The 101,812-nt window shown below is 33.8% G+C and overlaps 11 protein-coding genes across 11 annotated transcripts; 7 read left to right on the top strand and 4 right to left on the bottom strand.

The window, feature by feature from the left end:
* The first annotated feature begins 14,447 nt into the window (after positions 1 to 14,447).
* Positions 14,448 to 16,047, top strand: LOC109013948 (24-methylenesterol C-methyltransferase 2-like). The gene has a single exon (XM_018996223.2). The coding sequence runs from the start codon at positions 14,659 to 14,661 to the stop codon at positions 15,739 to 15,741; it is 1,083 nt and encodes a 360-aa protein (XP_018851768.1). The 5' UTR covers positions 14,448 to 14,658; the 3' UTR covers positions 15,742 to 16,047.
* A 1,652-nt stretch (positions 16,048 to 17,699) lies between these two features.
* LOC109013949 (thioredoxin-like protein CDSP32, chloroplastic) lies at positions 17,700 to 18,934 on the top strand. Its single transcript, XM_018996224.2, has one exon. It carries the CDS (start codon positions 17,844 to 17,846, stop codon positions 18,732 to 18,734), a length of 891 nt encoding a protein of 296 aa, XP_018851769.1. The 5' UTR covers positions 17,700 to 17,843; the 3' UTR covers positions 18,735 to 18,934.
* Positions 18,935 to 21,447: 2,513 nt separating this feature from the next.
* On the bottom strand, positions 21,448 to 22,792 carry LOC109013950 (uncharacterized protein At1g76070-like). The gene has a single exon (XM_018996225.2). It carries the CDS (start codon positions 22,420 to 22,422, stop codon positions 21,619 to 21,621), a length of 804 nt encoding a protein of 267 aa, XP_018851770.1. The 5' UTR covers positions 22,423 to 22,792; the 3' UTR covers positions 21,448 to 21,618.
* A 4,479-nt stretch (positions 22,793 to 27,271) lies between these two features.
* On the top strand, positions 27,272 to 28,123 carry LOC109013951. Its single transcript, XM_035693010.1, has one exon. The coding sequence runs from the start codon at positions 27,316 to 27,318 to the stop codon at positions 27,781 to 27,783; it is 468 nt and encodes a 155-aa protein (XP_035548903.1). The 5' UTR covers positions 27,272 to 27,315; the 3' UTR covers positions 27,784 to 28,123.
* A 2,413-nt stretch (positions 28,124 to 30,536) lies between these two features.
* LOC109013952 (probable nucleoredoxin 2) lies at positions 30,537 to 34,930 on the bottom strand. The gene is made up of 3 exons (XM_018996227.2): positions 34,635 to 34,930; positions 32,055 to 32,549; positions 30,537 to 31,346 (listed from the first exon to the last, which is right to left on the bottom strand). The coding sequence occupies exons 1-3, from the start codon at positions 34,782 to 34,784 to the stop codon at positions 30,702 to 30,704; spliced, it is 1,290 nt and encodes a 429-aa protein (XP_018851772.1). The 5' UTR covers positions 34,785 to 34,930; the 3' UTR covers positions 30,537 to 30,701.
* A 10,790-nt stretch (positions 34,931 to 45,720) lies between these two features.
* LOC109013954 (ribonuclease P protein subunit p25-like protein) lies at positions 45,721 to 49,863 on the top strand. Its single transcript, XM_018996230.2, has 9 exons — positions 45,721 to 45,844; positions 46,103 to 46,225; positions 46,828 to 46,911; positions 47,011 to 47,099; positions 47,230 to 47,304; positions 47,939 to 48,000; positions 48,081 to 48,140; positions 48,528 to 48,713; positions 49,449 to 49,863. The coding sequence occupies exons 2-9, from the start codon at positions 46,103 to 46,105 to the stop codon at positions 49,523 to 49,525; spliced, it is 756 nt and encodes a 251-aa protein (XP_018851775.1). The 5' UTR covers positions 45,721 to 45,844; the 3' UTR covers positions 49,526 to 49,863.
* Positions 49,864 to 54,212: 4,349 nt separating this feature from the next.
* LOC109013953 (expansin-A11-like) lies at positions 54,213 to 55,924 on the top strand. The gene is made up of 3 exons (XM_018996229.2): positions 54,213 to 54,642; positions 54,733 to 55,054; positions 55,229 to 55,924. The coding sequence occupies exons 1-3, from the start codon at positions 54,504 to 54,506 to the stop codon at positions 55,533 to 55,535; spliced, it is 768 nt and encodes a 255-aa protein (XP_018851774.1). The 5' UTR covers positions 54,213 to 54,503; the 3' UTR covers positions 55,536 to 55,924.
* Positions 55,925 to 57,477: 1,553 nt separating this feature from the next.
* Positions 57,478 to 59,345, bottom strand: LOC109013955 (UPF0496 protein At1g20180). Its single transcript, XM_018996232.2, has 3 exons — positions 59,173 to 59,345; positions 58,924 to 59,004; positions 57,478 to 58,789 (listed from the first exon to the last, which is right to left on the bottom strand). The coding sequence occupies exons 2-3, from the start codon at positions 58,979 to 58,981 to the stop codon at positions 57,711 to 57,713; spliced, it is 1,137 nt and encodes a 378-aa protein (XP_018851777.1). The 5' UTR covers positions 58,982 to 59,004; positions 59,173 to 59,345; the 3' UTR covers positions 57,478 to 57,710.
* Positions 59,346 to 61,916: 2,571 nt separating this feature from the next.
* Positions 61,917 to 66,755, bottom strand: LOC109014223 (probable cinnamyl alcohol dehydrogenase 6). The gene is made up of 6 exons (XM_018996587.2): positions 66,578 to 66,755; positions 66,314 to 66,427; positions 65,943 to 66,170; positions 63,467 to 63,755; positions 62,453 to 62,606; positions 61,917 to 62,344 (listed from the first exon to the last, which is right to left on the bottom strand). Exons 1-6 carry the CDS (start codon positions 66,670 to 66,672, stop codon positions 62,139 to 62,141), a joined length of 1,086 nt encoding a protein of 361 aa, XP_018852132.1. The 5' UTR covers positions 66,673 to 66,755; the 3' UTR covers positions 61,917 to 62,138.
* A 13,647-nt stretch (positions 66,756 to 80,402) lies between these two features.
* Positions 80,403 to 87,550, top strand: LOC109013957 (la-related protein 1C-like). The gene is made up of 6 exons (XM_018996235.2): positions 80,403 to 81,118; positions 81,496 to 82,063; positions 82,183 to 82,312; positions 82,431 to 82,521; positions 86,355 to 86,426; positions 86,644 to 87,550. Exons 1-6 carry the CDS (start codon positions 80,636 to 80,638, stop codon positions 86,929 to 86,931), a joined length of 1,632 nt encoding a protein of 543 aa, XP_018851780.1. The 5' UTR covers positions 80,403 to 80,635; the 3' UTR covers positions 86,932 to 87,550.
* A 10,605-nt stretch (positions 87,551 to 98,155) lies between these two features.
* LOC109011244 (protein FD-like) lies at positions 98,156 to 99,922 on the top strand. The gene is made up of 4 exons (XM_018992359.2): positions 98,156 to 98,902; positions 99,085 to 99,162; positions 99,297 to 99,371; positions 99,518 to 99,922. The coding sequence occupies exons 1-3, from the start codon at positions 98,369 to 98,371 to the stop codon at positions 99,366 to 99,368; spliced, it is 684 nt and encodes a 227-aa protein (XP_018847904.1). The 5' UTR covers positions 98,156 to 98,368; the 3' UTR covers positions 99,369 to 99,371; positions 99,518 to 99,922.
* The last annotated feature ends 1,890 nt before the right edge of the window (positions 99,923 to 101,812 follow it).

Genomic DNA, 101,812 nt, shown 5'->3' with positions numbered 1-101,812 from the left:
ATGTGCAAGATCCTTGTAATTAGAAAGTGCAAAGTGTATTTATGTCTTGAGTGTGAATGTATTCCACGACTCTCAGAGATAGAACATAGTGGAGTAGTTAATATTGATTTGGTCCAAACTGGGGCCTCAAGACTCATCATCCATAAAGGACTCAAATCAATCGCGTAGCTTAACGAAAACCCTAGCCGCCTTATTTATTAGGGACGGATAAACCTCACATAATGAATATGAATCATGTGATTAGATAATTTCGATACATCATAGATAAGCCTTATAATGACTAAGCATTATGCAAAGTTAATCAGTTTATAATATTCGTCCAATATTCTTCATGTCTATATATAAGGGCAACATATAACCTTCGGCTCTGTGGCGAAACTATGTAGGCGTAGGGGGTCATGGCCCCCCCAAAAGTTTGAAAAAAAAAATACATATTATTTTTTTATGATTTAATAGGATGATATTAATCTCATCTTGTGTTTGCCTTCCCTCTAAAACATTATCTTGACTCCCCTCTACAAAATTATTTTGATCTTATAGATTAATTACTTATAAGTCCAATTTATAAAAATTTTATCCGATTTAAAAATAAAATAAATAAGATTATCTAATAACATGATGACACGTTTTTACTATCAATAAAAAAAAAGGAAGTCGGATGGTTTTCTTCTCTTATGTCCGCTGCCGCCTACAATTCTGCAGTTTCTAAATTTCTACTGCTAACAGAAAATTCTCTTGTCCTTACCATCTGCCAAAAGGTAAAAAATGGGAGCTTTTGATCATGGGCACAATTACATATTGTCTTGAAGCAAATTTTTTGTGCAGATTGCAGCTCTTCTATAAGCTACAGTAACAGTAACATTGTAATAGCCTAGCTACCTATATACATAGTGATAGTTCCGCCACTACACACACGGTTTGACTTTTCTCAATTTTTTTGTTCTCCTTTTTTCAATTTTCTTCTTCTTTCATATATATAATTGTATTGAATCTATTGATGCAGTGGTTTTGAAGTTTTTTTTTCTTCATTTTTCCCCTTCTTTCATGTATTGATGTAGTTGTATTTTTGTTTAGAATTTTTCTTTTTCTTTTTGAAATAGATTGATTACTACTTGGTTTGGTTTATATATATTTATGTCTATTGAATGATTATTTATTTTGTGCTTAAAGATTATCTTTAAATTCATATTTCATGAGTAATTGAATTCATATATATCTAACTTTATTTTGTATGTTTCAATTTGATTTTAAATTTTGGGTTCATGAATTATGTCTAAATTAAAAACTATCGACTCATTCTTCAAAAGAAAAAAAGTTGATATTTCAAAAAATTCTTCTAAAATTTCAAGAATTGAACCTGAGGAAAATCTTGATCTTAACTCTCCAATTGTGGAGTCTGAAGATATTCATTTTATATCGTCAACACTTGATTCTAAAGAGATTGATATATCTTCTCTACAACGAGATCTAAGATTACGTCCTCCTATGTGGGATTATCCAGTCAATCAACGTGATGAAATAAGAAGAACTTACTTGAAAATAGGTCCATATCAAATATATATCTTAAAATATCCATTTTCTGGTTCTAAAAATCATCGTTATATTTTCAATCTTCTTGGTTTGTACAATTTGTATCTTGGCTAAAGTATTCTCCATCAAAAGATGCTGCATATTGTTTACCTTGTTATTTTTTTACAATGAAAGCATCTCGATGTTCTGGATGGGATGTGTTTACTGTCATAGAATTTAGAAGTTAGAAGAAAATTAATGATGGAAAACATTGTTTCTTTTTGAATCATACTGGAGATGATCATTTCTCTTGTCATAATAATGCTGTGAAATCTTCTGAGGATTTATTAAAAAAATCACAGCATATTGATAAAGTAATGAATGAAAAAGTTTCGAATAAATTCTCAACAATCGACTCTGAGTAAAAACATCTATTGATGTTGTTCGAGGCTTGCATTTCAAGGATGTGCCTTTAGAGGTCATGATGAGACCCCTAAATCAAAAAATCGAGGTAATTTCCTTGAGATGCTTAAACTCTTGGCTTCGTATAATGACAAGGTTGGAAAAGTGTTTTTAGAAAATGCTCATAAATCTTCAAAGTATACTTCACCTAAAATTCAAAAGAGATTTTGGAAGTTTTTGCAAAAGAAAGTGAGAAATAAAATTTGTGAAAATGTTAGAAATTCTAAATTTTGCATTATTGTTGATGAGACGCAAGATGAGTCTAGGAGGGAGCAAATGGCTATAATCTTGATATTTGTTGATGATGATGGTTTTATACAAAAATGATTTTTTGATCTTGTACATGTTAAAGATACATCAGCATTGATTCTAAATAATGAAATATTTGTAATTTTTTCTCATCATTGTTTTGATATTCAAAATATTCGTGGGTAAGGATATGATGGTGCTAGTAATATGCGTGGTGAATGAAAAAGATTGCAAGCATTATTTCTTAAAGATTGCCATATGCATATTATATTCATTGTTTTGCTCATCGATTACAGTTAGCATTAGTTGATACACCTAGAGAGGTAGTTTCTATTCATGAGTTTCTCTCAAATTTGAATTTCATTATCAATGTGGTGGGCACTTTATGTAAACGTCATGATGAATTGCAAGCTAATCAGGCAACACAAATTGTACATATGATAGCTATTGATGAACTTGAAATTGGAAAATGAGCTAACCAAATCGACATTGTCAAACGAGCCAATCATTCTAGTTGGGGTTCTCATTTTTATTCTATTTACAGTCTACTACGAATGTTTGGAGCCACTTGCTCAGTGCTTGAAAACATAACAAAAGAATGATGCACTTACTCTCAATGCAGGGATCCGAATGTTGTTTATAAAATGATTACATCATTCCAATTTATATTTATTTTACATTTAATGAAGGAAATCATGGGTATTACTAGTGTATTTAGTTAAGTTTTGCAGCAAACGTCTCAAGACATCTTGAATGCCATGAATATGGTTTCTATTACAAAATGACTCATTCAAAAGTTGAGAAATGAAGGTTGGAAAAATCTGCTTGAAAATGTTGTCTCTTTCTCCATGAAATTTGATATTAACATTCCAGAATTGAGCTCTCGTTATGAACAAGGTCATGATCGTCATCAACGAGATCACATTAGAATAGATCGACAAAGTTTTTAACCCTTAGCTCAGCTTTGGATTCAAAGAATGCTTATAAATCCTTTAATATTGATGATATCTATTGTTTTGTGGAAAAGTATTATCCTCTTGATTTTTCTGAGAATGAGAAAATTAATTTAAGATTTCAATTGAAGCATTTTAAAGTTAATGTACTTACCAATCCGAAGTTTCAAAATTTGTCGTCTATTACAGATTTATGTCAAAAATTGGTAGAGACAGAGAAATCAAAGGCATACTATCTTATTGATAGATTGATTCGTCTTGTTTTGACTCTTCCAGTATCTGCAACGATCAGCGAGAGAGAATTTTCAGCTATAAAGATTGTTAAAAAAAGATTTCGCAACAAAATTGAAGATGAGTTTTTAAAAAATAATTTAGTTGTCTATATTGAAAGAGAAATAACTAACATTTTTGATTTAGATTAATACTTGATAATTTTATTTCTTTAAAAGAACGCAAGTTACAATTTTAGACACTCTGTGTTTCTTTTGGTTGATATATTTGTATGAGTATCTTTATGTTATTTCAATTATATATTGTTCTTGACATATAATATACTTTTTTAATACATAGGTTGTATTAAACGTATTTTATTTTTATTTTAGATATTACTATTAGATTGTTCTATATCGCAAGAAAAGTTGTAAAGGAATGGAACAAAATTTTTTTTATTATAGTTTTAGCTTTGCTTGCACCTCTTAAAACAAATTCATAATTCTGCCATTGCTTCAACTAATCTGATTTTAACATTCTTGAATTATTAACAAAATTGAAGATGAAATTCTATCAAATAATATAGTTGTCCATATTGAAAGAGAAATAACTAAGAATTTTGATTTATATTCAATACTTGATTTTATTTCTTTAAAAGAAAGCAAATTACAATTTTAGATATTCTGTGTTTCTTTTGTTTGATATATTTTTATGAGTGTTTTTATGTTATTTCAATGTTATTTTGTTCATGACATATCATATACTTTTTTAATACAAAGGCTGTGTTAAACGTATTTTGTTTTTATTTTATATCTTACTATCAGATTGTTCTATACCGCAAGAAAAATTGTATAGAAATATAACAAAAAATATTTTATTATAATTTTCGCTTTGCTTGGCCCCCATTAAACAAATTTTTGATTCTGCCACTACTTCTACTGATCTGATTTTAAAACTCTTGAATTATTATCTCTCATTTATTGTTAACTTAAGTATCGGAGGGATCCCAGACACATCGTGCCACTCACTTAACAATTTACAAATTTACAATCACGACCGGTGGTGGAACAATTCATTTACACATAGTATTGGATGTCCACTCATCCACCCATCTCGATGGTTTGGACATCACGTATTCCAATTTAAATATTTCTTATTTTATATGACCAAAAAGTGATGATTTTTTTTACTAATTGAAAGAAGATTTTTGGTGAGGTGAGGAACAACCGAGACATCTAATAATTGAATATTTGGGAAATGAGAGAGGATACCAATATATGTAATGGGTAGGGAGGCACCATTCCCTACAATTACCGAGTCCTTACACGTATATTGATTGGACTGGTCCAAAATGGATGGGTCAGTGGACATATGGGTCGATGCCCCAGTGTCCAATAACCAATCAAAGGCCTCAAGTTCACTTAGAGAGCATGAACCAGTAAAGGCCTTAGCAAGATGAACACTGGATTCGCTGCGTGCATACTGCTAGTTGCACCGATCGGCAGAGTGAGCATCCATTCGACATATTTGGCAGTGGGGAGGGCGGCGCCCTTGACTAGAGTGGGAGCGGCCTCTATTTGAAGAAGTGAGGCCACGACCATTGGTTCGGCCATGCGAGTTGCAGGAGAAGTTCCTCTGGTTCAACCACTCGGGACAACAATTTGTGGCAGTGAGCGCCGAAGCAGGAGGAGCAGAAGTCTTAAAACATCTCAAAGTTCTCAGCTCTGGAGACCAAATCGATAAAAGAGGGGAGAGGCGTAAGGGCCATTTGCGCGGTGGAGAAGCTCGAGAAATCGAAGCAAAGGCTGTGGAGGAACCAGTGCACCTTATCGATGTCTTCAACAGGTCGACCAATTGCATGGAGTTGGTCACAGAGGGCCTTGAAGGCTCGGGCATAGGCAACAACAAAACGTGTGCCGCGCTTCATTAGTTGGAGAGCCAGGCTGAATAGTGGAGGAATCAGGGCACCTTATCGGAGTTCGCGAGCCTTCGAATAGTGGCTGAACGTGTTCTACAAGGTGAGCCAGGCCTCGCGTGCAATGGATAGGCCAATGACCTCAGCCATGGCCTTCTCGGTGAGAGAGGAAAGTAGTAGGCTGAGAAGGCGTTGGTCAACAGGTTTCCACACCAAGTGTTTGTCATTTGGTGTGTGAAAGTCGGCAGGTTCAAACCGAGGTGGCAACACAATGGATCCATCAACATAGCCCAATAATTCTTGGCTCTCAAGAAGGGGAAGGAGTTGGCTCTTTCATATGAGATAGAGTTGAAAATAGAGTAGGAGGAGAGAAATAGAGTAAAAGAGAATAGACAACTGAATTCCATGGAAAATTGTATTTCCTTCTCTTCATTTTCTTATTTATACTATGGAGGGCAAATACATTAAATAAGTGGTACAGTAAATGCAACAGTACAACTAAGGAAATAAACAACTCTCAACACTCCCCCTCAAGCTAATGCAAAAATATCTTTAATGCCGAGCTTGCCAATAGTTGTTTGAAATATGTTGTTAGTAACTCCTTTTGTTAAGATGTCGGCTAACTTATCCTCTGTCTTCACATAAGGGGTACAAATCAGTCATGCATGTAGCTTCTCCTCAATGAAATGCCTATCAATTTCAATATGTTTGGTTCTATCATGTTGCACTAGATTATGTGCAATACTGATTGCTGCTTTGTTGTCACAGTACAACCTCATAGGCTCTGTAGTGTCATCCTTTAGCTCTTTTAACAATAACTTCAACCATAGTAACTCATATACTCCATGTGTCATAGCTCGAAATTCAGCTTCAGCACTCGATCTAGCAACCACTGATTGTTTTCTACTACACCATATCACCAAATTTCCTCTCACAAAGGAACAATAACATGAAGTAAACCTTCTATCCTCCACTGATCCAACCCAATTTGCATCTGTATATGTTTCTATCTTGAAGTGATTATGCTTAGAAAACAACAATCCTTTCCTTGGTGATGACTTTAGATACTTAAGAATTTGATAGTTTGCGTTCATGTGAGACTCACGTGGTGAATGCAAAAATTGACTCACAATACTAACTGCATAGGCAATCTCTGGACAAGTGTGGGATAGATAAATTAACCGAACGACCAATCTTTGATATCTGCCCCTGTCTACCATATTTCCTTCAGCATCTTCTCCCAACTTAGCATTCGGTTCTACTAGATTATCCATTGCCTTGCATCCAAGCATTCCAGTTTCCTCGAGGAGATCAAGGACATACTTTCTTTGGGAGATAAAAATCCCATGCTGAGATAGTACAACTTCAATGCCTAAGAAATATTTCAGATTTCTAAGGTCATTTATCTCAAACTCACTGGCCAAGTATTTCTTTAGTTGTTCACTTCATCATCATCATTTCCAATTATCACAATATCATCAACATACATAATAAGTGCAGTCATCTTACCTGATGGTGTATACTTGATGAATAATGTGTGATCTGCTTGACTCTGCTTGTAGCCATATTTCTACACAGCTTAAAAAAATCTTTCAAACCATGCACTTGGAGACTACTTCAATCCATATAGAGCTTTTCTTAGTTTTCAAACTTTACCCTTGGCCTCAAGAAACTCAAGACCAGGGGGAAGTTCCATATACACTTCCTCTTTCAAGTATCCATGAAGAAACGCATTATTCACATCAAGTTGATAAAGTGGCCAAGCCTCATTTGCAACCAAAAGGAGTAAAACTGTAGCTGAATTCATCTTTGCCACAGGCGCAAATGTCTCCTCGTAGTCTATCTCATAGGTTTGTTTGAATCCTTTTGCTACAAGCCTTGCCTTTAGTCTATTAACAGATCCATCAGGCTTGAGTTTTGGTATAAAAACCCACTTACAGCCCACAACCTTTTTTCCTCAGGTAAGAGAACCAAATCCCAAGTGTCATTCTTAACAATGACTCTCATCTCTTCTTGCATTGCCTCTCTCCACTTTGGATCACTAAGTGCATCCTGTAGATTTTTTGGAATGAACACAGAGGACAAATTGGAAATAAAGGTACGATATGAAGGTGACAAGTTCAGCCTGGATAAATGTCACTAACGGATTCACAAATGAATTCTCTTCTTCACTCTCATTCTCCCCCTGAAGAGAAGTCTAAAGAATAGAAAAATAGGGTTGAGTTTCAAAAAATTTGACATCCATAATGATAAACCTTTTTCGCAATGGTGGATGATAGCACTTATACCCTTTATGAGTGGGAGAATATCCTAAGAAGATACATTTAAGATATCAATAATCTAATTTACCACGAGCAGGCCCATGAGCATAAACAAAACAAACACAACCAACCACTCTTGGAGGCACAACAAACAAGGAAGAAGACAATGAAGGTAACAGAACTTTCGTATGTGTCTTAGAATTCAAGACATGAAATGTCATTCGAATAATGAGATAGGCTGCTGTAAGAAGAACATCCCCCCAAGAAAACTTTGGAACATGCACAGAAAAAGTAAGGCACGGATGACCGAGATGCCTTTTCTTCATTTTAGTAACACCATTTTGCTGTAGAGTATTAACACAAGTAGTTTGATGAATGACGTCATGTTCATAGAAGAAACCTTGAAGGTTATCATACATGTATTCGCCTCCGTTGTCAGAATGAAGTTAACGAAGAAATTTAATAGAGGTACCAAATTGGATTTGAATCATTTCATAAAATGCTTGAAAAATGAAAAACACCTCGCTTTTCTCCTTTAATAGATAGATCCAAGTAGTGCGAGAGAAATCATCAATAAAAGTGACAAACCAACGAAAACCAGATAAAGAAATAATACGAAAAAGACCCCAAACATCAGTATGAACGATGGCAGAAGGTTTTGAACTTTTATTGTTATTGGCTCGAAATGACACACGATGATGTTTAGAAAATTCACATGTCTCACATTTAAATTGAGATACATCAAGACCAGAAAATAAATCTGGAAAAATATGTTGTAACAAAAAGAAATAAGGGTGCCCTAATCTTTGATGCCAAAGTCATGCCATAGCCATAGAGTCGTGAATGCGGGTGGTATGATAGTCATGTTTGAGCTGTCTAGGTGTCTTGATCTGCTAATCTAGATAGTAAAGACCATCCTTCAAGCTACCATTGCCAATCATCCTCATCGTGGCTAGGTCCTAAAAAAACACTGGTTAGGATAAAAAATCACATGACAATTTAAGGCCAGAGTGATTCGGGCGATGGAGAGAAGATTATTTGTAAAATGGGAACATGTAAAACATCTGAAAGAGAAAAAGACGTAGTCACAGGAATTGAACATTTACCAGACACAAAGGATAGGGATCCATCTACAATTCTAACCTTATCCCTGCCTGAACAGAGGTGATATGAGGCGAAAGGAGATGATAAACCAGTCATATGATCATATGCCCCCGAATCAATCATCCAGGGATTATTATGTTCAATGGATGATGCACCTAGAGATGTTGCTAAATTACCTAAGTGAACAAAGGAGGAGGATGCAGTGGTGGATGAGTCTAGCTTAGACATAAGCCTACAGAGTATGCCTACTTCTTTCTTGTTAAGCCCTCCAGGGTCTGAAGTAGAAGGACCAGGCATAGACATAGTAGGTGTAGAGTCCAAAATCAAAGTGTGATTAGCACGAGGCCTAGTACCACCACCAAAGTGACCTCCTTTACCTCTTGTAGGATGACCATGAAGTCTCCAACAAGTCTCTCGAGTGTGTCATGGTTTATTGTTGTGATCACAAAACAGCTTATCCTTCTCATTTGTAATGTCAAATTTTTTCCCTCCATGCCCACCCCTACTTGGCTTATCAAGACGTTGTGTAGCAGTAAGCATTGCAGATCAATCCTGGGGAAGAGAATGGAGCATCACACCACGACGACTCTCCTCATTTTGAACATAAGAAAAGACCTCTCGAAGAGATGGTAAAGGGTCCTTTCCTAGAATCTTAATCTGAACTGAATCATACTCTTCATTCAACCCTCCAAGGAAAACATAAATGCATTCATCTTCTATTATCTTCCAGTTTTTTACAAAATAGCAGTACACTCCGTCTAAAAATTCTAATAGTCATCCATTCTTGCCACAAAGCCCGTAGTTGATGAAAGTAAGCAGTCACTGATAACTCACATTGGGTCATCCCGTGAATTTATCGCTTTAGTGTATAGACTTGAGTTGCATTCGCTTTCTTTGCAAAGGTCTGGGCAGCTGCATCCCACGCCTATTTTGCAGTGTGAAAAAGTAGAAAACCATTACCAATATCAGGTTGTTGTAGTAACCATGACATGATTGTGGGATTTTTAGCTTCCCATCTATCATAAGCAAGATCATCCAGCTTTGGTCCGGGAGTCTTACCATTCAGGTATCCTATCTTCCCTCTACTCTTGATATACGAGAGTGCAGATAAAGACCAAGGCAAATAATTGAGCCCGTCTAATTTCACAATTGATATTTGGAGGGTTGGATTTTCATTCGAGTAGACCACTTGGTTTTCTACTCTATTGGTCTGTCCTTCACTCTTCTTTGGATCAACCATAGAAACCAACCAAATAGCTCCATTTTCCTTTTTTTATTTTTACTGAATTCGTACCTCAAAAAATGACAGGTCGTTTACTAGCGAATTCGTACCTAAAAAAGACAGGTCGTTCAGCAACTCCTGGCGCAGCCTCTGCTCCCATTTCTGCACGACGAGTCGTTTGCCCTAATTTTCAAAACGACACGTCGTTTTTTCTTCTTGAAATCTCCTTCTCCATGCCTTGTTCAGTCCCGAGTCTAAAAGAAAACAAGAAACCCTAGGTTTTTCGCCGCAGCAATGCCATAGTTGCAGAGAGCTTCTCTAAGCTTCTCGAAGCTTCACCGTCGACGTCGCAAGCTACCCATGACCTTCTCTGGGTTTCTTGACGCACTTCTCAACTCCATATCTTGTTGAACTTCAACGTTCTCCCAACTCTAGATCGTGATGATTAGAAGGAACAGGAAGCACCGATGCTTCGATTTCACTTCAGTAATACCACTATCAGGTCGATCTCATCATCCCAACTCCAGATGCTTTCTCGTTTTCTTTTTTTTCTATTCTTTTTTTTCAAAAATCACGGCCAAACATCATGAGGTCACCATGAGGCTTGGTCAGTGGGGTTCTCAAAAGGCTTGGATTAGACCCATGGGTTCAACCTCCTTGCTGTGAGTGACTCTATTTGATACTAACCTAACCCTAAACGCCTAAGATTGCTCTGATACCAATTTGAAAATAGAGTAGGAGGAGAGAAATAGAGTAAAAGAGAATAAACAACTGAGTTCCACAGAAAATTGTATTTCCTTCTCTTCAGTTTCTTATTTATACCATGAAGGGCAAATACATTAAATAAGTGATACAATAAATGTTACAGTACAACTAAGGGAATAAACAACTCTCAACAGATAGTTGGTAGAAGAAAGCTTGATGGTAACCATGTGAATCAAGGTGTTGAAAGGGAGAAGGGTGGGGGAGGATTCAATAGCCACTGGGAGGGAGGATGAAGGGATCGAACAAAGTATGCTAATCCAGTTTGGCTCGTGATACCATGAGAGAGTTTGATGAAAACCACCACACTTGTAAAGTGGTGAGTATTTTTCATTTATATTGAATTACAAATTGCATGAAATAATTACATACAATTAGAGGACAAACAAATGAAAAGTATATACAAAAGAATCTCCTAGAATTGGGGGTTAGTTATGTCACATATGGCAAGCCTTAGATTAAGGCAAAGTATTCTCAAGACAATATCTCTGCTCTCTTATTCTTTTTCAATCCAATGGATTGAAGCTGTTGAACGATGCATAAAGCCAAGAAAATTATGATAATGATAAGTTTTCTTATCGAGCCATTAAAATATCACCACCAAAAAATCAACAATTCTTATGAACTTGCACCATACCAAACGTGTGTGTGCACGTTTGTAGTGTATTTATAATCTCTTTATGTATAATGTGAAAACTACATATTTGCATATTGATATATCCTAGATTACAAGAAGAACTGATCTGTTGTTGTTTGAACATGTTTGGTATTGAAGCTTTATCATTACCTGGTAGCTCATCATAATTAGGTGGTGAAGGTAGACTTAGAGTTGAACTCTTATCATGCAGCGTGAATGAAGACAATTCACGTTATAATAAAGGGTTGTCCATACTGGGCATTCATTTTCCTTATCTTGATCAAGTATTATGAAGTTACTTAGGTAGGTTTGGATAGACAGAATAATGAGATGAGATATTTTGTTGAAAGTTAAATAAAATATTGTTAGAATATAATTTTTTAGTATTATTTTTGTTTTAGAATTTGAAAAAGTTGAATTGTTTATTATATTTTGTATGAAAATTTGAAAAAGTTGTAATAATAAAATTAGATGTTTTGTGTATCCAAACCCACCCTTAGTAGTCACTTCATAGACCTTGATAGCTGGTCTTTAAAGCTAGTCGAGGGTTACATAAATTAGAAGGACTATATAAATAGCCCCTCATAGACTTTGACACAAATAGAATCTCTCTCTCCAGTGGCGGAACCAACAATTGTGTCGAGAGGGGCCAACTTGTCTATGGTGTGACATATTTATATAAAGAGTAATATTAGATACAGTCTTAGGGTGTGTAAGCTCTACGCACTCCTTTTAAAAAAAAGTAGAATTTACCATTAAAAAATAATTTTTTTATGTGAGTCTTAAATTTACCTATTTTTTTCAAAGGAAATGGACGGAACTTGTACATCCTAACATCATTTCTCTTATATAAATTAAAAAGAGATGGAAGAATCATAAAAACATAACTACAAACTAATTTTTATATAGATCACCGACCTTAAATAATTTATGTTATTGGGTTATACAAAAAACTTTGAGATACATATTGTGTAACAAAAAACTTTGGGATCTATATTAATAAGTTTATTATTTCTCTTAAGCTTAGTTTTAATTTTAATTTTGAAAAAGTCACATCCTTGAAAATAGATAATATATAGAAATTAAAAAAAAAATTGGGTTTATAAAAAAAATGGAGAGAGACATTTTTAGGTATATTAAAATATAAAAAAAATTGAAAGAGCATATTGTAAAATTATGTATAAAGTCTAGGAAAAAATCTATTCATCATTTCAACTTCTATTATCTTCCCATCATTTCATGATGTGGTATTAAATGATAGATTGACAAGTGAAATGTAATAAATAATTTACAATTACTTAATATCATATCATAAAATGATGAAAAGATGATAGAAATTGAGATGATGAGTAGCATTACTCAAAATCTAAAGGGTATTTTATGTTTTTTAAAAAAAATTTTTGGAGGATGCCTGGCCCCCCTTGTACAACGAGTCGCCGTTGTGGTTCTCAAATGTGTTGGTTCTCTTTAGTCCCAATATTTAGACGGTAAAAAATGTAAGAATTGTCCTGATTTTGCTACGTGACATGCTCTAACATTGACGATGATAAACTCGATCGGACAAACAACAACCGTGGAAGCTCGTGGAATAACCAATGCAGGATTTCCCACTCAAAATAACTTCACTTTCCCTGTACTCTAATCTACAAAATAATGCGTGTTGTCTTTGATACGTTCATGAAACTAACCAACAAAAACGTACAAGTACATGCAGATCGATATAACGTTTGAAGTTCCTGCAATAGTTAACTGACAAAAGCATATGTATTTTTGTAATTATTTATTTTTTAAAATTCTTCTACTATTTTTTTATTATTTTTTATTTTTAAAATTTTTAATAATTAAGAAAGTGACTATTAGTAAAATTATATATTTTTAAAAAAATTTCTTGATGATTAAAGATGTTAAAAAAATACTTAAAATATATATATATATATATATATATATATATATATGAGTAATAAAGATGTGGTAAAAGGGTTCTAAGCTTATCATTTCTCTTTTTCTAAATATTTTGCAAACTAAAGCGAAGCAATACAAAAAAAAAAAAAATTGAATAAAAAAAAAGACAGAGAGACAATGAAAAGTTTAAAAAGGCCACAAAAATGTGTGAGCACGAAGGAAAGTGAAAAAAAAACATAAGATTATTGCAATGAATTAATAACATACATGTACACATGAACGTGCTCGCCAACGAAAATTGAAATATCACTCGTACGTGTTAATTCCTAGAAAACAATGCAAAGAGTAACAATTAGGGAAGCTTTTATATTTGAGGGAAAAGATTCGTCCGAAATAAAGAAAAATAATTCTCAAAAGTATGCATGCAGGCTGAACGTATTACAAGGCATTCTAAAGTCAGTGAGTTGAGATACAAATCTTAAGATTACAGTGTTAATTTTATCAAATTCAATGAATTTAAGAATATGGAATAGAGATTTAACATCTACTTTGTGATATTTCTTGTTAATTGATAAGGGTGTGTGGTATATGAGATTGTATATTGTTTAAAATTGAGAAGTTTTCGCTCTATATAATGGTTCCAACGTGACTCCCGTAAAAAAAAGCATTGTTTTCCATTAAAAAAAAACATTGTTTGTGTAACAATAAATTCTTATATATTTTCAGATATAAAAAACATCAATAAAAAAATACTTTCGAATTTTAGATTTTAAAATGTTTCATCTAATTATTATTTAATTATTATAATTTTTTCAAACTTCTAATCAAAATACATAAAAAATACAAATTTTTTAAATTTTAAAAAAAATAATTTTATAATTTTATAATATTTTTTTAAAATTTTTTTAAATCTAATAAAAAATCTTTACTCAAACGATTTAACTATTATTTACAAATATTCTGAAATAAATCTCCAAATGAGGCCTAAAATTCTTTACAACTGATTGATTGGAACATTTTACAATTTAAAGAAAGATAAAAGACAATTTATAAATACCACGTATTAAATAATACATAGAAACAGTATAAATATTAACGTTAAATACTGTAAATTTAATAATCTCTGTATTTGATCTGTTTCTTTTTTATTCCTGAAAACTAATTAAACCCGTTTCTCGGTGCCAACTGTCTCTGTCCCGAGCCGATTCCCACCCCTGAGCTCAAGAAAAATGTAGCCGACGAAAAAGCAAAAACCCAAAACAGAAGGGCCAAGATCCGATATTTGCCCAAGAGAAATGATAGCATTGCCCAAATCAATTCCGTGACCACGTGTTCAGCTCAGACGTTTGATCCACGCGCTTTGCGCGTGTAAGTATTTGTCCGGAAGACTTGTTGACTCAACATTTATCTTTGAACTCAAATAAAAGCGATCAAAACATTCATCTGAATCTCTCATCTCTGAATTCAATTCAATGGACTCTCTTGCTCTCTTCTGTACCGGGGCTCTGCTTGCCGGTGGCCTCATCTGGTTCGTTTGCATTCTGGGTCCCGCCGAACAGAAGGGAAAACGAGCAGTCGATCTATCGGGAGGTTCCATCTCTGCCGAAAATGTGCAAGATAACTACAAGCAATACTGGTCATTCTTCCGCCGCCCCAAAGAGATTGAAACCACCGAGAAAGTTCCTGACTTCGTCGACACTTTCTACAACCTGGTCACCGACATATACGAGTGGGGTTGGGGCCAGTCTTTCCACTTTTCCCCTTCAATCCCTGGGAAGTCCCACCGCGATGCGACTCGCCTTCACGAGGAGATGGCAGTCGATCTCATCGATGTCAAGCCAGGAGATCGAATTCTGGACGTCGGCTGCGGCGTCGGCGGGCCCATGCGTGCAATCGCCGCCCACTCCCGCGCCAAGGTCGTGGGTATAACGATCAACGATTACCAAGTGAATCGCGCTCGTTTGCATAACAAGAAGGCAGGCTTGGATTCGCTCTGCGAAGTCGTGTGTGGTAACTTCCTTAAGATGCAATTTCCGGACAACAGCTTCGACGGTGCTTACTCGATTGAAGCGACTTGTCACGCGCCGAAGCTGGAGGAGGTGTACGCCGAGATATTTAGGGTTTTGAAGCCTGGATCACTCTACGTGTCGTACGAGTGGGTAACGACGGACAAGTTCAGGGCCGAAAATCCGGAGCACGTGGAGATCATCCAGGGGATTGAGAGAGGGGACGCCTTACCGGGGCTCAGAAGCTACGCGGACATAGCCGAGACGGCGAGAAAGGTAGGGTTTGAGATCGTGAAGGAGAGTGATCTGTCTAAGCCGCCGGCCCAACCGTGGTGGACGAGGTTGAAGATGGGAAGGATCGCCTACTGGAGGAACCACATTGTGGTCACTGTACTCTCGGCCTTGGGGATAGCGCCCAAAGGCACGGTCGATGTGCACGAGATGCTGTTCGTGACTGCCGACTATTTGACCCGAGGGGGTGATTCCGGAATTTTTTCTCCGATGCACATGATCCTCTGCAGAAAGCCCGAGTCACCGGCATCGTCTTAATCAACGATCGACGATGTAACCACCTCATATTCCTCAGTTCCAGTACCGCCAATTCCCTTTCCAACCGCCTGTTGCTTTTAGTTTTGCTTAGGTCTTTTCCTAATTTTTTTTCACCCGATTTCAATTATTTTCGATCTTTGCATTTCTTTTTTGCCGAATTTTGTTTAATCTCGTGGTTGAATCCTGGTTTCTTACTCTGTGATAGTTCCTTTGTTTGAAGTTTTGAACTTTTTATAATATTTGGGCATCTTTGATCATTAGCAGTGTCTTTTCAATAAAAAGTTTAGGCTTTTTTAGCCTATGGAAGTGTAAAATGGAGCTGCCCTGATTATCTTTCCACTCGAAGTGTGAGGAATCTCTTCCTCGGATTGTCCGCCACGTTACATGGAAATCACAGACTCTTTCGGATATTTGTTTTTTTCCTTTCCTTGTTTGCTTTTGCTGGTTAATTAATAATAATAATAATAATAAAATGGAGGAAAAAGAGCGTCTGTCAAGGAGGACTTTATGCTTTCAGAGTCATTCATTAATGTGCGCGAGAAGAGGCGGACTTTGCTCAGATGGTGTAGACTGTAGTGTCGAGGAATGGCGTGGAGCGCACATGGATGGTAGAGATAGGAGACCCTTGCTATTTGCGTTTGAGTAATGTTTTTGGTGTTCTGCAATGGGCTTGACTCATGCACCTCTTCTGGCTGTCATGTTTTGCATTATTAATTGTCAGAACCCCGACCAGTTCTGCTCGACTTTTCTGTCTTGTTTTGATTTTTTTAACTACTACGGAAGAACCAGAAAGTGGAGGACATGTGGGGGCAATGTTTCCTTCCAAACTTTTGCTGTCTTTATTTCTTCCAATTGGTTAACACGAGTTTGAATGGACAAACTCGTTCGTGATCTGAATCCCTGGGTGTAACACGAGTTTGTATCGTTTTGATTTCTGTTTCAGAAACAGTTTCGAGATTACACAACTTTGTATCGTTAGATGCAGCAGGCTTGCCTTTTAGGAATCATTACTAAGATTATATACCATTACAGCTATAGGTAGCAGCCGAATTAACAGAGAGAGAGAGATTCCAAATCATAATGAGAGACACAGAGGTGTAATTGTAGGAATAAAGCTGCACGTGGCTTTGATCCTCCGTTTCAGTTCTCATCTTCAGTAGTTAAGCCTCCGGTTCGCTTTTACCTTGATTAGACCGAGATGTGCAAGGATGAGGAAGCTGTATGTATGTTCACGATGTTTGGCAATTAGAATCAAGACAACTAACTGCCTTTTGAACACATGAATATGAACCGTTAAACAACATTCCCCATAGAGCTCATAGGTAACAAGAAAAAAGAAATTAGTGCTCTGGTTTTCAAGAGCTGTTATTCCTAAATCTTTCTTGAAATCTTTTGGTGTTTGGTGTTCTCTGTCCTTTGCTTTTCCTCAACTTACAATTTTGTTGGCAACTTTTTAATTGCCTTTTATTATCGTTATTTTTGCCTTTTTGGTCATTGAAGAAATGCACAGCTTGAGCTTTCCACCAGAACCCAATGTTCCTATATATGGACATATTAACAAAGGGTCCATTTGATCTTCTCGGTCTTGCCTTATTGGGCTCCCTCGGCAAAACATTTGAACATGCACATTAACCCAATAAAAGGCTCCCCTAAGAAACAAAAGAATATGGTTAGTATTATGAATGAGTTGTTTCATGATAGGCTGTTTCCTGGGCTTTCACTGTCCAACAAAATCTACAGGTAACAGGCCTTTTATAACGCCATTAGATTTAGGTACGATCAAACACAGCCTTAGAATATGATATTTTTGTGGGGAGGGGAATATCCTAGAGCAAATGAAAAAGAACATGCTCTCTTCTTATTGTAGACTGCAGTGACAATAATAATATCTAGTAATGTCCCCAAATGGACTCGTACACGTGGACTACGTTGAACCACACAAACCGAGCAAGTGGATATGATTTTTGCTCAACGAGACTCCATGCCAAATCCATGTCTGTTTTGCACCCTCTCACTCTGCATCTCTCCATCTCTTGATCATCAGTCCCATCTCTGAAATCCCATCTCCAAACAGACCTGACGCTAGCCTCTCTCTGTTTTCCATGGCCGCAATTACAAGCTTCTTATTCAAACCGCTCTCTTCTTTCGCCACCATCCCTAAAATCAACTCTCTCTGCTTCCATAGTTCCTTTCTGCCCTTGGTGTCTGATCCCAAGCCTCTGCCAAGAAAACTTTTAACAAGCCGAACACACTTTGTCACAAAGGCAGCAGCCGCATCAGGTACTGAACAGGTTAAAGCTAAAGATAGAGTAAAGCAAGTACACAGCATAGAAGAATTCGATGAATCCCTCAGAATGGCCAAAAACAAGCTCGTAGTGGTAGAGTACGAGGACAGCCACAGTTACCGGAGCAGTAAAATCTACCCATTCATGGTGGACCTCAGCCGGACATGCAGCGACGTTGAATTCCTTCTGGTAATGGGTGATGAAACGGGGGAAACTAGGGAACTTTGCAAGAGAGAAAAAATTAAAAAAGTTCCGCACTTTAGCTTTTACAAGAACATGGAGAAAATCCACGAAGAGGATGGTATTCGTCCAGATGTGCTCATGGGAGATGTATTATACTATGGAGATAACCATTCTGCAGTGGAGCAACTGCATAGCAGGGAGGATGTGGAGAAATTGATTGAAGATCACAAGGTTGATCACAAGCTGATAGTACTTGATGTGGGGTTGAAGCATTGCGGGCCATGCGTGAAGGTGTATCCGACGGTGGTTAAGCTCTCGAGGCAAATGACGGAAACGGTGGTTTTTGCACGCATGAATGGAGATGAAAACGAGAGCTGCATGCAGTTCTTGAAGAAGATGGACGTGGTGCAGGTGCCCACATTTTTGTTCATCAGAGACGGTGAGATTTGCGGAAGGTACGTGGGTTCGGGTAAGGGGGAGCTTATTGGTGAGATCCTTCGATACCAAGGAGTTCGTGTAACATAGAATCAATTAATTCTGTCACGATGAATAGCGAAATTATCTCTTCCTACTCTTTTTATTTAGGATATATAGCTATATCTATATTATATCTATATATAGTCACTTAAAACCAAGTGAGGCAAAGTGGATTTGGTTGTGCAAATCTTGATGATTGTATTACTTTATAAATGAAATTGGATATGACTAAAGATTAAAATGAAAAACTCATGAAAGTTTTGTCTATAACGGTATAAATTATAATTGTTTGCATATATATAGGTTTTGTTTTTCATTTTAATAAATAATTTGTATAGTTTTAAACTTGGTTTGCAAAAAGTAGGCTATACTTAAAGAGAGCTCTAAATAGACAAGTCTTTGTAAAAAAATAGATTTTACTTAAAAAAAATTAAGAAAAAAAACTATTATTTATTAATAAAAATTTATTTTTTTACAAATAACTTGTATATAACTTGTTTATTTAAAATTTGTAACTAGCATTTCTCTAGTTGAGTGGTTTGGATTTAGAGATGAGTTGAGATGGGTTAAGATGGTTTATGCATGAATAGTAGAATAAAAGTTAAATTATTTATTATATTTTATGTAGAAATTTAGAAAAATTGTTTTGAAATTTGAAAAAGTTGAATTGTTTATTATATTTTGTGTTAAAATTTTAAAAAATTATAATGATGAGATGAGATGAGTTGAGTTGAAGTGGGTTGAGATGAATTACGAATACAAACGAAATCTATTTTAAAAAAATTGTACTTTTTTTAAGGTTTACGATGAGCTCTATTTTTCTTAATAAACGGTGTGGAGCCTGCGACTTCATTTTCTAGATTGCAGTTAAAAACTTCAAAGAATTAAATTTATATTTTAGCATTCACGCTTGTGGTTCAACCGGGGTTTTTGTTAAGGTCCGCTTGGTAATATACCGGTTTTCAATAACGTAAATTCACACTTTGATATGGGTTGATGTGTTTCATTAAATTATAAATTTATTTTTATTATAAAAAAGATACAAAATTATGTGATTTAATTTTATAATTTATCATATAAAATTGCTTTAACACTTCTGAATAACCGAACGCAGTCCGATGCCAAATTGACAATTTATTAGAGCAGTCCAAGGAGAAAAGAGAAATAGCAATTTGTTTTGTCCCACGTTTTTTTAATTATTTCGAGCGGTCTCCTTGTTTTATTTCTTGGTTTTAATCTTAATTAATGCAAATGAATCATTTTTTCAGTCCTTATCAGATAGTAGTTTAAGATCGGGAGGAATTGTTGTCACGATTGGGAATAAGATTATCGATTTAGTCCCTTTTAGATTCAGATCAGTTGATTTTAAATAATTCTATTTTTTCAAATCTCAAAATAATAATAATATTAAAAAATAATATTTTATCTAACTTTTAATTTTTATCTCGACTCACTATTCAACCATCATCTTATACAAACATGAAAAGAATAATCAATTATGGGCATGAATTTGAGCAAAAGAAATTAGATTCTCACGCAATGTATCCAAAACCCTTTCATATCAATCTCTATGCCCATATATAATCCAACGGCCGGTGTTAGTTTTCATTATTTTAGTTTACTCTATTGTATAGAAGTTGTAAATTGTAATTAGTCAACATTGGCATTGCGTGCCGCTACGCAAAACCTTTTCTAGCCTTAGCTTTCTATAAACATTTATTTATTTCATTTTTGTTTTTTTTTTTTTAATTTTCCAATTTGTCTTTTAACTGGCACCAGAGACAGATTCAAGAGTGTTGTCGCGTTTGCTAGCAATTAAATTCCCTATGCAAAAGCAAAAACTTGGGACTTCACAAAAAGATCCGATGAAAATATAAAAAAAGAACCTTGGTCGTAGTAGAAATCAGGCGTTTTATATTCTTAATTTAATAAAGAAACTGATAAATAATTATATCGAATAATAAAAAGACCCACTCTAAATATTAAAAAATGAGTAATATTACGTGTATTTATAATTTTATTTACAATACTCATTTTGTTAATTTTTGCTACAACACCTCCAAGGGTACCCGATCGACCATCCAATTAATTTGTGGTGTGACGGGCCACCTTTAAGAGTGGTTCTGATCACCACTCTATGTTAGTGACTATATTTTACTTTATTTTTTAACATTTAAAATATAAATCATTAATATATTCTAAATAAAAATATATAATGAGACTGATGAGTCAAATTTAATTTGTTCGAAAGTGTAAAACTAAAACTATATTTTACACCACATCTGGATCATAGATATTGCTGTCAAAAGACAAATGGATCAGATCAAGAAGACCACCAATTTAAAATCATCCCTATATATGAAAATTATACATGCGATGGTTCACTATGGAGGTTACATTGATCTTATGTTTTCTAATTTTCCCTTGTCACAATGTTGGTTTGGAATTTACCTAATTAATTCATAGCTTTTATATATCCGCTCAAAGTATGTATATATATATATACTAATTAAGTCATATTGTTAGATCAAAATATATACGTATAAAATAAATATATTCTCGTCATAAATAATTATTTTTATCTTAAATAACGGATCATAAATGTCTATTTTTTTTTGTAGTAACTTGACAATGGTTAGCTTGTTCTTCTTCTTTTTTATTTTATCTTTTGAAATTTATGGTAAGCAGCTTGTTAAATAGACCCAGATTTATAGTACGTACTAGATATCAAAGCAAGTCCCAGAAGCAAAAAGTAAAGAATAACGGCCGGCGTAGAAATATTTGAAAGTATATTTGTTTGAACATTCATCTATATACATGATGCATGAATTAATGAGGATGCACATGATCAAGCCCGTTACAGTTTCCTTCAGATCTCATTCATATATTTGAATCGAACCAAGAATCTATGTAAAACAAGAAAAAAATAATATCAATTTGCCCTGACCAAACTTAATTCGAGAGGTATAGGTGGAGCCATGGTTCTTCTCTTCCACAGGTTAATTTCTTTTCTTGGCTGCAAAGGCACTCCTCCACCTACCATCATTATAGGTGCAGAGAAAGGAATTATGACCTGATCTTCTTCTTCCTCCTGATCTTCTTCTTGCTCTCTTTCTTCATCCGAGTAATAGTTCCGGTGATCAACCTTGTCTATCGGCATAATCTGAGCCGTCCATTCAAAATCAGGCAACGAATCACGTCTACTCGAGAACCTCTTCATTTGACTCAAAGAAGGCGCTCTATCGTGAGCAGGCTTCTGATCAGCAGCAGAAGCATCCGAGTTCCTACCGGTTTTTGCACTGGTACTAAAGATCCTCCGAATCGCCGAGGCATGTTTCTTTAGGTCACGAGGAGAAGACGACGACACGGCTGCCTTCAGTTGATGATCTCTAGGGAGCGAGGCAATTAGCTTAGCTTTCTTGATGGTTTTCTTGTGCTTGATTTGGCCCATGCACGAGACTTTCGGTGAAGTGGGTTCTTGTGTTTCAAACGTCGTCGTTTCTCCATTCTTGGGCTTCCTTCGAGCTTCATGAGGAATTATTGATATGATAGGACCCGAGAATCCTCTGCCGGCATGATGATGAGCAGCTTTAAGCTTGCTTGTATATATCTCCGATAATCTGATCTTATCTCTACTTGGGCTGAATGGAGGGTTTTGGAAGGAGACTACTACAGCTGAAGCTGCTCTCGGTAGAAATTTCAAGATCTTGTTCTTTGGTTTAGCCTGTTTCTCCATGGTGTAGAACTTGATCAATTTCTTCCTCAATGATAAGTTCTTTATATATGCAATAAGGGTGATTTGAGGTTCTATATTGTTGACGTTGTCAAGAAGAGAAAGAGAAAGAGAGAGAGAAGATCGAAGAGATCAGGAGAAGAGAGATGCAGGCGTCAAAGAAGATGTTGTGACCGACTGAGCAAGCTTTCTCCACCCACCAGAATTAAATAGCACAGCTAGCCCATGTTGATGCATGCATGTATATACACGTACGCTTCTTGCACGCTACCAAATTCAATTCTGTCTGCATCCAGTGTTTTAACCCACAGTCTAATTATAAGCAATATCGACTGGCCGTACGTAGAAACCTTCCTTAATTTCTTTTACCTTTTTCCTTTTTGGGAGCTATATATATTAATATGATCATTTTAAAATGGTATGCATGCGAGTAATCCTATTCATCATCTTAATTTTTATCATCTTTTTATCATTCTATGATGTAGTATTAGGTGATTAGAAATTATTTATTACATTTTACTTGTAAACCTATCATTTAATGTCATATTATGAGATGATGGGAGATGAGATGATGAATCTCTATACTGTCTTTAAATGAAATGACGCGTAAATAAAGCTTCTTAAACCAGGTTGGAAGTTGAGTTCCAATTGATCTACATGCATGCTGATATTGTGTCAATATTGTTTCTTGGTGGCCCATCTTTTTTCTACACAAATCGCATGATAGATTAATTACTGGATGCCACTGTGACATAAAAGAGGATATATAGGTGAGGCATATGTAATATGATTAATTATAGATAGACCGAATGATGCGTAACTCTTGAGTAATCTTTTTAAAAAATAATAAATTTTATTATTAAAAAATTAATTATTTTTAATAAGTTTCGTATTTATTTATTTTTTATTTTTAAAGAAGATTGCGCGGTGAATGCTAGCTGCTGCTAGATTGTTTTTTTGACTTTTCATATTAATTAAGATCGCCATTCATGATCACCGACCCCATGAATTCCTTTCCCAGCTAATTAAGAAAAAAAAAATTCTATTCATAAATTTTATACACTATACATTATTTTTTTTATAATTTTTTTAATTTTTTTTTTTATCAAATATGTGGTATATAAATAATGAATAGAATAATTAAATTATTTTAAAAAGAATAAAATCAAAAAAAATTTTAAAAATAAAACAAAAATTATGATACGTAGAATTATAAATAGTAATACTCAAAAAGATAATAATCATGAATAAGTCCACCATGTATATCTCTTGAGATGCATGAGTTTTTGGACCAATAATAGTATTCATCTCGTTGTCACCATTGTCGGAATCCGTGTTCATATGGCGTGGAAATTATAAACGGTCAATGTTTTGGACTTTTTGATATATAATATGAATCAACTACGGCTAGCTAGCTGTATTTCTCTTACTTAATGAAGATTACTAATACGTTTTGGACTGCTCAAATTTGATTTTCGATGAAGTCAAACAAGTCAGGCATACCACATGAGGCGCGCACACACACACTTATAAATATATGACGATTACTATATCTACAAATAAATTATATAAAAATAATCATATAAATTAATGTAGTTTCATCTTATTTGTTAGATTTATTTTATAATAAAAATAATTTTATAATTTAACGAATCACATCAAGTCATATTAATTTATAAGATTATTTTTATATAATCATTTTATGGTTAAAGTATATATATATATATATATATATATGCAGGGCTTTAAATCAGGCATGAAAATTGTGCTATATATATATATAACAGTGGTAGATATGCCGGCAGAGAAACTACCATGAAAAAGGCAACAAGGAAAAAACAGAGCAAAATTCTTAATAACATTTTTAAAATGTTATTCGTTAATTAATTATATTACATGATGGAGACACGTTTTTTAATTATATAAACATAAATTATTTTAAAAAACGAGATCATGTTCGACAAAATATTAAATTAACTTAATGTTTCTCTATTTGAAATTAAGTTAGACATTTATTTTCGTACTTTCTTAATAAGGAAAATAATACAGATATTTCAAGTGGTGATGCTATATTTATCTAATAATTCCCAAAAAGAATTAGATTTAATAATTTATATTTATCTAATTAACAACGTCACAAGTGTATTTAATAATCAGATAATTTGAAACTCTCAAACCTTATGATCTTGTGGAAGTAGTCCTGATCTCAAACCTTATAATTAGAAAGTTTTCTTCAAACCCTATCTTTTTGTTTGGATGTAGGAGGTGCTAATTAAACGACGGCCACTTGGTTAGCGGCATTTCAGAAGCAACAAGAAGATATGAAATTTAATATTTTCAATTTACTTAGTCAAGAGCAGGGTAGGGTATGTATCAGTGTATCACGAAGATATGGAATTTTAATATTGGGTGAAATTGCTCATTCTTCTTATTTTCACTTTTGTTTGTTTTTGTTTTTAACTTCAAGTTCGAACAACGGTGGTTTTGAAATATACTCTTTATGAGAGTTAAATTCGGTCTACTCAATAAAATAAAAATAAATTTCACAAAAGTAAACCCATAAATGACATGTGTCATGAATACGTTAAAATTTTACAATCTAACGTACCATATCAAACCACATCAGTTTATAATTATTGAAAAATAAAAAAAGGGCCTCAATACTCTTGATTCTTTAAAAATGCCAGTTTATTTAAGTCATATGTGTAGTCGGTTCTAGGGGAAGGGTGTTCAAGATGTGAGTGCCATATGTTGGAGGAAGTCCTTTCACCAATACATGCAGAAGCTGAGTGAGTGGATGTAGAGTCTGCAATGGTGGGAAATTCGTAGAGACCATTCCTAACAGGACCTTGGAGGAGCACCGCCTGAGTTTGTAAATCCTTCACAAAAGAAAACAAGAAGAGTGAAACTCAAAATAAACAGAATTATCTTAACAAAATTGACAACAGACAAGAGATTTCAAGTGATTTGAGGAACATGTAAAAGTTTGCTAAGAAGAAATTTTCCATTTGGAGTAAAGAGATGAGCAGTGCTAGTATTTGAGATGGGAAGCGATAAGTCATCTGGCCCATCTCCAATACTAACAAGATCTGTGCCATGATAAGGAGCTGATTCTAAGTTGAGATTAGAAAAATCTGTTGTGAAGTGATTTGTGGCTGCTGTGTCTGGAAATCAAGCATTTGAACCAATGGACGAAGATGAGTGAGCCGTGTAGTTCACAGTGGGAGAGGCTATAGAAGGAGGCTGGAACGTTTGATTGAAACGGTGATAACACGATGCCATAGTGTGACCAATTTTGTAACAGTGTTGACACATGGGTTTGGTGGATGATGGGTTGGTAAAAGGATTGGCGTGTGAAAATGGAGCACGACCTAGGCCACAGCCACGACGACCGCGACTCCGATTTGAATAAGAGGTGGGTGACCTGGTGACTGTGGCATGGGCTTGAAGAGGACTACCAAAAAGTAGGCTTTCGGATTGATGAGCCAACCGTGACTCATAATTGAGAAGATAACTATAGACTTAAGAGGATGTGAGAGAATCAGGCCGTGTGGTTATGGATGTAACGAGGGACTCAAACTCAGTACCTAGACCTGCGAGGAGATAGGTAATAAATTCAGATGGTGCGAGATTTTTGCCATCGGCACCTAGAGAGGCAGAGAGCGATGAAACTCGATGAAAATATTGAGTGATGGTTTTAGACCCTTTTTTTAGAGTAGCTAGTCGGTACTATGTTTCAACTTTGCATAATGTGGGTAGAAGTTTGAGTTGAAAACATGCCATGGAGTGTATCCTAGACTTGGCGAGAAGTGGTGCACTATAGAACTTGGAATAGGACGGTGTCGGTGAGAAAGGAGTTTATGGCAGAAACAATTAATTGATCTTGGAGACGCCATTTGGTGCATTCTGGATTTGGAGTTCCGTTAATAGATGAAGGACGAGGGGAAATAGATCCATCAATGTAACCCTCTAATTGATGTCCTATGAGAAATGGAAGGATCTGAGCTTTTCATAATAAATAATTGTCTATGGTAAGTTTTTGAGTGATAAAGTGAGATGCAGAGGAAATGACTGAGTGGTTGACGGTGGGATTGGATTTTTCGATGGCCATTTTGTAATGAGGAAGACGAGAATACAGACGCTAGTCCTTAAAGGCTCTGATTACCATACATGCAGCAGCTGAGTGAGTGGATAAAAAGTGTGCCGCATGGTTGTCATATTGTATCATATGTTTAATTTGTTCAATGAAAATAACTAAGAGCATGAGATTTGGAAGTATCACATCACACTAAATGTCGTGAGTTCTATTTCATTTATCTATCTCTCTTTCACTCTAGGTCTTCAAATTTAAAACTAAATTTTGATCTTCTAAGGATATCTTGGGTCCTTCATACAAAAGTCTCGACTGGGTAAGTTTGGAGAGTGAGATGATGAGAATTTTGTATTTTGTTTGAAAGTTTAAAATATTATATTTTTATATTATTATTGTTTTGAGATTTGAAAAAGTTGAATTGAGATTTGAAAAAAATTTAATTATTTATTATATTTTATATGAGAATTTAAAAAATATGTAATGATAAGATGATATGAGATAAAAACTTTATATTTTGTCTCACCCAAAATCTAATTCTTAAGTGGGCATCTTCTTTCTAATTCTGATTGAATTAGAGTTGATAACGAAAATTTGGTTCTCTTGGCGGGCTGAAATAGAGGTGAACTTGTCTACTCATTTTCCTTTTGGGTCTGGCCCATAGTTGTTGTTAGTGGGTCATGAACCAGTTACGGTTTACGTCGCTGAGACAGCCCCTTCAGCCCAATACCCCTCACCATTTCTCTACAGGCCCACTCTTCGTTCACCCAAAGTCCCCAGCCGGCCGAAGTAACAGAGAGACAGAGATGAGCACAAAGATGCAAAAATGGCGGATTCCTCTAAAGCTCATGACGCGTCACGACATCGTTTGCTTCCGCCGTCTCTTACATAACGGTCCCGACACCGTGGAAGAACTCTTGGACCGTCACTTGGTCAAGAAAGAGAAACCTCTCGACGACGACCTGGCCGAGTTGGAAACTCGGCGCCGACTCACTAGCGCTAGGCGAGAGGCGCTGAGTCTTTACCGAGACATCCTCCGCGCAACCCGGTTCTTCATATGGCCCGACTCACGGGGCGTCATCTGGCGTGATGTTCTCAGGGAGAACGCCCGTAAGGAGTTCGAGGAGGCCCGATTCGAGACCGACCCGGAAGTCGTGACACGGTTGCTTATTGGAGGTCATGATGCCGTGCAATCGGCTCTCGATCAGCTCGTGGAAAAACAGAAGCAGCAAATTGAGAAAGAACGCGGCGGTGGAGATCGACGGGGTGACTGATGATTTGGGGGTAATTCTGATTCCGATCTTGATTTACAATCGAAATGTCTGTTGTGTTTTGAATTCGTTGCTGGACCGATGAAGAATTGGAACATTTACATGATAGATAGATTTTACATATCAGTTCTATATAATGTATTAGAGCTTCTGGATAAAAGGAGTCAATGGTTTTGAGTTGGGAAAGTCTCCAAGTCTATGTTAATGGTTTTCCAAAAGCTCTCATAGGTTTGTTTTACAACAGAGGCGGCGAAATTCTCAGAGTAATTTGAAACCAAATGCCTAGTCAGGCCATTTGTTTCCATGTATTTTGCTTTAAGAAATATTTCTTCATTCTATTTTATCATATTCCAAATGATGTCTTGAAAAATCATTGTTCTAAGTCTAAGCATAAATTTTATAAAAGTTAATTTATAAACTTGGGTTGATTTGATGTATAAGTTTGTAAGTTTACCTTTGAAATACTTGCTCTCTCTCTTTTATACTTGAGAAAATGATTGTACGCTATTTGTGATCTCTTGTAAACATAACGCATCGTATCCGTCGTAAGATTCCTGGCTGATATCTACTCAGACCCGTGTGCTTTTGTACGACGTTTATATATAATGCCCATCTTGCTCACACCATGAGCTGTGGTTATGAAATGCAAGGATAACCTGCAGTCATTTTTTCTTCCAATCTATTTATTTCTGTTTGTTTAAGGTTGTGAAAGACCACTCTCATCAGAGATTCATCGAATATAAACTCCATGCCCTATGTTATGAGAATCACATAACTGTTGATTCCTTACACAAATTCACACAGTAAGACGCGCATAAGAGTTCCAACACAAGAACTTGCAGAAAAGCTCTCCATCAACTTCTAGAACTCCATCAAGTCTGATTCTTCCAGACAATGTCCTTCTATTTTGGGACCCTGAAAGTTTTGCGATAGTTAGCAAAGCCTAAAAGAAAAATCACCTTCAATTTGCGAAGAATGACTAGCGGCCCCACAACGCCGGAGACGGTCTATACACTGCAAATTGAAACCCACAGATGAGTTTTGGGCAGAAAAAATTTCACATGATTTATCTCTAGAGATATTACACAATACAGTTCTTCTGGGTACAGGCGCAGTAGGTAACTGCGGGGGAGTCGGGTGCCACATCAATATATTAAAAAAGAAGAAGATGAAAATAGAAAGCATTTACTTAGAACATAGCTCTTCGTGTGGAACTGGGTCTGTTTTCTTCAGTTGGGACTGGGTCTTCAAGTGGTCTTCTTCTTCAGTTAGAATTGGATCTTTTTTCATTTTTCCAGGGAACATGCTCCTAGGAATATGTGATTAGCAAAAACCTGAGGGTTGGTTTTTCCACGCTTGAATTTGACCCTGTTCATTTTATCCTCCAACTTCGTACTAGACCAGTAACTACAAGCCTCCCAATTCTAAAATCAAGGCAAATCCGACCATCTCTCTCACTCACTCTCGCTCTCAATTATGTTGCTGGAAGGATAGTTACAAGGTAAGCTTCTTCACTCTTAATGTTCGGACTATCAAATGAATTCTCAATGAGTTAACCTTTTATGTTGGTTAAGTGAGAAAGTGCCCTTTTAGCAGTTTCCTTTTTCGTTTTTCCTCCTAAGATATGAGAAATGGAGTAAGACTATACAAGATGAAATTCCGCTTCCTTTTTTTGTGGTTTTCTTTCCAAAGATTTAGAATTTGAGTTTTCCTTCGTTTTCCCTCTTGAGATATGAAATATGGAGTAAGACTATACAAAGATGAAATTCCGCTTCCTTTTTTTGTGGTTTTCTTTCTAGAGATTTAGAATTTGAGTTTTCCTTCGTTTTTCTCAGCAACCAAACAAGGGATCTTTTATGGTCATTCTTATTTTGTTTCCTGCTTCTTTCTATTCATTGGGTGTTTCATGGTTTAGATCATGTATAGTTTGCTGGATTAAGTTATTGTCACAAAGGGTGCACTCCAGGGTTGAAGTAGAGGAAAACCTTCTTCGTGTTTAGTTGCCAACTCATTATCAAAATAAATCATCTTTCTCTATCTTTCTCTCTCTCTCTAGATGAATCAAAGAAATTGAAATGATATGTAGTTATTATGGGCTTGGTGAACGGCGAGTCAGATCTTGCAAAGAGGAAGGGTGAATGGCAAGGCAGATCCTTGAAAATGAATGTGGGAGAAAAGCAGATCTTCGTGGGTGGATAAATGTGGAAAGACGAAGTGAGGGAGATGCATCCCTTCGTGGTCTTCGATGGGAGGGAGAGGTGGGAAGACGAAGGGAGGGAGAGTTCTGGTCTTCGTGGGAGAATTGAGATGATGAAACGAATCGTATTTGCTATAGACCAAAATGGTGCATTTTATTTTCCACGCGAGCATCGGTTGCTCCACACTTACGCACGGTGACTGCATCCAGCTTTTTTCTACACAATAATAATAATAGCAAATGAATCAAAATATTCGCATTTACACCTCAATTCGATTAGATTATGGAAGCTTTTGTAAGTTTAATTAGGCACAAGATCAAGCACTCAGAGCCACCCCCATCGTCTAAAGAGTCTTTTATATCTCTCGAAAATATTCAAGGTTACCATACTAAGTGGACGTTTGTTGTGTTTTAGAGCATGGTACGTGATGGAATACTTTTGGATTTTACAACAGATTATATTATAACAAAATATTTGGGAAACTTGGAAGAACTTTTGCTAGTTTTCAGCACATTTCTTCCGGTAATAAATTCAGTTTACAGTTTTGTTCATAGCAGCTAACAACAACAAAAGATACATTTTGGAAACTCATATTAGAAACAGATTGGAATAGCAGAGTATCCCAATTCTAAATCAGCAAACAGAAAGACGCAATCCAAATTCCAAGGCCCAAACAAATAGCATCCGAGTTATTAGCATCAGCACGAGCTGCACTGACACGAATCAACTATCCAAATTGCCTGTAGAGGCAGGATCTGCAACAGTGATGACACACTTGGGGTGCACCTCGTACCCACATTCCAGACACTGGTAAGCCCAGCCAGAACCTTGCTCGTCACAGCCGCAACAAATAAAAGGTCCTCCGCCGTTGCCTTCAGAGACCAAAGTGAGCTCATGGCGATGCCCGGGATGCAAAACCGATCTAGGAAGGCTCTTAGCCTCTTCATCCATCTGTTTCTCCAGAAACTCCACTCTGGCCTCAGTGAAAGGGTAGGCATTTTCTTGGTACAAGTTTATCAAGTTCCTTCCTTGTTTGGTAACAGTCTTACCATCTGGGCCTAAGATTACCAAACAAGGGATATCATGCACGTCAAAATGCTTAGCAAGTTCCTTCACAGCTGGGTCTCCAAAAGGCAAGGCTAGCCAAGGCATGGTGTCGAAGTAGGAGTCAAATGACTCTTGGTCACGATCGTTTGACACAAACACTATTTCAAAGTCTTCCTCAAAATCATCTCCATTTTCTAGCAGCGTTTGCTTGATCTTGTGGTAGATGGAGGCTAATTTGGGAGCAAATTTAACACATGGAAGGCACCACTGGGCAGAGAAATATAGTCCTACTGTTTTCCCTATCAGTGAAGCAACAGGCACCTGCAAAAGTGGGAAACATCCATAAGCCGGTATTGCTTTGTATATGATTGCTTTTTATTTTATTCAATAGTGCACCACTTCAAAGCATCTGTGCCATGCAGTTGGTGACTACAGTACTGCTACTGTGCTAAGGTACAAGCTAGTGGGTGGACATTAAATCAACAGAAATGATAAAAAATATATATATATATATATATTTACAATTCGGACATGATACAATATTTAATCATTAATGTTGTGATCCACGTGCTTACTGACAATATTTAATATTATGAGTTACACATATTATTTAATTTATATCTATCTTTTTTAGTTTAATTTGAATAAAAAATACGAAACCTCTACTAAGACTTGTTGAGAGCTTGTCAATTTCGAATATTCTCGTATCAACTAATGTAATGGACCTAATGGTAAATGCTTTCCCTAATGAAATTTTCTAGGATACTATGATCCGAATTAAAATATATTAATTAAAAGAAATACTTTAATCACAAATATATTACTTAAAAATAAACTCACAAAATTACAAAATTACATGACTTGATATAATTAATCATATTTTATTGTCAAGTAGTCAAATTGATCACGTAAACTTTCGTTAGTTTGTAAGTTTATTTTGATTTTTTCTCTTTATATAGGTAGCATTTCTCATTAATTAATCTTATAAACACTGCTTGCTGCATATCATCAGGTAACGTAGTGACTGACCTGTTCAGTTCTCGGATGACCCAAAAGATAGTCTCTGTCATGATTTGTTAGTAAATTGGTTAGGGTCTGGTTCTCGTGCTTCTCCCTCTCTTCTTCATGCAGTATGTCCAACCTCTCTTTAGTAAATGGGAAGGCTTGAATGCCATACCGATAAATGAGTTCCACCCCATCATGCAAAGTTGCATTGTCTTTATGATCGTTAGGTTGCAAAACAACTAGGCAAGGAATACCCTCGATGTCAAACTTCTGGTTCAATGCTTTCTTCGTCTCCAGATCAGAAAATGGAATAGCCAGCCATGGCATGCATGAATGGTAGTTGTTAAAGGCATCCAAGTCTTCATCGGACGACACATACACAACTTCGAAATTAGATCCACTGGTCTTAAGTTCGTCGTAGATTCCAACCAGAACTTGGGTGAAATTCCAGCACGGTGGATACCAGTTGGCCGAGAAGTAAAGGCCTATGACCTTGCTCTCAAGATCAAATAATTTGACCTGCGAAACACCCAGAAAAAAATTGAAGAAACCGTACAATTATTTTTACTTGAAAACCAAGACCCAAGAGAGAGAGAAGTTGCGTTAATTATCCAATTCAATGTACAATAGTTAATGCATGGATAAAGATAGATAGGATACTACAGGATCGTTTACGAAAGACAACGATACAGTATACATATATAGTATAGATCCAAAAACAGCACGCTCTGACGTACGGACAAAGGACAGCTCCAGTGGACAGCACAGAACCCAGCGACGAGGTGAGGCTAAACCGCTAAAGGAGATTAATACGAGACACCTGTGCTTTCTGCTTGGCTGTCCACGACAACCACTGCCTGGCCGGGGTGGGTGCTCTCCATTGATTAGGACAGCAAATTTTGGCCTACATTCCTCGGGAAAATGTGCTTGATCTCCCTTGCTTAACCCACGATTATTTTTGCACTTAGTATAAAATCATATTATTATATCTCATCTCATCTTATATAATCATTATAATTTTTATAAATTTTTAAACAAAATATAATAAATAATTTAATTTTTTTAATTTTTAAAATAAAAAATAATATTATAACAATATTTTATTTTAATTTTAATAAAACATAAACCAAACCTTAATTTTCTCTTTTTTTTTTCCCTTTCTTTTGGGCTGACGAGTTCAAACCACTCCCCCCCATTGAAAAGCATGATTATTGAAACGATCGAGCTAATCTGGATATATAACTTTGCCTCAACTATAAACATATTCAACTTAATAACCCTACCACATAAAATTAATATCCATATCTACCAGCTTATATATATATATAGATAGTAGCTGCTGAATAAAAAATCGATATTAGACCTAGCTAGCATTGTTATAATTAATTACTAGTACATGTGATATAGAAATATTGTTATTTCCATATTTCAGACCTATATATAAAACAATTTAAGTAATATATATGGTGGACTTATTGGCACATAAATACTCCATATGGCCATGAAATACAAGCACTTCCTTATACGCGCGTAAACATATAGTCCACCGACCAGCTAATTAAAGTTGCGTTTGTAGGTTGAGATGAACTTAGCTGTAAATAGTAATATTTTACGGATTATATAAGTTTAACTTTTTAAAATTAAGATGAATTTAACTTTTTAAGTTAAAATGTATGAAATAGATCGAGATAATTTAACTTTTTTATGAAAAATAAAAAAAAAATAGTAAATCTCATTAATTTGAAATGAGTTGAAATAATTTGAGTTTGATTGAACAAACCTACATAGCCTAAATGAGGCTAGCTCCCCTTGATGGCGGCCTGATGGTCGACCCAGTTAAAGTTCGATCTCTTTTGCTCTATATATATGAGTTAATTGGGATTTATACACAAAAGAGAGAATATATATATATTCAAAATTATTATTTTAGTTTCTGAAACGTTCATTAATGATTCTACAAAATACTATCAACAATTAGTTTTTTGGGAGAACCTAATCATTATTTTTTCATACATATATATATATATATGTGTGTGTGAGAAACTCAAAATAAAGAAGAAAAAAAGTTTTAGGAAAGAAAAACTTGATTAGGATTATAAAGGAAATAAAAAGAATAAAAGCAAAGAAAAGCATCAAATTAGTTATCAGAGTTAATACTCTCACCCCGACTACTCCCTCGCCTCCTCCTCTCTCTTTCTAGTTCATGTATTGTTACTATAAGAAAAATAAATTTTTATGATTAATTTATTATAATTAAAAGATTATTTATAATTAATTTTTATTATAAATAATTATTTCGTTAAAATTAATTAGTTATAAATAAATAATTTTCTTATAACAGTGTGCACTAAGTAGTCTTCCTCTTTAATTTCTTTCTCTCTTCCTCGTTTTTTCCGTCCGACGTCAATGATTTGATAGTAAGTTAGGCAAAAAGTGTTTATATGCTTCATCAGACGGCCTTCCATGCCATTACGTTACACAGAAATTGAAGGAGAAATAAGATCAACCCATACTTCAACCATAAAATAAATAAACTTAACTAAAAAAAAAAAAAAAAAGCTCTGAAAACTAATTACTATGGGAAGAGAGAGAGAGAGAGAGAACCTGAGCTCCGGTTGGAGAGAGAAGAAAATCACGATCTTTGGAAGCCAAAAGAGATGAGATTCTGGAGCTGCTTGAGACGGCCTGCTGATCAGAATCACCGTTTAACATGGCTTGAAAGTCGTCGTCCTTCATCTCTCTCTCTTCTCTCATCTCACTCTCTCAAAATGAGAAAAAAAAAAACGGCCACAACATGATTCTTCCGGCCCTTAAAATCCCCTAAGAACCATATTCTTTCTACATCATTACATCCTATTCACCACTCTCCCCATAATACACCCAACACGTGTCGTTCACGAAGAGTGCAACCTATCAATCCCTTGGTGTATATTGATAGTGTCATGATTTCCTAAACTAAAGAATAAAATAAAATAAAAAATTTATTTTTCAGAAAAATTTTTAATTCATTTTATTTTATTTTATCTAATTATTACAATTTTTAAAATTTTTATATAAAATAAAATAAATAATTCAATTTTTTAAAATTTTAAAATAAAAATAATATTAAAAAAATCTATTTTAATAATATTTTTTATTTTAATTTATTTCATTTCATAGTCTGTAAGAACAAACGAAGCATTAATAATTAATCTAAACTGATCACGCATGCTTGACCCTAAGCCCAATAAAGAAGATCGTGCCACGTGAACGATAGCTGATGGTGAGAGCAGTAATTACCTTTGATACCGGAATTGACTCACAGGCACCGCAAAGGTCTGTGTTCTCATAAATGACATTTCATGTTCCGAAAAAGTTAACAGCGAACAAAGGGAACAAAGGATACATAGAGGGACACCTGTCTATCGCTTTCTTTCTTTTTCTTTTCTATCTTTCTTTTTTTCCTGGAAAATATCAGGTCTTTGCGTACGAGGTGTGTAAAACTGTAATCTTACTAAAATCACAGATATCAAGGGTTTGATTCAAATATATATATATATATAATTTATATTTTTCCAGACATTAAGTAATGATGTCGTAGACATCTGCCATGTGATTCAATGTTGATGACGTGCACATTATGTTTGGATGTATGAAAGTTTCATTCACATTATTATAATTTTTAAAATTTTTATATCAAATATAATAAATATTTTTTTAATTTTAAAATTATAATATTAAAAACAACCTTTTAAAAATATTTTATTAAATTTTTAACTTTTCTTCAACTCTACTCATTATTCAAACCCATCTAACTTTTTTTTCGATATACTCTTTTATAAGACAATATAAAATTTGTATAAATATTTCTTAAATTTAAAATAATTCAAAGAAAAGTGAAAAAAAGGTAAAAAAAAAAATTGATTCAATTTTTTAAACTAAATCTAGCATTCAGACAACTCATTTTCAAATTATTAAACTCATATCATCTCAAAAACTCTTTATACGTAAAACTCACATCTTTTTTAACTCTTATATTCGGGACTCATCACCTTTTTCGACTTACTATAAATACATTTAAATTCAACTTAACATCTAAATATATCTAAATTTATCTTAGATAGATTCGACAAAATTCATTCTACCATCTTAACGTATTATTATTCTCATATATATCTGTCTTATACTTAAAAGCACCTATAATGTGAACAGTACTGAATAGTAGCAATGAACAGTAATAAATAGTCTTTTGCCACTGTTTCTTTGTGAGTCGAGAATGGGTTCGTGTGTGTGAATGCCAGTATGAGACGAAGAGAGAATGGAGGTTCATTGTGGTTGGGTCTACGAGAGGTGGTCGCCAGTGTGAGATGATGGATGTGCGGTGGTCTGGGTGGCCGCGTACGGCAGAACAACTAAACAAAAATGGGTGAATTTCATTTCGGTTGGGCTACCACAGGGAGAGAGATGGATGCGCGTGGGGGAGATTGGTGGTAACTGGGTTGGTCGCCGGCATGAGGGGGACTTGCCAGTGGTGGCGGTGAGGCTGGGTGGCCCCGTACGGCGGCGCAACTAGAGAGAAATGGAAAAAATCCATTTTGGTTGGGTTACCTCAGGAGAGAGAGGACTGCGCGTGGGGGAGATCGGTGGTGGCTGGGTTGGTCGTCGGCGTGAAGGGGACTCGCCAGTGATGGCAATGAGGCTTGCCAGTGCACGGCGGCACCGGGCTGAGCTAAAGGAGGATGGAGCGTGCCGTGTGGGGGAAGAATCGAGTCAGAGGAAAGATAAATAAAGTGAGGAAAAAAAAAATCACCATAATATTTATCATTATTATATATAAATAAAAAATACAATCAATATAATATTTATTACTATTATATATAAAAATAAAATAAAATCATTAAAATATTTATCACTATTATGAAAAAAGTAGATTATTTAAAGTGGATCTCGAATTTACCAAATTTGTTTAACGATATTGTGCAGATTTTACACACTTTAAAATTATATAAATCTCTCTTGTTAAAATTTAGAGATAGAATTATAAGACTGTAATATTTATCACTATAATAAATAATTTCTCTTGTTAAAATTTATATATAAACAATTTCTCTTATTAAAACACTGATTTAAACTAATTTAAAAATTAAATAATTAAAATATAAATAACATATCATACATAAACGATCCAATTTAATTTACAAAATATTAATATTTCATTATTAAATAAGTGATGAAATTTTATTAAATATTTTTAAGAAATTAATCTCAACCCTTTATTTTAAATCCTTAGCTAAATGTTTTAAGTCCTTGTTAAATATTTTTTAGAAATTAAAACCATATAAATAATTAAAATTTTAACATAATTTAAGTATGATAATATTCTTAATTACCTAAATAAATAGTATATGATACATAAACTATGAAATTTAATTTATAAAATAATAATCTTCCATCATTAAATAAATGATGAAATTTTACTAAATATTTTAAAAAAATTAAAAATATATAAATAATTAGAATTTTAACATAATTAAAATATGTTAATATTCTTAATTAACTAAATTATACAAACGTTCGTGGGGAAGAAGAGAGAGGGAGAAATGAAAAGTTGGGAAAAATGTTAGTTTTTTTATTTTAAATTCCAATTTTTCATATTGAATCTTCAGACTTAATCTAACAGTAGAAGTTTAAATATTGATTTAAACTAACATAAAATAGATAATTAAAATATAAATATTATATCATATACTTAAAATTAATTTTAATTTATAAAATACAAAATTTTCATCATTAAATAAAAGATAAAGTTTTATTAAATATTTTTAAGAGAATAATATTATATCATACACTTAAAATCAACTTTAATTTGTAAAATATTAATATTTTATCATTAAATAAATGATGAAGTTTTATTAAAAATTTTTAAAAAAACAAGACTATCTAATTAATTTAAATTTTTAATATAATTTAAATTTTATTATAAATAATAAACATAAATAATAATTTTATTCTTATAAATTAAATTATTTTAATATTTAAATTCACACTTTATTCTTTTTTCTTGAATTTGGCAGATGTTGCACGTTTACCACTGTTATATATATATATACTAGCGGTTGGGCAATGTGCGAGGTACATTTGCCCGGTTGAAAAATAATTTATTTTGTAAAATATAAATATGTTTTGGGTTTAAAAAAAAAAACATAATCATAAGTAAAATAAGTAATATATAGAGAATTTTTTATGAACTCAATTTCTGCACCTAACAAGTGAAAAGAGATGTGGAGAATTTTTGTGATAGTGATAGTACTTCACTGCATAAATCGAAGCAATCCAACCGAAGGAAAAAAAATGAGAAGTGGTAAAATGAAAGGTTGGATTTAAATCTTAAAAATTTTAATGTACCAACAACAGCCTCGTCCTTCAAAAAATAACACACGTAGACATCATATCCTTAGATATGATTTGGATCGATGTATTAATAGTAGCAACATTGTTTGTGAATAGTAATATATAAAATTATTTGGATTAAGATGTTTTATTTGATTTTAGAAAATGAGAGAAAAATAGTTAAAATAAAAATATTATAAAAGTTAAAATATTATTGGAATATAATTTTTTAATGTAGTTTTTGTTTTAAAATTTAAAAAATTTATATTTAAGAAAATTGTAATGATTAGATTAACAAATTAAAAAATATTTTATATTTAAATAATATTTTAAAAAATATATAAAAGTTTATGAAAACCTAAGAATCTATTAATCTCTTACTCGAACTCAATAATTTTGTTTGGGAAGAGATAGATTGTTAATTCTCTCCTGACCCAATGATGTCGTAAATTTTTTATTTTTTTAAAAAATGTTTATGATTATTAAAAAAATACATGAAAAACATAAAAGAAAAATAAAAAAATGAAATACACATTCATGACATATTTTCAGATTACTTTTTTATTAGTTGTAGTAGTTCTCTTTAGTTAATTAAGAATATTATCATATTTAAATTATGTTAAAACTCTAATTATTTATATAGTTATACTTTTTTAAAAATATTTAACAAAATTTTATTATTTGTTTAATGATGAAATATTAGTATTTTATAAATGGCTTAGTTATTTTGAAATTAGTGGTACTTGTGTAAAATCCTGTATGGCGTAAGATTTTATAATTGATAAAAAAAAGTACGTTTGCCACATCTGTCAAATTGAAGAAAAAAATAAAGTGTAATTTCAAATATTAAAATAATATAATGTATAAGAATAAAATTATTATTTATTTATGTTCATCATTTATTATGAAATTTAAATTATATTAAAAATTCAAATTAATTAAGTGAAAAAAACATACGAACAAAAAAAAAAAAAACTTATTTATTGATCATTTAAAACTCAAAAATCAATATTTTTTTTACTTTTTCTTTATTCCTCTCTCTTATTCCCTACGCACGATTGCGGTATTATGTCGCATATTGGCATTCACACGGATAAAAAAATTAAAAAAAAAGAATCTTTACTGTTTATCATGCTGTCGATGAATAGTAGTAAGATAGATAGATTAAAAAAAAAAAAACTGATTTAGAGTTACTGTTTATAAACATTAACATTAACTTACCCATATTAACTTATTTTAACTTAGCCAATTGAGATCGGAGAGAGAGTAAATTAGAGTGGACACGTGGCGAGAAAATAAGGACAAGTGACAGAGCCACATAATGTTGGGACTGATTTGAAACGTCAATAATTACAAATAAAACCGATGCCCACCGCAAAAGGCTCGTAGCTTAAAGGTCTTATGGCCACGTGTCCAAAGAAAGTTCCGTATCGAAGTTTGCCAAAGCAGAAAGCTGCTCACTTTCCTTAAAAACAAAAAAAAAACTTTGATTGGAATCCGTGATCTGAGAAAGCCAGCTATAAAGGCCTTGTGGTGTGTTTCGATTCGAACACGTGGTGTTTCTTACTTAATTTGGTGCCACGCCACTGACCCCACTTTTTTCAAAACCTAATTAATTATTTAATAAGAAATTATATTTATAATTGTAAAGTAAACAAAAACTTCACAATTTTTTTTTTAAATAAGTAATTACGAGATTTATATAAAAAAAATTAATTTTTTAATAACACATCTTTCTTTTTTTAATAATTACATGCTAGACATTCCATAACGTAACATTACTTTTATTTAATTCGATTTGGTCCTTCATGTTTTGTTTTTGATAAATTATATCTAAATTTATCTAAATTTTTATAAAAATAAAAAATAAATTCTATTTTGAAAAATAAAAAATATATATATTTTTTAATATGATTCACTTTTTATAAATGACTTAGGTGTAATTTATCTATTTGGAGCGAAGAGTATTATCTTTTTAATTTTTTCTCTACCTAAAAAAGACACGAAGAATGCATGTCTTTATTAGTCAAAAGTGGGCTTTGTTGGACATGCCTAGAGCCCATTATCAAAGTAGGAACCATTGGTCCAGAGGACAGGTTTAGGGCCCAAAACAAAAACCCGAGTTTAGTTTTCTTTATTATTAATATTAATATTAATATTATTTTGTGACCCAAGTTTCACTAAATTGTCCACTAATCTACCTGACTGTGTTCCTGATCGGCACCCAAATTCTCAACAATAATAATGAAAAGAAAGACTCATCTGTAGGTTAGTTTACTGGTACACACAAGGCACTATTTATGGCATAAGTTTTTAAGAGCTCGTTTGTTTTTAGAGATGAGATTAAAGTTAAAAAGTTGAATAAAATATTATTAAAATATATTTTTTAATATTATTTTTGTTTTGAAATTTGAAAAAATTGAATTGTTTATTTTATTTTATATTAGAAGTTGAGAAAATGTAATGATTAGATGAGATGTTTTCTGAAAACAAACGAGGTCGTTAATCAACATTAAAAATAGTATTAATATTTTAATTTATTTTATTAACGTTGCGAGCGTTATCTATAGTTATAAATTACTATAATAAACAGAAAATGTCTTGTAACTACCATTTTTTTTTTTTTTTAATGGGCTAAAAGAGTAAGATAAGACAATTGGAGGTGATCTTCCCCTGCCTAAACATGACTATAATAGTACCATTTGGCTACAAATCGGACACGAAAAGCACAGATGCTCTCTCAAGACATGTTTGAGTCCTAGAGACTTCCATTTTTGTTGTGCGTTTCGCCTTAAAAATGATGCAGACAACTGGTTTATAACGTTCACGCAACTATTCAATAAAACGACAAATATTTATGTAGATTTTATTTGAATTGTGTTTAACCTTTAATTTTAATATAATACTATTTTAACAAATAATTTAGTCTGTTTATATTATAATATAAGTATATTATCTGCTCATATTAATATATTATGAATTTAACTAACTATATAAGTTATAGTTATATAAAAAATATATATGATTAATATATAAAAAATACATATATTTTTATAAAATATGTACAATATCAGTGTCGGAGTCTGACAATTGGAGTCAAACTCGGTACATTGCTACCTCGGACTCTAATTCTGACTTCGATTCTTTTTGTGAAAAAAACTCCGACTCCGAGTGGAGTTAGTGCGAAGTCGGATTTTCGATTTTTGTTTGGCCCTAGTTTCCCACAGTGCGAATCAGTGGTTTTGAAATAAATAAATGTTTTAGCCATTAAAAAAAAATCCTTACAAAAATAAATTCATAATTTGACGTGGTGTAGTGTGATATATCACATTGTAAAGTTAGTTTTATCGTAAAGTAGATATAACGAATCACACTAAACTACTTCAATTTAAGAGTTTATTTTTATAAAATATTTGTATAGTTATAATATGTATCACTTCTCTTTAAAATATTTATTAGTATATCTGTAAGACCTTGTTTGTTTTGGCAAATGAGATAAGATGAATTGATATTAAAGTTAAAAGTTGAATAAAATATTGTTATAATATATTTTGTAATATAATTTTTATTTTGTAATTTGAAAAAATCTAATTATTTATTTTATTTTATGTGAAAATTTAAAAAAATTATAATAATTAGATAATATGAAATAAATTGAAAATAATTGTGAAAAGAAACTCAAGCCTTAAAAAGGAGAATATGAAAGTGGGGAACACAATCGACCAACAAAAGGAAATGTCCAAAAATGTGATCAAAACCCCACCCTTCCTTGATCGACAAGGCAGTGAAACTAAAACGAGTGAATATGAGATGGTGGGGTCGGCAAAATATGGCTAGTAAGTTCATGTTCCATTTCTTTGAAGTTTCCATGATAAACTCAAAAGCAAAACAATGTTTGGTGCTAAAGATAAACGCTATATAAATATTTATGTAGATTTTATTTGAATTATATTTAAACTTTAATTTGAATATAATACTATTTTAATAAATAATTTAGTTTGTTTATATTATAGTATAAGTATATTATTTTATAACAATTTGCTCATACTAATATATTTTTAAATTTAATAGTTATATAAAAAAATTATATAATTAACATATAAAAAATACATATATTTTTATAAAATATATACAATATCGGTATCGGAGTCTGACAATCGTAGTTGGAGTTGGTACATCGCTACCTCTGACTCTGATTTTGACTTCGACTTTTTTGGTGAAAAAAACTTCGACTCTAGAGTGGAGTCGGTGCAAAGTTGGATTTTCAGATTTTTGCTTAACCCTAATTTTTCCAGTGAGAATCAATGGTTCTGAAATAAACAAATGTCTTAGCCATTACAAAAAAAAAAAAAACTTACAAAAATAAATTTATAAATTGACGTGGTATAGTGTGGTATATTACATTGTAAAGTTAGTTTTATCATAAATTAAATATAACGAATCACATGAAACTACTTTAATTTATGAGTTTATTTTAATAAAATATTTGTATAGTTATAATATGTATCACTTCTCTTTAAAATATTTATTAGTATATCTGTAAGGCCTTGTTAGTTTTGGCAAATGAGAAGAGATAAATTGAAATTAAAGTTAAAAGTTAAATAAAATATTGTTAGAATATATCTTTTTAATTTTTTTTATTTAGATTTGAAAATATTTTATTATTTATTTTATTTTATGTAAAAATTTAAAAAAATATATATAATAATTAAATAAAATAAGATAAATTAAAAAAAATTGTGAAAACAAACTAAGCCGTAAAAGGAGCATAAGAAAGTGGGGAACACAATCGACCAACAAAAGAAAATGTCCATCGAAACCCCAATCTTGATGGATAAGGCAGTGAAACCAAAACGAGTGAATATGAGATGGTGGGGTCGGCAAAACTTGGCTAGTAAGTTCATGTCCCATTTCTTGAAATTTCCATTATAGATTCAAAAGCAAAACAATGTTTGGTGCGAAAGCTAGATGCTATATAAATATTTATGTAGATTTTATTTGAATCGTGTTTAAACTTTAATTTGAATATAATACTATTTTAATAAATAATTTAGTTTGTTTATATTATAGTATAAATATATTATAATATAAACATCGACTGTCACGCTTTAAGAACGAAACATCAAGAAAAAAATAAAATATTGAAAATAGGAAGAGGAGGAGGAGGAAAAAAAAAAAGAAAGAAGAAAAAGAAAAAGAAAAAGAGAAAGAGGAGGAGGATGAGATAAAAAAGAACTCAGAAGGGAGGTAGGCTAAGAAATAAGAGAGGAAAGGAGAGGAAAAGCAGCAGAGTGAGAGAGATAGAGAGAAGAGAAGAGAGTGATTTAGGGTTAGGACTTTGTTTTTATAGTTAGGATGTAACTTAACGACGTCGGTTTTGAGTTTTTTTTATAAATATAGTTTTTTTTATCTTCATACCAACAGCTGCATGCCTTTGGATTTCAAAAGGACCTTTCCTTAGAAATAGTGTGTATGCATCTTGACTATGAATTACAAAGAAATAATTATAATCTTACCACTCTTTTACTATTCTTTTTACAAAAAAAATAATAATAGAATTACAAAGTGATTTTCTTAAGGGGGAAGAAAGAACAACCAATCGGGTGCTCCACATTAATTAATTATGACTTCATTATTAAATGGGTTTAACGAGCGAAAGATCGACTAGTTTAAACTCTAACGTTCCGTCCACTGCTTTTGGGTTTATCCATTAATTTTAGAAAAAATTTATTTTTCATATTCACATTACATATTATATATAATTTTTTATTTTTTATACAGTATAATGTACGCATTATGAATAGAAGAATTCAATTAATTTATAAAGAATAAAATTAAAAAAAGTTTTAAAAAAGTTTTAAAAAATAAAAATAAGTATATTATATAGTGTGTAGAGATTATAAGTAATAAAACTCTTAATTTTGTTATTTTCCTTCTGACTTTCAAAAATAATTTATTAGTAATGGGACGTTGCCGAAAAGATTTGTCTCATCTATTAGCTTATTTCATAAGGCCATTAGATTTAAATAACATACGAGAATTAGACTCCAATCCATTCATTACTTTTTAAATCCAAATATCATTTACTAGTTTTTTGTTTTGTTTTTTTATTTTATTTTAAGTCATAGTGAGGATTTTATAAGTCAAGTATTTAGATTACAAATTATTTAAGTTGCAATATTAAAATGGTTGGACATGAAAGAATTTATATAACAAAGATAAGTGTTCCAGTCATAAAGAAATTTTATAATTAAATTACAAATTAATGTGTTTTTATGTGATATGTTAAATTTGTTTTATAATAAAAAATAATTTTAAAATCTTATTTATTTTATAAAATCACGTTAATTTATGAATTGATTTTTTTGAAATCTAACTATGCCAAAGCATTTCCCAGGTCACATATATTTTTTGTGCGTTGATTTTTCAAAGTTTGGTATTGTTTGAGATTGCATTAAGAGTCTTAAAAAGTGGTTAAATGGTATTAGTTTGGTATTGTTTGAGATTGCATTAAGAGTCTTAAAAAGTGGTTAAATGGTATTAAAAGTTCGTTAATAATAAAAATAGGTTTTTGAAGTGTTACATATTTAAATATTTTTTAATCTCAAATAAGTTAAAAAGTATGCTTAAGAAAAAATATTATTTTGATGCTTTTATTCAAACATACTTTTATGGATAATGTAGAATGCGGTTTCAATTTTTAAAAAAACTGTCAATAGACAAAATTACCAATACAACTTTAAAATAATTAGAGTTTTATTCTTTAAACTTATAACATGCACAACACTATAACTTTTAAATGATCTTTTATGTCATTTATAACTCAAAAATCATATTTTTATATTGTTTTTAAACCAATGTACTATGTTTAAAAGTTATATTATTTTTAAATAAATTTAATAAATTTAAAAATATTTTAGACGTATAGTTAAGAAACAAGAAGTAATTTTCTAATAATAGAATTTACTAGGTAAGTTCAACTCTTATAAATTTCAACGTAAAAGCTACAAAGTAATGCAGTATGAAGTTTTAGAATGCACAAGTATCATATAATTTTTTTGAAAAAGAGTGAAATTTATTATTAAAAAATTAATTTTTTTATTTATGTAAATCTTACATACTTTACATATTTTATGATTATAAATATTATTTTTTATTTTTTTAAAATATTATACAACAATTACACAATGCACGAGTACGACTATAAAGATCATTTGATTTCTCAAAACTATATCCAAGGAAAATGATAGGATTACGAAGTTTCAAGGATGTACCAGAAAGAAAAACTGGATGGACCGGATAAAGATTTGGTTGGGGCAATTTCGGAAAAGTGTGAGTATATAAAGGGCGAAATGTGTCGGGAAGAAATTAGGGCGTAAAAGAAGAAACGAAGCCGTAGAAGAGGGCTCTTTCTTGGTGGAGCAAACTTATCCTAACGAACCACGGTAACAGACCCAACATATCGATCTAAATCCTAGATTTTTTTACTTTCAAACTACTTTGTTTTGTTTCTCTTCCCCCTTCTTCCGAAATCACTTTTCTTATCTTTAGGTGATATTTTCCTCAAATATGTTCGTATTGATAGGTTTTCTTTGTTTCATGCCTTAAATCTCTTGTTCGTAATGGTAGCTGTTCTTTATTTCCGTGCTTGGCTCTGATGTGCTTTTGGTTTTTTGGTTTCGAAAATCGTTTTGGTTGAGAAGATGGATCGGTACCAGAGAGTGGAGAAGCCGAGAGCTGAGACGCCGATTGATGCGAATGAGATTCGTATTACGAGTCAGGGAAGGATGCGCAACTATATCACCTATGCCATGAGCTTGCTTCAAGTATTGCTCTCTCTCGCACTCTTTCACCAATTTCCCTTTGCATGGTTATATCGTTGAATTCTTTGTGGTGAAAAACCTCTGATTAGTTGGCTGTTTTTACAAGCGTTGTATAGAATTGTTTGGGACCTTTCAGAAAAGCTATTTGTCAAATTTGTATTTGTTGAATTGACTCTGAAACGCGAGGGAAGTTGTTGGGTTTAGGTTTAAGTGGTTTTTGTTTTATTTTTTTATCGAACAATTTGAGAAACGGCATATGAATTTCTACGACAGAATTGAAAACAATTTGGAAGCTTCGAGAAAGAGCATTAATCGCTGGAAATTGTCTAAAATCTTAGGTCCAGTCATGTATTCTCAAATGAAATGAATTTTGAACCAGTTAAAACCACCAAGAGATTGTTTTTTCTTAACACAATGTGGAATGGTTGTGCTAGCCTTCCAAGTATGTGGGTTTTCCTTGTTAGGGCTTACTTTGATATAGGTAGACGTCAAACAGTTGTTTTGAGAATTTATGTTTCATGGTAATAATGTTTTCCTTTTCTCCACTAATTTTTTTTTTTAGTTTGTCTTTTAATCCCCTGCTTGTCCTTTTATATTATTTGTAGGAGGAAAAAGGTTCAAGTGAAATTGTATTCAAGGCAATGGGAAGAGCCATCAACAAGACGGTGACAATTGTGGAGTTAATTAAGGTTGTTCTTACAATTTGCCTATCAGTGGGCTGAGAATTGGACTTTTTTTCCCAATTAGGATGAATATGCTTCAATATGATCCTTTTTTTTTCCATGCAGAGAAGAATTGTTGGCCTTCATCAGAATACTTCAATTGGATCCACCGATATAACTGATACATGGGAGCCCCTAGAGGAAGGCCTCCTTCCGTAAGAGGAGCTTCAACTTTATTTTAAGAAATGTTGCATTTTAAATTTTTTGAAAGGGATTAGATTCCTATTCTTGGGTTATTTATGATTATAGATGTTCCAATGACTTATTCTGTTGTGTTTATCACAGATTGGAAACCACAAGGCATGTGTCAATGATAACAATAACCCTTTCAAAGAAGGAACTGAATACATCCTCTGTTGGGTGAGTTTTTATTCGTTGACATTTAGTATTGAATGCAAATTGGTAGGTTCTTCTCTTTGTGTGAATTTATGGAATTTTTTCGATAGACTTACAAGATAGAAGTTAGAATTGTTCCAAGTTTTTGATATGTTGGAACTATTATGGAGTTCATTAAATGTTTCAAGTGTCGTGTGATAAATTTGTGGTGTGAGCTGTGTGATGTGATTGTAAGTACCATCAACAATTTTTTCGTGTCCCTTTCATCTGGGAAGACGATATTTATATCTCTCTTAGCATCTACATGCTGCAGTTTATAAACTATTATGTGATAGTTACATGTGGATTGTGTTGGTGGCAATGGAAGTATGAGTTGCTTTGCTTATCTTACCATGGTTTGGTTGAGGTCGGCATGAGGCCTTTTAATCTTTACAAGTTGAAAGATGAGTAGATAGTTATTTTTGAAGGGAATCTGGACTTCTATAACTTACATTTATGGGATTATTGGGCTGATTTTGAAAGATAAGGTGTTAATGGAGGTTGAACTTTAACTTGAACACTGTTTGGCAGGATTTTATCTACTTTTTAGATGGATTTTCTGTGATCGTTTGCAGATATCTATCGTCGCATATCATTTATGGATCGCTTATGTTCTCAGGTACCAGCTTCCATTACCCGCAGAGCAGGTGAAGCCATCTACAGAGTTTGATTATGATGGAGGTAGTTCCACGCCATCATTATCCTTTTATCTTTCTGATATTGTCGTATTTGAATTTGCTCAATTTCTTTGTATGTTGCAGAGGGTTCACCTAATGGTCGAGGTTGGGGCCGTGGTGGTAGAGGAAGGGCAAAAGCTAGAGGTATGTCACATTTTATATCTATTTGCACACTTTCAATTTCATAATATCTTATCTTTTTTTTTTTGGGTCGAAGATTTCGATTCTTGTTAATTGATGGCAGACTAAATGTGTGAGTGTCAAGTTCAAGAGAGTTGTCTCAAATAGGTCTCGCAAATGGAAAGGCAGTGAGCAGGAATTGAACAATGACTTTTAGAGAGATCTCCTTTTTTGTTTTCCTCTGTTAAAACTAATTATGCAGACTGTGTTATCCATTTCTTCACATTATAAATAAGCAACATGTGATAGTACATCAGTTTTCTGACATATTAGGGATTTTTTTATAAGTATATTAAAGATTTTTGGTAGCATAACGACACTTTTCGTGATAGATTTTACATTTTATTTCAGGGAATGGTTTTGTGGCAGCTGATTATGAGGATGGAGGTTGGGACCGCGGTCGAGGCAATGCAAGGGGTAGGGGACGTGGAAGAGGACGTGGTTTCCGTGGCCGTGGAAGGGGATGGTATAGTGGACCTCAAGTTGATACACAGCAAGAGGGAGGATACCATCGAGAAGCACCTGTTCAAGGCCGTGGTAATTTTTTTTTTTTGGTTTAATACTCTGGGTATCGTTGAATAGGTTCCTGTAGGTGGACTGCCAGCATTCTTGCATTTTCTTTTTTAAAATGGGTGTGGGTTTGGTCAATTTCCTTTTCTTTCTTGTGGAAATTCGTTCATTATTGGGAGAACAAAGGACCTGAACCCTCCCTTGAAAAATACTTACTGCCATAAGCATTTTGCAAATGTGTTTGGCAATATTTAATTGCTGCATGATCTGATAACTAATTGATGGCTTACCTTTAACCGCAAGTTTTGAATAATACTCGGAGCTTCCAAAGACCCTAAAGATGAAAGAGAAGTCATATAAATTTAACTCCCTTCCCTTTTCTTTTTGTGATGGCCCCACTCAGTTCAGAGATGTGGTAAAGCCATGATTTCATCACAATCTATAAAATTTCATTTGTGATCCTCAGTTGAACCGTAGAACTGCCTAAATTTTGACTTATCAAAGAAGAACTGCTTCAGTTTTGTTGCAATCATATGATTTATCAAGTCACAGGCAAACCTTTTATCAAAGCAAGTCTTGGTCGCATCTGTTTGATTTTGTTTAATGGATTATAATTGACAAATCATGAGAATTTGGATAAGTTTTAACACATTGTCTTCCCAGACGATTTGATAGTAAACTAAAAGGAGACAGTCCTCTTCAATTCTATTCGTTCTTGTAGTGATAGTGTTTATTTAATGTGATGGAATTGCTCTGTGGTAGGACGAGGCCGTGGGAGGGGAAATCGTGGAAGGGGCCGTGGCTTTAGATCCAATGGACTGATCCCGGCAACTGCATGAGACATTGAGTGGGCTTCCACAAGCACAATGGAAATGACTCGAGTTATGGAACTTTCCGATCTATGTTTCATTCTCTCTTGTTAGTACAATTTATGGTCCCGTGCTAGTACTTATTGTAGGTCATACTCATATGGTAGTGCTGTAGACTTACAAGTTTGGAATTGCTCCCAAATGAGGCAAACCCTTTTTGTGGTAGATTTAGGTGACATGCTTGGACAGTTGTACTTTTCCATTTTGACTGAGCTGCATTCTTTTATTTTTGTTTGGAGAGTTTTTGGTGTCAAATTATTACCTTTTTTTAAATTTTCTTAGGATAAATTAATGCTTCTTATTATGCATTTCGAAAATTGGATGTATATGCTGGGGATGTTGCAATAGGGGTTCCAAAAGTTCTTGATCATGGTGGCCTTTCCCTCACACACTATAGATATATGTGTATGTGTACATTATCTACTGGGGCATATGCACGTGTATGTATATTTTTCATAAATGTGAAGGGTGAGGGTAAAGCCATGGCGAAGAACTTGCCCAGCCCAAACGTGGTTTTCCAGACACTTTCTGGTTTCTGATTGAGCATCCACCTTGGATTATGGCAATGGATGGATGGTATCAAAGGAAATTGGAGATATTTACTCCCCTGGGAGTTCAAAGCACTGATGAGTCACAAGTTGCTTTGAACTCCCAGGGGATTGCTTTCTGTCTTGAAATGTACAATGAAGCAGTTCGGGTCCCCTTCCAAATACGTACAAGGAGAATTAGGGTAAGTTTGGGTGTTGAGAAGTGTTGAGAATGTTTGTGAATAGTTATGAGTAGAGATTGGAGTGAGTTTGTGGGTTCCATTGAGAGTATTTTGAGTTGTTTGGATGTGTGAAGTATGTTGAGTTGACTTTTGAGTAGATAGTTGAAAAATGTGTGGGTCTCATAAATATTATAGTGATTTTATTTTTAGTAATAAATATTATAATGATTTTATTATAGTGATTTTTTAATATTAATAAATATTGTAGTGATTTTATTTTACTTTTATATATAATAATGATAAATATTATAATGATTTTATTTATATATATATAATAGTTATAAATATTATTTTACTTTTATATATAATAATGATAAATAGTATAATGATTTTATTTTTAATATATATATAATTGTGATAAATATTATAATGATTTTATTTATATATATATAATAGTTATAAATATTATAGTAATGTTATTTTTTATTTATATATTATAGTGATTTTATTTTTAATTTATATATAATAATGATAAATATTATAGTAGTTTATTTTTTATTTATATATAATAGTGATAAGTATTATAGTGATTTTATTATTTATTTATTTATATATTTTAGTGATTTTATTATTTATTTATATATAATAGAGATAAGTATTATAGTGATTTTATTTTTTATTTATATATTATAGTGATTTTTATTTATTTATATATTATAATGATTTTATTTATATTTAATAGTGATAAATATTATAGTGATTTTATTTTTTATTTATATATTATAACGATTTTATTTTTTATTTATATATTATAATGATCTTATTTTTTATTTATATTTAATAGTGATAAATATTATAGAGATTTTATTTTTTATTTATATATTATAGTGATTTTTATTTATTTATATATTATAATGATTTTATTTATATTTAATAGTGATAAATATTATAGTGATTTTATTTTTTATTTATATATTATAACGATTTTATTTTTTATTTATATATAATAGTTATAAATATTTTTTATTTATATATTATAGCGATTTTATTTTTTATTTATATATTATAATGATTTTATTTTTATATTTAATAGTGATAAATATTATAGTGATTTTATTTTTTTATGTGTATATAATAGTGATAAATATTATAGAATGTTTGTGAATAGTTATGAGTAGAGATTGAAGTGGGTTTGTGGGTCCCATTGAGAGTATTTTAAGTTATTTGGCATGTGAAGTATTTTCAAAAGTACGAGAATACTTAGAAAGTGTTGAAGTATCTCTATTACCCAAACACAGCCTTAAAGTTCTGAAAAGAGGAGAGAGAGGCAACAGCAGGAGGAAGAACTTGCCGCCAGGTACATGAATATCTGTGAAGAAGATGGTGATTTTTAACATTGGATGTTAGTTTTGTGCTGTGAAAAGAGCCTTATACATTTCTAATATCTGCATTTGTTTCCGCTTTATAAATCCCCATGAATATTTCATTTTGAGCTTTGCTACACAATCTTCACCACATTCCACACTCCACACTTTTTTAAATTTTTTAAATTTTTTTTGAGTTTATTTTTTTTAAATTATTTCAAATTTTTTATTCATTATTTATATAATAAATATTTAATAAAAGAAAAAAATAATAAAAATTAAAAATAATGTGGAGCGTGGAGTGTTAAGAAATTGTGAAGATTTTTTGTTTCATTTTTCCTCGAAGAAGACTATTATTATTATTATTATTATCTTTTATCATCAAACCTTTTTGTTGGGACAGTTTCGTTCCATTGATTTGAATTAGGCACAATTTTTGCTTTTGTTTGATGGGTCGATTGCAGCATTTTGTGCTTTGTTTATAAAGAAGAAAATAGATTTAGGCACCAATTTGCTGAGACGCCGGTGGTTTTAAAGCTAAGTCCTGTGAAATACCATGCGAGAGTTTTATGGTCGCAGTCACTGGGGATTATATAGCAGCATGTGATCGAACATGGCCTTGACCTCATAGAATCGTGGCCGTTAATGCTGGCTAGTGGCAGCAGTAGATCCTTCGTAAAACAATTTGGCAGTCAGGTTCTCACACTACTTGATGGAATACAAAAAGTGGAATATATTGAGTAGTGTTACGTCTCCTTATAATTTTACATATAAGATTCATTTTATCAATTTTCATTTTAAATTCAAATTTTGAATTTTAATTTCACAATCTTCACCGTATCAATAACTTACATATTTGCACGTATTGTTACGTTATGTTAGTTAAAATTGTATGTACATTTACTTGTAATAATATTTTCATTTAAATTTCAAGATCTAAAATATATTGTCTCCCAACTCTTTTGATGGGATTTAATACTTCGAATTATAAAAAGTGGATTGCTACATATATAAAAAGATTACATAAAAATAAACTTACAATCTGACATGATTTTACATGATCTGTTAGATCTATTTTATACTAAAAGTATGTTTATAATATAATGTATTGCATTAAGTTACATCAATTTGTATATTTATTTTTGTATAATTTTTTTGTGGTTAAAATTATAATTATACAACCCCTCTCTTTATGATTTTATTTTCATAATATATATGTATATATAATTTTATTTTCTCTAGATCAGAATATGTCCGATCTACAGTCCACTGACCACCGAAATGTCATATGAGCCACACCATTGCGTTCTTTACTTACTGATCTCCAACTCCAAGATCCAATTTGAGTATCGGAGCCTCCAAACAATACAAGTCTGATATACAGTTTTATTCCTTTTTGACTTCAAAGCTTTTACGTCTGCCTCGCCCCCATCTAGTGTGTCTCTTATGGTGAAATCTTGTACGTTGGGGTCTCTAGTCCTCTTATCTCCTTTTCTAATTTTTATTTTTAATTCATACTATATTCGTTTGGTCTACTTTGTCATGCGCTGTATGACTCAATTCATTATTAATACTTAAGAATTTATAATTTATTTAAAGAAGCGAGATTATTTTTTAAACCACCTTTTGAGGTGTGAATGCGCGAGCTGTCTCAAGAAATTCAATACTTCTTATTATGCATGACAATTCCTTTAATTTTAGTAAATATTTTTCGTATTCAAGATTTCATATGGCTGCCTAATCATGGCCAGTTGTGTATTGTGTTGGCCTCTTTTTATATACTTACGAAACAGGCCATTTTCGTGGCTTTGCTTGACGATCATCATGCTAATATACCACATGACATGTTTTGATTCAATGGTAGATCCCAATGACACATAAATTAATTTGATTTATTATATTCCTTAAAACTTAGATAAAAGGAGCATTTGATACCCTTGCAGGCCGACTGGAAATATGCTCTGAAATTCACTTTAGGGGTGTCCACATTTGGCTGCAGAAAGCTAAACGGTTATTGAGGCTTCGAAAAGTTAGATTCAAAAGTTCAACTCATGAGAAAATTGATAGACACATTAAAATCACTTTTGTAGGGACTCCTGTTTAGATGAAGTAATTCACTTTTGTAGTCATTCCACCTCGTTGAACTAAACTCGTTGGAATAAATAAATGAATAAATAGAAGAAAAAGATGGTCCTAAAATTACTCATTGTTGTTATATCTTGAAATATACCCTTCCTTACAAGTATAGATCCACTTATGAAGGATAGTTTGGTCTCTTTCTTTTTTTACAAAATATTTAATGGAAATAAAATATAAACCCATTAATATAATCATTCTCCCCTAATGTCAAAGCGGGTCATATTCTTGGCACATGAAGAATAATGCCATTGTATCATATGTCACAATGTAGTAGTACCATGTGAAGTTGTGTGCTATGATCTAACCAAAATATGCAATTACAAAATCATTAAATGTTTCATCTTATCTTCAAGTAGCAGCAACCGACACATTGACAAATCTGAAAATAAATAAATAAATAAAAATAAAAGAACATTTGTGAGTGTGGATTTCGATTTATTCACGGCCCTTCTGATGGGGAAAGCATGTGGGTGCAGGAGGTAAGAGTTTAGAGAACATGGGAATAATTGAATGAGGCTCAGAAATCTTCAGGTCCCAATATACAATTCAATTAAATAAAACATATAAGCTCTCTCTACTTGCAGAGTTCACATGTAAGGTTTTTAGCATTTTTGAATCTGGTCCCTTATTTATAGAGGAAGCTTTTGTGCTTGGAAATGACAATAGCCATAGATAAAACTCCCAACTCTTTCCTCCATTTGTCTCGGTTTGTTCTCCTTCATTGGGCTAGCAAAAGATGGCGAAAATAATTTCTGTATTAGCAATCTTCTCTGGACTCTGCTATTTTTCCATCCATGCCAATGCATTTTCGCCTTCCGGGTGGACTAAAGCTCATGCTACCTTTTATGGTGGCAGTGATGCTTCAGGAACTATGGGTATGTAAAACTCCATTTCAACATACTTTTTCATTTTCCTCTTTTCTCAAAGACACGGCTGAATCTTAGTGAGTCATGGTTTTGCTGCAGGAGGAGCTTGTGGTTATGGGAACTTGTTTTCTACCGGGTATGGGACCAGGACTGCAGCCTTAAGTACTGCATTGTTCAATGATGGAGCTTCATGTGGGCAATGCTATAAGATCATCTGTGATTATAATGTCGACGCCAAGTGGTGTAAGAAGGGATTGTCTGTGACAGTCACTGCAACCAACTTCTGCCCTCCAAACTACGATCTTCCAAGCAACAATGGAGGCTGGTGCAACCCTCCTCTCCAGCATTTTGATATGGCTCAACCTGCCTGGGAAAAGATTGGCATTTACAAGGGAGGGATTGTGCCTGTGTTGTTCCAAAGGTATTAACTCTTGTTTCTTTCACTTCTGTTAACATGAAACTTAAAAGATTAAATTGACTTGTTCCCATCAGCTCAAGCATTTGGAGCAAGTGATATTTTAACATGGTATCAGAGTAAAGGTTTGTACACTTCATTAACATATTAGCTAATGTTCTTTGGATTCTGATGGTGCAGGGTTCCTTGCAAGAAGCATGGCGGTGTTAGATTCACAATCAATGGAAGGGACTATTTTGAGCTGGTTTTGATCAGTAATGTGGCAGGAGCTGGATCTATTCAATCTGTGTCCATCAAAGGCTCGAACACTAACTGGATGGCAATGTCAAGAAACTGGGGATCTAATTGGCAATCGAATGCCTATCTCAATGGCCAGCCTCTGTCCTTCAAAGTCACCACTACAGATGGAGAAACCAGACTGTTCCAAAACATTGTTTCTTCCAACTGGGCTTTTGGCCAAACCTTCTCCAGCAAAGTACAGTTCTAAGATGAAAAACAGCTTCAGGGTTTGAGGGTTTTGGGGTTTGGAAACCCGTCGGCAGAGGCGTGCTTACAATTTTACTGAAGCAGCCCGCCACTCTTTTTTTGGGTCGTTGAGGTGGTTAGGACATAACAGTTCTGGTCGGTGGCTGAGATGGGGAGCAAACTCAAGAACTCGAGCCTATTACTTGTTTGCATTTTTTAACAAAGACAAGGCATTATGCTTGATCCATCCTCACAGCTTTCTGTGGGGGGCTGTGTCGATTTTGCATTATTTGTTGTGGGACAACAATAAGAAGCGCAGTGAAAATGCCGCTTCAGCCTGTAGAAAATTTTAAATTTACGTAATATATATATATATATATATATATGCTTGTAATATTAATTGTGATAGTTTCATTAATGGGGAATTGGAGTTTCATACAAATTTTTTTGGATTATTCAAAAAAATTATAACAGAATTTATACGGTATCTGCTTTAATATAGTACGAAGCATGCATAACCTAATGAGATAGAGCCTATCAATATTCGTTTATTAGAAACAAAGTACCTGCGAGGCATTTGCTTCTGCATTTCATTTTCTGGATGGCATCAACTATACAGTCACGTGTTTTCCTTCTAATAAGTAAGAGATTTGTTGGGAAATATGCAGAGAAAGGTGCCGCGCAAGTAATTATACAAGATTTGATCACCTTCAGCAATGGCATTTGAGAATAATGTGGTAGTTTGATAGAGTAAAACAAGTAGGCATGAGTACATTGAGTAGTGATACAGTGGGTGTAAAGCATATATATGTTATACTCTCGACATCCAAATGAACAGTAATTTGCATCTATTAGCCAGTTTTCTATATGGTAATTAGGGAGAACAAACTCTGTTTTCATGTGTATTTTCTGCAATGTGTTGGTAGACCATATCTACTTTCATAATCAGTTAAAGACCTCCTGGATGCACTTAATTTTGGTATGCAAAACAACGAGGAACCTTGGCTGTCGATAACTCTTTATGAATGGTCAATGGTGCTTCAACAAACAGGACATTGGTATTCTGAGAATTTAATCCAATCATATTCTAATCCAACGAAGCAGAATGTATTGGTAGGTTCAGCTGTCTAGATTTTTTTTTTTTTTATTGGCACCGGGTATCCAGGAACAGCACCCCGACTAATCTCGGGTGTACACAGGCCCTCGACAAGGAGTTTTCCTCAAGTTCACCTTGGGTAATTTGAGGAAAAAATTCTCCAGTCCGATCGCTCCTAGAGATTGTTTGCACCCAAGAGGATTTGAACTTGCTGTTTAGAAAATCATCTAGGAGACTATAAGACAAAGGATACAAGATATCTTCTGGCATTGGAAAGTGGTTGATTTTGACTCATAGAATAGATAGTTTATCAGTGACTGGCTTTTAGGATGTTGGTGGAGTAATATAGGTAATAAAAATTATAAAAAGAAGAAACTGAAGTACACGTACAGGTTGTCTACAATTGATCTAGCTAAAAAAATGGCTGACATGGTCATTTCTCATGCCTTCCATGATTTTCCAACATCAAATTGGTTTTGATTCTTCATTTTGCTAGTAGCATTCATGGTAGATATTGCTAATTCGTAATTTAAGTGCATCTGCCTTTCCCCTCCAGGCAGATAGAGAAGGGTACATTGCCATTATCATGCCACAACCGGCAGATTGGCTCAAAGCCAGGGCATTATAAGAGGTTTTGGGAATTTTAAATCATCGAGCATGTCGTTCCTTTACGGAGCCCTGAGAGAGGGAAGAAAACTGAGTGAAGCTTGCCCCATGGAAGTGCTTGCATGATTTGTGTTCCTCTTCATCAGTTCATTTGATGGCCCTGCCAGGGAAGCTTTAGTTTTTCTTCTTGTTTCCATGTTTTCTGTTAAAATTATTGTCTCAAAATACATAATATATTTAAAATTCAGTGTGGAGCCGGACATGAAGAATACGATGTGAGTTGTATAAATTGACTTGTTTCAGAGCCATATTTAGTACTAACTAAATACAAAAGAATAAAGACTTGAAAAGATAAGAACTTGAACAAATTAAACATCATGAGGATCAGTCATCATTGTGGATTAACAAAATCTATTCCACAACACTCTTCATCTCGAATTGATTCTGATGGATCAACAAGAACTGTCACCGTCAATTTGCTTATGAAGATCTGTGTCAATGGTGAGCCTCCATTATCTCTTGAATTACAAGCCTCCTGGACCTGTTTATTGTGAGAAAGCACAAGTAGATGTGTTCTTCAAGCTCTTCTAACTGGTCCAGAAAGCTTGACTCATGGATATGAAACTCCCTCACAACCTCCTTTAATATTTCACATTTCCCATTCCTAACACACATATCCGCAACAGCTTTCCGGTGCTCTACCTCATCGTTTAACCTCTTAACCATCCGGCTCATCGTATCGAAATCATTGATCAATATGTAAACCCCTTTGGCTGCAACATCAAGTTGCTCACCAAGTCTATCAAGCAATGATCTAGTCTTAAAACCTCCACAACCCCCCTTCATTTTCTTTGTGGATGAACCTAAGGAAAATGCAAGTAGCGTTGGTGCTGCCACGATTCCAACCACGCTATGGAGTGCCAATATCAGGAGTAGAATCAGAAGTGCAGTATGTGATATACAAAGACTAATCCCACAAGCCCTCTTCCAAATTCTATGAAAACTTGCTCCCCTTTTGATCTTTCTGTATTTTGATGTTAGTCTACGGAACAATGCCATGTGGCCATCATGAATATCACGAAATTGCATTGTACTAATATTCGATAATGGATTTTTTGACACTGCAAATGCAGCAAGCTCACAGAGGAGAGCCTGGCAATATTGCTTATCAGCATAATGATCTGCATGATCATGCCCACTTCTACCCAGCTTGATTTTCCTATAATTAGCACGCGTTTGATGGATGTTTTGAAGGAGTCTTTCACAGACTTTACACGCTTCAAAGCTGGCTTCAAAATAATTCATTAAAAGGTAATGAAGATTCATGCCTTGTATCATTTCCACTAGGGTTTCTTGACTTGGTTCGAGTAAATATTCAGAAAGATGCAGATAGAGAGGAAGAGAAGGCGATGAAGAGAGTTCACTGCTATTACTAATATTGTTTGTGCTTCCCAGCTGACCTTGAACTTTGCTCCATATTTCTAGGTAAGACTTGGTTCTGAAAGCTTCCATGTATTCTTCATTCACGCTTAACTTGCTTGACAAGCTATTTGCCCTTTCCTTCCGAGATCGGGCTGTGACCAAAACACAAAACAACAGTTAACAGAGAAGACAGCAACGTCCTTTTCCCCAATAATAAATAACTGAGAAAGATTTGAAAAACTTTATGAACGGGATAAAAGAAGAAGATCATCACATAGAATCAAACCTGCCCTTCCAAAGGGAAATTTCAACTTGGGCCAACCAATCTTTCTCATCTGGGTCATTAAAAGAAGACAATAAGCAGAAACTGAGAAATCAAAAGGTGCGATCAGTTGGAACAGATCCTGTCTTGAAATAATATCAAATAAAATCTGCAGTAGTTTTGGCTTCTTTGTGTACCGTATATGGAGCTTTTGTAATTATTAATTTAAGGTACTGGAGATGGAGAAACAAAAAAAAAAAAAGGAAGAAGTACTTGGCCGTCATTGCACCGCCTCAATTCATTGGATATGGCTTTGGTCCCACGTAAACGTCGCTCACACGGTGAGTTCTCTCTGCAGCTTGTAAAGGAATGCTTTTGTTGGGTACATGCGTAGAAACTGCTGCAAATTTTCTGTACCGTGTGTTTCACATTTCAAGCTGCCAATGAAGTTTTGTAGATGGAACTGTGTTATGTTTCCATTGATGATGTTCTAGAATATTTGGTTTATCATTTTCCACTTAAGATCAATAAATGAAAGTGATTGTTGGGGATTCAGCTAGATTAGTTGATTACTGATTTGGGTCCACCATGCTGATTAAATCCAGTAATTATTCGCCAAACCAGACTGGGGCCGGGTTCACATTGCTCTTAACTTTCCTTGTTGATTAACTTTAATTTATGAAACCTGACTTGATTCTTAAGATGAGTTGTGGTACACGTACATATCATTTTTACGCATAATATTATTATATTTTTTAATTTAAATTTTAAATTTTGAATTATAAAATTTTCACTCTTTTCAATAACTTGATCATAAATACGTATGGTTATATAAGTAAAATTGCAAGTATTGATTTATGAGTGGTGCTATTCTGCCGCTGAGTAGCACTGCTCCAATTGAACGCTTGGCCAAACTGACTTTTCTATTTTTGTTTTAGTTTTTATTCATTTTTTTTATTTTTAAATATTTTTAAAAAATATAAAAAATATCGATACACTAATAATCAATTTCTTAACTATTAAGTAAAAAAAAATTAAAAAAATAAAATAAAATAAAATACATTAGTTATCAAAATGAGAGGATAAATTGAGTGGAAAAAGTCGCATTTTTCTTGATTTATATATGTCATGAAACTTGCAAGTATTTTTAATATTAAAAGCATCACTTTTTGATGGATAAATTTATAAGAGTTATTACCTTCTCAAGTTGGTATGTAGATCATCAGAATATCATCCGCATCTTTTAAATGGTAATATTTAGTTTGTAAGATTCAGATTTTAAAATTTATCTTTTAAATTAAATTATATCATATAAATATTTTACTAGTTTATCCACCCCGGCTTATAAATAGAATTTTTTAACTTATAAAGATAATTATAAATAAAATTCTTCTATTTGCAAGCGTAGAACATACCAATCACATCACTCATGTGGTAAGATTTTATTTGCAAGATAATCTTATAAATAAAATGATATATTTTATATTGTAAGATACATTTTATACATGAGTTTTTCTATTTATCATACCTATTAAAGGAAAATAAATAAATAAAAAAAAAAAAAACAGATATATGGTATATGGATGATGATCATAGTTTTTGTTGACATATTTATTATATGTCTTTGATATAACTATATAAGATTTAAGGAAGTTTTTGAAATTAATTAAATCCTACCAGGGTGTGTACTGTAATACATACACTTAAATATTTCCTAAAATTTGGGAAGGCAAAGCTTTGATTTCTTCAGCATACAGTATTATACGATTGCTTTCTGGCTCAAAATTAGCTCTTAAATTCGAAGACATCCTTGCTTCCACTCCTTCAAAACCGACACCAATTAATTGAGACTAGTATTAAGCCACGTGGGCACATATCGTTCAAGTGTAATTGATTTTTCTTTTCCAATATATAGACGTTAAAATGTGCAAATAACAAACACTTTTCTTGAGAAAATGATCAAAATGAAACAAGAAGAAAAAAGATTAGTTTATACATAAATTTTATAAATTGATATGATTTGAAGATTGTAAGGTTTTTATTAATATAAAATAAATTTATATATATTCTATCAAGTTATATCAATTTATGAATATATTTTTATAAAAAAAATTTATATACTTGACACTAAAACATAATTCCTGATTTCCAGTAGCCAACACCCTCTTGATGTATTAGAATTTTGAAGCATGTCTTAATAGCCTTGTCTACCCTTTTTATTTCAAATAAGAATATATGTAAAGAGTAATGATAGATATAGTTATGAATTATATAAGCGACGTCTATTTTTTTTTAAAAAAGAGTATTGTTTATTATTAAAAAATTAATTTTTTTATATGAGACCCGTCATATTTGCTCACTTTTATTAAAAAGAGTACGCGATATTTACATATTCTATGACTGTAAATATCATTTCTCATATGATAAATAGAAAAGATCATAACTGATATGACACCTATTTTCTATTTTGACGTGGCAATTATGTATTGTATCCTCTTTTTTCGTCGATAAACTTGTTGAATTCTGACAGAGTTATTATATTAATAAGAATAAAACTATATGCAATCATGTATTATGTAAGTGTCGCACATTTTTTTTTAAAAAAAAATAGAGTTTACCATTTAAAAAATTATTTTTTTCATGTGGATATTATATTTACTCATTATTTTGAAAACAATTACTTAAAGTTTAAGTAACACATGACTGCAAATATAACTTTCCTTGTATTAAAATATGATTTCAACTCTGGCCTAATTTGTTTTCACAACTCATTTCAACTCATTATATCTAATCATTACAATATTTTCAAATTTTCACACAAAATAAAATACATAATTTAATTTTTTCAAAATCTCAAAATAAAAATAATATTAAAAAAATGTATTCTAACAATATTTTATTTAATTTTTAACTTTAATCTCAATTCATTTCATCTTATTTACAAAAACAAACAAATCCGATTAATTCTAAACTTTTTAAATCACAAATACCAGTACGTAGAAAGTACAAATCTAATATATCTGAAAAGTAATTTAGCCTTTATTATTTGAGGTTGAGATCGATCGAGAGAGTATTATTCATTTGGGACGTGCTTGAACTTTGAAACGTACACATGCTTGAGTCTTGACGGACTCGGCTACTCTATTATTATACAGAACAAGAACACAAGTAAACAGATCAGGAGATCATCATCAGCCAATGCCTCACAAGTCCTAGCTACTACGTTATACGTACCCTTTTTAAAGCTTATTAGATGAGTCAGTGGCAATGTCAATGACAAAACGATAGCGAACATCATTCTTAGAGAGGCGTTCCATCGCCTCGTTGATTCGGTCGGGTGTGATAAGTTCGATGTCGCACGTAATGTTTTGTTTCCCGCAAACATCCATCATCTCTTGTGTGTCTGCCATTCCTCCTATAACACTGCCCTTTACTGTTCTCTTTCCTGTAAAATAAATGCAAAGAGAATTTATTTATTTATTTGTATTTTGATCTATTACTTCTTGTGCATCACAACGAAGGCCAGGCCTTGAAAAATTAGCATAATTCTTACCAAAAAGCAAAGGAAAAGAAGGCATTTCGAAGGGTTTATCTGGTGCACCCACAAGTGCCAATGTCCCATTCACTTTGAGCAATTCCAAGATGGGACCCAGAGAGTGGTGTCCTGATACTGTATCTATAATAAAGTCTAGGGTCTTCCGAGCTTCCTGCACCAGACAATTGCAAAAAGTAGATAAGAGTCTGAGGATCCCTTCTTTCTTTTTTTCTTTCTTTTTTTTTCTTTCTTGAACTATTTAATTCACTCAGATCCGAAGGACAAATGCAATAATGAGTTCGAATAGCAGAAACCTAGATCCAACCAGCACTGACATCCCTTTTTTTTTTTTTTTTCAAGCAAAAGGGTAGGCGGGTTATGGTTCATGCTGCCGTCCAAAACCATATAAATAAATTATTTCAGCTGCAAAAATTCACATGCATAACAAGTAGTATGGAAGGATTCGTGAGATTGGGAGGTTTTGATAGTATGTTAAGATGAGATGAGATGGAATGAAAGTTAAAAGTTAAATAAAATATTATTTTTATTTTAAAATTTAAAAAAGTTGAATTATTTATTGTATTTTATATAAAAATTTAAAAAAATTATAATGATGATATAAGATGAGCTGAAAGTCTCTTAATTCAAACAGCCCGACTTCTTTACTTGGATTGAAATCATAATAAACACTTTGAATGTATCAATAAATAAAAAGGAGCATAAAAAGATTTCATAAAAAGTAAAATTATAACTTGACGTGATTTTATATAATATAATAGATCTTTTTTATAATAAGGTTAGTTTGGATTCAGAGATGAGATGAAATGGTTTTAGATGAAATATAAAAATTGATAAAAATATTATTAAAATATTATTTTTTAATATTATTATTATTTTTAAATTTAAAAAAGTTGAATTGAGATATTTCTCATAAATATAATGCATAGAAGCTGCTGCAGCATATTATACGTATAATTCAATCTAAATCTAAAAAATTCCAAGCAATTGCAGGGATGTATAAAACATTAAAACCTGCATTTGTTCGGCGCTGGTGCTCAGTATAAAGTTATCTGCGCCCAAACGCAGTTTAGCCTCTTTTTCCTTGGATGGAGAGGTGCTGATGACAGTGACATGGTGACCAAATGCTTTGCCAAATTTGACAGCCACATGTCCAAGGCCTCCCAGACCGACTATACCCATCTTTTTCCCCGGCGACGCCACCATATTATTTTCTTTCATGGGGCTGAATATGGTTATTCCGGCACATAGAAGCGGTGCTGCTGCGTCCATGGGCAGATTTCCCGGAATGTGCACCACATATCTTCATGCCAAATATTACAATATTTACGGATATGTCAATATAATTATTTACACACATATTGATATAGAATATTGTTGGTCAACATTTATTTCATCGTAAGATTAGATGCTTTATTCACAAAAAGATTCTACATAAAATTAGTAAACTTTTAAAATGACATGGTTTGATATAGTATATTAGATTGTAAAGTTAGCTACTTTTATTATAAAGCTAACGACGTATCATATTAATATAAGTCAGGCATATCAGTTTATAGAATTACTTTTATAAAATATTTTTGGGAATCGAACACTTCTCTCATCTTCAATATATTGGTGATCAGATCACGTGCATATAAAGAGATTATATTTTGCATCATGAATTACAATATATTTATATCCCTTGCTATCTAACTACCCTAATCTATATATAATTGATGTCCTAGATTACCCATGTTCTTGGTAATTGTATATATATGCCTCCTGAGTCAAACTTGACCATTAAAATTATGTGAAAGATTATATTAATGTTCATTAATGATCTTTAAGTTGAAATCTTAGCCAAGAGTACCATACTACAAGTTATCAAAAGTTGGCAGTTTAGAGTAACAATTGTCAACTTCAATAATTACAAGTCTAAGCAATATATATATATATATATATATATATATATATATATAAAATAAAGTTCAGAATTATAAAATATAGTTTATAAAAAAGAAATTGGTGGAAGCTGATGTGTACTTGAAGCACAAATGCATTTAAAAGTATGAAGAATATGTGCCTCATATGAGTATTTTATATGAAAACTGCTATATGTACAATTATATTACATAAAAATAAATTTATAAATTGATGTGATTTCACGTATTGATGTATTAAATCTATTTTATATTAAAAATAATTTTATAATTTGATGTACTGCATCAAGTCACGTTAATTTATGAATTTATTTTTATGTAATCTTCTTGTAGTTAAAATATTCCTCATTTTATATATGTTTTTAGTTGGATGCTAACTCCAAGTCCTCCCTAACCGTCATTTTCAGTCTAATATTAGAAAATGAAATATACCATCTTTTGCTCGTAGGCATGGAGGGAATCATGAATTGCGCATGCGAGGAAGTAGATAGGAAAGTTCGAGGATAGGTGTAAAATAATATATAACAATGTACAAAAGCTATATATTTCAAACTTCATTTCTCTGTGTAAACGCTAAAAACAAAATGAACAGACACCCACGAGTACTTCTTTTCCTTCAAGATCAAATTCTCGTCGATCGTAGTGCCCCTTGCGAAATTAAGATGACGTTTCAAGAGAAAGACAGAATAGGGTATCTTACGCTTTTTTATTATCCTTTTTTTTTTATTATTTAAGTTTGGACTATGACTTTCATACAAGAAAACACTATGCCTAGAAATCTTCAACCGAATTTTTTTTTTAACTTAATGATTAAGTAAATTTTTTTAAATGAATATGTGATTTTTTTATTTTTAAAAAATATCTAAATACTTTAAAAAAAATGGTGAAATAAAAAATAAAATAGAGAATTGTAGTGTTCGGTAAAGAATTTGAATAAAAATTCTCAGTGCACGTAACAACGTCTTTCATACAAAATATAAGGAACTTTATATATATATATATATATATATATATATATATATATATTGGCCTCTCCACCAATCCAATGATGTGACCTCACTTTCGGTTTCCTGTCGAATTTTTTTTTAAAAAAAAGAAGCATGGACCACTAAGAGGTGGTCCCGAGACATTATTTTGATTTTTTTTGTTTATTAATAATTAAGAAAATATATTTTAATAATGTTATATTTTTTTAAAAATATTTAAGGATATAAAAAATGTATGAACAAGATGCCAAATAGCTTATCGAGAGAATCTAGTGTAGCATTATCCTTTTTTTTTTTTTTTTTAAACACAACCAAGTGCTTCACGAATGGAAATGGTGGTACTCTAAAAAACGTTGGATGGAAGAGAGTAAGCTGGATCCCTACAAATCTCGGATTTTTCACATATGGTATGTTATATATATATATTTTTTAATTAATTAAATTATTCTATTCATAATTTATACATTATATATTTAATAAAAAATAAAAATAAAAAATTATGTGTGATACGTAATAGTTGATAAATAAAAATTTTCTATCTAATATATGTTACTCTTAATTTGGAGTAGTCGATGCACTTGCCTGTGATCTGCCACTAGCATTTTGGAGTAGCCACCATAAGTGATACTGCCATCCCAGAAGATGCCATTATATGAAAACTGCATCTGGTCGCAGTAGTTCTCCTGAGAGTTGATGCAAAACTCACACACCAAACACGACGCAGCCAAGCACCCTACCCCAACTCGATCTCCTTCCTTGAACCTCTTTACGTTGCTTCCCACCTTGGTGATCACACCTGTAATCTCATGCCTACCATAGCATACACGAGTAATTAAATAATAACCGCGTTAGGATTCTTCTACAAATTACAGAGAAATCGACGATCGCGAGCTAGAGGGTGGAGACTGGAGATAGATTTATAGATAGATAGATAGATGTTATGTCGACGTTACCCGGGGACGATAGGATACATGGTGATGCCCCAGTCATTCCGAGCTTGGTGGAGATCAGTGTGGCAAATGCCGCAGTACAATACCCGTATGGTCACATCGTTTATGCCGTTTTCTCTGCGTGCCAACAAATATTTAAGCCATATTCATATTGACGATACCTTGATTAATGATCAGCAATTAACGGAGAAAACAATATTGAGAAATAGTGAGAATATGTGGTTCATTTAAGGAAAATAAATTAAAGAATTCCTCGAGTTGTTATACCTTCGGGTGAAGATGTAAGGGGTGATCTTGCCGGAGGAATCGTGAGCTGCCCAGCCGGACACTTTTTGTGTGTGGTTTGGCGTAGTTTGAGCCATGACTGATGACAGAAAGAAAGGAGAGAGAGATACAGACACACGCACAGAGACGGGTTCGACACTTCGACTTCGACTTCAAAGTTTAAAGACTTTACGTGGGTCCGCTACTTAAAGAGGGTCGTTCGAGAAAAACGAAAGCTTTGGTTGTTGAAACGTCCTGTCTTACAGTCCACTCACGTTTGTTCATACAGTGTGTGAATGTTCGGATTCGAGAAATGATAAGATTCTAAAAAAATAAATAAAATGATACGTCACGTTAGATTGATGTATTATTTTATATTATAAAATTATTTTTATTATAAAATTTATTTTAATTTATAAATTTATTTTTATAAAATTTCTTTATAATTATAATATTTCTCTATTTATATTTTTAATACGTGGAAATTTTCTATATTTTATTTAAAAATAATAATTAAATTTAAAATTGACAAGAAAAATTATTTTCTCAACCACAAACCTAACTTTTCTTTTTTTAAAGAAGTGTGCTGAAATTAAATACGTTCAAATTGTCTGTATCTAATATTATTCTTGAGATTATAGTTGCTAATACAACTTAACATCTAAAAGCCTTAATTAATTCTTTTTCAGAAAAATAAAAGACTAAACCCAGCACAGACGCAAGCAAAATCCTGCTTCCTAGAAATTCATTCTTAGCCATCTTCTACCGAAGAATCTAGACGTAACTTGATATTAGTCTGAAAAAATATTATCTTCCCGTCAAACGAAATCTCCTGTTTCCTAGAAATTCTTAGCCATCTTCCACTGAATTATAATCTAAAAGATGACTTGATATTAATCTGAGAAAATAAATATCATTATTCAATGTCAAACTCATAAGTCATAATCATTGGTCGGTTATCTTTTACATGAAATCGTCATATTCATCTTGATAGATTTGGATAGCGAGATGAAAATTTTTTATTTTAAATAAAAGTTTAAAATATTATATTTTAATATTATTATTATTTTAAAATTTAAAAAAGTTGAATTATTTATTATATTTATATAAAAATTTAAATAATTATAATGATAAGATGAAATAAAAATTTTATGTCTCATTCCATTTGCTAAACTTACATCAACGGTGTCACTTCGATTTCGATCTATGCCTACGAGGGAGACATTTTTTATCATTTTCATTTATAATCTAAGGAGGCGTAAGGATGATATTTGACCCAAAAGTTAATTAAGAAAGAGTTAATACATTAATCATTCTTAAAAAAATCGAAGAATTATAAATAGTGCCACATCAATCTAATGATAAAAGATTATCAAGTAATGCTCCAAATCATATTCTTATCCGTTAGATGTATAGATGACATATAAGTATATTGTACAACTGACATTTAGTTACATCGTAACTAACTTTAGTTTGTCGGTTAGCGCGCAACTAGTATTTATATCTTGTTTAAATACAGTACTTAGATGACATTAAAATCACATAAGAAAGGATTTCTCATTTTCTCTCAGTTTCCTTTTAATTTTTCTGTAATATGATTTTTTGAGTTATTCTACTTTTATTTTACTATGTAGAATGTGACATTTTAATTACATTGGATAATTATTTTATTTTATTTTTACTTTAATTACCATTAGATCATTCTTTATATTTTTTTAAAAATATTTAAATGTTAATGTGTTATGTCGTATCATCATTGTAAAATAAAAGTAGTATAAGATTGCCTCATCGTAATGAAATAAAAGCAGCAGTACTACAAGGATACAGTTTGTAAAATCTTTCTATAACTTAATAAGCACTCTTAAACTAAACCAAGTACTGTGCGGCAGTAATCAAGGAGAAAACTCGCTTCTCCTCCTCGCTGTTCCTTTTTCTATCCTATTATTTCAGTATTTTAGATGTTTTCTATTTTTTTTTTTTCCTTCTGTATTTCCAGCTAGGTGTCAGAGTTATGGATCTCCACCCAAGTGATACAAGTGCGCCACCACTTGATTCAAAAGGTGTAGATTTTGTAGATTTACCACCTCTGTAAGGATTCAGGAAGCAGTAAGGAAATTCGAAAGAAGAGATTTGAGAAATTTTTTTAATATTCTTCTTGAATGATTGAATGAATTAGACTTTTATTATATATAAGCGAGTTCGCACACCAAATCATATACAAATGCTGACATGATTTTTTTATTAAAAAAAAATAAAAAAAGAAAAATTTTGAAAGAAAAAAAAAGATTATCTATCTCATCAAAATTATTTTTATTTTTAATTCGTACCGTTTTATTAAATAGATATCTTATATATTAATATTAATGCATAATTTGATACGTGAACTTACTTGCGAGAAATTTTTTCAATGAAGTTTAACTGTTTACAAATGGATGGATATATAAAGTACTCTGTACATCCTACCTCTTGAGCAAAAGGAAAATTCACAGCTCTGGACATAACAAACTTTACCACTAAAAACTATACACCTCATCAAACAGCTCAGCAAAGGACAAACAAACAAACAAACAGTAAAAATACATAAAAGCCTATGGCTAGCCTTCATCTTGTAAGCTGAGTCGAGGGCCATCTGTAAAATGACTTCATCACTAATTGAATCAGTAGACATCAGCTTATGATCATGGAGATCATGATCATCACCATCTTTTTCCAATAACCTCATCGAACAAAGTTCAGAACGAAACATCGTCTGAGCCACTCAAAGTCACGGTTTAGATTCTTAATTCATCTTAATTCATCTCACTATTATTTATTACTATTTATTAATTTTAACTCACAAATCTCACTATTATTCACAATTCATTTTATTACTATTCACAATTCATCTCAACTCATTTTCGAATTTAAACGAGATCGCACACCACTACATATCCACACATGAAAACAGTACACACATCACACCATTCAACTTATGGGCCTATAATCTTTAAAAGAAAAACCCTCATTTGCTGCCTCTCCACCACCGGCACGTGAGTCCCACGCGCTAGTACAATGTCATGCGCCATCGGTTAGCCACATGCAACCCTTTTGTTTGACTCTAAATATCCAATTATGTTCTCGCTTTTCTTAAATATGTGGTTTTACTCTTTTATCCTCATATTTCATGAAATATGAGGATAAAATAATAAGTTCACATATTTTTTAGTGATGTACAAAAATGTGAGACTTATGTATATAATTTATTGAGCATAAATATAATAGATGTGAACATCTTCAACAAATAGATCATAATAGTTATTTGCACTATCCTAATTGTAGCTGTTAATCACAACTTTTAAGCTATGTTGGGGTGTCAAATTTATCTCGACCTATCTTAAACTAATTATTGATGAGATTCATTATTTTTTTAATTTTTTATAAAAAATTAAACATATTTCATATATTCAAACACATATATTAACATATTTCTTATATTCAAACACATCTCAATAATATCTATAAAACATTACAATTCAAATATCAATTTAGATCACCTCAGCAGCACCCAAACGTACCCTTGGTCTACTAGTTAGACAACACAAAACTATTTAACGCGGTATCCTCTCCTGTAAATTTACCAAGGAACAAGGATAACAGATGAATATTATTGGTGCATTGTTTTTTTTTTCAACTGCTACAAGAATTATGTATAGGATGATGCTACAGCTCCCGTTGGGGGCTCTCGCTGGGAGCTTCTGCTGGAGGCCGGAGTTATAACATGTGTTTCTATGTGTTTTTTTTTTTAAGTTATTTTTTATATATATATTTTTAATATTTTTTAATAATTTTAAAATATAAAATAAATTTAAAACATCATTAAAAATATTTTCTTAATCAAAAAGTAAAAAAAAGAATTATTAAAAAATACTTTCTTAATTACGAAATAAAATAAAAAAAATCATAAAAAAATATTTTTTATTTTATTTTGTAATTAAGAAAATATTATTTAATAATATTATGATTTTTTTTTAAATATTTAAAATTATTAAAAAATTTTATATAAAAAAACTAAAAAATACACGTGATAAAATATACTAGAGCTCCAATGGAAGCTCCGGAACTCTAGTATTTTCCTTATATATAACGAGGCGTAGGGACATCCCCACCCACTTTTCTGCTATCTATATTATAATTAATTACCGCGCCAAACCAGCCATACTCAAAACATGATAAACGTGAAGTTTCATTAAAAATAAAAAAACATGATAAACGTATCCCACCACATAATTTTATAAAACTTTTAAATATTTAAAAAAATAATAAAATTTATAATATTATTAAAAAATATTTTCTTAATCACTACGTAAAAAAAAAAACTAAAAAAAAAAATTGGAGCGGGATGTCCCTACGCATTTATATATAATCTGCATCCTTCAAAATTTTGTTTGGGAAATAATTCAACAACAAGAACCATTCTCATGAGGGGCACTCAAATTAATATTTGGGTTTTGCTATAGGCATTTATTTTTTTTTGGGATTTTCTGTCTGAAACTTTAAATTAAGGTCCAACTAAATTAAAATTTAAGAGATTAAAATTAATACATTATTTGTCATTTTTAATTAACTTTTCATGAGCAAAATGAATAATTAAAAGATTGCAGACGCGAAAATTCTTTGTACCAACCATTTTATAATTTTGTACCCATATCCTAATTAAAAATCTAGGCAACTTTTAATTTAACATTAATCAACGAAATATCTTTTCCAAAAGTCAAACTTTCATTTTGATCTTTGACCGGCTCGCATGTTTTAAATTCATGCAATTATTAATATCCCATGTTTTAAGTCCCCATGTATAATGGACTCAGTCAGGAGAAAAAACTCATCCAATAAAAATAAAGGAAAGTAGTCTAAGATATGTCTATTATAAAAAAAATGTCTATTTTTCTAAGATACAATATTAAATTACGAGAAATCGAAACCTATAACATTTTCCAATGGTCTTATTATTTTAACCTGGTTGTACTAGCTCGTTACTAACATGGTAGTTGTTATATTGGTACATGACAAAGATGAGGTTGGTATTGGTAATCAAAGCTATTTTATTCTGATATCAACACAGAGAAGTCGGTTTGTTATTAATAATTGTTAGTTGCGAGATCTTTGTTTCCCCTCAACTTATTCGCCGTCATGCAGTATACTATTATCACGGGAAAATAAAAAAGTGGTTTGCTTTAAAAATATATATAAATCTCTCTCTTTTTTTTTTTTTGGATCAAGATGGATACTATATTAAAACTAAAACCAAATACAACAGAGTCTGGAATTCTTAATTATACAAGAGAAAAAGGTGGATCATTTCCACTATGAAAATTCAACAGAGAATGGGGTAATTGGATTAAAGGGATGTTGCCAAAAGCTTGCGTTGCCGCTGCCCATTGCGCCAAAGAATGCGCGCATCGATTCTTGGATCGATGAATTTTCCTAACTTTCCAAACAGTGAAAGAAAGGAGAAGATGTCTGATATCACTGATAATAGGGAACAGAGTCCAGTCCTGAACCACTGAAGGGTTAGAAATTGCTTCAATGGTAATTTTTGAGTCCCCTTCTAGTAAAATATTTTGAAGACCCTGTCTCTTTGCTTCGGAAATGGCCATCAATGCTGCTCTTGCTTCCCCAAGATTAGGACTCACACTGCAACTGAAATCTGTGGTTGCAAAAATGATTTCACCTGAATCATTCCAGTATATGGATGCTAAAATACTTCCTTGGTCTCTGATTGCCGCATCAAATCGAATCAAAAAGAAACCTGCATAGCTTTCTTCCATTCTCCCCATTTGATTATTCTCAATGATCCAAGCTGTAACATGTTGCTGAAAAATAGAATTCACAGACTCAAAAAATTCAAGAGGTGAAGGACAGTCCTGAATCTGATTGTGGACTTTTTTATTCCTGAGAAACCAAAGACAATCCATAGCTATGACAGCAAATAATTGGAAGGAATGATGATCTTCTTCTGGGATTCCAAGATTTTCCAAAGGATTAAGGATATTTTTTATCCAAATGGATACATGTTGGCTTGCAAAGGAGTTGATGTTAATGGGCCATTTTGAATGTCTCCATAGAATTCTTGAATAAAGACAGTTGAAGAGAAGATGAGAGATATCCTCCGGTTCAGTCTTGCAAAGAGGGCATATAATTTGATGTTCCTCTAAATGGATGACCCTGGAGATTTTTACTCTGGTAGGAAGAATATTGTGACTAATTTTCCAAAGGAAAAGCTTCAGCCTATCTTGGATCTTCATTTTCCATAAAGTCTTCCAATTACTGAACTGAATATTGGGGTTGGAATAATTATTCCTAGAGACAAGAGCTGCATAGGCTGACTTTACAGAAAAGATACCAGAAGCATGGTGAGTCCATATGATCTTGTCATGGACCTGATGATAATTATGGTTGGCCAGGGGAATTGTTTGAATTTCTCTAGAGGAACTTTTAGAAAAAAGAGTGTTAAGAAGAAGAACATTCCAGCGCCTTGGCTCCTCTAAGATAAGCTCAGAGACAATCATGTGAGAATCAGCATCGAGTTGATTATCCAGATTTGGTTCAGGTTTAGAACTAGGAATGAAGGGTATCCAGGGGTCAGACCACACTTTGGTAGAAATGCCATTATTGATTTGGAAGCAAATGCTGGAATAGAGGAAATCCCTTTGTTTGAGTAGACATTTCCAGAAACGAGAGTCATTAGACTTAGGAGAAACTTCCTGGAAAGAGTTAGTTCCTAAGTATTTATGAGAAATGACATTTTTCCAGAGGCTATTTGAATCATTGAGGAGGGACCAAGCCAATTTGGTAATCAAAGCAGAATTAAAAGAGTTCATATTTCTTAAACCAAGGCCACCCATTGACTTAGGCAAACAAATAGACTTCCAAGATTTGGGAGTATATTTCTTGCCATCACCATCATTAAAACCCCACCAAAATCTACTAAAAAGGGAATCCAGCTTTTTTTTCATAGCCTTAGGGATGAGGGATGAAGACATGACATAGGAAGTGATAGAGCTAGCAGTAGCTCTGATGAGAACAGTTCGAGCAGCTTGAGAGAGAAGTTTAGATTTCCAACCCTGAAGTTTTTTGTGGATCTTCTCCATTAGGTCACTTAGGAAACTTTTCCTGTCATTACCATTAGAAGTGGGGAGACCCAAATAAATTGATTTAGGTGGGGAAGTTCTGAAGTTGAAAAAAGCCTTGACATCATTAATAGCCTCCTGGGTTGTATTACGGCTGAAGTGGATAGATGATTTTCTTTCATTAATGTTTTGCCCAGACCACTGATTAAAAACATTAAGACATTCAGAAAAATTTTGAGCATTCATAGCAGTTGCTGAACCAAAGAGAAACAGATCATCTGCAAAAAGCAGATGAGAAATAAAAGGACCGCCTCTAGAAAGCTTGATACCCTTCAGGCTCTGGAGATGTTCTTTTTTTTCAATAAGTCTGGACAAAACCTCAGTACCCAGGATGAAGAGGAATGGAGAAAGGGGATCTCCTTGGCGTAATCCCCTAGAAGGATGGAAAAAACCTTGAGGGGAACCATTAATGATGATGGAGTAGGTTACCGTTGTAATACACTCACGAATCCAATGAATCCATTGTGGTCTGAAACCTGCATGTTTGAGTACTTCAAGAATAAAGTTCCACTCCATGGAATCGAAAGCTTTTGCCATATCAATCTTAATGGCCATTTGACCAATTCTACCCTTTCTTTTTTTCATGCTATGGAAGATTTCCTGGGCAAGAATGGTATTATCCTGAATAAGACGACCAGGGATGAAAGCAGATTGGCACGGAGAGATAATACTGGGGAGAATGGATTTTAATCTGTTTGCAAGAATTTTAGCAATGATTTTGTAGCAAACATTTGACAAGCTAATTGGTCTGAACTGGTTAATCTCATTTGGATTATCAACTTTTGGTATCAAGACAAGATTTGTGTGATTAAGTTCCTTTAACAATTTCCCATGTATAAAAAAATTTTGAACGGCCGCCACCAAATCAGATTTGATTGTTTCCCAAAAAATTTTGTAGAAAAGGCCCGTGAAACCATCCGGTCCGGGAGCCTTGGTGGGGGGAAATTTCTTAACCACAGAAGCTATTTCCTCTTCGTTTGGGATTTTACAAAGGAAATCATTATCTGAATCCGAAATTTTTGTAGGAAACAGATTACCAATGCTGTCAGACAAATCAGAATGGGAAGAGGAATAGATGGCTTGAAAATGTTCCTGGATCTTGATAGAAATTTCAGCTTGGTCAGTAGACCAACTATTACTACCAATCTTTAGACAATCAATGCTATTCCTTCTGCATCTGATAGCAGTGGAGGCATGAAAAAATTTTGTGTTGAGATCAGTAGAAATAAGCCAAGAATTTCTAGATTTTTGTCGCCACAATGATTCCTCTCTATGAAGCAGCTCATTAATGTTTTCCTTGAGGTCATTCTCCAAGGAGGAAGAGGAAGGTTGAAGATCATTTGCTTGAAGAGATAAAAGAGTGGATGACAGGTTCTTCAGATTGGATTGAATATGTCCAAAGATATGATAATTCCACTCCTTGAGAGTTGTTTTGGTAGTTTTGAGTTTTTTTGCGAGGATGAAAGAAGGGGTTCCAATAAAAAAAGAGCTCCAGGCCTCTTTGATAACTTTAAAAATAGAGGGATCTCGGATCCAAAATTCTTCAAATTTGAAGGATTTTGGAAGACTTTTCTTATTTGCTGTATCAAGGAGAATGGGAGCATGATCAGATGAAACACGAGCGAGGGTGGAAATAGTAGCTTGAGGGAACAAATGAATCCAAGAGGTATTAGCAATACTCCTATCAAGTCTTTCCTTAATATTATGGAGACCAGTTCTATTATTGGACCAAGTAAATTTCGGACCGGAATAACCAAGATCAACTAAACCCATGATTTCCATAAACAAAACAAGGTCTTTCGGTTTAGAAGATTGAGCATAAGGATTCCCACCCATTTTTTCAGATTGTGATATAATGGAGTTGAAATCACCCAAAGCCAAAGAAGGACCAGAAAATGATTTAATGATACCCGAAAGGAGATCCCAGAACAATTGTTTCTTTCTGTAGGAAGCAGGACAGTAGACTAAATTGAGAAGCCATGGCTGATGACACGGATCAGAATACACCAAAACAGAAATTATATTGCTAGATATATGAACAGTTTCTATATCAACACCGGGTCGATATAAAAGCAAAAGCCCTCCCCATTTACTAGTAGGAGGAGAATACACAAAATAAGCATAACCAAGTCTATTAACAATACTGACACAGTCATTAGAAGCTAGTAAACATTCTGAAAGGAAAATCATATCAGGGTTATGAACCCTAATATTTGCCCTAAGAGATCTGATGGCACGAGGTCGGGCGATGCCTCGGCAATTCCAAGCTTGAATTTTCATGGGTCCTCTGGTGGCAGTGAGGACCCTGCCACATCAGTCATTGGATTCATAGGGAAAAGATTCATGGTCTGAGATTGAAACTTGTTACCCGTGGCCTTGAGATGCTGAGTTTGATAAGGAGCATATATGATAATGGTGGATCTCCTCGTTGGGCCCTTTCTCTGAGTCCTATCAGTTCTTGTTTGCTGGGTTCCTTCTCCTTGAACTGGGACCATCCTTACAGCTGCAGGTCCATCTACTTCCTTTTGGTCATCTTCGATACTTTCAAGAGACATTCTAGTGGATTGCAGACATTTTTTTGGAGGATTTAAGAAGCTGCTCTTCTCTTCCAATTGAGATTTCCTCTTTCTCATAGTCTCAGTTTGGATAGGGACAGATGGTTGGGATTCTGCGACAGGGGAGAACATTTTGCTTTGGGGTAATTTTTGAAAAGGGGAAGGAGGTATATCAGATAAGTCTGGAAGATTTGGAGGATTGCTATGTGTCGGGGAGAAAATATTGGTTGGACTCAGCTGGATTGTATTTATGGCAAAACAGGCCCTTCCCGTGGGACTAACGAGGAGTGAGATATTATGGCTTGGGTTATGGGTTTCAGTTGGGTTATTTTGTTCTCTGAGCTGTGAGATAAACTGTCGAATAAAGGAATTGAGCTTGTGGTCGACAGATAGAGGCCCTTTGGATTCCTCGTTGACTAACAGATTGGAGGGTTCCTGAGGGCTTTTAGGCAAGGATAAGGGGACAGGGAGATTAAAGGAATTTCCTTCATCCTGCATTGGCTTGGAAGGAGACAGGGGGGACACGTGTAAGAAGGGAAACTGGGGGACAGGTTTTGTTGTCTGGAGATCAGAAGGAACTGAGTTGATGTTGAGAGAATGACGGCCATCCTTAATGAATTCTGGCTCATTTGTCTGTGGTCTCGGATCCGTGCCACGTGGTGACTGGATTAGCTTGCATGGTAATGTACACAATGCATCTGGCTGAACAGTGTCATCGTTTAGGGTATCTCCATCGAAACCTGATGTTGCCGAAAAAAGCTTGTTGATGCAGAACTCTTTCCTTTGTCCTTCCTCGGTATTGACAATAATGGCTTTCCCTTTTCCCAGATGTTCGACTTTTCTACTTTTTCTAGCAGGATCATTCGTACTTGAACAATCATGGGGCGGAGATTCTCTAATACGTACTGACGGGAGAGAGAAGGGGATTTTTTCCATTTGATCTGGCAGGTGAAAAGCCTGTGTGCACTGAATATTTTGATCCCTGTGTGATTCTTCCAGCCTAATTAGTCTTCGTGAGTCTTGAGCTTCTGCTCTCATCCATGATCCAAACAAGGGTTCTTCAACTGGGTTAATAAAAATATTGCAAGTCTGAAGAAGATGACCAAGCCGACCACACCCATAGCAAAACTCTGAGAGTCTTTCGTACTTAAAGCTAATCTTTGCTGGATGAGTGTTTGAACGTGGTAAGAAAAAACCTTCAAAGAGAGGTTTCTCAGTGTTAATCTCAACTCTAATCTTGAGAAATTGCTTAACTCCATTACTAGGAAGAAAAGCTTGGTCTATTTCAAGGAGATTTCCCATGACACTGCCTATTTTAACAGCATTATTTTCCGTCATCATTTCAAGGGGCAGCCCGTATATGTGTACCCAAAAAGCAGAATGGGTGAGGTCTATCTCAGACAGATTTAGTCCTGGGGGCCATTCTTTAAGCACCATATGGAAACCTTTAAAGTTCCAGGGTCGTTGGGAAAAGACTCTATTTTTCTCAGTTGAAGATGGAAAGGTGAAGAGGAAAATATTTGGACCCAGATCTTCGATAGTAAGGCCGTGAATAAAACTCCATACCCCTCGGATTATGGAGTGAAGCAAATGCTTATTCAACTTTTTTGTAGAAACCAGCTTACCAATCAGTGCATGACTTAGATCTTTGCTGCAGTTTCCATTTCAGGCACGAGAATAATATCGTCCCAAGTTAGAGCTCTGGTTCGGTTGATAAGTGATTCCATGCTTTCTTTGTCTTTTTCCGTTGACATTGCTAGATGGGTTAGAAAAAGGTTGAATGAGATGGGAGTGGTTGGTGGAATGGTTGGTGGGGAGATGGGAAGAGATGATGGGTTAGGTTGGAGCCATAAAGGCGGAAGAGACTACGGAGAGGAGAAAAGAACTCATCTTGGAGAGAGAGCAGTACACTGGGAAATCCTATTGTGAGCTATATAAATCTCTCTCTTATTATTATTGTTGATGTTATTATTATATATATATATATATATATATATTATAAAATAGATTAAAGAGAGTGACTAGAGATGATTTTCCTGTCAGAACGTGATCATAGTAGCAACCAACCTGCTAGTTGGGGAGTCGGACACAAGGAACTTAGACGGCGAGAATCGCATACACTCCTTACAAGTAGCCATAGCCTGACTTAGCCCCACAAGGACATCAATGATCTATGAGCCAATGTGTATTATTATACTATTTGTAATGTAATTTTTTTTTTCCTTTTTAAGAGAAAAACTGGGTACACGCAATTGATTAACAGTTTGGAGGTGAATACCAAATCTAATAGTTTTGGGACAATTGTAAATCGATTATTAATACTTAATAGTTTAGTTTAGTTGGATTTGACATTTGTGTATTTTTTCAAATAAAATAAATTCTACATACCACACTAGCATTTTACTTTCATCACAACATGTAAGATGTGACATATTTACCATCTCATCAAATTGTGAAATAAAATGTGTCACATTTATCACAATTCGATGAGGTGATAAATGTATCACATCTTACGTAATGAGATAAAAATAAAAAAAAAGTATGATATATAACATTAAGCTCACTCTAAATGAGAGAGAAATTTGGCATACAACTCTATAAATTAGCTGATTTTTCTAAATAATTGTGGTAAGCAAGAGACAAATTAACACCAATTTTATTGCTTACTTGACGCCCCAACCTACAGCTAGCACTTGATGAAATTGTGCATTCTTTACTCACGATAGCAGCCTAGCAGTAGAAGGCCTATCCAATTCGTGTTGTCGAGAACTTTATCGATCATTCTTATAAATATTTTTAGGCCTTGCTTTTATGGACTTAAATGGCCCATTACAGCCACTGTGATGGGCTTCGGACTCTTGCCTTTCCCTCCCAAATTTTCCATGTATATATACGACATCAAAATCCTCTACTCGCTGGCATAATCTTGGATTTTGAATTTGATTACAATTTGTTAAAGGCCAAATTCAATCGTAATTTTGCTATTTATCATTCTCACACATTATATATAATATTTATTTTTAATTATATTCTTCTTAAATTAATTAAAATTTTCTACTCATCATCTATACACTATAAATTTAATAAGAAAAAAAATAAAAATAAGTGTGACGTATGATGTGTGAGAATAATTAATAAATTTAAAAAAAAAATAAACATTCATTTAAAATATGCTTGGCGAATAAATGATAATGACAAAATTTAAGATAATAAATAATATTTGGTTTGGACTTTATTATACTCAATTTGTGTGCAATATGTATTTTTTTTTTTTTTTACAATTATATCGAACTAGCTGAGTTATTGAGTAGGCGCGAATTAAATGATTATATGTACAATTTATAATCATTTAGTAAAGGTTTATGCAACTTCCTAACATGAAACCAAACGCGAAGCTTAAATATGGTATAAAAATATCTGTATTTTAAGTAAGTTGTCAACAAACAAGCACTAAAGAGGTTCATAATTTAATGAACTATTAGCTTCAAAATGAACCATAAATTATGATTATAAAATGAAATTATAATAGTTTAATGATCATGTTTTAAAATGAGTTATAGTTTGAGAGGTCAAAATATAAATATAAATATATATATATTTATTTTTCAATCCAAATTATATCAAAATCAATAGAGGTGAAAATATAAACGTCAATAGTACTCAATTTACATTCTTTTAAGATAATGGTATGATAATTCAAATGAGAAAATTTTAATTTAACAGAATAATGCTATTTTTTCATTTGAAAGTTAGATGATATTTTTAAACGTGATTTATTAAAAAAACAAAATAACAAATATAGAGAGAATTTAAATTTTTACTCTTCTTCTTTTTATATTTTTCCTTTTAATTTGAATATATTTTTTTAAAATTTATTTAATAAGTCACCTAACACATATGGTGGTGTCACATCAATAGTCATCTGAAGATAAGTTTTTTTTATATAGGATTATATATATATATATATATAAAAAAAAAACAAAAAAATGAATAAATTTAAAACCCTATCTATATCTGTCTTATCCGAGGTAATATCGTAATTTAGGAAGGTAAGTAACAGAATCCAAATCGGAAAAGGAAAATGGTGTGATTCGAAAAATCACGAAAAGTTTGGGGGTTATCTCGTAAATCAGAATCAGGGTTCATGACAAAACCTACATCATAAGAAACACCAGAGAGGGAGAAATGGAGAACTTTGCCCCGCTTGCTCTCGCGCTCTATTTTTTCTCGTAGATTAGATTAGCCGCTTTCTCAATTAATATTTTGATATTTTAGACAAATTTTCTGTTGCTTATAAATAGCGATTTTTTGTAGTTCAACAAATTCTGAATTTTGGAATGGCTACGACAGCTGATTCTCCCTCTACAACTACGGTACCATCCGGACGGGCTGGCGAAAACATTAACAGTCCGCAATTCCGGCGTAAAAACCTACAGTCTCCGTGGACACAAGTTGTTCGGGGTGAAGTTATGGAGTCTCTCTCGGCTGTCCATTCTTCGCCTTCGTCTTCATCATTATCAACGGCTTCTCAACCGGAACAAACGCTGTTCTCCGATTGCTCTCCACCGAAGACGGATTCGCCGTCACCGCCGCCGCTGGATATCTGCTCAGCCGTTGAGGGTTCTGATGTCAATAACGGCAATGTAGCTCGGCAGACGAAGCTGGCTTGGAACAAACTCTCGAACGGCGTTCTCGAGGTTGGTTCCGTAATGGATGCGGCCTTTTGGCCAGCATTATCCGAGTCTACTAAGGCTTTACCTAAATCTTCGGTTGATTCATCTTCGAATATTGTCACCGATGCATCATTCTCCACTTCTCAGGTTTGATTTCAATGCTTTCACTCTAATTCTATATCTGGTTTCTAAGAACAAAGGGAATGCCGAGTATTATCTTGATCTTACGTTTGGTTCCATAATAGAATCTTGAATATCACGTTTAATGTGATTTTTTCTCCTTTTTACTTTTCTATTTTAGGGTTTCGATTAATGAAAAAACTTGCGCAGTTGTTGGGTGGTGTTTTAGGGTTTTCTGGAATTAAACAATGGAAGATATATCAGATTCAGAATTTCCTTTTTTTTTTGACCCTCTACATGTTCTTTGCAACTTGCTATTCTTCCTATATAAAGTTAATAATTATAAAAATAAATAATATAAGGCTCACCCTTATCGTTGTGCTTGACTTTGTGTGCTGTAACAGGGCCCTGTTATTCCGGAGTCACCCCAGAAACAAGCTACTAATAATGCAAATCCTAATTCTACCACAAACCACATATTTCCTGTTCGTCAAAGATCTATGAAGCGGGGTGGTGGTGGAAACAACAGGGGTGGGTCTACACATAGTGGCTTCACTCATCCTCCACCGTCACCACCACCGTTTCCTGTGTTCCGGATCGCTCCGAATGGTTATCCTAATATGGTACCAGGAGTGCCTGATCCTTCTCATAGAGAGTTTCCTTATAGGAGCAGTCATTGGGAAACCAGACCAGCTGGAGGATTTGTGTCTCCATCACATTCTGCGAATGATCATCGGAATACCTTCCGCAGGGGAAATTTTGGTCCCCACCAACGTGGAGATGGTACCTACCATAACAATCCTGGGGGCAGGCGCGATCATGATCGGGGGAATTATGGGAATGCCAGAGATGTTCACTTGCAGCCACATAGAGCTCCTCCAAGGGGCTTTGGAAGGCATCCACAACCTAATGCAGCTGCATTTGTTAACCCTCCTATGGTGAGACCCTTTGTCAACCCCATGGGTTTTCCTGGTAAGTTTTTTTTTTTTTTTTTTTGCTTGGAAAATCTACACGTTAGGAGTTTATTTTCTTTGTGATAATATCCATTTCTATGACGCAAACGTGAAGCTAATATTTCCATTATTTTTCAGAGTTTTACTATATACCTCCAGTGTCAATGGAGCCCTATAGGCCATTCATTCCTCATCCACTGCCATTGCTTATGCCTGAACCTCCGCCTTTGCCTGCTTTATTAGTTCACCAGATAAATTATTATTTCGGGTACTTTAACTTTGTCAGCCTTTCTTTATGGATGTTTATATCATATGAATCTATTTGTACTTTTTTAAAGCCTTTTGTGAAGTTAACTATTAATTCGCCCTTGATTTATTAAATACAGTGATAATAATTTGGTCACGGATGACTTTTTGAGGTCTCACATGGATGATCAGGGCTGGGTGCCAATTACTTTAATAGCAAGCTTTCCTCGTGTAAGTTTTCTTATGGTTAAGCAATCTTCTTTTTTAATACAGTGACTATGCTTTAGATCTATCTTATTTGTATCGATCAATTTTGCGTTATCCAGCATCTCACAAGGATATTAACCTTTTCCTAATAAATTATATAATTCAGTGGTAGTTGAGCATGTCAGCTATCAAATATGACTATAATCCAGCCAAGCTTAAAAATTAGCCTACCATTCTTCTGTGGTAGATTACTAGATTGTTGCGCAAGGGCTTAAAGGGCACCCTTAAAGCTTATTTATTAGTCCTCTCCTATTACTTCTGGTGTAAGGAGGTGCATTCAAGTATAGTGCTGTTGTTTATGATTTTGGTAACACAGAACAATAAACTCAACTACACTTGTTCACTCTAGGAGATCAGATCTCCCCTCTAGTTTTTTGTTGCATTCATTAGTTATGTTTGCCAAGCAAACGAGAACCTTTACTTGATATATTTAGTAAATTTCTTGGACTTACTATAGAGTAAGGACACGTTTGGATGTTGGATCTTGGACTTACACATCAAAACACACTTTTCAATTTCAAATCTTCAACTTTTTCATCTCAACATCCAAGCGAGACCTAAGACTCTGTTCTAGTTAGCTATGAAGCCCCTCCAATGTTGGTATAGAATGATGGTGCCAACCATTTCATGGCTGGAGAAGAAACATACTTCTCCAGAGTCTGGGCTATTTTTGTGAGGCGTGAAATTGCTGGTTGTGGGCTTTTATTTTGTCGATGAGCAATGCTATATACAGTCGTGGAATGCGCAAACGCCGTGCAGTCGTTTTGAAAAAGAATGGGGTCTACTATTAAAAAATTAATTTCCTTTCATGTGAGTTCCATATTTATTCACTTTTTTTGAAGCGACTGCATGGCGCTTGCACACTCACGACTGCAAGTATCATTTCTCTTTGTCAATAGGTGAATATCATCCAGTTTATGGATTCTGTAGGCAGTAGGCTTTGGAGCTTGTTCATGGTCAAGATGGGAGTTCTAATTGTATTAGGGAGAGTTAAGATCTAGAGCCTATATAAGTTTCCATTGCACTGAAATCATTCAGAGTTGAAGGATGCAATTGAGTACTTTGATTTATGTAAAGCTTGTGTGCCTAAGGTGCTTTCTTTTTTCTTCTGTTGGTCACTGTTCATTTCACTGATCACTAATACACAGCTCTGCTCACAATTCTTCAAATTCCTCTTTTTCGTTCTTCCTTTTTTTTTTTTTTCTTGTGCTTTTGTGATGAATCCTCAACTTTTGTCCTAGATATTTCGAAGCTTGAAACTTCAAATTTTTCCATATTGTAAGCCACCAAATGGACCTGTAAAACAAACTAAAAAATGTAAAATCTTGTTTTACACAAAATCCTCAATCTGTTTGCTTCAAGAAACAGTCATAATCATCCTCTATCCCTATCCTTTCAGAACATAAATTCAAATCCCAAATACATTGCTCCACTATAGCGCCCTAAGGAATGCCCAAGCCACATCTAGGCCTACACTTTAAAAGGTCTAGTTAATGATACAATTAGAGCTCCATTTGAACTAGTATAAAGGGCAGGAACAAAACCTCATTTCCAAGCAATGTGGGATTTGATACACCACCTACGTTTAGCACTTAGTATGGGGCATCAAAGTCTTCCCCCCGTAAATTCCCAACATTCTCGTCGGGCCAATCTGTTGTAGGTGGTATGGCTCAAGTCTCACATGTCTGGTTGAGATAGGCTCTGATACCATTTGTAATGCCCCAAGGAAGGCTTAAGCCACATCTAGTCCTATACTCCAAAAGGACTAGTCAATGATACAATTGAGCCCCATTGAAACTATTATAAAGAGCAAAAACTTCTCATTCCCAAGCAAAGTGGGATCTCATACACCACTTACCATTATGACTCAATATGGGATATTACATCTACATTGTCCGAGCCCTAAACCCTCAACTTTCAGCCCTAAAGGCCAGCAGGACAAAAAAATCCTCTCTATAAATCTGTTCTTTCATGGAAAGAGTACTTTTCCTCAACTGAAACCAACATATAGAATCAACTATTATGCTTGATGTGAAAACTAATCTCTTTTGCAGGTATTTTTGAGCCATTAAATTGCAATTTATCAAAGTAGTTATGATATATAGGAGCTTATAAATTAAGATTTTAGAAATTAATGTAAGTGGGAAAGTTAAGGAAGATAAAAGATAATTGCAACTCGGGAGAATAGTTGATACGTGCTACAGTGCATGTATAGCAGAAGATGTAAAAATAAAAAGATAATTTTTATGCTGCTAGTATATTCTAAAATACTCTTTTTTGGCTCCATGTTTTGCCCTAAATGATATGAATTGAAGAGGTTCAAATCCAGTTACTAAATCTTGCAATCAATACTTTCATCTGCAAGATAGAGCGTAAGATGAGTGAATGATGTGCCGTTAGTACATTATTAGGGAGGATAGTGATTGGGAGGTGAAACTTTTCACATCATTTTTTGACCGGCTATACTCCAATATGGTGAGTTGCAATGTTGTCGATAGAATGATGAGGGGCCCATTCAGAAAAGGATTTTTCGAAGTAAAGTCATCTTATAATTATTATGTGCGCATGATAGGTCCCTTTTCCATGGATACTTATTTGGAGAAAAAAAAGTTACCCATAGAGTGCATTTCTTCATTTTGACAATGCTTTTAGGAAGATTCTTAAATTGGATGATGTGAGGAAGTTACCCATAGAGTGCATTTCTTCATTTTGCCTTTGATCATGGGAAACTTTCCCTTGGCTGTGGGCCTGACTACTTCCTCACTCTTTCTTCAGATGCTCATGTGCTGGAAATAATGAAATATCTAGGCCATATGATCTGGTGTAATGGCCAACAGTAGAATGGGTGGCACTTTTTCATGCAGCAATTGTGGCTTGATCCAGTAATGTCCCCATACTCTTTTAGGAAGGGAAAACACACAGAAACAATCTGTTTTGTATGAGACTATTAAGAAACTGAGGACAACACGATGGAGATCTAAATATCTTGAAGAAATTTCTCTCTCTAGTGATGTCCTTGTTACATATTCACTTTGTGATATATGGTGTGCTTTGGACAAAGCAGTGGCCCAAATGTGTTGCAAACTAAAAATTATACCAATTAATACACTTTGGATCCATTGCCCCTTGTACTTGGGCTATTATGCAATTTATGCCTATTTATATCAATGAAATCCATGTTTTGCTGCTAAAAAAAAATGAACTATCTTGAACTAGAATCTTAAGAAATTTGTGAACTCTACTTTATGGTTGATTATGTTGATTATTAAAACTGTGTTGTCTAAACTTATTGTGAGACTATTTAATGGTGGATGCTGCAATAGTTGATATGAAATCCTCTTCATGTGGATTAGTGTTTTTGTACTAGATCTGGCTGTAGATACCTTTTATACTTTAAAATTAAATGTTGACATTATGGAGTCAATCCCATAACTAGTTCTCTTCCAAGATCCCAACTTATGTGGACTTCAGGTAATGATTGCACTTTGTCAGGCCATATGGGACTCAAGAGTGGGCAACTTCATTTTATTTTCCCTCTATTCTTTAAAATTTGCAGGCCCTCAGTCTGAATTCAACACAGTATTGAAAATAACTAAGATCTCCTTAGGCAGGACATCAACAAGCAAAGTGTTTATTACTCAGGAGTGGCATAGTATCTGCAATTTGCTTTCTATATATTACATGTATCTTGCCTCCTGTTTCCATTTGAATCCAACTTTGTTCCAAGCTTTGGCCTTTCATTTATTTCCCCAGTATTGAATATCCTTGCTGATCAATTTTACTTTATGGCTCTGCAGGTTAAGAAGTTGTCAACCAATATCAAGTACATATTGGATTCCTTGAAAGCATCGACCATTGTGGAAGTACAGGTAAATTTCCTTGCTCATTGTAAAACTGAATTCTTTTGACCGTCTTCTGCTTTCTCATATTGGATTTGTATGTTTTGCAATCTGATATTTTAATCATATTTTTGCATTCGGTTGGATACTACATAGCACTGTAGCATTATGGAAACAACAAGCAATATGCTGCCAAATAATAATTGTTTTGTATGGCTGGTCTGAATCTGTTTTGAAATTGCTGCAGGATGACAAGGTGAGGAAGCGTAACGATTGGAAGAAATGGATACCAGCTTCTGCTCTACTTCCCTCTGATTCAGGCTCTGTTTCTCCGAATAACTCAAGTCATGATAGGCTGGTAACTTCATTTCAGAAGATCACAGTGGAGGAAGTCGATACGAATCAAAGTGGTGTGATAGTTAAGGCAGACCCAATCTCTGAACCTGTTACAGGAAGATGTTTAACCGAGTCAACTGGAGAGTCACAAATCCCTAATGGGGAGGTTACCCAAAACACCTACAGAGAACGGAACTGATCAATATATGCCCCCAAAGAAATTCAAGCACACTCGCGGCAAGTCAGTGCACTTCTATGTTTTGGAGGGTTTCTGGGGGAAATTGGGAAGCGAGGCTTCTGTTGGAGGTGTGGGATCTTTTCTTTTGTTTACTCAGTCACAGACTGGTTTCGGCAATATTTTGATGAGGCTGATAGAAGATACAGAATAAAATTATCTATAAATTATTGGCTAAAGATAAAAGAATGAAAAGAGAGTGAGACAGTACGTAGACGATTGGTTCAGGCTGAACCGCTGAAGTTCTCGGGTTGTATAGCTTGGTTTTGGTGTGGATGTCTGTCTGTCTGTCTGTCTTTTGGATTTATGATGCTATCCGGTGGTGTGGGTGGGTAAGACACTCGAGAGGGCAAAACTAGAGGTGTTTCCCAGTAAGCGTGCTCTGGGTCCTGGTTAACTTCCTTGTCTAGGGGAAACAGAGAAGATGGGATGTGAATTGCCGTGCCTTGGTGTGCTCGATGGCCAGAAAACGGTCGGCGAGACTTTGTTTGAATGCCTCCTATTTGTACTTCCCCAGACTTCAATAATTTTTATCTTTCATTTTCAAAATTTATTATTTCTCGGAAAGTATATCGTTCCATTAGATCTTAAATGTACGTTTTTTTTTTTTTTTTTAGGAAATTTGCGAAGGTTTTGTTGGATGATAGCATAGTCTGAAATGCTGCATGGAAGATTAGAAGATCTTTTTTATTTTTATTTTTTTAAGTTGTGCTCTGCATTAGTCTTGGATCTTTGTTTCGGGCTGCAATATTAGTGTTTATTTAGGCCTGGTTTGGATAATAAAATCATTCTAACTCATTTCATCTCATTTTATCTTATATCTCTTAATATTCAAACATCACAAATATAAATACTTTTCAATTTCAAATCTTAAATTTTTTCATTTAATAATTACCTAATCATTATAACTTTTCTTAACTTCCAAGCAAAATATAACAAACAATTCAATTCTTTTAAATTTCAAAATAAAAATAATATAAAAAATTATATTTTAATTTTTGAATATTTTATTCAACTTTGTTACTTTTTTTAAAATTTCATAAAATATATTAATTTAAATAATTTTATTACTATTTATAAATCATTACAAATCATCTCCATATCCAAACAGCGTTTAGAATATTGCAAGTTTCAGGCATAATTTGTATGCCTGCTTTTATCTGTCAAAGCTTGTTTAGTATTTTTTTCATCTACGGTGTAAATTACTACACAACACCCACAGTATTAATCTACGGTGTTAGATTTCTAAATAGATTTTCTTCTGTTACTGTGTTGGCCTTTTGTAGAAGCAAGAAGTTTACCTTTGAAGTGCCTTTGTATTGGAGTTGCATTGCATTGTATGATTTCGAGTGCCTTTGTAAAAGAGTCTACGTTTTGACTAATTAATATATAGGTGTCCCTATGAGTTGTCTTAAGGCATGTTTGGACACAGTGTCTCATAATTTTGTAAACAGTAGTTAATAGTTTGAGTCTACCTGCTCTTATCTACGTTGCGATCAATCCCACCAGCTGAACGAATCTTCATGTCCTCCCAAAGCTTTCCTCTATATTGAAACAATTCCCACCTACAAGCCTCTCCTGTTATAAATCCCCTTCCCAAGACTTATGATGCAGGCCATGCAACTTTCATTAATAACTTAAAAAAATTAGAAATTTTAAAACAAAAATTATGTTTTTTTAAAAAATATTCAGTCACAAAACATTATCCGAGCAGCTCGAGTCCAATCCGTACAGATAACCATCTGAAATCACCCGAATTTTCGAGTGTTGTCTTCACCCTCCTCTATATCGAGGTAGAATTTACTATTTAGTCAGGAATAATTTCTTTTGAATAATAAAATTAACTCAAAAATAATTACTTTTCAGATAAAATAATTAAGTTCATGGCAACCATACTCGGAAGTAGCTGGTACTTGTCGTTCTGTGAATACAGGCTACAGCTGTATGGCTCATTCGCTATCTGATAAGACTTTTACAGGACCCCTAGTGCTCGATTGTGACTGTTGAAAAGATGAAGAAGTTGGTTGTATTTATGGTGGGATTTTTTTTTTTTTTGAATGCTCATCTCATTAATAAATCGAAGTTACAAATATGACTTATCGATACAAGAAATTTTAATACACAGAAAATTCAGTTATAAACCAACTAACTCAACAAATCTATAACTTCCCCACACACAAATACATTTACTGTGGACATTATCTTAACTTCTAATCAAACTTTCTCGAAATAGAGAAAAAGCTCTGTAAAAACAGAACTTAAAAGTCCTATCTATCCTCCCAGGAAAGAAGAGTACGGGACACTGCTATGGACATTAAATCCAAAGCCTATTCCTATTTTATTAAAACTAAACTAACCAACAACTATAAAAAACCACATTAACAACTACAAGACCACAAGCTCTGGTGAGACCTCAGACGACACGCCCACCGCAAGCATCTTCATTTCGAGCTCTGGTAGAACGAGCACCTAGCGTACATACAGACCACAACAGCCCGACCGTATAACTACTAGCCGTAGCATCGCCCAACACTCTCGAAAGCCTTGCCCCGGATTACGTCCGATCTAAAAGCCCAAATCTCACTCGGGTCAACAAAAGCAACACCAACATAAGAAACAAGACAAACTACAAAAACTGAAAAGGACAACAATCATAGAAACGAAACAAAAGACAATACAAAAAAAAAACGGATAAACAGTTCACATTGATCGACATTGTTTCGTGCAGAACTGTTCACGCTGGGAGGGAAGCCGACGGTCAGACTTGGAAGACCCGAAGCCAGCGGTTCCACAGCAACCGAGCGTGGTGTCGGTAGAGGGTTCCTCGGTGGCGCGTGGCCTCCACGCGCCAACGCTGTCCGGATTTTTGTCCCGCGCGTGCGGTCTACGCGCCACTCCGATGGACGCCGGATTTGGAGGTTTTGAAGATCGGCGGCTGGGCGTCATACCGGTGGAGCGCGTGAAGAGAACTGGTGGCCGGAAAGGCTCGAACGGCTATCCTCCCTTATTCGGCCAAAGAACAAAAAAAGAAACTAAAAACACTACACAGAGGTTAAAACTAGACAGAGAAGAGGGAGAGGACAAGGGGAGGGGGCGAGGAGCCGAAGCTCCCACCCCCTTTCAGCAGATCTGGAGGTTTTGGACGGGGTTTTTCGTTCGGGGGTTTTCGTTCGGAGAGGGGGTATGGTGGGATTTATTGTGTGAGGAGGCCGGCCGCCGTTGTGGATATATTTTCTCTCCCGAAGTCTACCACTTAGAGCATTCTCGTTCAATTGGTAAAATGAAAATTTAAATTTTTAGTTAATATTATGTGAATTTTTATTTATTTATTTTATTTAAATTTAATTTTTTTAAATTAAATATTTATTCTTTATGTATTAATAAATTATTATTAATTTAATTTATTTTTATCATATTTTATAATTCTATCAATTAAATGTTAATAATAATTATGTTTTAATTAAATTAATATTAATATTAATATTTATCACATTTATTAAATATTAATATTAATAATAATTATATTCTAATTAATATTAATTAATTTATTTATTTTTATCATATTTCATATTTAATAATAATAAATCAAACTAAATTTCTTAATTACAAAAAATACCTATATATTTGATGAGAGGAGTGAAACATAAATATTATAGTATTTGGCTAAGTTACTCTACACCTACATGTTTGGTGAGTTACTATAGTTAATGTCTAAATTTATATAGACACGCCCAATTCAACATAGGATATTTTAAGTATCTGTTAGCTAAATTTGATTAAAGTTAAATTTTAACCAAGTCAATAAGATTACTCTTAAAATCATTGAAAAGTTAAAAGATTTGGACAGGGAATAGTTATAGTATTATCTTCCTCAGACTCCTATTCTATTTATGTTGCATTAAAAAGTTATTATTCTTAAATTCTTAAATTTATTATTTTAAAAAATTTAATAATTTATGAGTAAAGTCCTCTTAGCATCATATTCAATAAAGAAAGTTTATTTATAAATTTGTGTGGAGAATACATTCTATGTATGGTTGACTTAGCATGACTTGATTTTTAAAAAAAGTTTTAAAATTAAATTTCTTACAAATGGAATAGTGTCATTTAAACAGTATGTAGGGTGTCATTCACACGCAGGGTTGTAAATAAACTAATTTTTTCGATAGCTTATTCGGTATTCGTTTGGTTAAACTCAAATCGAATTCGATTTGTGAAAAAAAAAATTCAATTGTGAAAAAAGATACTTGCTTGATTAGTAAATAATACATATCTGATTAAAGTTAACTCGATTCAATTAAAGTTCGTTAAAGTTTGCTCGTTTATGTGTGAATCGACTCGTTAGCACGATTTGATTAAAACCCATTCATATATTGATATATATATATATATATATATGAGTTATGTTATATATAGTCAATTTTGTGTACTTATTCATAAAACCAACGTGTTTTCATTTCCAGCTTACATATAATTTTAAACTTTTAGTTTTGATCTAATTAGTCTTATCAATATAGAAAATAGGTTGGCTTTACGTAGAATCTGATAGTTGGCTTTATTTGTGATGAGTTTAATATTAAACTCAAATAATTAAAGAAAATTGGTTAATAACATAGATATATCGGCCGGGAACGTAGTTGGCTTTTGAATACCCTGCTCTTGGCAGTGAACAAATATATACAAGGGAAAAGATGGTGCATGAAGCAACTTTAATTAAAGGGGTTGGCACAGGCTAGGTTGGTTTCTATTTAGGGTTGAACTTTAAACAACAGACACATATATGAATTATGATTTAGTATTAAAACCTTGTACCTATATCCTTAAAAAAAATACTATAGACATAAATGAGTTCTACAAAGAGATCTCACACACTGATGTGGTATACTGTTTGCCACGTCTCCACTTTTTTTTTTTTTTTCTTTTTCTTTCTCCCCTCTCCTGCGTTGCCAACTCTGCCCTCTCTCCGCACCGGCTATGTTGGTTGAAGACTACCTGAGGGTGGGCAGAAGACACCGATGATTCAAGTGGCACCGCCGGCATGGAGCTCACGATAGCTCGCCGTGTACGTTGGTAGCTGGGGACCATATTTCACACACTGTGTGCGTGGTCGAACTGCAATCCACTAGGTGGTTGGGGTGGCGGGATTTGAGCCGATTAATTGCCTTTTGGCTGTCTGTGGTAGTCGAGAACCACCTCAGGAAGGCAGACAACACTGACGAGAAGGGAAATGGGGGAGAAAGAGAGGGAAAGGGGGAGGAGGGGAGGCACGGGGAGAGGAGAGAGGAGCGAGAGAAGAAGAAGAAGAAGAAGAAGTGGCATACTGCGCCACATCAATGTGTGAGATCTATTTGTATCTCTGGCAACCCTCTATTCTTAAACAACGTTGACAACTCTGATGGTAAGATTGTTATCCACCAATTCCGATATATCAAACTCAGTTTATCTCAACAAAGGGTAGTACTAGCGTGCCGCTAGCACAAATCATCATTTTCATTTTTTTCTTTTTATAGTTTTTAATATTTTTAAAAATTAAAAATATATCAATATATTAAAAATTATTTTTTTAATCATTTAAAAAATAAATTTAAATACATAAACCATCAAAATAAAAATGCAAAGTCTGACAACATACTGATATTTTTCTTTCAACAAAAGTCGACTTTGCATAATTTATAGGAGTCACAAACATTAAAAACTCCAAACAGAAATATGCATTTTGGGGACAAATGTTAGATTCCGAGTGGCCCCAGCGTTTTAAAACGGTAGATGCAGCAGACATTCAAGTTTTGGAAGTTGTATTGAATGGCATAAATAGGACAGATTCTGGTTTCTTAAGTCTCTCCCGATGTGTGAACGTAATGATTTAAGATTCCTTCATCTCTTTCAATCCGTTTCATTTCTGTGTCTGTCTTTCACACTCCATCTCTCTACAGATGACGAATCACACAACAGTGCTCAATCACTGTTACGGAAATTTTACCTTTGACAGGCACCTGCTTTTGCCAGTCTTGAATTCTGCCCAAAACACAACAAAAAACAAAACAAAACACAAAAAAAAGAAAAAATCATAGGACGTAGGATGATGGCATTTGTATAGCCGAGATTTGATCCTCGTCAACGGATTCGCGCTCCATGCAACAGACGGTAGAAATATGTTCATGTTATTGTTGCCTTCCATTACATTGGCACAAAAATCATAAACACCCCTCCCCACTTTGACAAGAATAATGCTCTTGGATTGGAAAAAAAGTATTTTTGTTTTTATTTTTATTTTTTTAAGCATTGGAAAAAAAGTGTTTTTGTTTTATTTTTTTAAGCATTATTTTAAACATTCTTAACTATTAAAAAAATAAAAAAAATAAAATTTACTAATAGTCATTTTCTTAATTATTAAAAAAATAAAAATATATGAATGAATAATTTAATGGACATATTTAAAAGTCGAGAAAATTTTGGTTGACTACTTCTTTGATTTTGGTGTATTTAAATTTAAAAACTAATATTTTATTATAGATAATCTTAATCAATTATCTTTCTTTAAATAGCCTATTGTTAGTAAATGAGTTAAGCCTTGCTGGGGAGTCTTTCTCAGCTTTGGGAAATCTACCTGAAGAAATACAATATCTGATGAAAGCATTTACAGAATGTCAAGTGCAACATGTTAATAGGATGGGTAAGGAGGCAGCACATTGGTTGGCTAGACATGCATGAAATGTAGAGAATGTTGAGATGTGGTGGGAAAATGTTCCAAATTTTGTTTTACAAGCCATTTGGCTTGATAAGAACAATTTGTAATGCATTTTGACGAAATGAAATTATGTTTTCCTATATAAAAAATATCACTCTTTGATAGATAGTTTGTTTTCCTATCTTCTTGTTAAGGTTGTGTTTTGTATATCTGGACTAAGTTTCAGCAACTCGGACCGGAATGTTTCTACCTACAACCACAAAGACAAAGGTGGGTTCGGTGGTGGTCTGGGGAGCCTCCTATACTAAAGTAAGTACTTTGTTTGGAAGAAATGTAGGAGAATAATAGAGTTCAGAAAGATTCATGCGTACCTAGAGCATGGCTATTATACAAGGTTTCGGGGGACATTCTCGTACCTTGTGTCAGGGGTCTGCATCACGCCCACAGTTGCCTCAATCATGGCGTCTAAGGCAACGCCATTAATGCAGCGTGGCTTCTTCGGTGGCTTCTTGAAGGTAGACAATTGGAATGGTCAATTCTTATTCCCCTTTTCAGAGAATGGAGGGTTACTCGTGCTTTCTATTCAATTGAAGACGTAGATCTTTTAATGCTAGGTGTCGCAGACGAGTGTCAGGGTCGGTGCGTCCTATTTGTCCCCGTCGACTTGTTCCCCGAGCGATGCATTCCCTTTTTGCTAACATAGTTTGTGGGCCAAGCTCTTTTGGTAATTCCTGGGTCGTGGGAGGGTAGGACCTAGTCCTAGATGAGCCTCAATATCTAGCCCAGACCCAATTGCTAGGAGGGGAATATCCCTTTCGGTTATCCCACCAATTCTTACTAAACGTGTTCGGTGGGAATTCTTTTATTTCTGTGGACGTTTTAGCAGCATGTCTCTGACAAGTTGATGTGCACTTAAGTGCGCCTATTTGGCTTCCATCGTCTGGGTAACAGCTGGTGATTTCCCTCCTATGTTGCTTCGTGCAGTTCGTATTGAGGGATCTTCGCCCAGCTATTCTCCCTCTCGCAGTGTGTGTCAGTTCGTTGTGTGGAATTTCAATCGACACGGGCGTCTATTTAAGCTCAACCCCTTCCCATTCTTGGTCCATTTGCTTTCACTCTCTTTTAGAGCCTTCGAATGTTTTCTTGGTCTCTTGCTGCCTTGCCTCCTTCTCCTCTCTCTTTCCCTCTCAGCTTGCTTTTGTTACTTACTTCCAGTATTTTCGATGGTTTCAACTTGAGGCGGGAGGATACATCGGCACTTTTGAGGTCACTGAAGGCCAATTTTGAAGTCTTAGACTTCATCATTTTCGAGCTTCTTGAGGCCTGTGAAGGAGCCATAGAATCTGAGGGTTACGCCTCGAAGGTGGTGTTATACCCTGACATGTTTACTAGTGAACTGCGGCTTTCTTTTTGTCAGTCGGTTCGCGACGTGCTGGCTACCTCATTCTGGCTCCTACACACCTCCACCCCAATGCATGGAGGGTTTCGGTATGTTACTACATTGTTTGGCGTCGGGCATTGGAGGAAGTCGACCTAGAGCAGCTGGACCTCACTGACCGGGAGTTCTTCCTAACCCATAGCCTTTTGAAGTAGAAAAGGAACACTTGCAATTTCTGGTTGCGCCAAGGGCACACAGTGGCCTGCTTGGAGTAGCAGTACAACAAGGTCAAAGGTTGGAACCGATGGTTCTTCTTCCTGTCCAATAAGGGATGGAAGTTTCCAGCCAAACAGACTACTTGGTAAGAGTTCCTCATATGCATCATGTGGGGGGTCGTGCCGGAGGACAGAGAGGTTCGGCCGACCACCAAGGAGAAGGAGAGTCGGCTAGAGATTGTCCAAGTCTAGGTAAAGTAGCGCCAGGAGGACGTTTATTCTGAGGCCTTATTGGAGGAGGCTAGTGTAAGGCGATACCTAGCTCCCTTTACGCACGCTCGTTTTGATGACTGTTGAACCCAGGATTTCAAACATCATATAATTATATATCTACATATAGATTTTGATGATAACAAACAAGTTCAAGCATAAATGAGTCTTAAGCTCAAATTGTACACATAATGGAGCTAAGCACATCAACGTATCAAGCATGAGCAAGAAAGGAAACAAATTTACAAATAAAGCTCTTAGAGTAAATTTTGTACATCTATTCAGAATTCAAAAAAGGATTAAGGTTCAAAAAGAATATTTTTCTCATAAAGCATCAAATTGCATTTTCCACATGTGCATGATATATTTGAAAATTAAATTTGAAATTTGAATTTTTGAAAGATGATTAATTGTCATATTTCATATGTGCATGACATAATAAAAAGTTTGAGTTTTAAAATTTTGAAAGATGATTGGTTGTCATCTCTCACTTGTACATGATAAATTTGAAAATTTTGAAAAGTAATTGATACTCTTTTTGACATATGCAAAATATAGTTGCTTTTGTTTGGAAATTTTGAAAAGTGATTTATACTCTTTTTGACATATGTAAAAAGTCAAAAAAATTGGTTTGAAATTTTTGAAAAGTGAATGATGTTTTTTACAATTGAAAAAAGAAAAACTTTTATTGGAAATCTTTGAAAAATGAGTGATACTCCTTTTTGACATTTGAATAGTTTGAAATTTGAAAATAAAAAAAGTCTCAGATATCTATAAGCTCTATTGAGATCTTCAAAATCACAACACTACACATTAACTACAAGCTTTACAATATTCATTCATCACTCTCTTCTCTAAGTATCGAGCCTTAACATTTGTTCATTTTGAGAGATATATAGTTTGCGCTGTACTATTTTTATTTCACTCATTGGTGAGTATTCTCTGATAATCAACGTACTATCAGCTCTTGTATTAGTAAAAGAGTGTGTATAACCCTTGTGCGTGTACTAGGAGTTCTACATAGGAAATAGTTGAATCACCATGTGTAAGGTGATTGTAAGTGTAGAAGGTGTTCTACACGGGTTCTTTGAAGTGGTATTGCTCAAAGGTAATATGTTTCTATCTCCACCTGAAGGATGTTGAATAGTGAGATTGGGGGATCCTCAAGGACTAGCTTGAGGTGAGAACTTAGGTAGTGGGCTGAATCTCGTTAAAATACTGAATTTGCTTCTCTTTTACCCTTACTCTTTATATCTACTGATACTTCGTATTTTATTCACATTTATATTGTTTATTTGACTTATATTTTCGGTCGGTCTGGTGCTGAGGGGGGCGGTACTCTGACACTCCCCCTCATGTCCTGAGGGAAATGCAGTCTGTGATGTTATGAGACTTTGTCCGGTTATAGGTGCAGTAGGCATGGCCTCTATTTTGGTTGTTAGCTTTCTCGGTGGCTAGTTTGCCTTTCTCTTGTACAAACATCATGACCTTGTTATACCGAGGTCCTAGGCCTTTTGGGGGGGGGGGGGGGGGGGGGGGCTCATCTGCCTCCCATCTTGCTGGACCCCCTTGGCCTTTTTGGGGGTTTTGGCTTTGCCCAACGCCTTGGCCTTTCAATTTGCCTGTTCCAACTCTGTCCCTATTTGGCCCCACCTCATATTGGAGTTCAATGTTGACTCACCTTAGAGCTTTATTTTCATGGCTAAGGTTCTCAATTTCTTATGCCATCTTTCTCATGCATTCTTCCATCTCTAAGAAACATCCTTCCATGTTAGTTGACGTTGCTTATTATTCGTAGGTTGCTTGTGAATGTGTAGTAGCCAGTATATAAAGGACACATTACGGCTATAGAGATCACACAGACAATTGTTAAGGTCGTGTTTTGTACACCTGGGCCAAGTTCTAGCTACCCGGGTCGGGATATTTCTACCTGCAACTGCAAAGATAAAGGTGGGCTTGGTGGTGGTCTAGAGAACCTTCGATGTTAAAGTCAGTACTTTGTCTGGGATAAATATAGGAGAATAACAAAGTTTAGAGAGATTCATTCGTATTTCAAGCATGGCTTTATATGAGGTTTAAAGGGACATTCCTGTACCATGTGTTAGGGGTTTCTGTCAAGCCCACAGTTGCCCCAGTCATGGTCTTTAATTATGCGTGGCATCTAAGATGGCCCATTAATACGGCGTGGCTCCCGGGTGGCGTTTCGACAGTAGGCAATCAGAATGGTCACTCTTGTTCCCCTCGTCAGAGAATAGACGGTTGCCTGTGCTTTCCATTCATTTGCCGCTTAAATATTTTAATGCTAGGTGTCCCAGCGAGTTTCAGGTTTAGTGTGTCCCATTTGGCTTGTTTTCCGTACAATGTATTCCATTTTTTCTAACACGATTCCGAGATAGGCCTCAAGTTGAATGCTGTGCTGTTAATTATCATTTTTTTAACATAATTAATTTTATCATTTTTTAACGTAGATTTCACCATTTCTAATCATAAATAGACGTGATGCAATTTAAATTGACAAGCATAAATATTTATAGTTACTCCCGAGTCTTAATTACTGTTAACTTATAAAATTAATAAAATTTAAAATAAAAAATACACCTAGTCAAAGACTCAAAGCAACAGACCTCAGACCAGGCTCCTGCATTCCACGTTGCAGCAACTCTCTCCAGTCTCTCTCTCTCTCTTTCTCTCAAAACCATGCGTACCTCAACAGGCGCAATATTCAACCATAATGGCAACAACTGAAACTCCATCTCACCCTTCAAATCCTTCTCCACAAGTAGAAGCTCTTGTCCCTCTCCTTTTACAGCTTCATCCCCGGTCATTGCAACCCCATCGGCCAGAAAATCCATGGAAGATGTTTGGAAAGATATCAGTTTGGCCTCTCTTCATGATCCCTCATACAACACCACCCTCTCCTCCACCGTCACCAACACCACCACCACCCACAAGCCTGCCTTTTGCGGTATGATCCTCCAAGACTTCTTGGCTCGACCTCTCGGCAAAGACCGACCCACGAGATTTGCATCATCATCAGGCACCGGCGATGGCCATTCATCCGCCTTGGAAACCACTTTGTTGGGTTCTCCGGCGCCACCTCCAGCCACCATTCTGAGCTTGAAATCCGGCTCTGATTTTGCATACCTTCAAAGCTCATGTACTCCTATTGGGCCAAACCCACGATTGCAAAGGCATGTCAGTTTCACTACACCTTCTTTTGTTTCCTCCTTTAACTCTGTGTTCGATGTGTCCGGCTCTTCTTTGGTACTCCCTTCTTGTTGCAAAAGAAGGGCTCAAGAAAATGATGATAATCCCGGCGATCGGAGAAATAAGCGCATGATCAAGAACAGAGAATCAGCCGCTCGCTCTAGAGCAAGGAAACAGGTTTCTGTACTCTCTTTGGAACATTTGAAACATTCTATGGTTGATTTTCATACTGATATATTGGTGTTAAGAACTTTACTATTTTTATTGCTGATGGATATGTTGATTTTCATGTTGACTGATGTGCTGCATGCTGGGATTTTGTTTCATACCATTTTGGATTTTTTTTTTTTTTTTTGTAGGCTTACACGAGTGAGTTGCAACTTGAAGTTGCCCGCTTACAGGAAGAGAATGCTAGGCTCAAAAGGCAGCAAAAGGAGGTCAAAACAAAGCGATATATTAGTTTTGCTTATATGGATTTGTAGAGCTGTTTCTCTGTTTCTAGTTCTCTACCCAATCAAGGAAATAGAATGTGTGATTAGTTAATTTATTTTTAGTATATTTGTGCTTTCAGCTTTGCGTTGCAGCCAATGCTCACTTTCAAAAAAAACATCGCATCTACAGAACCTCAACTGCTCCATTTTGAGAAGTAAGAATGCAATAGCCTTCTATTTTAGTATGATCTGATCCTATACCTTCTTTCATTTGAAGAACTAACCAAGCTCGTCAAATTTCTCTTGAAATATGCGTCAAATGATCAGTTTTTAATGTTTTTTATCAATGCATCTCCATCAGGTGACCGGAAAAAGAAGTGGGAAGAGAAGCAAATTAAGGTGCTTCTTTTCTTTCTTATATCTCGTTCCTCGAATCCTTGTCTTTTGTCCATACGCCAGGCTCCAGCTTTTTCTTGCCCAATGAGGACAGCTTGGTAGGGAAATATGTTTGCAGGGGAAGAAAAGAGACGGCAAGATTTGTTTGCCTAAAAATGTACAGTATAACGATGGGACTTACTTCCTAACAGCATAAAACCATCCTTTTCTTTTGTCCACTCTCATAGGACTTCCTTCTCCTGAGATTCGTGAATATCATCTGTGGCTGATCTTTTGATTGTGGCAGTCAGTCATGTGTTTTGACATTTTGTCTCTTTTTCGTTTTCCTCTTCTTTTTACTACTTTATATAATCTATTTCAGATTTTTATTTTTTTGTTATTTTATTTGAAGTATTTTTTTAACATTTTTAATTATTAAAAATAAATTAAAAAAATAAAAAGAATAGTAAATATGTTGGTAGGAAATAAAATCTTATCATATATTATTCGCTGGCTTAACGATTCCAAGCTAGATTTTCAGAGTGCACAATTACAGGTGTTTAAATATAAATATTTTTCATCCTTCAATTGAAATATTATATTTTAGATGACTTTTTTTTTTTTTTTTTAGCAATGTTAGATGTTGTATTAGTATAAATCTTGCATATTCGTTTTTAAAAAAGTGAGATTTATCATAAAAAAAAATTTTGATTTTTTCATGTAGATTTTCTACTTTTTTCATAAAAAAAAAAATAAATAAATAAGACTTACACGTACTAAGATCGCATAAATTAGTTTCCTTTTATATTAGCATCTATTAAATTACTTATCTTCCATCAATATATGCAATTGAGTGAGGAAAGTGAAAAACATTTTGAAAACGCCAAATCTTAATCGAAGTATAAGGCTTCGTTTGGATTGAGATAGCCTCTTAACTCATTTCATATACTCTAATCATCACAATTTTTTTAAGTTTTCATATAAAATATAATAAATAATTTAATTATTTTAAATCTTAAAATAAAAATAATATTAAAAAATAAAATTTTAATAAAATTTTATTTAACTTTTAACTTTTATCTTATTTCAACTCACTATCTAAATATTTTCTAAGTAAAAAATACAAAAAGACAACATGTTTTTCGTCCCTGAAATTCATATTATTATATTAAAAAAAAGACAATACTAGGGATCCCATCCTGCTGGAGCTTCCCGCTCCACTCTTTTTTTTTCTTAGTAATTAAAAAGATATTATTTAATAATATTGTGATTTTTTTTTAAATATTTAAAAGTGTTCAAAAAATGATATGAAAAAATATAAGTTTTTTTTTAAAGTGTTTTTATATTATTTTTTTAATATTTTTAAATATTTAAAAAAAATTTACAATATTATTAAACAATACATTTTTAATCAATAAATAAGAAAAACCAAAAAAGGAAATTGGAGCGGGAAGCTCGGATCCCAAGCATTTTCCATTAAAAAAAAAAGGTGGATTGTTTGTCTAACTAGCTATACTACTCACTACTACTACATCCCATTTATATAGGGTTCGGATTGTTTAATTCTACTAAGTGGACCCTACAATATTGCCCTCAAGGCCTCGTCCAGTCATGGATTTGTTGGGCCCTCGACGTTGTGAGTCAAACAATGGGGCCCAGAAATGCTCGAGGAACTTCGGAGCGGGCCCACGCACGTGAAGTTCGGCCCCATGCAATCACGCATCATCGCCTAAAATATAATTGGAAACCACCAATATAATTATGCAGGAAAAAGAATCTCAGGATTCTACATACTATGATAAATAGAACTTTTCAAACAAAATAAAAAATAAAAACTAAAAAAATTGTTCGCGTTATTAACTATACTATTTAACTTTTTCTTACAAATAAAAAACTTCGTACGCAGGTTGAGTGCATGCATATTGTAATAAATATTATGCATATATTTTCTTTCTTATATGAAGTTATATGTTATGGATGTTATTTTGCACGAAGCAATCTTGCCTCGCTTGAACCGCCAATAAAGAGTTTTACCTCGTTTGATTACGCAATTTAAATAATATTAGATGAGATGTTTTATTAAAAAATAAATAAAATATTATTATAATATAATTTTTATTTTGAAATTTAAAAAAATTAAATTTTTTATTATATTTTGTGTGAGAGTTTAGAAAAATTGTAATAATTATATGTGTTAGAGACTAAATTGACTAGATCTAGTCCTTTGAAAACCTATCACTAATAATAAGATAAGAGATAAAACTAAGAGATAGGACAGAGA

Source organism: Juglans regia, chromosome 8, assembly GCF_001411555.2.
Source record: "Juglans regia cultivar Chandler chromosome 8, Walnut 2.0, whole genome shotgun sequence".
Lineage (NCBI taxonomy): Eukaryota > Viridiplantae > Streptophyta > Magnoliopsida > Fagales > Juglandaceae > Juglans > Juglans regia.
This window is presented reverse-complemented; position numbering and strand designations above follow the sequence as displayed.

Bases quoted from the DNA above. Each gene is read 5' to 3' on its own strand.
- LOC109013949 (XM_018996224.2), top strand. From the start codon at position 17,844: ATGGCCGCAATTACAAGCTTCTTATTCAAACCGCTCTCTTCTTTCGCC.
- LOC109011244 (XM_018992359.2), top strand. From the start codon at position 98,369: ATGGAAGATGTTTGGAAAGATATCAGTTTGGCCTCTCTTCATGATCCC. The intron at 98,903-99,084 runs GTTTCTGTACTC...TTTTTTTTGTAG, and splicing joins GCTCTAGAGCAAGGAAACAG to GCTTACACGAGTGAGTTGCA. The intron at 99,163-99,296 runs GTCAAAACAAAG...TTGTGCTTTCAG, and splicing joins TCAAAAGGCAGCAAAAGGAG to CTTTGCGTTGCAGCCAATGC.
- LOC109013948 (XM_018996223.2), top strand. From the start codon at position 14,659: ATGGACTCTCTTGCTCTCTTCTGTACCGGGGCTCTGCTTGCCGGTGGC.
- LOC109013952 (XM_018996227.2), bottom strand. From the start codon at position 34,784: ATGAGAGAAGAGAGAGAGATGAAGGACGACGACTTTCAAGCCATGTTA. The intron at 32,550-34,634 runs GTTCTCTCTCTC...GGTGTTTCGCAG, and splicing joins TCTCTCCAACCGGAGCTCAG to GTCAAATTATTTGATCTTGA. The intron at 31,347-32,054 runs GTCAGTCACTAC...CCACTTTTGCAG, and splicing joins GTCATCCGAGAACTGAACAG to GTGCCTGTTGCTTCACTGAT.
- LOC109013957 (XM_018996235.2), top strand. From the start codon at position 80,636: ATGGCTACGACAGCTGATTCTCCCTCTACAACTACGGTACCATCCGGA. The intron at 81,119-81,495 runs GTTTGATTTCAA...GTGCTGTAACAG, and splicing joins CATCATTCTCCACTTCTCAG to GGCCCTGTTATTCCGGAGTC. The intron at 82,064-82,182 runs GTAAGTTTTTTT...ATTATTTTTCAG, and splicing joins CAACCCCATGGGTTTTCCTG to AGTTTTACTATATACCTCCA.
- LOC109013950 (XM_018996225.2), bottom strand. From the start codon at position 22,422: ATGGAGAAACAGGCTAAACCAAAGAACAAGATCTTGAAATTTCTACCG.
- LOC109014223 (XM_018996587.2), bottom strand. From the start codon at position 66,672: ATGGCTCAAACTACGCCAAACCACACACAAAAAGTGTCCGGCTGGGCA. The intron at 63,756-65,942 runs GCAAGTGCATCG...TTTGGCATGAAG, and splicing joins ATGCTAGTGGCAGATCACAG to ATATGTGGTGCACATTCCGG. The intron at 62,345-62,452 runs GTAAGAATTATG...TTTATTTTACAG, and splicing joins TTCTTTTCCTTTGCTTTTTG to GAAAGAGAACAGTAAAGGGC.
- LOC109013955 (XM_018996232.2), bottom strand. From the start codon at position 58,981: ATGACCCAGATGAGAAAGATTGGTTGGCCCAAGTTGAAATTTCCCTTT. The intron at 58,790-58,923 runs GTTTGATTCTAT...TTTTGGTCACAG, and splicing joins ATTTCCCTTTGGAAGGGCAG to CCCGATCTCGGAAGGAAAGG.
- LOC109013953 (XM_018996229.2), top strand. From the start codon at position 54,504: ATGGCGAAAATAATTTCTGTATTAGCAATCTTCTCTGGACTCTGCTAT. The intron at 54,643-54,732 runs GTATGTAAAACT...GTTTTGCTGCAG, and splicing joins TGATGCTTCAGGAACTATGG to GAGGAGCTTGTGGTTATGGG. The intron at 55,055-55,228 runs GTATTAACTCTT...CTGATGGTGCAG, and splicing joins GTGCCTGTGTTGTTCCAAAG to GGTTCCTTGCAAGAAGCATG.
- LOC109013954 (XM_018996230.2), top strand. From the start codon at position 46,103: ATGGATCGGTACCAGAGAGTGGAGAAGCCGAGAGCTGAGACGCCGATT. The intron at 46,912-47,010 runs GTTGTTCTTACA...TTTTCCATGCAG, and splicing joins CAATTGTGGAGTTAATTAAG to AGAAGAATTGTTGGCCTTCA. The intron at 48,714-49,448 runs GTAATTTTTTTT...GCTCTGTGGTAG, and splicing joins AGCACCTGTTCAAGGCCGTG to GACGAGGCCGTGGGAGGGGA.
- LOC109013951 (XM_035693010.1), top strand. From the start codon at position 27,316: ATGAGCACAAAGATGCAAAAATGGCGGATTCCTCTAAAGCTCATGACG.